This window comes from Oreochromis aureus, linkage group 3, assembly GCF_013358895.1.
Source record: "Oreochromis aureus strain Israel breed Guangdong linkage group 3, ZZ_aureus, whole genome shotgun sequence".
NCBI classification, from domain to species: domain Eukaryota; kingdom Metazoa; phylum Chordata; class Actinopteri; order Cichliformes; family Cichlidae; genus Oreochromis; species Oreochromis aureus.
Genome location: NC_052944.1, coordinates 14,203,234 through 14,347,412, shown reverse-complemented (window position 1 = coordinate 14,347,412; position 144,179 = coordinate 14,203,234). Strand labels below are relative to the sequence as shown.

The window sequence follows — 144,179 nt, the reverse complement described above, 5'->3', positions numbered from 1 at the left end:
ATCATGCCACCAGAGCAGGAAAAAAAAACAAGTAGTCAACAGGAACAATGAACTTCTTTGTACTTTTGCAGCTTCTTTCGCACCTGAACCCCAGACAGTGTCAGGTCAACAACAGTCCTACTGTCTTAAACACAGCACACAACTAGTGATTGCCCAGATACGTTCAAACAACTAGGCTAAGAGGCAGGTTGTGTAGGACATGCAGATTTAAAGCAGGACACATGAAACTCAGTGGCTTACTAAGAATTTACCTGCCAGTTATCTTTCTGACCCCTAAATATGTGCAACTGATATTACTCAGACTTGGTCCCAGGGAGCTTGGAGGTTAATAACTGCTAAATGCCAGATTTAACCCAGTCAGATATGTGCGATCTCAAACACAGTTCAGCCAGGTAATGAAAAGTAAGGCTTGGAATTGGAGAAGGTCTCTTTCACATTGCATTTGCTGGGAAATCATCTTGAATTCTGCTTCTTTTGTGCAGTCAACATCAAGCCTGCAATACTGTGCATACAGTAAATAAGAAAAGAACAACAAGAACAAGCATTAAATAGATATGCAATACATACCTATTTAAATAGATATGCAATACATATAGTAGCTCCTTCGAGTGTTGACTTTCAGAACAAAATATACGAAATATACGAGCAACTGTTGGTTTGATGAGGCTCGGGGCTGACAAATAGTTCTTTGAAAATTGGTGGGATCACTTCTTATCTGGCGCCATAAACGCGTCAGGCTTTTGTCCGTTGCTGTAATTTATGTGTGCAACAGCCTTGTTTGTCTTGAGTGTTCCAGCCTCAGAGTAAAGCCTGAAACCTGATTTGAAAAAAGAAAAAAATGCTTTAATGAGCAGGTAACTAAAGAAACAAACAAACTTGCATCTCGAGCCTTTCCCTAACTCGAGTGGAACAATCACTGCAGCCTCCTCCCGCTGTGAAATATTCTCCCGGCCAGACTAATCAGCTTCACTTTCATCAGAGGTTGAAAGACCTAAAGCTTCAACTTCTGCAGCCGCCCGCTGACCGAGTTGAATAAGTCAAAAAAAAAAAGAGGTGCGGAAAATGAGAGGGCGGGCGAGGGAGCACCTGATGAAAGGACACAACGATCTCGTAAAAAGAAGTAGAAGAAAAAAAACCACACATATACACACACAAGGACAGTCTGCGCCCTCTGGTGCCTTTGTCCTATTGGCCAAGGGCCCACCCGGTGCTGGCGGCAACCGATGACATCACTGTATGAAACGCTGCGGGGGAGGGCGGGGCCTCTGCTGCCTCCTGTCACCTTGGCAACAGGTTCATTTGTGTGTCTGTGCGCGCGCTTGTTAAGAGTTATGCAGTCACTAATTCACTTCTGCCAATAAGTGTGCTGCCAGTTCTCTTTCAGTCTCCCTTTCCCGTCTTTCTCGATGCCCTCCCTTTATTCTTTTCTTCTGCAAGTGAAGTTGGGTTTTATCCCCTAAAAAGTGTGTGTGCCCTTTAAAACACAAAGCACAATTCATCTTCAGTAACTTTCCTCCTTAACTCATATCCACTTTCCTTTTTTTTTGCTCACTCCTTCGTTCTTGTCCATGTCTTCTCGAGTCCACTTCTTCCCTCCTTGTTCCCCCCTTTTCACTCTTTTCAGTATTCAGCCGAGTCTATCGTAAGTGGATTGGTGGTGTGCCCACTTAAAAGGAGTGGAAGAATCACACCACTAATCCCATTGTGACAGAACAAGAGGCGAGGCAGTCCAATATGTGTGTGTGAGAGTCCGAGTGTGAGCGACATTATTTCTGTATGGAGAAAATGTGTTTGATAAAGGAAGAGAGAGGGTTATCCTACAGAAGGGGAAGGAAGGAGAGATAGAGGACTCTTTGTGTGTGCCCTGTTAAATCAGGCATGTGACGCCAGCTTTTATAGGAGAGCCTCTCTAGACTCCCGTGATAAGTGGCGGGCTCTTCTGATCTGAACATGAAAGACTGTGCAAGAAAGGGAGAGGGAGAAAGAGAAGGTGGAGAGGAGAGACGGGGCAAAAAGAGAGAAGAACAATGTAGAAATGAGAGATTCGAGGACGAGTGTGGTCTCTCCAGAGAAAATGCCATTTTTCCGCTTCCTGTGGAGCTCCGTGTGGCACTTTACCGAGGACAAAAATGACAAGACCTTGCATTCATTCAATTCATTCATTTCAATGAAAGCAGCAGGTCCTCCAAAATTAATGAAAACAGAAATTCTTTCAAAATAATGTATGTCCCAAACTTTTTAGCAAACTGTTATTACAGTAAAATACCTCACAGACATGGAGCCATATCGCCAATTATTTGTAGCGTTGTTCCTGGAAAGAGTCATATTTTCCTCTCCCGTTTGCTTTTTTGCTTTTCATCAAACCTGAGTCTTTTCTATCAAATGCTCCACTGAGTAGCTAATTTTGATGGCTGTGTGTTAGTTATTTAGTACGAGCAAATAAATAAACTGCATCATGTATCAACATGTATCAATGTGTATCAGTTTGATTTATAATCACTAAATATACATTTTATAAATCTAAAAGTACTTGCATGGCCACGAAATCCTGTTATCAAAAATTGCAAAGGATTGATTCATATATTTGGAGCTTTTGTCTGATGTTACCCAACTATCCAGATTGTCAACACACATTCAACACACATTACAGTGTCAACTCATCTGCCACAGGCCAGTCAAAGGAAACCCGACTCAAACTCAAAACAACCCAGAAAATCAGAATATAAGACCAGAAATCTTTATATAGTGTACAGTGCCCTCACTCATTATACTGAATCATATACTTTTTAAAAATTGAATTACTGGTAATGACCAGTTTGTTAATGTGTACATTACTTTAATGTGGCTTTAAAGTTGCATTTTAATTACTTCTGCACTTCTGGGTAGCTTTGCCTAAAATAATACAAGATCATATATTAGTAGATACAGTAACTAGAGCTTTAGTATTCAAAAGTTAGCAGCGTACAAGTAGAACGTAAAACTAAAATATTAGGATAAAACTGTACTTCAGTAAAGTACTTGAGTTACTCGTCCTCTCCATCCTCTCATCTTATAATATTGTGCACTGTAATACTGACAGTAATTGAGTCTAATGGCAACAATGAGAATGTTGGTGCCACTTCTTGAGGCCTTTGTAGATACGACCCTGTACATAGCTGCAAACTTCAGTAAACTTAATCTTACATGGTTAAAACTTTCAAGATCGATAACTCATAACCAAGATGCTGTTACACATTCGATGCTTCTTTCTAACTGACTTTAGAACACTTATTATGTACTAAATTACACAATAAACCAGTGTTTCCCAACCACTGTGCCACGAGAAATGATCAGGTGGTCTGTGGAAGATTATCTGGTTCCACTTGATTGGTACTCTAAGCGATCGGCGCGAGTAACACTCAGAACATTTACATTCTCTTCCACTAGAGGGCAGTACTACTACCTGCTCTAATTAAATGGGTTGTCAACTGCCAGTAAAACAGAAGAATACAAAGATTGTATAAAATTGCATGAAATTGCATAATAGTGATGCTGTGAGACGAAGCAGCACGTACTCAGAAAAAGTAGTCAATCTGACCCGGGTCCTGGAGAAAATTCCGACGCAGATGAAGGCCCTAGCAAGAGGTCAGAAGAAAGCAAACAAGGTATACTGGGGACAAACTGAGCCAATTCAAAAAATTATCAATATGCTTTTTGTGACATTTTTGTTTGGTGGTGTGCTGTGTGATTTTTCTAATGTGAAATATGTGCCGTGACTCCAAAAGGTTGGGAAACACTGCAATAAACTACAACCTAATTTTCATCAAAACAAGCCACGGACAATTAACACTTTTGTGCACCCAGCTGTGAAATGAATGCAAAGCAAAGTGTAATACCAAAAAAAAAAGAAGAAAAAAAACGATGACTACAAAATTATACAGTAACTTCACTTTTACATCATTTAACAGATCACTGTTCTTCTCTTGATTATACTGCTTTGGGGAAAAGGGTTATAATTATAATTTTATTTTAAATATTCAATAACCTCCCTCCTGTGGAGTATAGAGTAATGTCATCAAAATAACCTCCATGGTCTCCTCTTTATTATAATACTTTAACTAGTTATGAAAGAGGCTTTGTGTAATTTTGAGGAAAAAATCTTGACATACTGTCTGTTGAACTAAGGTCACTAAAACTCAAATAATGAAAATATTACACATCTATAAACCAGAGATCCTCAGAGATCAACACTAGAGATGGAATCGAGAACTGGTTCTTGTTCCCATCGGTTCAATTTCTTGTATCAGTATCAGTTGCACTTCACTTGCACTTCAGCTGTTTTCAGTTTGTGTGGCAGAGGAGGAAAGTAGTGCTACACTCTACAGCGTGGATATCGATGTTACTTTTATTGTTATTGCACAAAAGGAAGAGAGCGCGATGGTACAGTGCAAACTGCATCCAGGACAGAAACAACTGCGTTATGCTGCTAACACAACTTTGCCTCTTTGCAAGCACTTGCACAGGTAGCATGCTAATGCTAAGCTAGCCAAGAATCCAGAGCGATGCTTGTTGTGTTAATGACCCCAGCAGCCAGACCCTGAACATCAATAGGCAACAATAGAAGTGATGAGCAGTCAGGCTCCGTGTCTACCTGTTAATGTTTCTAAAGTAGAATCACTGTGGCGACCGAACAAAGAGACTTTGAAGTGTCTCTGTTCTGGTTTTCATTTTTGCTTTGTGTTCTCGGCTTTGTTTTCATACCTAAATACTAAGAGAAAGATAATAGTGATGTTGCAACCCGATATCAAAGCATAAAACAGACAGACCGGCCCACTGTGTGCAAATCATCCTTTGCCTCAGATGTTCAAGTAGAAATTGCAGTAAGCTGTGGTACCAGCAAAGGGAGATATTTTATTTCAGCAAACATGAAAATAATCAAAGAAAAGACATTTGCATGTAAATACATATTATCCACCTAGCTTAATCGTTTCGGGCATAGAAGGAGCCTGGAATGTACTTCATACCATCCCTGGTCAAAAGCGACTTCTTGGCTTTAAATATATTACCTCCCCCTGCTTGTACTGAATTTACTGCATTTCACGCTTTGCTTCTCCAAAGTGTGAAATGGACACGGTGGACTGGCGTGTCTATTCCACGCTTATGCGTGATACTGGGTTGGATGGTGGTGACTCTCACAGCGGAGCCAATGAAAACCCAGTGATATTCCATAAGAGAATTAAGAAGGAATCGACTCGATAATGGAGTTAGATTCGCTAAATTCTTATCAATGTCCATCGCTAGTAAACACAACATGGCCTCATGAAACACACGTAATAAATACAGGAAAATACAGAGATCCTTAGAGTGAGCACAGATCACAGGGACACTTCTCTGATCCACTTTTCCTTTGAGACAGCTTGCATCATGCCAACAAACCACTTCTTTTTTTCTTCATCCCCCCCTTTTCTGTACCCTCACATACTCATCGCCCAACAGGCGCAAACACACTTCTCTTTCATTTCTGACACTCCTGCTTTCTTCTCTGTGCTCCCACCACTGCTCGCCCTGTGGGAGGTAGAAAGAGATTTATAGAGGCTGAAGTGATATCATTGTTAGTGCTTGTCTTCTGAGCTTCCCTTTGAAACACAGACACACACACATGCGAGCAGAAATAATGAGGGATCAAACGCATGCAGGTGACTGAGCAAGCCACAGAAGGACACACACACATAAAAACATTTAGCCTCACATATCCTCCGTAGTACTCTCCTGTCTGCTGTCAGGAGGGTTTGTTCCCACGCTGTGGGGAGTGTGTCCTGTGACTAGCTTGTGTGTATTGGAGTGTTTATCGGGACACCAGGGGCTCCCTCTGGGGATTAAATGTCAGTTTTGAGGTCAGAGAGTGACCTCGGGACAGACTTATCCGACATCAATTGTCCGATAAATCAAATTAGCTGATTTTAGAAGCAATATGGTGTGTGTGTAAGCTAATATTCTCACAGTGAAGTGACCACATGGCTTCCACTTAGAAACATCTATCATCCAAGAGTGTCGGCTGTTGTACTAATGTGAATCGCTTAGTTTTTAAATAACTTTGTAGTCAAGCAGTTGCTTTTGACATGTCTAAAGTAGTGGTCCCCAACCCTCGGGCTGCAGACTGGTACCGAACCGTGAGTTGTTTGGTACCGGGCCGCGAGAGTTGAGGCTGGGGTGTGAAATTTATGGTTTTCAGGGTTTTTATTATTTTTTTCTCATTATTTTTTAATCTTTTTTAGCGTTAACTCGGTTTCCCATGTGTTGGGATAAATCTCTTTTTTTTGGTGCCGGTACTGGTTTTATTTTGTTGTATTTATCCACGAGACCTTAAAGGCTGGTCAGTGGCATTATTGTCTGCATAAACCGGTCCGTGGCGCAAAAAAGGTTGGGGACCGCTAGTCTAAAGCGTGAAGCTCACTCTTTGTGTTTGATGCCCTTACTGATATTCACCTGGATTTGACATGACGTTGGTTTCACCTTTTTATTTCTTAAAGTAGTGTAGTTATTTAAAATCAAGAACATAATTGTTTACCGTAAATATCTTCCAATGCAGAAATGGTTAGGTTAGCTGTGACTATTGGATGGGTGCTCATGCTCTATATTGTACAGGGCTTCTCTTTCCTCTGTTTTTAAATAGTCTTGCTTTTGGTGATCACTTGAGTTTTTAATCTTTTTGGTATTTTTGTACTAATTATTTTATTTCTTCCCGTTGAATTTTGAAAATCACTGACTTATATTTCCTTGTTTGTTTTGTTTGTTCTTGATTTTTGAGTTGTTTTTCTCTCTGCCATCTCTTGTCCTTTGCTGGATTGTTATACTTTTGCACTATCATCAACAACCAATCACTGCTGTCCAATTATCTAGAGAACTATATCAATATCTATGTGAGTTTTGAGTGTATGGTTTCCCACACCTCCCAGGTGTTATGGCGGGGTAGCCAGAACCAGGTAAATGGACCCAAGCAGACACAGCATGGAGGCGAGGTTAAAAACTGTATTAACGAAAAGCAACTCTTTATTAACAGAGTGAAACTGTGAACTGAAGTATTGCAAACATGAATAACAAGATCAAAACATGAACTATGAACTGAAATGTCACACGGGGCTGTGAACTATACAGCAGGAGCAAAAAGGAGTCTCAGGGAGAGGGTCGTGGCTTGGGCAGTGGAGGTGAGAGATACGAGAACACAAAGAGAGAAATGTCAGAGGTGCTCACGCTTGGTTAGGTAGAGACAGGTGAGTTACTTTGAGTGTCTTACAGTCTTTGCAGGTGGAAGCCAGTGTGGAGGGGAAAGCAGTCAAAGTGGTCTGGGTGAGTTTCCAGAGGCAGGGAGTCCAGAAAGGAACGTGCTTCTTAAATCTTTTTGCTGTGGCAGGGAGGCAGGCAGGTAAACAGACAATTAAACTGAGCTTGGGCTGTGACTGTGATTCCAGAGAAGACCAACATCCAGAGAGGAGTGATTATTGCCTAGAGTGAGATGTGGAACCAGAGGATGCCTAGAAATCACACGGAGAAAACACCAGGTAAGCATAAGCAGTAAGCTGTGACACACAAGAACAACCTGGTGGCCTCACAGTAATGCTAGTTTAACAGAAGATCTGGTGGGGACTCACTGAGAGCGCTGGTCTTATATACTGGCCTATTGCCCATATTGCCTGCAGGTGCAGATCGTGGTAGGAATGAGGCAGTTTTATAGAAAAACACCACCACTCACCTGGACCATGACACCAGGCTTACTAACCCCAAGTATATTATGAGATCTATTTTAACATTTTTCATTTTTAGTTTTTTATATTTGGGTAATTTAACTCCTGTTTTGAAAGTTCAGTCACTGCTAACTAGCTAAGTTGTGTTTCCTCAACTACACGTTGACCAGGTCATTGATCTGGAGATCAGCAGAGTCATTCAGACTCCAACCCCACCATCATGGACTGCATCATGGTGCTCTGCAGTGGAAATTTGCTATGAGCGAACCTGCAGCAGGTGATTTATATGCTGTTAATATACCTGCAGTTAAAGGTGGTGTTGGTGGGAGAGGGACTGACTGGAGAGGCAGGCGATTATCGCTCCATTATTTATTGTCAGAAAGTTTATACAGAATATATTATTAATTAGTCATTTGTTTCAGAAATCTTGGGCCCGCCTCCTTTTGCATGTACAAGCATATTCACACATGCATCTGTGGGCTCTGCTACCACTACAAACACAGTCTAATTCTATGGGAAACACTTGCTCATTAAACCTTGGCCTGATCTCACCTCTGCTCTGACCTTAATGGCACAGCTAGAAAATAAAACTATGTTAGTTTTGCTTTAATGCTAGACAAAGCTGAAATAATTTTTTTCCAGATAAGTAGCATAAATCACCTGTTACTGCTTGTTACAAGAAACCAAAAGATTCAACATTAATACACATAAAGCCAAGACTACTGCTAGTTTCAGACTGAAGGTCTTTCAGAGCAGCTGGCCAGCTGCTGTATCCTGTTTAGTCTCTCCTGAGAGCAAGAAGGTGTGATGGGAACCATAAGGCTGCAATGTAAATTGTTGAATGTTTTTGTCTTTTCAAGATATGAGTCCTCTATTCACACCAAAGCTGCAATTCTGCTTCCTCGGAGCTCAATTTATGACTGAACTTTCCACAGCAGTACGTCTTGTTAAAATGTGATATTGACACAGGTCTTTTTAAAATCCGATTTCTGTTTGAGTCTCCATGGTAAAAAAAACAAAAACACAGATATTCCTCGGTCCTTTTTGTAAATAAAAAGCCAACAACACTATTTATTTAAGCCACTAACATGTTGCAGGGTGAGACACAAAGCAGTGTCTTTTGTCAATTTGGATGTCAGCTCCATAATTCAGCCTACACCGTGTAATCTTCTGTACCTTTGATTTTATTGTTGTTCTTCGAGCATCCTGTTTCCTCCCACCCCTCATCCTTACATGACCTTGACTTCGAATGTGTTATTTGGATGGTATCATTAACATCTAAATTAGCATCAGTTACAAATATTGAGTGCCCTGACTGAGAATTAAATCAGCCCCATTGATCCGATCTGAGCCACGACAGATACAACTGGGACTTGAGGGGGATGATTCAATGTCTAAACAAAAAGTAATAGGCTCAGATGGATTACACAGCCAGTGCTTGAATAATGAAATTAGGAGAGTATTGTAAATTCTGCAAGCGCGCTGAAATCTTCCTTAAAGAAAATCAGCTGCACGCGCTGAATGATAAACAATAGCGCTGATCCACCTTTCATTCCTAACTCTCATAGATGTGATTTTCTTTAAAGGAGCGCACACATTTTTAATAGTGAACTTTAATTAAGAGCCCCAGTCTTGTGACTTAAGCTGATTATTTGGGAAGTGTTTTTGGGGTGAATAGATGAAGAGGATTATACAAAGGGATAGAAGGGTTGGAAGGCTGTTTTTGAACACGGGTATTATCCTGTTCCAATCCCACTGTTGTGAGACGACGAGGCTTTAAGGCATCGGTGTTCTTCAGTTGGCTGGTTCTGGCGTGTCGCTGTGTTTTGGTGTGACCGTCTAGACAGATGACATTTGCTGCAATATGTTTATTTGTGTCAAATGCTCTAATACCCCAAAGTCAGTTGTTATGTCTTTGAGACGAGAAGAAGATGTGTGCGGTTACCTTGTTTACATTTTAGTAGTCTTTTCATTTCCCGAGCCTATTCCAATTACATTTTATTCGTTCTGGTCTGCCTGGAGAATTTGTCTCTTTCATTCAGCAAATGAATTTTCCTTCTACTGATAGAATCAACGTTCAAACAAAGTTTTTAAGACTTTCCAGTCCAACTTTTCTTTTTCTTTCTAATTCATTTCAAGTTCATCATTGCTGGTGGTAGTTCAGGTGAATGGGCTATGCAGCAATTTCAAGGCTGTCATTAAAACTATCAGGGGGGATATCCTTTAGCAGTGGTGCTATAGTAATATTCTACACCCAGAGCTAACTGTCCTGTTTGCAAGCACACCAAAGCTCATGTAAGACATCTTGTGCATTTCCCTTTGACCAAGCTGCACTTTGACCCGACAGCAGTTTGATTTAATCCATTCTTTTAAGTTCGTAGACACAAACTGCTTTTTTTCATGTACAGTGCACACTGAATAAATCTCTGCTAAACACTCTGAGGGCTGTTAACAAAATAAACATGACATCTTCTTTGTGTGTGTCTTCACAGCTAGAATACACATAAAAGATGGAAGAAGCTTTGGGGTTACAAAAAGAAGAAAATTACTCTTCTATTCACTCGATCTATGACCTCAGTAGACACTTTGTTGATGAGTTCATGGTCTCAATTATTAGCTCCACATCTTACTGTAGAGAACATGGTCTTATTTTGTTAATTATAATGCCTGTGATGATGTGAAAGTATAATAAAGCAGGGCTTGTTTTAAGTCAAACCTACGTACTTTGTTAGATTTAGGCAACAAAATAACTACTTATTTGGGTTTGGAAAAAAATCATTTTGGCTAAAATATGCCGACTGTTTATACATTTATACACACATGCTGTGAGACTGGTCTGGGCACCATGGGATTGAAAATGGGCTTTAACACCAGAATCCAGGGTTTGCTTGATGACTTTTATAAAGGCCTCAGTCACACAGGCCTAGTGACCCCCTGGGATCCTGCAGTTGCTAGGAAAACTTTGCATTCCCCAGTCGGTTGGAGAGTGGTTGCTGGCTATTGCCAGAAGGTTCTGCATCAAAAACATCTCGGTGGTTGTTTTGGTCCCTAGCAGATTGCTCTATTTGCCCTGACCTAGTTTGAACTGACTGGTCTACAATCAATTTACTTTCTTCACGCCCTTTACAATTTACTCTCCAGGCTGTAGTAAGACTAAAGCATTCAAAAGGTTTTTTCAAGGTGAACATTCTCTGTTTCCAGTTTGTATCACACTTTTTCAACCCGCACTGCAACTTGGTGAGAAACATCTTTTGTGTAATTTACCTTTCAACCTGCACCTAGCAACCAAAGCGGTTTCTAGGGGCAGGTTTTTGGTGCAGCACCATATACATGTACCAGTTTCACTTAGTTAGTACCTGCAACCTTCAGCTACCACTTACCATCTGGCTGTGGAGGGCACACTTTTTCCTAGGAACCTGTGGTTGCCACGGGGTCACTGACTGATCACTAGGCCTGCGTGATTGTGGACAGAAGGCAAGAAAGCTAGAAAATAATATTGTTTTGATAAAATCTTTATAGTTGCAGTGTATTTCATGTCACTGATGACTTTCACTGTATTCTATGATGATACTTAATCCTAAACAAGAATCATGATGTCGTAAGGAAAAACACCAAAAACTGTCACATAAATATTGGATGTATATAATCTGAATCAAGGTTTTTGAAACTAATGAATAAAAAGCATCTCCGTGTGAGGTTAATTGTAAACGTAACTCATTTTACCTTCATTTCAATTCAAAATGTATTTGTTGTTGCAAATCAGTTGTAAATAAAGTTCACTTCAAGGAGGGTATGCATGGCTAGAAGGGAAAGAGGCTTGATGTAAACTGCCTCAGATGGACTCTGCACTCTGACGTCCCTCTGATTAGTGCACTCAACCCCAGAGCACATCCTAACCTTTTACCGGACAGTCTTCTAAGAGTGTGTGGTTACCCTTTGGCAAGTGGAAGACTCCTTGTAAGAGCATTCAAGCAGGTCTGTACAGTAAAAAATGTAAATGTCAGTCAAGCTGTGGAAGGTGTGCTCTTTTCCCTTTTTGATATTTGCCATAACATTCACTATTCCCCGTTATGTCAGTTTCATTTACATGTCACAGATAAAAATAACTGTGACATTAATAATTAATCGATCACTTGGCACAAAGTTAAAGCGATCATTGATTAATTTAAAGCCCCCAAAAGCACAATAAATATCCTTTGTTTCATGCTATAAACTGGAGAACATTTGCAATAAAGCCCATGGAAACATATTGCCAGCTGTCACTGTGGCACTTGAAAAAGCAGCTACTCAGAGCCCACCGTGACAGCATTAATGATCTTGTTGACTGATGACAGAAGTGGCTTTTACAGTGCTGCAGTTAGACAGATATTCAATCATGCTGCTCTATAATTTGTTGCGAGTCTTTGGTGGTGGAAACACGTTGTTTGCGTGCTACCAAAGCGAGACAAAAAGAAGGAAACGGGAGGGCGCGTTTGGTCCAAACATTTTAAATGACCTTCCAGGATATGCCGGGTCAGAGTCACTTAATCCACAGGATGCCACACAATGTCACAAGCTGGTCAATTTGTGCACTTCTGTGAAAGTGTTAATTAGAAAACAACTCAGTGTTCATGTTGATAGCGTTGCCTCTACACTGTAACTATGTATTGATTATTTGGAAAGGCCTGCTCAATTTTCCAATAGGTCATTTATGCTAAAACTTTTCAGAGTCAAGTGTTATGCTCTTTCAGTGCACGTACCCACAGAGAGTATCTCTTTGTTTTTTTGCAATTGAATTTTGTATGGTTTAAGCTGATAGCCTTCACTGTAAAAATGCTGTCAGTACTTTGTCCTCCATATGTTGCGATAGATTCGTATCGACTTTGGCAGTGGACATGTGGCGCTTTTATTATGTGTAATCACAGGATTTCTCTGTTTCAAACTACACTCACTAATACATGCACGTAGTACAGGTGTTTTTGAAGTCATAAAGAGTTTTTTTAATAGTTGAAAAATAACTTTCTAAATTCCAAAACCTTGTAATCCCAAAATTAGTGAGTGGAAGTCATTTTTTTACCCTTTTGGAAAATTTTAAATATACTACAAAGACAGCGAAGCTCTGTCACTTTCACAATTTAGATTTGTACTTTGATGGATGTGAGCAGGGACTGGTTAGAACAGGTGTACTGTATCTGCTGCTGGGTTGCTCGTTCATGCAATAAGATGCATGCGCATCCTCTTGTACATGCTCACACACACATATACCCCTCCCCCTCTAAATGTCAGAAAGCATTGATTGTAAGTTTGTGAACAGGAGCCCAGGGGCAATTTAAGATTTTGTTTGTCTCCCAACAAAGATATATATAAAAAAAACCTGACAGCGTATTTAAAGGTCAAAAGAAGAATGGAGGGACAGTGGGTGTATTTTGTGTGTGCGTGTCAAAGCAAAATGGATAAATATGGAAAATAAGAGAAAATAAATGTTTGTTAACCTGTTTTTTCACACAGAACAGGCAAATAATTTAAAGTGAGAGAAAAACATGATTTTTTGGAAATATGTTGCTTTTTCCTGTGATGAGTTTCATAACGTGGCTATTTGAATGGAATGAATGGAGCAAAAAGGAGAAATATCCAGTGAGCAGCATTTCTCTGCTGGATGTCAGAGGAAAATGGGCAGATGGGTTTAAGCTGGTAGGAAGGCAACAGCAACTCAAATAACTATTTGTTACAGCCAGGGCTGGACTGGGAAAATGGGCATTTCTGTATATATACACTTACACACACATATATATGAAACCATGGATCCATCCTGCCCTGTATCAACTATTTAGGTTTCTCAATGAAACACCGTAGCCTACCTCAGTATGGTTGTTGTTGACCATATCCATCACTTAATGGCCGCAGTGTACCCCTATCCTGATGGCTGCTTCCAGCAGGATAAGACACCATGTCACAAAACTCAAATCATCTTAAAAGTGATTTGATGGTCTAGTAAATCACCAGATCTCAAGAGCACCATTTGGATGTTTGAAATCAGGGGATTTCTGAAAACAAAAGGGGCTCCAGCCCGGTACTATCAAGCTGTAACTGATGTGGAAGTGAGTGTCATTAAAAAAAAAAGTATTAACTACTATTAACTGTAATCACTGAATACCTAAAACGACCAAAACCTTTTTCTCACATTTAATACTATCCATAAGAACCCTTTTACCCCGATCATGTAGAGTCTGTCCTGGGTTTTGAACGTGCCACCAATAAAAGCACATGACCTCATACACACCCAAATTAATCTGTCTTTCTGCAGTACGACTCCCTGATTGGTGAATTTAATCTCAGTCTCAATCCACAGGCAGTAATCCTTGCAGATTATCTACCCTCTACTGTGCTGAAAACAAACCACACAACATTATTAACAGCATTTTTAAAATATCGGACGCAAGGGTTAGCGCCTTGTCAGTTTTTGCCTGGATAACCCCAACAGAGATGGTGGACTCATATAAACACACACGTATGATAATGCTGCATATCCATGCATTACCGTATGGTTATACACATGCAGATGCATAATCAAACTTTCAATATATTGTTGCTTTTAGATGGCTTGAAGCTTTATTGCAGCCACACACACAGATTCACAAATTAATAAGGTGATTAAGTGCTCGCTTTAATCTGTCTTGGTGTCAGTCATTAGAAAAACAGCTGAAATATGCTGACTTTCACCACATGTCAGATGAATGATGTCAGGATTATACAGATATGTCTGTGTGCTGTGTAATCACATGTAATCTGTTATTATACAGATAGTGGACATGAGCGACACATATAATCCCTCTGACCTGGAGAGGACACAGATAAAAAATATAGCTGAAGGCTATATTAATGGGGAAAAATCAGATGAGGAGGATTAACATCATCTTAATATCTTAGATAAAATCTACATGATGCTGGGATGAAGGGAGGCGGGGACACACTCTTTTTTTGGAGAAATTTGGGTTTCTGTGTTTAATACTTCATCGTGAAACTAATTTGTCTTTGTGATTTGGTTGTAGAAGTTCAAGAGTTACTGTAAAGACTATAAACATGAACTTGTAATGCTCTGTAGTTGGACATTTTGGCACAGGAGTTCATTGGGGTTGACTCCTTTAGCCTGCAGTTTCTGGCACTCCCATGTTGGCTTTGTTCGAAGATCACCAACTACACTTTCTCCTCACTTATGCGCTTACAAATGAGGCAATACAATGTCAAAAGCAAAAGTATCATTTAACTGATAATTTGAATGATACTCCACAAGAAGTTTCAGCTGTACACGTGCACTTAAAGGGCAAAGGACACCGTTTGAAGGATACAAATGTTCACATTTTCCACTGAAAGTCAGATGATTTTTAAAATAGAGGCCAACTACACCAATCCGACATAACATTTTGACCACCTACCTGACTATGTTGGTCCCCTGTTTGCTGCCAAAGCAGCCGTGATCCATTGAGGCATGGACTCCCTGAAGGTGTCCTGTGGTATCTGGCGCAAAGATGTTAACAACAAATCCTTTAAGGTGTGATGTGTGGCCTCCATGACTTGCTTGTCCAGCACTGGAGAGACCTGGAGACTTTGGGGTCCAAATGAACAATGCCAACTCACTGTTGTGCTCTTCAAACCATTCTTGAAGCATTTTTGCTTTGTGGCGGGGCGCACTATCCTGCTGAAAGAGTCCACAGCCTTCAGGGAATACTGTTTCCATAAAAGGGTGTACGTGGTCTGCAACGATGCTTAGGGTAGGTGGTACGTGTCTATCATCCATGTGGATGGCAGGACCCAAGGTTTCCTAGCAGAACATTGCTCAAAACATCACATTGCCTGTAAGCCAGTGGTTCCCAAACTTTTTTTTGCCAGGCCCCCCTTTGTTTTACAAGAAAAATGTTTGCGCCCCCCCACCACCACCTAAACACATCCTCCAAACACACATACCCATATTTTGCTCCATTGCGGTTTATTTCACACCTCAAAAATTTAGTAAACGATTAAGCAATTACAAGTAAACGGCAATAAATTACAGGTAGTAATAAAATATACTACTAACTCTTTTACGCTACATCCACACCTACACGGGTATTTTTGAAAACGCAGCTGTTTCTATGCGTTTGGGCCTTTCGTCAACACGGAAACGGCGTTGCGATTCACCGAAAACGGAGATTATTTAAAACTCCTTTTTTGCGTTTATGTGTGGACGAGGAATACAGAGTTCGTCACGCAACGACAAAGGTATGTGCCTCTTTTCACGTCACGCTGTGCGCCACGTTATTGTTTACATGAGATGAATTGCAGAATGGCAGATAGAGACAAAATACTGTTAATCTGACTAGCTGCAGGTTTTACAGGCTTACATATACACACGCAGTTACTGTCCCTCCATTTAGAAAGGCAGAGGCGTCACGGTGTGATTATTTTACGTGTAGTTGTTTTTTTTCCTGTGTAATAATATTCAACATTGCTGTCAATACATTTTTCAAAAAATGTCTCTCTGTGCAAAATGGGTTCAAAAACATAAACAGCTGTGGGATACTGTTTGTCCGTGATTTGAACAGGGGGGAAACAAATTATGGAAGGATCAGCCTGATATTATTTGTATCCTGCTGTAACTTTACTGCATAAAGAGCTAACATGTCCAAAATATCAGGAGTAGTTAGTTATTACAAGAAGTGTTTGTGAACTAAAAATCAAGAATGTGGGATACTGTTTGTCCGTGATTTGGAGAGCCCAGCGCTGCTCCCGACGCAGGGAAACTAATTTTGCAGGGGAGACCTACCTTGGCACTTGTGCAGGTGAAGCCAAAGGGAAGATATGCTTCACCATATTTTCTAGTCTTTGGCTTGGAAGGAAGTTGGTTTGGAAACATATTTGGCGATGCTTCATCTCCTGCTTTGCGTTTGTGTGGGAGCCCCGTCAAAAACCTGTCCATTATGCTAGCAGTGTCCAAGATTTCTTCTTTTTTTTTTTTTCTTTTCATACCGCCCCCCCCTGCAATGGCTCTGCGCCCCCCCTAGGGGGCAGGCCCCACACTTTGGGAACCTCTGCTGTAAGCGATACATATGGACCCAGCCATCCTGTGATGTACTGTAAAAGAAAATGTGACTCATTTGACCAGCCCACTTTCTTTCCTATATGGAAATAGGACCCTATATGGACCCTGACTGGTCTGTGGGTGGCTCTATGCAGCCCCATACCCAATAAAACTGTGATGCACTGTGTATTCTGACACCTTCCTTTATCATAACCAGCATCAACTTTTTCAATAATTTGAGCTGTTGTAGCTCATCTGTTGGATTGGACCACATGAGCCAGCCTTTACTCCCCAGGTCCCTGAGTGAGCCTTAGCAGCCCTTGACCCTCTCACTGGTTCACCACTTTTGATAGATCCTGACCACTGCAGATTGGGAACACTGCACAAGAACAAGAGTTTTAAAGGTGCTCTGGCCGAGTTGTCTAGTTATCACATTTTGGTCCTTGTCAGACTCTCAAATCATTATGCTTATCCACTTTTCCTGCTTCGAACACATCAACTTTGATGACAAAATGTTGAATTCCTCGCTGATATGTCCCACCCATGCACAGGTATCATGACAAAAAGAAAATCAGTGTTATTCACTTTACCTATCAGTGGTAATTATGTTATGCCTGATCAGTCTATGTCCACTGGTGAATGGTAACTAGAGGCCATCTATGTCCACTTGTCTTGTGTGACCTCAATAAGTAATAATAGGGTCGGGCAAGGTCTCAGTGATTTCACCCTTGACCCGCAGTCATAGTAATGACCAACGCCTTTTTTTACACTTTGGGTCATGTGATGGCTCATATAACTAATAGTGGGTCAACAAACCCTAGAACCACCTCTAAATTTGAAGTCCAGTTAATTTCTTTTATGCTCTGACACGAAGTTAGAAATGTAAGTGTTAAATATAAGTATTAACTTAGAAATAACTTGAAATGTAATGCTTAAAGCTGGCTTGGAATATGGAGTCCATGTTTTTTTCTACTGAAGAGAAATCTTAATGTTCTCGAAGCTAACAAGTTTGCTAATGGCCAGTTATCAGAGTTGTTAGCGTGTTGACTTAGCTCGCTAATCAACAGTTTGCAGTGTTTTAAAGGATAAATGATTCATTGCATAACTGTCTGCAAACCATTGATATTTTGTAGAGCAGGAGAGGAAGAAAAAATATATAAGAAAACAGGAGTGTTGCAACCCAGCTAATAAGCATTGATACTTTGTTCTACTCTTTGGCTGTCTGTCCCCTCAAAGGTCAGTGCTGTCTAGACAGCTTGCTACTGACTTCTAGGCCAAACTTCACAGAAGTTAAACTTCATATAAAAGCTTTTTGCAATTTCTTCGCCCTTATGAGGGACTTCACTAATGAACAAGCTTGTCCTTGTTACAGAACAGTAGTGTAGTGATGTATAAAAATTGTGTGCCGTACAGACACATATCCATTCATTATACACTGATTTTAACATAGAAATTAATATTTAAATAAAGAGAGAAGCCACTTGGTGCCAACCTTGTAACCGCTAGCAATAAAATAGAAGCGCCTTTGCAACCCAAAAAGATTCTACTCATTTAAAGTGCTTATTGTACTTTTTTATTCAAAGTTTAACCCCTTCGTTTTAGTGCCTTTCAGTCCTCTCCACTTCATTTTTAGTCTGCTTTTCTTTCATCTATCGTTCCTTTAGGCTACATGCTGCTTGTAAGACTTGGAAGTGTTCCTTTTTTTCTCACATGCTCAGTTGTCCCTTCCTTTGAAACTTTCCTAGTCATGTTCTCTAGGTACAAACAGTGCTAGGGTTGTTATTCAAAGAGTAATGTAGTACACATTACTCATTACGTCTCTTAAAAGTAAAGTAGTACGTTACTTAATTACTCACTAGAAAAAGTAAACATGTAACACTACATGTTAAATTGCCTCTATTACTCTGTAAAATGACTTGAAACAAACTGTCGCATAATTACCAGTTAACTATACAAACCTGAGGCTACAGTCCCACACACCAACACGAATCCCTGTCTTAATGAGGGCACACACAGATCTTTCTATTAGTGTTTACATCTGAACGCAAGGCTGACAACACAAAGCCGGTGAAAACCCTCCAAAGAGACTTCAAAGCGATTGCCACATTGACTCTATTGTAGAAACATTAGTTACAGGTAGAAAATGAGGTTCCATCAGTGCTTTGTTACTTGCTGAAGTTCAGACTCCGGCTGCTGGGCTGAGATCGTCATGCACGCAGCTTTAACATCACTGCGTTCTTTGCTAGGTTTGTGTTAGCGTGCTATCTGTGCAGATGCTAGCAAAGAGCCGAAGTTGAATTAGCATTGTGATGCAGCTGTTTCTGTTGTTGATGCTGTTTACAGTTTACCATCACACTCTTGCCCTTTCATACAATAAAAATAAAAGTAATATCTCCGCTCCTTAAAAACTGTCGACTGCCCCATTTTATGCACGCATATTGAAATCAGCTAATTGTAGCGCAAATGTGAGGGAAGAAAAAACATGTTTGTTTGATTTTTTCTCCTTTCTATCCACCCCGTGTGCAGAAAACTGAAGAACCTTTGTGATGCAAGTAATGGCATAATTGTAACTGTAATGTAATTACCAATTTTAGCATATTGATGCATTACATTATCGCATTACTGAAAAATGTAATGTGTTTACAGTAATGTGTTACTGTTGGAACATGTTACACCCATCATGGGTTACAAAGGTGTTGGTTCAAAGAGAAGAATGTGGTGAATAATTAAACATGAATGAGAGTCTCTAAATTAAAGGATAAACTTCTATACAGACTCTTAGATTTGGGTGTTGTAGCATTCTGGCAGCCAGCATGTGAGTCTATATGTGTGCATGAGAAAGTAGAGATTATAATGAAGAGCTGCCAGGAGAGTGTGTGTCGGGTGAGATGGAGTGATGCCAATGTGTCTGCATTAGTGGGAGATCAGAGTATCATATCATGATCCTTCTACAGCTCTGGGTTAGTGTGTTTGGATGGTTAATCACTATGAAGCTGATAGCTCGTCTGCCTCCTTCCGTCTCTCCTTTCTGCTCCATTTGTCGTTTCTTTATCAGCTTCCAACTCAGTCAGTCTTCATACAAGCAGGTCACCAGCCACGCATGCGGGCGGCCACCAACTCTTCAAAGCAGTTCGTGTGGCAGCACCAACGAGATGTCACTCAGTGTTAACGTTCAGGCTGCGTCTCTGGTGGTAAGCTAGAGAAAAAGTTGGCTGTAGCTGAAGTCATCTCCTTGTCTCCTGTCAATTTTCTGCTTGCTTTTTCCTTTTTTAAAAAGAAATGGTGAAGCACTTTGTAAATTATGCTTTCAAATAGCATATCCAAAAAAAGTATGCTTTTGTACTTTTCAAATTTAGATCCTTCAAGTGATTAAAGAATTTCTTTCACAGTTCTGCTGATAATCCAGTCTCCACAATACTCTCTGCGCCTCCCGTAGCCTAATTTGAACTGTAATTACAAGCTGGAAGTTGGAAGAACTCCTAGTTGTAATTTTGATTTATGAATTTGTGAATTTTATTAAGCTAAAATCTTTATTCATGATAAAATGACTGGGAGACATATCATTTCTGGCTGTTTCATTTCTGGCATGACTAGAAAGATGCCAAATCTCTCCATCACAATCACCTCATTGTGCAGCACTAGACTCCTTTCAGTGCAGATGCTGTGTTAAATTGCTTCCTGAAAGTCCCAGTATAAAATGTATTCATGAAATTTCACCATAAGTCTCAAACTTGTCCATTATCTTATATTTCAAAGAGCCCACAGTGTCGTGGCTTTGGGTAAGAAACACTAGCAGGAGCATATTGTTGTTGTTGGGCAGTTTGACATTGATGAGGTTGTTCATCGTGAAATTGTCCCGTAGGGTGAGACTGTCAGTGTTCCTCTTTAACATCCTGAGGAGTCTTTTGGCCGGACCAAAACAACCTTCACTCACCTCCAGCTATCCTAGGCGAGTTCTACTTCCATTAAATTAAAATCAGGTTGATTTATCTCTAATTTGACACGCTGGAGGAGAACCAGCGTCCATCAGAGAGGCACAAGCGCAAGGGGACAGAACGGGGCTGCCACTGAGAGATCCAAATATAGCAGCAGGACTGGACATCTCAGAGAAGATGATCTTAGAGACTTCTTTCCTTTTTGATTGCGTTTTATGTATTTTACTCCAAAATGTGTTCAGTTGATCTAGTTAAAGTGGTTCTGTATCAAGTGTTTGCTTCTGTTTGCCTTGAATTGAATTTTACAGTATGTGAAATAATATTTGAGAAGGACATTTCACACACGCACACACAACTAACCATTATTATATCGCGACTTTTTTCATCTCTGCGCTGTTATTATGTTGCCAGACATTTCCAGCTGGTGATCTTTAAACCAAATCCGTTTTTATAAATCTTTTCTTGAAAAGCAGCAACTAAATGAGTTTATTTCCACACTCCATAATCCAGTATAGAAAGGAATTGACCGTCTCTCTGCCTGTATGACTTCATGTGTTTTAAACATATCTAAGACATGTCTCGTTGGACTGTGAATTTTTGGATGCAGTTCTTCTGCGTGCGTGTGACTGGATGCCATCTTGGCTCTGCAGAGCATCGCTGGACTGGAGCCAGGATGGCAGATGGCTGCTTGTCTGCAGGGTTTGGATTCCTACAGGGCTTCTAATACAGCAAACACAGACAACTGGGTGGAGAAAGATGCTGCCCGGACACAGATATTTATTGTTTCTCTCTGTGTCTCTCTGAACTGGTTTCATGTTTTTTTTCTTACCTTTGGTTCACGTCTGCCTGATTTAGCTTCATTTAAGGTTTTTCCGACCTCCCCTTCTTATGCTCTTTAAAAAAAAAAAAATTCTCTTTTATGTTATACTTAAGGAACAGATAACATAAAAAAGGAACAAAATATTTATAAAGAATTTTAATTAATGATATTTCTGCCTCATTTTTTCTTTATTAGATGACATATTTTTGGTAAAACTATGAATTTAATTTCAAATGTGTAATAACGGGATTATGGGTAAGAAACCGTGACAACTTTAAAATCTTTTTTTTCCTTATTAATCTCTATGGTTTAGGAAGAAAGGATTTATAGCTGGTTTGTTTCTATGCATTTTTTTTGTTAGTTCTGCAGAACATTTTCCATTTTAATTATATTCTGCTAATATTAGCTGCTGATAGGAAAGACACAGGGCAGAAGATTAGATTATAACTTTGCTGTGCTTTAAAAAAAATAATCTTCTGCCAAACAAATAGATCCAACTGCTGTGCGCTGCGAGCAGAATTACAAATTATAAATTTGTTCGGGGGGTTTCGGAGACTTATTTCATTCAGAAGAGAAAAATCTCAGCTGGGGAAAAAAGTACTGCTGTTGCAGGAGGTAAATAAATATCGGTTTCTTTCTCATTCCAGCATTTGCCGTATCCTTTTGTCATCCCTTACATTTTTTTCTCATATTCCTCTAAGTCCTGTTCTCATTTTTTTCCATATCGCTACCATTTTTTTTAACCCTTTCTCTTTCCGTCTCCCCTGACACCATCTCAGCCTCCCTCTCACGCATCTCTCTGCATCCCATTCTCTTTTCCATCTCAATTTTTTTCCTCTCCTGGAGCAACTGTATGTATACACCCGGTTGCCGTGGCAACCAGAGGAGGCCACATGAGCGGGTGGATGAACAAAAGACCCAGAGACCCTCATCCACAGAGAGAGAGAGAGAGAGTGAGAGGGAAAGAAGGATAATCAGATTTCATTTTTAGGCAAGGGGCTTGGTGAGTGTAGAAAATGAGGAGGAGGAGGAGGAGGAGGAGGAGAGGGGCGCGATGGATAGCGTAGGTGAGGTGAGTTCATAAATGAAAAAGAGAGACAGAAAGGGGGAAGGGAGATATGGTTAACAAAGCAAGAAAAGAAAAATGTATTCAGTGACTGTAAAAGAAAAGCCTAAAAAATGCAACATTGCATTATGACCAGCAGCGGCCACAGTTACAGAGCATTTCAAATCACTTTGAGTTTCTTCTTATTCTTAATGTATTTAATCGTTTTGAAGGTCGCCTGTGTGAATAAGTCAGCTTTCTTTTTTTATTTCTTTTCATTTTTCTCATAACATCTCTGAGATTTCTGACAGTAAAGCCTGTTATACTTATGGGGTTGTTACTGTAAGGCTATACCTTTTCTGTACTTTAACATGTCATTCAGTACAGCAGCAATGTATAGTACAGTAGGACGTAATGCAGATGATGCATGTCAGAAAGAGGAAATCACACTCACAGTGATTTCTGAGCGATTGTATTTTTCTTCAATGAGCATGTTTAGTGCTGCCAGTATCTCCAGCTGGGTGTCTGCTTGAGCAGTGAAACCCATTCCCAGTACATTCAGGCAAAATGAAAGAGCTTGTCAGGTGAGAATATCGATTAATATAGTTTTATTGTTTATTTAGATTCTTGTGAAATCCCAGAAACACCTTTGTTTTTAGGCCTCCATGATATCCAATCAACCAGAGTTTAGATGAAGCGCTCACAGAACATACGCCCCTGTTCCTCTGTGCTGGTGCTCAATCCAGGCCAAAACACACCGGTGTCACTTCTAAAAAGCGCAGAGGGAGCAGTAAATGTGGGCTGGTTATCAGTGTGCTCCACTCCAGCGCTGGTGCCATGTTACTGGAGAAAAGGTAGCTGACGTATGGAGGCTGAGCACAAAACGACTGTAAGCAGGGATTACTTGTCTCCAAGGGTGCATTCAACTGCCTGATAGAAATTGGAAAGTCTCAGTCCAAGAGTTTGAAAGATTTTCAGATCAATACATCGCCCGAGTCCAACAGTTTATCATGAAGGTATTAATGGGACTAATCTTTTGCTGCAATATTGGTGAGGATATCAGCAGAAATGTGGTGTACTTGTTAGAAAATAATCTAGCAGGGATGTGTACAGCATTAATCTGGCCAGTGGTGGTAATGCTTTGTGAGCTACTGTTGCACTCTGGGCTCTGGCCAGAAGTGAACCTGGCTAAAGTTCCGGGGTTATGTTGGTGTGCATGTGACCTTAAAGGTCACGGTCACATTCTTTGAGTGGGTAAAACTGGAAATTCTTAGAGCTGTGACTTTTTTACTGTAGCGGCAACATTCAAGTAATTAATGTTTTGGGATTTGGTACGATGCCTAATGTTGCCTAGTTGAAAATGAAAATGTACTGTATAATACGAGATATAATTACCCGTACAGTAAATCCATCCAGGCCAACTCAAGGTTTCTTCCAATTACTCCAGCAATAATGAAAACAACTAATTGTGTCTTGTAACTCCTTTAATCAGCGTCTCCGACTGCATGGCATGGGTGGTAATTATGTTGCGGCCGTTGTAAACAAGTAGCGCGCATTCTTCAGTCTCACTTATTAAACGTAACCCAGTAATGATCAGAAGGGGGGTAAAAAAGCATTACACTCGGGAAAATGTCAAGTTGATTTCCACTTCAAGCCCTTGACAAATATGCAGATTTGTTTTCAATGCTGTGTGTGTTTGTGTCTTTTTAAGGTTATCTTCTCTGTTTTCAATTGTTTGGACACAGGACGTTACCGCTCTTAATCAGCTATAAGATGATTAACCTTTGAAGTTTATGATTAGAATTTGCACCGCAGGCAAATGTGTATCTATTTATCTAAGCAAATGTAAAGAGCGACCCTCTGCAGTACACGTGGAAAGAGCCTTCGGGGCAGTAGCGGGAGAACCGTATTCAATTATCCTGCCTATTAAAACTTGCAGTGAGTGTGTGTGTTTGTGGTGCATGTCGTTAGCTGAAACAGGACACCCTTATGCAAATATAATTACACCAATTAATGCATATAGGGGCCTCCGGGGGGGTTAGTGTGGAACGACTTGCAGCAGTTGTATCTACGTTTTCGTGTGTGCGCCAGTGGGCACAGTGGCAGCTACAGAGCTAGATCTCCAGTGTGTGTGTGTGCACATATGTGTGTGTAGATATATGTAGGTTAAATGTGCACATGTGTGGGTGTTGACATTCTGGGAACACCATTCTTCACACCCTTCTCCTCATCCCCCATCAGCACCACCACCACCTTATCGCCCCCTCCCCCAAAGCTGGCTTTCCCGTCTGTCTTCAGGGAGCTGACGGAGCTCAAAGGAGACGCTCCGGAGTGGAGGAGAGATGGAGGAAGGGTCGAGGACATAGAGGGAAACAGAGGAGAGTGAACTGATGAAAGAGGAACTGAACAATAGAGCAAATCATCTGCCACACTAAATAAATGAGGATTGAAGAAAAAAAGAGGAAGAATAAAAAGTGCAGCACTGTCTTGTAGCCATGACCAGCATCATTAATAGATGAGCTTATGTAAGAACACATCAGGAATAGTTTCTTTTTTTCTCCTTGATGAGTTTACTCAAGGTAACAGCACTACCTGTGACCCTTTTGAGTTCAGTCATTACGACCGTGCAGCAGGTGCAGACCGTGCGCGGGAGGCTTTTGTGAACAAAAACACTTTTGGGCAGCATGTTGGTGCTGATGCCATGTTTATCTGAATGAAAAGAGAGTTTAGATTCTGTAAAATCATTTTTTGTAAGATGCCACCTGGGTCTGCCTGTTGGGCAAAAGGTTTTCTTTACTGTTGGTACCTTGATGAACAAGCTACAGGATTTATATGGTGCCAAGACTTGTTTTGCACTTGAGCAGGGGTAGAACAGAGTGCTTACTGTTAATGGGGGAGGTATGAAAAATATGTGGTACATATATGGTAGACTGTGAGCCAGCCTTGCCTGTCCTGTTGTTGGTCCATCAGCCAGCTGATGAGAAGAGCAAAGTTATAACATGCAAAGAGCTGAATTAGAACCGAGTGTTGAAAACAATGAAGTGAAGTGTCCACTTCAGCCAGTCTGTGCTTTTCATGCTGGAATTTATGATTCTTTAATGTTTGTTTTCTGTTCCCGTGGAACTCCGCCGCTGCTCACTTCCCTATTCCAACCCACATGTCAATCACTCAGCAGTGGGCAGACGATTACATCATTCACATCCAACGACGTACAGTTAGGATTTTAGAAGATTGCAGTGGGTTAAAAACCTTCTCTGTTTGCTGTCCAAATGGAAACGCGTACGCAGACAGACACATTTGGAGGTGGGAGGTTTGTCTGTCACATCATCATTTGTGATGTACATTTGTGTTCAGTTGGGATCTTTGAACTTGACAACGTCTATTGTTTTTTTTTTGTTCTTCATTCGCTCACTTCTTAATTTTGCTTTCCCTCGTTCCGTCTCACTAACGCAATAACCCGTTGAGTCAGGACACAGATGCAAAAGGACACCGTGCGTACATGAGCCACTCCAGTGGCTATGACATAACACCACTAATTAATGCTCCTGGGATGAGAATGAAGTAATTTAGAGTGAAAGAGGAGCGCACGAGGCAGAATCCAGGCTGGAAATAAACAGGTGAACGCAAGCTTTAGTGTGGATCAGGAGCATCAAACACATGTTATTTTGTGCTTACATGCAGCTTGTTTTGATTCCAGCTAGGTCGAAGTTTCAGAAGTGGAGATATATTCTAATTTCCATTAAGGAATCATCCATTCACTAAGCAGGTGAAGAACAGGCTGTAGCGTTTTTAAACACTACTTAAAAAAACCTACTTTTAAATAAGGTCAGTATCAGAGCAGTAATGTTAAAATCTATGAAACAGCAGAGTGAGACAATTTGGTTTATCAAGCCGCAGCAATGACACCACTATAATAGGTTTATTGTAGTCTTCTAGCTTCTTTAACACTCGTCACTCTGCTGTCAAATAACAGCAAAAGGTGTGCGAAAACATCTGTTTATTTATGGATGATTTCTTCTTAATTAATTTCCAAAGAAACCAACTTTGGGATGAGACGTCTTTGTGATGGACGTGTTCAAAGGAGCGAGCCTAAGCTGATGTAATCCTTTCTGACATTTTTGCGTGATTATTCTGCACGTTTCTCCACAATTCGCCCCCCGAGCAGAAAGGTATTCAACTCCCTGTCGACTTAAATTTACCCCTGAGAACTACCTGTTTACAGAATCAGTTGGGGCGGGGGCGGGATCATACAATTTTTTCTGACATTGTCTAAAAAATGTTTTCATTCTTGATCTCCTGGTACATAAACTGTGATCACAATGCAGTTGTAGCAATTATATTGAACATCAGCAGCTAGTGGAAGCTGTATTCAGCGTTACAACTGAAGTACACTTACAACATCATGCACTTCAGCGCACTTTATGGAGTCTTCACAATTCAATTAAGTGCAGCTCTTGGGGGGGGACTGTTATTTATCAGTGTGACAGCAGGTAAGTGGGGCTAAATTTGTGGATACAGCCAGTTTTTAAAGGAGAACTCTAAAATTAGACCATTAAAGCAGCGTGTCAGCGTGTCCCCCAGAGGCTCATCATTGCTGTTTCTCTGCCATATTTATCCCAAGATGCCTTTTGTTAGAAAGGTCAAAATAATGCGCTAAGATTAATTTTATCGCAGCACCGATATTTTATTTTGGTTCCACTGCAATGATAGATTCTGTGTGCTGAATAGTAGCCAAGAGGACTCATTTTTAAAAGATACTTCATATCATAACAATTAAGAGACAATGAATAGATTTTGGTCCACACATACGCACACATCAGGCTGCTTTCCCTGTAATGTACGTGTAAAGTAGGAGGAAAGACATTAGCCATGGATGAGACGCTGCACTCTGTATTTTACTCACCATGAGAGACGAGCACTTTTTTCATAAAAGGGACTCACATTTCAATAATATATTTTCTAATCTCATGCAGTATTTAAAGAACGTGTGATTTATTTCCTGTGCTCCACTCCACCATGGCTATTTTAAGCACTCAAACCAACTTTAAACCCTCTTCTCCTCTCCTGTCCTCCTCTGCTCCCTTCTCCTCTCCTGCTAATCAACGAGCAGATGTTTGGGAGGGACAGATGCCACTCTCTTTCTCCTCCCTCCTGTCCTCCTGTCACTCCTCCTCTCCCCCTTTTTAATCCCCTCTGAATTTCTTTCAGTCTTGGCTTGCAAAATCTTTAAAATGAAGGAGCTGTTGTCATGTGAGCAGACACCCAGCTGGATTCATCCCTCCCGCCTTCCCTGCACAAACCTGTTCATCCTTCCTGATGAAATTAATAAAGCTTGTTCGTGCGCTGATTATTGAACCGTGTCCTTTGTTTAATAGACACGATGGCATCGTGTTCGCACGCTAAGACGGCATTCTTCATCGAAGCATTTTCAATTTCCATCAGCCAAGGATCAATTTACTCCTTCCCTTTGTTCCTGCTCCTTGTTCCACCCTCACTCTCTTTGCACACTTATTCTCATTTTGCAAATTTGGCATGGACAATAGAGATCAGTAGATAGTAACAGATAACATAATCAGAGAATATGATGAGAGGACTTTGCATGTGACCCATGTTTCACACTCATTTATCACAAATTTCAGATGAAAGGACAGGTAAGTCAATTAAATGCTCATATATTGCAAACAAAAGAGGTTTTATTTAGCAGAGGAGAGCCGCTACTGCTGCTGCTGCTGCTTTGTCGTTCATCCCTTCATCAGGAATTATTGCCTATTCTGGTAAACACTGTGTGCCATTTGTTGTTATATAAGCTGACTTAGATAAGATAAGAAATGGAGATGCTGGGGATTGAACCCAGGACCTCATACATGCGAAGCACACGCTCTACCACTGAGCTACATCCCCCTCTGCATGCTTTGGTATTGATGTCAGAGTGAGAGAGGGAGAGAGGCTGGTTTAAACTAAGCAAGCTTAAACACTAATTCACTAAAACACATTGTGCTTTAAATCTTTCAGTATTTCAAACTGACATTTCTTGTATTTACAGTCTTTTTGATGGCTCATTACCATGCACACAGTGCACATTACAGCCACTACTGTAAATCAGCAGAATAGCCTTAAAACAAAGCATGCAAATTCGTGTGGATCTGCAGAGTGCAGATAAGATGTTGACGCACTTGATCACAGCTCTACCAGTGATCAAAAATATCACTGGACAGCTTTAAGTGTTTGACAGAAGATAGTAATTTGCTTTAAAGTGATATGTTTGGTTCTGTATTTGAGTGTGGAGTCACTGAAAAGGTCATATCTGCAACAATTTTGTAAGTCTTTCCATGTTTTAAAAGTTAAATGAGCACAAAACACAGTTAGAGTCACTTTTACGGCATCGTGATCAAATATACTGTTTGAGTGCAGCGCATCTACTTCATTTTCCAGCTCACATTTAAAGGCTGTTACAGTTAAATGAATTTGAATGTTACAGTAAATGGAGACTCACTCATCGCTCATTCATTCAGCATGAAAAAGCCTATTTAAAGCGACCGGCGTGTTTTTTCCTGCTAGTAATGACATTTCATTTAAAAATCACTCATTTGGCCCCAAAAGAATCGCAGATATGAGCGATATGTGACATAAACTTTTAACATGATGTATGTTCAACATATCAGACTGAGGATTTATGTAACTGCAGACACATAAAGCCAAAGAATTATTTCATCAGCGATCCACACTGCAATATAAACTGTGTAATCAGCCACTGAATCAGCTGAATGAAATAATCTGCTTCCACTACATAATCACCATCTCTCATCCTTTCAGTCCTGGCTGCGGTGTAATTATTTGAATGTGATCTTACAGAGTCTGACAGGAATGTAATTTTTCCTGTAAATGAGGGTGAAAAGCTTATAATGCAGTCATCTTACTTTTCAGCATATTTGCAGAGGATGGATTTAAGTGAATTGAGCCAAAGAAGAGGTTATTTTTATTTCCCAGACAGTTTTTAAGCAGATCTAATTTGGCACAAGAAAGTTGTATAAACTGAAAGTCAGACTCTTTTATCTTTTAAGTTGTCATATTTAGAATAACTGCATTAACATTGTCATTGGATTCCCCCGCTCAGCCCCTCTTCCCTATTACCTGCAGTATGTAAATTTGCACCAACGGTCAACATTTTTCTACCTCTAACCAAACTTCCTTCCTTATATTTCTGCAGTAGAAGTTTCATCAGCTTTCCAAATGATTGTTCCACCTTGATGTGAAATTTCAGGAACTAATTTCTTCCGATGACTCCAACACCATGTGAATGCACTTAAGATTAAGGTGGAAACAGAAATTTTTCACCTATTCCCGAATGTAAACAAGCAGCCATGTGGCGGCTCTGTGCAGCTGTGCATAAGCAGGACGGTAATTAAGTCAAATGCTGCAGCCAGGCACTGCTCATTTTAGCTGCTTTAATTATTTTGTTACCTTATTTAACATTTTACACTGTACCCAGAGCTGAATGCATTAGGAATGTTGTACAGAGTGTGTAATGCGCTGAGTTCTGGGTACAGTATAAAAATAGGCTCAGCACTAAAGCTGGACTCTGTACAGTTTTATAGATCTGACTCCAGCACAGCCAGAGCTTTCCTCAAACAATGAATGCTTTGACACAGAAAGGACTTGAGCAATGCAACTCTGAAATGGGAATATTCCACATCTGCTAGGACCCACATTGCAGCGTAGTTATAAAGCCGACAGAGGCAACCAGAGCCAGTCAAAAGCTGTGGCAACGTTTACTGTAAAGGATTTAAAATCTCTGCGCTATCAGCCACCCACAGCAGTTTATCTTCCGGCACTGGGGACTCCACTTACAAGGGTGCTTCTGCAATAAAAAAAAAATCTACTGTGAAATCTACCATAGTGACGTAACTTGAATGTCATTCCTCTTTAAAATGTACATTTATTCATACTGTAAAATGTGTAGACATTATAACTGCAGCTAACGATGCCCAGTGCACCCACTCCCTCACTCTTTTGGGTTAAGACTACTTTAGCTGGCTGGGTGAGAATCAAAACATGTTAAGAACAGCTTAGCGCAGAAAGGCTATGTCTTATCGTTCCAGAGGTCACTTTTTTATCACGAACAAACAATGACCCCAGTACATGTCTACAAGTAAACTAATGACAAAAACACAAACTTCACACTCATTTTGTGGTGAAATTCTGAAGCAAGGGGTGGTGGCAAGGTTAGCGTTTGATTTTCAAAAAGCTTTGGATATAATTCAAAGCAGTCATGTGGAAGTTGACTAGAAGCATTAGCATTTCCTTAAAAGGTAGTTTGTAGCGTACTATAAGAGGTGCAACAGTGGTACTTGTTATGAGAGTAACAAAAAATGTAACAACATCAATGGAAAATGGCTTTTTTGTACCTCAGTGAATAAGAAGTTATTGTAGTTAATGCTGTTAATAGATTCTTACAACTTGCAAGTAATTCTAGAGACAGATACATGCATTGCTAAATTAAATTATTTATAAAGACATCTGTTGGCTGCCTCACCTGTAGATTAGATGTTTCACAACCTGAGCAGCTATAAACACCAACACAAACGTTTGGTTCCTCTTCCTCTGCACCCCCACATTCAAAATCTTGTATTTCACATTTATACGCTGTGGATCACAGAGTTCTTTTTTTCCCCCTTTTTTTACACTAGTCATGTATTAATGTCACAGCGAGCCAAGGAGCTTCACTTTGTACCAAGCACTTGTTTCTTCAATTGGATCTCAGCGGGGTGGAGGGGTACAATGTCGTCTTCGCCCCGGGCTCTCTCCTACTCTCTCCTCTTCTCCACACAGTTGGAGTGGGTTAACAGGATTAAGGGGACGTGCATCGTGTTGGGTGGAGCGCTGAATATACTGGAAGTGCCTCCATCATGGTATGCAGTGGGACAATGCTCGGAGAAATCATCATGTAGCATATTTAGGTCAGATTCAAAAGAATGTATACATTAAACATACGCAATACTCCCTGGGGACAATAAAGTCTTAAGACTGAGTGATAGCCACCTAGCTAGCTAGCTAGATAGGGAGATAGATAGATAGACTGAGGTGGTTCTGTCAGGGGCTATTCATCTTTAGATCAGCATAATGCTGTGTACATAAGGGAGCTGATGTTGGGGTAATCTACTTAATCCGACTGGGGGTTGAGTCATCTTCACAGGCTCAATAATTGATAGCACCATCTGCTGTTGAATCAATCTACCACAATGTCATATGTATGGAATTAGGTTAGTGCAGTGCAGGGTAATTATATTTTATCTTTCCCATCAGGGAAATGATACTGTATAATTATATTTCAAAATGTTCTTTCATCATACTCACAGTAAAATGAATGCGCAAAAACAGTTCTTTGGGTTGATCGATGTACCTGCTCCAGAGCAGATCACATGAACTCATAAAGTAGTATAACATGTTACAAATTTTTAATTCCATTTAATTTAATCATTGTTATTTTTCCCACAGAACTAAACTTAATGGAGATTGTTATATTTTTCAAATAATTAATCTGTTTTTACATAACATTAAGCTAACCATTTATTCTTTTTTTTAGCTACCAGTCAGGTATTGCTTGAATGGGAAATAAAAGCTCCAGTTCAGAGCAGAAAACAATCCCATCCTGCGGTTGTTTCAGGTGCTAACGCTTCAAATGTTAAGAAATGGAGGGTTTGAGTTAACTGAAATGATGTGTTTGGGATGTTCTTTGTGCAATTTTCTTTTCTGGTCAGCTGATCAGGTTTTGTCTATATTTATCTTCATATTAGACTGGCTAAACTGTGACACCATGAGTGCAGTGGGTAGCTCTTTTAGCACTGTGAACAATTTCCCTGCCAGAGCTCTGTTCTGAAATGACCAGTGATCAGTTTCACAGTGAAGTAATCACTGATCTAAATACTGGTGTTTGATGAATATACATATATCAAAGTTATATTTTTTAACTCCATTGGAAGAATAAAAACCACTGATTGCTGTAATGCTTTGTCAGTGGTGGAGACAGTGCTAATCAGCATTTAGAATCTATGCTGTGTTTAATGCACACATCAGTGTACACAGAGGGTTTCATGATACCTTGCTTAAGTAATGACACAGTGTGCCTAAACTGTGTCATTAATCAGACAGTAATAACAGCCTCATTGGGTATCAGTAATGGGACATCGGAACAAGATCATCTCTAAGATGATCTCATATACTGAGCCAGCTGAATTTATTATAGAAAAAAAATCCAATCTGCTTCAAATGCAGGCCTGTTACACTCACTTGGGGGAAATAAAGACTCAGGTCACTATTTGAGGAAACATGTTCATGGGTCACAGTTGACTCAGTGGCTAATGCAGTAGGCGTACTGGGGCATCGCTGCCTGATTAGCAACCATTGCGTTCATTGATTAGATATATTGGCATTAAATCTAAGACATTAGCCTGAGATGAACAGCTGCGTGTTTCATTTACAAAGAGCTCTGTGGTTATTTCAAGGACGAGGTAAATGATTTTATTTCAGCTCAGTGGCTGTGCTACCTACATACTGGACACTCACTGAATAGCTGACATTATCCCTTTAATCCTAAGATTTAGGATGGTGTGTGTGTGTGTGTGTGTGTGTGTGTGTGTGTATGCGTACTCATTCATGTGTTTGCTGTTGCTAGATTGCGCTTGTGTATTGTCTATAAATAATGAATAAGTTAGCATTGTTTGAACATCTTCGACCCACAACACAGCGAAGGTTAGCGCACAGTTCTCCCAGCACACACACACACACACACACACACACAAAACCCCCAAACCTGCTAACATGTGCTAATGCTTCACTGATTAAGACGCTTTTATTAATGCTGAAAACAAGCACATGCACCATGTTTGTGATGGTGCAAGGCAGCTTTGATTTCTCTGCCAAGCATTGTGTTGCAACACCTCAGCTGCAGCCACAGGAGAACCATCTCGACATGTGTTTATGTTTCTTGGAAGCATCACGCATGTTGTGTTTATGACACCCTGGAAAGAAATAAAGGAACGGGGTGAAAGATTGATGATATAATACGTGAACGCTGAGAGCATTTCACGCACAAATTTAAGGACACCAGGCAGCTGAGAGTTAAACCTAATTACATTATATCCAATGTGACATGCATGTGGCATACCTGATTAATAACAGTTGAAGGCAAGATGAGGTGTGTAATCACTGCATTCTGAGATAAGTCTTCTCTGTGTGGAAGCAAATCTCTTCTCGCTCTTCCTGTTGACAAAAATGCACGCAAAACCAATTCCATTGGAAATCTGCTTTGGAAAATGTGTTTTCTGACTCGCAACTGCACATTTTTGATGAGCTCTTATCACTTAATCACTGCAACCAGTTAAGTCGTGTTTGATTTCCCTGTATCATCTCAACCTCACTGTTTGCTCAAAGATTGTGAGACGCTGACATTGCTCAAAGTTCGTCAGGTTCTTGCAACCCCTCTGGCTGCTGTGTGCATGACAGAGAAGTCAAGTTTGAGGAAAGTTGGATAAAGGATGGTGAAATCTTTCACCTTGGATTAAGTACAAGGTTTTTCAAGTAGCCACAACAGTTGATGTCGTATCATAGCAAGATTCTGTAAGGCTATGGGTGGACGCACTGGCAATAAAACCTCAGTGAAGTATGGATCTGACCCTGTGTTACGTCCTCTCAACAGGAAGCATCGATTGTTTTATGCCTGACCTTTATTTGGAGGGTGATAGTGGCTGATAGCTTGTCACTTTTCTGAGAAATTGTTGCTTAATGCAGAGTTTTAATGAGTTTTAATGAGTTCTAACTGAATACTACACAATTGTGCGATTCTTCAAGCAAGTGCACTCAATACTTTACTTTTCTGTGCTTGTGCTATAGCTGCAATCTCGTCTTCAGATGATTTAGACTCAGAGTGAACAAATCTGTTCTCACATGTGCGCAGCAGCCCTGAACTTTTCTTGCTATTATCCGGTTGAGCACGAAAGAACCAAATGGAGTGTTTCCAGAAGTAGGACCAAAAGCGTGAGAGAGGATAACTTCAGACAATACCCAGGCTTAATTATTCCAACCTTGTCCACAGTTCAGGTGTGAAACTATGTTTAGTATTTTTGGCACAAAGAATCAAGCCATCCTGTGTTTCACTCGCTTAAAGGAAGCACTTCAAGCAAGAGGTAAATTTTGACTACCTTCCAACATTTGGATGGCAGGATCTTTTGCAGAGGACAATTCTGTGCAAAGAAACAAAGTCAGCTTCAGACATTGCTTCTATTACTCAAATGATTTCCAGTTGCAAAAGAGCAGCTGGCAGCATTCCCCTTATTATTTGTAGGTTAAGATTTCACACTTGGCTTCTACATAACCTGGACAAAAATCCACCCGGTCATGGAGCAGTTGGGTGGAATGAAGCTAATCAAATGCTTTAACTGGAGCATTGAACCAAATCTCCAGGCTTACCTGGGCTCAGAACTGCGGTTCAGCCCCACTGCCTAAAATCTTTTCCATCTCCGCCCTCGATAAAAACAGCAGATTCCATTGTTGGGGGATTAGTAGAAAAGGTTTTAAGCTGTTTGTTCCATTTCCTCCTCAGCAGAGGTGAGGCATGGGGGGGTAAATCAGCTGGCAACCAGCCAGCCGTGATACAAACACCAAGTAGTGGATATCACAGAGGGTAAGGATTGACCCCTTGCTCTACTTGTAATCTTGTTTAGCCAGACATTCTAAGTGAAATACACGCATTCAGCACATTTCTGCAATGATTTTCAATGGTTCAGTTAGACTGATAGCGTGAATGATATATTTATATGGAAGAGACGTGTGTTGGGGTGAATGTGTGCAGATGCAGCGCAAGAAGCGGAAAGCGTGATGGGGAGCAGGGATGCGGGGGTGAGGGAGGTAAGAGGGGAAAGAAAAAGAGATGGAAAACCAGGATTCACTAAATCTTAATTAGGAAAATGAAAGCCGTTAACTAAACGACTGTTTCTGTGCATGTGGCCCCACTGTTCCTCGGGGCAGAAGCCCCTCGCCTTACTGTGACCCCTCCCTCCCCCTCTCTCTCTCTCTCACACACACACACACACACACGCTGTTAGTGAATTTTAACTGGAACAGAATTAATATCCTTGAGTGCACGCATTACTTACACAGCAATTAGATTGGCCACAGTTTTGCTAGATTTAGTGCATGGACTTCAGACAAAGATATTCTTTTTCTTTTTTGTTTTAACCAAGTCACTGCGTCTCTGTCTGCCATGATGTAAAGGAACAAGGACAAGGTCAACATGATGTGTGTGTACGCCCAGCCTAAAGCTGACCAAGAATCAGCTCCCTGATTCCCAGCCATATAATTACATTTGCTGGAGGAGATGGCTTGTGTGTCTCTCTCTATCTTTCCTCTGTCTGATTTTCTTTTCTGTCATCCTCTTCCCCATAACAGTCCCTCCAGCTTCCACTATTAGTCACACGCACACACTCCTGCAGACCAGCGACAACCTTTGGCCTGCATAAGGCAGTGTCTAGTTTTGGCTGGCGCACATGCAGGAGAAGCGTGCACAGTGGGAATGCACATTAACAGACAAGTGACAATGCATAAACAGTCATGCACAGCGACACACACATTAGCCAAAGGAGTGCAGGGTCACGGATTGCAGTGTCCTTACATCAGGACCTGAATATTAATGTGTGGCGACAGATAAGCAGCCATGGCAATCCCTTTAAGGGTCATACTCCTCTCTGGTTGGTGCCTGTGCTTAATTTATGCCAATCTGTACGCCCGGTTTATGCAAATGTTGTGTTTCAGTTTGAACCAGTGCGTGCTGAGTGATATGAAGGACTCAATCAAGCTCAGAGTGTCTGTGCAATCTTGCTCTGTCTTTGTGTCTCACCCCATTCTGTTAGCTGAGATCTCAGTAAAACTTTATTTTTTCTTAAATCTCTGCTCTATTTCGTTCAGTGCATACCATATACAAGGCTCCGGATAATCAGTGCTATATTTTGTTTTAGCATTTGCCTCACCTGTCCAGAAGGGGGCAGCAGCTAAGCTCTGGGACATTTGAGTAAGGACAAAGGCAACAATCTCACCACCAGCTGGACTGCATTCAGTCTAAACAGTGACTGACACTAGACATGGATCTGAACCCCCAAAATGACATTGATAAATATGCCGACCACCCCAAAAGTCAAGGGTGGGCCTTTGTAAAAAAATAATGCCTCCAGCTCCAATGGTCACTGCAACCGTCTCTGATGAAGACATCCATTGTGATGCTGTCCGATGTTTAGTCATTCGAAATTCATTGGCCGCTTAAAGATGGGACACGCACAGTGTGGGCTTAATCAAGCTCGATTAGAGACGGCGCCACTCACTCCTTAGCTCCATTTGACTTTTTTGAACATCAGCTGCCTCACCTCTGACCCCGGTCCTCCTCCTCCTTCCCCCTCTTCGTCTATCAAATCCTTTAATCCGGGTTCCTGCGTGACCCCCTCCCTTTATCCTAAAGCCGGGGTACATGTCTGCACTCTGGCCCCGTGAAATCGGTCAGCCAGCATGCCTTGCTAGCCGTGCTGGGAGAAAAAACCCCGAAGAGGAAGCGGGAAAGCGAGCGCACATGGCTGCTGGACACAAAGGAAAAAATGAATGTATATTGAAATGTCAGCACTGAGTGAGCTGACGGGCTGCAGATTAACTATCAGTTAACTATCACGCCTGGCGTAAAAACAACCTATTATTAGGGTGTTTAAAAAGCTTGCAGACCATTAACCTCACATCTGCTATTTAATCATCTTTACTCCAAGTCCCGCCCCTCCCAACATGATGTCAGGATGACTGACAGGCGGATTAAGGAGTCCAGAGCTAAAAAAAAAAAAAGCAGAAGAGGGAGGAAACCGGTGGAATGCTAAGTATTTAAAATGTTAAAATATTGTATTAAATAATATAAATATAAAGCTTATGCATTTGTAACATTAGCCTGTACTTTTTGTTCAGAAAACACTAAAAATTGTTTTCCATGACCACAGCCCATGCTTTCATTACGCATAGCTGGGTAATTCCAGGTAATTCAGTGTAGTGAAATCTTAGGTGACACATTAGTTTACACAAACTACCGCAGTAGTTTTGTTTGCTCAGCCTACGTGTTCCTCCAGCCCCGTAAAAGGCTTGAATAACCCGGCCACTAACCCAGGCTCTACAGCCTGTTTTCAGATGATACAGGTTGATCTCATTTCACTTTTGTGTTGCAGGAATCCTCCTGGGATTCTGTGACTATTGTAATGACACGTTTCACTGTAGCCACACGGTCTTAAAAAACACACCTCACCGAGTGACAAAGCAGCATTTCTCTAATAGGATAATAATGTGGCGAAAACCCCGTAATTACTCCCTGACCCAACGATGGGTCCATTCCCACGCGCGAAATGACTCCTTATAAAACACACAAAACATGTTCGGTCAGTAGATAAACTTGACACGCTCGAGCTGTGACTCTTCTGCGGAAAGCAGGGCTACGTATGCGCACCTGTGTGCTGTGACATCACCACCTTACCTGTAAGGCACTCGCTCTGAGCCTGCTCGGAGGGCGGGGCCGTGCGCGCTCAGCGCTTCAGAGCAGTGCATCCTCAGCCCGTCACAATTCTCCATATCCCGGTGATCCTCTTTCCTGCGCTAGAGCTCCAGCAGTACGGTGCGCTTTTCATTTATTTTAAATATACAGATCAAAATATGTTTTTCTCCTCCTGGGGTGAATTTACAGAGATAATGTTAAACAGAAAACGAGCGGATTTTTGTTTGTAGCCGCGGGACAGGATCGGCGACACCAGGGCACACGGAGCGGAGAGGAGAGCGATTCTACGGCTTATTATAACCCCGGGACATTGGACGTTATTCGACGGTACTTTGGATTACTTTGGTACGCACTTTGTGACTGGGGTACACCACAAATAGTACTACAACAGTTTATCCGCTGTTTCCCTCCATGTCGCTTTCATTTAGTGCGTAATAAAAAGCCCTCTTTATTTTCGGTGAGCGGGCGAACACTTCTTTGCGCTTTGTGGACGACGGGAAACCAGAAACCTGTAGCAGAATTAAAAAAAAAAACAGGACGCCTTTATTCCATTTCCTAACAATCACCTGAACTTATTTTTCATCTTTAGTTTTTATTCCCCACTGAACTGGACTCAGACAAATCCAGGATCAAGATCAAGATGCACCGCAGCTGAACCCACGAGTCCGGGAGTCCTGGTGGTGAAATCGGACTGGACAGACCTCCAACCTCCTTGGTGCTGGACAGGAACTGAATCAAGATGACTGTCAGCGGTGCGATGTTAAGCCTTTTCGTGTTGCTCGTCTTTCTCTCCGCCGGATCATCGGCGGCGACTCTGAGCGCTCGCAGAGGTGAGTTCAACTGCAAGGTGGAGGAAAGCAAAAAAGTCTGGGCACCAAGGTTGGAGCTCACTGCTGACAGTCAAAGCTAAAGCGGGCATTAGGACACGGCTTTTTTCACACTATAAATGTGTCAGTGTGCGAGTAAAAACGGTGCACAGCATCTTTACTGACGATCATGATAACAGATATCAAAACAAGCACACCTGGGGCTCTGGCAGCACATGCAACTTTAGAGGAGTTTGCGTGCCCGTATAGAGCTGAAATAGTGCTCCACAAACAATTAGCGATTTGGCTTTTTAAAAGCAAATCAGCCTTTACCCCAAGTTCAGGTTTCTTTTGTGTTAACTTCTTCTCTGCGCTGTTGTTGTTTTTTTCTTTTGTTTTACGCACACAGAGCGATGCCAAAGCTCTGCCTTCTGCCTTTATTGTTGCTTGATAAATGGTGATACTGGGGAAGCAGGCAGGTGCCAGACTTGTTCTGCTCGCAGCCAACAACAAGTGCACGGACTGGGCAGAAACGCCAGGCTGTGTGCTGGTTGATCCAGACACGTATCGGCTTTGAAATTTAAAGGGACAGTTCAGTCAAATGAGCTTTCTGCTGGAGGGATTGCTGTTTGTAGGGAATTTGTCTTTTTCGTTCGCCCTCCTCTGGAGAAGCCAAAGGTCAGAATCAGCGGCTCTGTGAGCTGGTAGTGATTCAGCATCTTTGCTGGGGGGTCGCTTCAGCAGAGAAGATGAAGACGCGCAAACTCAGTTGGATGATCTGGGATATTACCCTGCTGCCCAAGTGTAGTTTAAAAAAATGACTGTAAAGTAGTGGCATTTTTTTCTTTCTTTTCAACTCTGTTTAGTTGGAAATATTTGAATTGAGAGAGCAATAATGCGAGGATAAAAGAACCGACAGATTTTGTATAGCTATAAGTCAGAGTGAACACAAGACAAGCCCGGGCTCTCTAACAAGCTCCCTCTTTGTGCTGTGACCGTCAGGGTCAGGAGCACAGACTTGCCAGCCTTTCTGTTCTCTAAAAAGCAACTGACAGTTTAAATGAAAAAAAAATAAAAAATAAAATGAGAGGAGACATCTGTCACAACAAAATAAAAAGTCACAAAGAGCCATACTGTGTCCCTCCGGAGGCCGGATTGGTGCATGTGTGTGTGTGCTTATATCTTCTTTGTCCCTGTTGACTGTTTTCTCTTTGTTTACAGGTAATAAGTGCCTTTGCTATCTTCTTCCACTCCCTTTTTCAATATTTCATGCTTGCTTAAGGTCCTTTCGTACTCTCTGTACCACATGATGGTGTTTACACGCAGATGCAGTGAGGAGGAAAAGATTTAGAGGTTGCGTCACTCTGCCTGTTGACCATTAACTGCCTGCACTTCAGTCACCTGACTGTGTTAATGGGCTTTAGCCCTGTGCTGCACTCTGCTGCAGCGCTTATTGTGCTTTAACCCTTTGTTTTTCCAGGTGTGATCAGCCCGCATCTAAATCCGTCCTCTTGACACGTCTTTGCTGTCGATCCGGGTTCCTTTGGCGGAATGAATAGAGTGCCTGTAACTTAGCTCCCTGGCTCTGTATTATTATGCAACTGTGGCCTGTGGCCTCACAACAAATCCAGTTGCCAATGCATAGCTCTGAGAGAGAGTGGGGAAGAGTGGGAAACATGCCGATATGTTGCCCCACAGAGCAATGCGTCTGGTTTTCACAATAAAGCAGTTGTAGTTTAAGAAGTGCATCAATAACTCAAGCGTCTCTTCTGTTTTTTGGGCAGATCAGAAGCTTTGTAGACGAGATGCCAAGTGCAAACATGTAGGGCTTATGTCTTCATTAAAAACAACAACAGAGTTTTCGTTCAGAGAGCTGAAGTAGTTCCTGCCCTCTGGGTGTGTGTCTCTGTGCATGCTTCACTGTTTGGATGAGTGTTATGATGACAATGGGGGACTCTTATGTAAGACAGTGCTGTTGTTATGGAGCAACTTTTCAGGTGATGTGTGTTTGTCTTGAGCTAGATTTGCACGTACAGTAACATTTTAGCATGACATCCTCATGTCAGATGCTGTTCTGCTAATAGACTGCAGATACTGACTATCATTCAAAGCCAGCAGAGAATGAATCTCAGTGACTTTGGAGTCGTGTGGACTTTTTCATATGGCGCCATCAGAAGGTCAGACGTTCCAGTATTTCAAGACTGCACTTTATGCGAACAGACAGGCAGACAGTCATGCCTCACATTATCCATCTGTCTTGTGAAAAATGTTCTTTTCTGCCTTCCTCGTTGCAGTTATGATGAATCTGTTTTTATGGTGCTTGTTGGATGTGTTTATCAACTGGTGCTGTGGTTAATTAGACTGATGTGGGACTGTAGCAGTTCTCGGGGTAAGTGTTGAGGGAAAAGTCATAAAACTGCTCGGCTGAAATTACATGCTAAATAATGAAGTCACAGGGAGAGTGTCGGATTTTAATTGAAAGAAATCACAAACAAGCCAGTGTAGGTGGTCATCATTTTTCACTTTCACGAACAGATTTCGATTTCTTTGCTCTCCACCCACCTTTGCATTGTGTTTATGTGCTCCCCCTCTGCCAGCTCCAGTTGCGCTGGTCTAGCAGCACTTTTAATGCTCCTCACATGAATGTCATTAGGGTGTCGGCACACAGGGAGGGTCTCTCTCCCAGTGGTTTGGTGACTGTGTGGATCAGGGTCCGTTTACAGAGAAACTAGAAGAGTTTGGTCTAATTTGATGAGCTCGGTTAGTCGGATACTATGCAGGTATATAAGCGTTATGTTGCTAACAAGGCCACCCAGCGTCCACCTACTGTACCACCTGCTTGCTTCCCAAAAACTATACTTTTTCCTTGTTTATAGTCAACAGCAGCTTAACACAATCTCTTTTCAAACACTTTTCTTTTCACTTGCCTTTAGTGATCAAAGATTTACTACTCGATTGTAGTTTTTTTGTTGTTGTTCCTTGGCTGGCGCTGACTTGTATGTGGAAAACATGGTTGGTACCATCATTTAATATTTAGTGTGTTTTCGGTTGGGAGATGGATGAGTGTGTGGTCATTGAAAACTGGTGTGGTCTGTGGACCTATTGGCAGAAGGTCAGCTGCCTCTGAAACCTTTCAATGGATCTTGTTGAAGGCTCTCCTTCCATTGTCTTTGCTCCAGTTGAACTAAACCGTGAAAGAGTTTGGATTTGAGAAAGGGGAAAAATGCAGTGCTGTGAAGGAAAGCAAAGGAAAGCAGTGCGCTTTGTACCAAAATTCAAAAGGTATAATATTTATATCCCGAATAACTTGTTTTGATTATAGTTGGAAGCCAGAATTTTAAAAATGCAATTAATTGCCAAGCTCCATGTTGTATTTTACCTTCTGTGTATGTTAATAATTTAAAACAGAACATGTGTTGAAACTCATTGGTTCTGACTTGATGTGGCCATTGTGCATTCGTATGACTCACACTGTTACCAGGAAAATGATTCTAAAATTTCTCACTTGGAGGGCTTGGTAGGCTCAAAATTCTTGTTGCTGCGGTATATCCATGTTAGAAAGATGCCTGGGGATTAGGCCAGGAAGAGAGGAACTACTAAACTAACTGAAGCAGGCTTTGCCTGTGAGGGTACATGTGGACTACAGTAGATTATGTGTTTGTGTTGAGGATGCATTGTTAGTCTCCCACTGGGGAATGTGACGTGGTTTTGCAAAGACAAGAGAATGTCTTCTTTCTCATTCCCGTATCCCATTGTCTGTTTCTCCGTCATTCATTGTCTGCCCTTCATCCCTCTCCTTCGTGGTAGTGAAGCTGATGGGGCCTGATGCAGTTGAGTGGTACCATGGGAGTGGAGAATGGCATCAGAAATGCTTTTAGCGCTTCTCTCAGTTTGGTCTGATAAGCTCTCGCCTCGGCTATAGCTTGAGTGCAGAGGAGGGGAAAGCTATTGCATTTCAAAGTCTGCCTTCCAGTCTCTCGTTGGCTTCATCAGGAACACCTCCTCCTGACGCAAAGCTGATTTCTTTTTTCGTTTTATTCATATGTAGCAATTTGATATTCCTTTCTTAAGATCTTCTCTTTTTTCAACACATTCTCACTCCCAAAGCGCATATTACGCTTCCGGGCACCCAACACGCCCCTAGGTTACGAGATCGGAAAAATGAGGAAACATGAGAACTGTTTGGAATGAATCTACACATGTACGTTCGTTTTACTTAGATAGTGTTTTCCAAAGCTATTTAACGTCATTAAAGTGCTGGTTAAGGTTAGGGATAAGGTTAGGGTTAGGGCTGGAATAGCTAGAACGTGTATTACCGCAGGAGCGTCATTCTACTGGATTTCATCCATAACCCGGCGCGTAGCATGCGTAGCATAAGAGCGCGGACGGTCACCTTTTGCGTTCCTCAGGAACGCTGTGGGACTTGAGAAATCTTCATTATATCACGCCTCAGGAGTTAGAACAGACTGCTTTTTCTCCCCTTTTCCTCATAAGTTGTTTCTTCTAGTCACTTTTCTTTTTCCTGTTATCTTCTAAATTTTCAGAAGACCTTAAACTAACGCTAAAGCTAAGCCTTAAGCTAAGCTAAAGCTAGTTGACTCGCACACCTACATGGATTTTTCTATAAAGTTAGTGTAAAATATTTGTCCAAAAAAGTGTCAAATCAGTTGAAATGAAACCAAAATTTGCTACACATGAAGGGAAGAAAGGGAGTCAAAGAAGGGAGGAGAAGATGGATAAATTCTCATTGACTGTTAGCCACCTACATCAAATACTCTCTCACTCCTTCTTGCTGTCGTCACTGAAGTTCATTAGCTTCTCATACGCTCTGACTTATAAAGCGTCCTCTATAAAGCCCAGACATTTCAATTCTGAGAATTACGTTAGCTGCGCTCACGCACTTGTTTGTCAATGGTCAGCCCACACAGTCGCGCCTTGACTGGACTCTGTCAGAGCAAAGGTCAAACCAAGTCAGATGTCAGAAGCCATGCACGCACACACACACACACACACTGTCTCTCTTACACACACACATGCATAGTTGACACAAGCAGATTTGTAGGATTACCAAGAGGATTTCATGATTGGAATTCTTTTCACTGCCCTAATTCTGCACCCCCTTTTTTCAGTATAGCTGTCCCCACTCAGTTTGATCGCCATGAACAGGTTAAACTACACGTCACCTGTAAGTTACTGCATAGGCGGATCGGTGGAGTTCTCCATCTTTCATTCATTCATTCCTTCATTCCTACCTCCTGCATTCTTCTCACTCCCTCGCTAATGGAAATCCTGCGAAAAGTGCTGTGTCATAATGTAAAAGCCTGCTTTCTTTTCTTTCTGTCTTTTTTTTTTTAAAGCTGTTGAATATTCTGGAGTTAAAGTCGTGGAGGGTTTAGCAGAGAGAGCATTAGTGTGTATTACCTTCACAGGGCTTTAGAAGAAGTGACGGCCGCATACAGCTCAAGCATATATCATCAACTCATTGGGATTCACACCCGCTTTCCTTCCTCATCTCCTGCCTCTCTAGCCCTCTGTTGCGTGAAAATCCCATCTGATAGAAAGCAATCCGAAACCAATTATAATGCACTGCGAACAGTTTTCAGCGTTTAAACTGAGAGGGTACAGTTAAGCCGTAGATTTAAAAATTTCTGTCGCTTGTTCTTTTAGAAATTCTGGTTAAAAGAAGCCTTTAAAACATTTTCATCAAATCTAGGTGACCCTGTCATGCTTTGTGTTTCCTGTCTGTGAATATTGCTGACTATCATCAGTGGTACAAATCAGTAGGGATTGTTTTGGCCACTGACTCAAGGTGAAGTGAAAGGGAGCGAGAAAGGACAGTTGGATTTTCGTGTAATGAACCGAGGAAAAAATAAGGGCTGAAGAGCATGAAAAACAAAGAGGAGGTGAAGGTGGAAAGAGGTCAGAACATTTAAAGTGGGTCTGAGTAGCTCGTGGAAAAGAGACAGAAACTAATAGATATTGATGAAATGAAGCAAAGACAGAGTAATTGATCTGTCTGATTCGGGACAAACCAACCAGACAGCGAGGACATAACGGGTGTCACAGGATTTGAGGCAAGGTCAGAGGTCGTGCAGGGTGACCTTGCTCAGGTTCAGACACTGCATCCACTTAACCTGTTAGCATCTCTGTGACCACACACACTCTGCTGCAGTCGTAATGAGAGGATCCTCAGAGATTTGGCGACTGTTTACACAAACTGATTGGAAGTCCTGAACCAACAAAAGTCATCGGTCAACTGACCCGTCAGTCCGCCGGCTCGTCTTTCTCTGTTTCGGGGTGTTTCAGGTCAGTGCGTGCTTCCATTAGTGGATGGAATGTGAAGGCACGCTCCATTTATTTGCCTCTCAGACACTTTTTGGTAATTGATTCATGATTGAATGAGTGATTGGATAAGCTTCTAATGTGTTGAAGTCAAATGGCCTTATTGTGTGTGTGTGTGTGTGTGTTTGCTGTGTTGTTCTGTGTCAGCAGTAAGGCAAAAGGGGGGAGTGTATTAGGAAGAGGAAGGAAAGGCACACAGACACATCTCTCTCTTTCTTTCCTCTCATGAGCACAATACTTCACTTCCTTGAGCCTTTTCCTGCTTCCCATACTCACACGCATGCTCGCGTCATCTCGCCAGGTTTGTTTCAGGGCTTTCGATGCCCGCATGCCACCTGCGACTTTGTTTGCGAAGCCAAAATCAAATAAAACGCCACATGAACAGCATGTTCTTCTCCTAGTGTTTGTCAGAAGTTGGGTTAAAAGGTGGATATGTTAAACTCCCCACATCAGTGACCAGTCAGCTTTTTCCACTTTTGTGCCTGTTGGCATTTTTTACTCTTGGTGACAGCTGGAAGCTGGAAAAAGCCATCGTGTGCAGACTGCTGAGTTTGAGCACAGAAGAAATGTTTAGTAAATACTGCTTCCTCCTGGCACCGATGCTTCTGCTTATATTCAGTCAGATTTAAAAAACAATTAAGTAGTTATGGCGCAAAGTGACATCCCTCAGATTATTAAGTAGAATATTAATTTGTTAATGGGGCTTTATGTCTGTGTGGGCAGACAAGCTTTTATCATTAATAAGTTACTCCTCTGAAAAATTAATAAATTAGCCATGCAATCGGCTGGATTTCAAGTGAGTCTCTCACCCTGTGGATGAACTCCAACTCCAGCAATCTGGGACAGACTCTGGTGAAGTTAGTGCTTGTTCTGCTCTGGTGAAAAATGACACCAATGAACCAGCTCTCCACCTGCTGCAGGTTCTGGTTAGATCAACCCTCCAGTTTGCAGTGGATCTCCAGAGCAGAAAGTCTAACATTGCCAGCTGCTGTCCAAGACGGAAAAGATGGGATGGGATCCTGGCTAAACATGAGATGGGAAGGGCTGTCAAAATAAGAGTGAGAGGGTTGTGCATGTGTAATTCGATCGCAGGATGACTTTGTTCTCTCGGACTAACACAAAAAATAAAATGCTGAACGTGAAGTTCTCTCTATTCTTAACACAGTTAGTACACACTGTTGGCCCACCCATGCAATGTCTATGCGTGGGAGACACTGCAGAGGGAAATATACAGGCCTATATGGGTAGACCCTTTCAGACTTTCCTTACTTTTTTCACACCTATTGATTTACTATTGTTATAAATGAGATGATAAACATTAACAGGGAATAGAGTTCACAGTTACAGTCCAGTTGCGATTGGTCAGTCCAGGCTGCTTGTGTGGGCTTCTTTCTCATACCACTTTGCAAATGCAAACGCAGGTTGTTGATAGTGAATACAACATTAAGGAAGTGGAACACTTCAGCTCAGTAATCTTTTGCTTTTCAGTAACAGACATCTCCCAAATCCATCTCCCATGCAAACACGGTGATGCAGCAGCATGATATTAGTCTCACAGCAGAAGTTATGTGATTGTTCCAGCCCTGTGCAGCAGTGTGAACCCAGTTTAAGTCTGATCTGTAGGTACCAGAAATTGGTCTGTAAATTCAAGTCTTACAGGGCAGTTTAGGTCTACAGTGAAGCCAAGCTACATACTCTAGTGATAAAGGCCTGACAGCGCCTACTAGTTTAGTATCTAACCTGCTGCTCCTGTTTTCCAGAGGATTGCTTTTCAAATATTTACAATGTTCATCATGTGCTTAATGGTTTTATATTCCTTTTATATTCCAAACAGCACAGAGCTTAACAGCAGAGCAGGCTTCCATTCCCCTGCTAAGTAATGTCAGAAATGTGAGTTAAATATTCTCTAAAGTTCCAAATTATAATCACAATCTGTGTGAACAAGCTTTATAGTTGCCACGTGAGAAGAGTAAACAAATAGGACACACAGTCTATTGGGCCCAGGAAAAAGAACTGGAACAACAGGTTGAACTCGAGACACTTCATTGCAACCAGTTCTCAGATCCTAAGCATGGATGGTATTTTACACATAATTTACAGTTCAGTGAAGATTAGGAAAAACACTCTTTGGTCTCTCTCTCTCTCTCTCACTCACACACACACCACGGGGCGTTTGGCGGGTCATGCGGAGAAGGTTACTGCTCCTGCTATGATCAAGGTAACACACCAAGTCATAAAGTCAGAGCAGCGACTCCCGTCTGGCACACACACACTCGTAGCCTTCAAAGAGAAGCTGAGTAACAGGCGTTCTAAATAAAAAGCGATAAGGCTGTCTGAGGCTGCTGTGTGTATCTCTGTGTGTATGTGTGTGTGTGTGTAATAAACCGAGATATCTATTTCCTTTCTGTGAATTAGGCTTGGGACCCTTTGGCAGACTAGCAAATGAAAGCACCTCTCTGCACTTCTTCTCTCTCATTCCTTTTGTGCATGTGTTTATATGCATGCGAGTGTGTGTGTGTGTCTTTTGGCAGCCTTGGTTGGCACACAACCACGAGGTCCATTTCATCCGCACACACACTCACTTACTCGCACAAAGATTGCTTGACAGTAAGGGCTACCCTGCTGTGCTACTTTGTGTTCATTGATTGATAGTGTCTTCCGCTGTGGGGAGTTTCTTCGGTATTATTTTATGTATGTGCGTGTGTGTGTTGGTCAGTTTCGAGCAGACGTATCGACTGCGTCGTAGTCTTGCTTCCTCACTCTGATTTGTTGAGCTCCAGTTTATTTTTCATTCTTTTTATCAGCTTTCTTCCTCTTTGGTATATTGACCTTCTGTCTCATTTGTTTTTTACTTTGGTGTGTGTGTGTGTGTGTGTGTGTGTGTGTGTGTGTGTGTGTGTGTGTGTGTGTGTGTGTGCTGTTAAGGAAAGCAGGGCAACACTGGAAACCATAAATGGCAGGAAACAGGCTGAAGCAAACAGAAAGGAAAACTGCCAGGAGTTCCCTTACACACACACACACACACACACACACACACACACACACACACACACACACACATCTAAGTTGACTTTTTAGCACACACTGATATGAGTGTTATGTAAACATGTATGTCTGATGTCCCTTAAAAAGCCTTAAAAGTCACCAGGATTTGCTAGCAGTTTCAGTGTGTGTGTATATATATGTGTGTGTGTGTGTGTGTGTACAAACTGCTCATTAAATCCCCCCTCCCTCCTCCAACCACAGCCTCTCCTCTTTTCCTCCTGCGTCCCATACACCTCCCCCTGGTCTCCCTCCTCTGTTCTCTTTTTTGTGGTTTGTTTTAATTGGAATCTGAGGTGGTAATTACAGGGAAGGCAGTAGAGGAGGAGGAAGAAGGAAGCAGGGTCGGGAGGGTGGTTAAGAAAGAGGGACAATGAGGAGTAGGAGGTGAAGGAAAGGATCTGTATGGTCGTGATGAAAGAGGTGAGAATGGAGACAACGTTCAAGAGAAGTAGTTGTTGAGAACGGAGTGCTCGGTGTGCTCTCAGATGACCGGGGGATTGTAAGGAGCTGCTTGTGCTTTAATTGTCTCGCAGACTCAGGTAGTGTGTGGCCCAGTGCTTACACAGTTACTGCCTTCATATTCACAAGTATCCACCAGAAGTGGCCCTGCTACTCCCCAACACTAAAGATCATAGCACTCAGCTCATTAAACATCCTTAAACACTGATCCACATGTGTACTCATCATGTTTGCACAAAGATTTAACACTAGCTAACTCAACTAAAGACCTATGTGAACTGAATACAAGATTGTGAGTTAGGAATGTTCTTGAAACACCCTACAAAACTCATTGTCACTGGTTTGCCTTTTTGAGCAACTCTCAATCCTAATATAACAACAAAACGAACTTCTGCTCAATTCAATTTCAATTCAGTGTTATTTATAAAGGGCCAAATCACAACAACAGTCACCTCACAGGGGTATATATTATAAGGTAAAGGCCCTATGATAATACACAGAAGACCCCAACAATCAGACGACCCCCTATGAACAAGCACTTGGCAACAGTGGGAACGAAAAACTCCCTTTTAACAGGAAGAAACCTCCAGCAGCAGGGAGGGGCAACCATCTGCCGTGAGTGGTTGGGGTGAGGGGGGAGGGACAGAGGACAAAAGACACTGTGGATGGGAGCCAGAGATTAATAATAATAACTAATGATTAATTGCAGAGTGATGTGTAAACACATAGAGCGTGTGAAGAGGTGAATGAAGAATAAACACTCAGTGCATCATGGGAAGTCCCCAGCAGCCTAGGCCTATTGCAGTGTAACTAATGGAGAGTGATCCAGCCTTAACTGTATGCTGGAGGGTGTCCGTTTCCTGCACCCAAACTGGGAGCTGGTTCCACAGAAGAGGAGGCTGCAAACTGAAGGCTCTGCCTCCCATTCTACTAAAAGTAAAGTAAGTCAGCAGTTTGACAGTGAAGTACTCTATTGGGGTGATATGGTACTACAAGGTCTTTAAGATAAGATGGCACCTGATTATTCAAGACCTTGTAAAGATCTTGAATAATTAGGCCCCATTTGATTCTGAATGTAACAGCCAATGCAGAGAAGCCAATATAGGAGAAATCTGCTCTCTCTTTCTAGTCCCTGTCAGGACTTTTGCTGCAGTATTTTGGATCAACTGAAGGTTTTTCAGGGAGTTTTTAGGACATCCTGATAATAATAAGTTATAATAGTTGAACCTAGAAGTAACAAATGCATTAACTAATTTTTCAGCTTCACTCTGAGACAGGATGTTTTTAATTTTAGAGATACTGTGTACTCTAAACAATAAACTTTTGAGCGTGTAATTCACTACCAACGTCTGACACATCCCCAATCAGGATGGCACCAAACACAGTAAACCTAAGCAACAAAGCTGTGCTTCAGTAGAAGGTTAGCACAGTCACCCAGCTAAAGCAGGCTGATTAATTGGTTTTATTTCAAATTACTTAATAACCGACAGCCAAGAGAACATGATGAGGTCTGGCAGGAAGTGGTGTGTGCCCTCTAAGCTGGGCTCAGGCATCAGGTGTAGCCAATCAGCGATCAAGCCCAGGCGACACTCGAGAGAAAGGGCTGTCGAGGAGCATAACAGTGATGCAGATAAATGAGTGAGGATTATAATCCCTTTTGTTTTTACAAATGTAAGGTGGTGTGTAGGCTCAAAGTGCACTTGCGCTTTTGCTTAAGTCTCTTCTGCATAGTTTGGTTATTCAGATAGTCTTTTCCCAAGACTGTTATGTTATGCATATTCTTGGTATCTCATTGAATCAGCTGATCGTTGATTCAGCTGGGTTACAATCATCACATCTCATCCAATCTTACTCAGTTTAGATTTGGCGCACTTTAGGATGCGCTTCTACATTATATTACGGTCAAATATTTTTTGGCAAAAACATTTTTAGAGTAAATATTCAAAAGAGAATAAATGCGGTTTTTATTTCATGTGCTCGCTACGAGCGTCTGACCATGCAGCTTGTGGAGAAGAGCTGACAGCTAAAAGAGCTCCTTCACATCCTGCAGATCTGGGTGCAGATCTGTTTGGGGGAACAGTCCAACCAGTTGTGGCTAAAGCTCTGCATCCACAGAGAAGAAGCAGGAGCCAGTGCTCCACAAAAAGCCCCAATGAAGATGTAAAGTCCTCTTTGTCATATGCTCACATGTCCGTACAGCTACTGCAGCCAGTTCACAGTGAAACAAGATATTGGCAACATTTACAGACTAGTGTAAACAGGCACTAAGGTTTTTCTGTGTGACTGTAACAATATGTGCACACACACATGTAACCACTATAACACACGTCTCTCTGAGGCCTGCGTGCTATTAAAATCAAGTTCTCACAACTGTTTTGTCAGTTTCTTTGTCTTTTCATTTTCTCAAAGCACACACTGGCTTCTGGATTTCTTGGACCTTTAAATGTGTCGCCCATGTTTCCCTTTGCTGGATTCATGAAAACTTTTGTTTAACCACGTGTGTGAGCCCCTCCCTCCCTCTCTCTCTCTCTTTGTATGTGTTTTTCTTGGTGCAAGGTAGAAATGCTGAAGGCCTCAGCATTTTGCTTTCCTGTGGGGAGTAACCTGCGTTAAATGAGATACAGTAGCTGCCCCTCCTCTCCTGCTGTCTGGGACACACACACACACACTCACATTGCACGCAACATTGTTGAAAGCCAGCCGTGCTGTAAGGATACATTAATGCTGATCCACATTATCATAATTGAGGTGTCTGCTGAGCCTGTTTGTGTGTGTGTGTTGGGGTCCGGGGAATATAGAAAGAGAGAGAGAGGGTCTTTAGTGCCAGACAGACACCATACTTTCATCTTTTAGCTTAACATTACAATAGACGACAGGCTCTTTCAAAAAATGTATGTGTGTGTGAGTAATATCACTCATGCTGGAAAAGCCTCCTAAAAGCCATATCACACTGATCTAGAAAGCATGCTGGCGTGCTATCACACTGATCTAGAAAGCATGCTGGCGTTGCAGAGCACTGCATAGGGGCATGTAAACATAGGTGATTGCATCACAGTAAGCACACTTTAACCGGGCCTTTATTTTGAGATGAAGTGAGTACAGATTAAAACTCAGATACTCCCCACACAAAGACAGTAAAGCCATTGTTTGCTTAAAATGTTCAATATTTAACCTGCCTTAAGTTTTAATGTAGTGCATCTGTTGAGACAGCGCCACACAACCTCCATTATGAAACAGCGGGCTACCGACCTGATCATGATTTAAAGTTTTAATTAAAAGTTTTCGATGACATCACACCTCAGAGTGTGCAGTCAGATGGCGTCACGACATCGCAGCGGCCTCCGTCTCGGCAGATCTCATCAGCTTAAGTGCTTTTATATAAAGGCTTCCTTGTCCACGTGGAACAGAATAGAAATGAGAGCACAGCGGCCCTGATTAGATTAATGACATTGCTGCTTGATGTGGCGCAGAGACCTAACAAATGCATGTGAAAGCTGCTAGCACAATTACAAAAAGTTGGCCAAAATAAAGAAAATTGAATTTGATAATCTGTTAGATGGACTTGCCAACCTTGATTTCATCTGCAGGTTTGCTGAGTCGTTATTTGAAGCAAGACCTTTTGGCCGTTACCTCCATCCATCCATCCTTCCGTTCAATTTTTTTAGCCACTCATTCAATATATATAATAGTTCTGAGAGTCAAATGTCACAATAAAAATATGACCATCATACTGTTATAAATAGGTCTTAAAACCTGCGATTGAAACCATCAACTGTTTCCGTGGTCATAAATTAAGGGAATAATATAGAGAAGCAGAGAATTTTCCCATTGTTTTCCATACAACCAGACTTGTTATTGCAGTTGGAGGAGTTGCCCCCTGCTGGCTGTTAGTGCATGAAGTCCACATTGTTTCTAACATTGGTTTTGACTTTGGTGTGTCTGCCTGGATTATTAGTTGGCCAAACTAAACATTTTAAGACCTCACATTGAACTTTGGAAGGGACAATGCTCTGCTCTTTTATTTAACTCGATTACTTCATTGACAAGGAGGGCAATTAAGAAATTAAAAGTATAACCTGCTTTTTCTGCACCAGTTTAAATATTTGCTTATGCCTCAGTAATTACCTTTTAGTAGATGAAAGAGTAAAGGACAGCTTTATCTTCTTGTTCGCTGTTTACTGACCTCACATACTGAGACCTTTGTCGTCTTTAGGCAAGCACAAAGTAAAGGTAAACGAATGCAGGGGAAATCTGTTAATGAGACTGTCTGTGTGCTAACGTGTGAGGACTGGTTATTGCACTAATAGGGAATTTAAAGCAAACACTGTAATCACAGACTCAGAGGTGAAGTGGACTTATCCCACCAAACATATGGGTCAGGTCAAAGCCTTTATGTGTATGTTTGTGCTTAAGAGGGAATTTAGGGCTAATAAGCTTGTGGTTTGGTATCTAAGGTGAATCACTTTGATAATTAATTGCAAAGCTTAAGTGTTTTCGTGCTTATGTTGATTACATTATGCAGCTCCTAGTTGTTTTGTGCAAGATTGGCAGGATGTTAAGGCGCTACTTACGATTATCTCATCACACCCATGTGTGTCCTGTTGTCATGGAAGAACACAGAAGGCTTTGTTTTGGCAGGACCGGCGGTGCTTATAAGCTGAGTCTATGGTAGAACAGGGAGTCAGGTGACCTATTTACACATATGTGGCCGGAGCTGCTAAAATCAGACGTGATAAGAGTATTTGTGTTATTTGCCTCATGATTTCAGTGTCCAGTGAGTGATTAACGCCATTAATGGCTTATTCACAAACCCAGGAAACCATTACGTACCTACCTGTGTCAACAGTCTTCTCGGTACTAAATAATGACTGCGCCATGCACTGTACTGTGCTGCGTAACAGGATTTTGCAAGCTCCATAACATCCCATTACTTTGCACAGATACCAGCAGTGCAGCAGTGTTGCACATGCTACGCTTCGACAGATAGAAAGGATTTGTGAATGTAGAAGCGAAGTTAGCAGAGATCAGTCTTTGCCTGTGAAGGAAATCATGTGGATATAATAATAAAACTAGAGGAATATTATGGAGAAACTATGATTTTTGTAATGAGCTCATGAGTTGTTTTATGGGCTTACTGCACTTAAATAGTTACAGCTCATTACAAAGTAAAGAATTACATGCAAATTACACGCACTCAGACTCTGATAAATCTTTGTGGGGGACTTTGTCAGTGTGAGACACAGAAAAGCTCTAGTTCAAATTCCAAGAAGTAACACTCTGGGAAATGTGTACATTCATGCACAACACGCTTTCCCATCATTTGGATGTAGTAATTCAATTTTTCCTATGTTTGCATTTTTGTCTTTGTCCATATGGGTGCATGTTTGTAGTGTCAAGTAAATGCCTCATCAGCTGACTTCACGCCAGCTCATGAGTCACCTTTATTGCACAAACACCCTTACAAAATACACACATACTTGCGGCTTTGGTGCTGAACGTGAAGAGGAAGGCATGAAAAGAGTAACTTAGAGTGCTTTTAAAAGAGTAGGAGGAGTCCCATTTAATAACCATAATAAATGTCACTTACACTTCTATTTATAGTGAGAAGAGTTAAAGATGTGAACTAAGGTGGCAAGTGAAGGTTGACTGAGGACGTGTCAGGCCAGTTAGTAGCTTAGCAGGTACATTTTGTACGTGGACATGGATATAATTGTTTTCAGCATAAGAACTGGAGCAAGACAAAACTACTCTTTTAAAGTAGATCACGTTAAAGCGTTAGGAAAATGAGTCCAGCTCCTTTCCCTTTAAGTGCTGGTTCTGTTTGTGTAGTATACACGTTCTAAGTCACGTTGAACATCATGGGCGTGTTTAGCTTTGTCAGCTGGACTGGTTTGCATTATGAACGAGTTGGGAATTTGCATGTCAACATTGTTGTGTTTCAAACAGAGCTGCCCTCTGAGATACCGGGAAAGACAGCATATTCTTTTAACTATAATATATTTATAGCTTTAAGATGTCAAAGTTAGGTTGCTTTTTAAAGCTAAACTCTTTGCCTTTGCAGCAATAATAGGTAATAGAAAATGCTGCTTAGCGTCAGTGTAAAAATGACACAGTGGCATAAAGTGTCGTTTATACAAAGGACTGGAATCATGATGCAAAGAAACAGTTATTTCTGTCTAATATTACTGTTTATTTTAGTACGACAAATTTGCAACAAGAGCAGAAAATGTGTAATTTTCTCTGCAGCAAGTTGTTTTTTTTAACAGGCTGTGACAAGTGTATTGACACCACAGTTCAACCACAACAGCCAGAAACATTCAGATAACGTAATGTTGCTATATTTTCTCATGAAACAAGTCAGAGGTTTGAGCTATGTGAGCTCACTTTCGACATGCCTGAATTGGTCGGTGAAGTGGGTATTTGTTTATATGCCTGCATAAGAATCATACTTGCTCTATATTAAATATAGAGCATTTGTTGCATGCTACTGAGTGACGAGCAAAGAGCCCTAACAATGGACACCTGAATGCATTTAACCCTGACCTTTTTCTGTGTATGTGGTATGCATCATGTATTTTTCCCCTCTGAATCGACACAATAATCAATGCTCATGTGGTTTTTGTATATATGTTTTTTCTTTCTGCTTCTGCTTATCGGTGCATACGTGTGTATGGATGTGGACTAGCTCAGTGCTTGTTTCTAAGCCAGCTGACTCATTGCAGACCGTTCAGTGCTCCATTGCTGGACTTTAAGCCATCAAACACTGATAAACATGTCAAAAATTTGCACAGCTAATGTTATGAAAATAAATAAGAGAGGAACACAGCCACACACATGCTTCATGTCAGACGCATGCAACTAACACACATCCTTAGTAAACCATAATGCCCAGAATATTTATAGGTGTCAAAACGATGTCATCAGTTTCCACTTTTTAAAAATACAGTTTGTTATCCTTCCTTTTTTATTCGCACACATGCACATGCTGATTAGCAGGTTCCAGTGGAGCTAAAAGCCATTAAACAGACAAAGATTTCCTTGTTAGGTCAAGCACACAAACACACACTCACACACATACAGAGTGAGCTTAGCATTTGCCAGGAATGAGCTAAGGTTCATTAATCTTGCTTGTCCTAGAGCAAACTGACCAAATTTAACCTCTCTCTCTCTTTCACACACACACACACACACACACACACACACACACATAGAATATTCATGTATTTACACTTCCAAACATGCTGCTTATGCAGTTTATGTAGACTTGTATGTGCACACACGCAAACACACACGTGCACACAAGCTGACAGACAGTCGCACCACTTTGAAGAGCTTTTTTAAATTTGATTTTTCACATTGTTTCCTTCTTCCCTTTGTGTAAAGCTCCTCCCTCCAGGTGTGCACATACAGGTGCAACCACACGAATGCATGCCTGCATGTGCGGTAAATGCATTGACCGAGACTGGGTGGTGCAGGTCCATTGTTTTTTTTTTTTGTTCTTTTAGGTCACACACAATCTGTGAGTGTTGTTGTTTTATGCAGTGTTTGCACTGCTCAAACAGAAGTCCCCAAAAAACTCCAAATCAAACCTTACAAGTGATTGTTTTGGCGGTAAACAGGGATTTTATGGTGTGAAGCTGCTGCAGTGAAAAAAGCGGATTTGAGGCCTTTTGGTGATTATGAAAGCGGGGTACATACGATTAAAATAGATCCATCTTGTTGTCACTGCTGTTCAAAAATCTTTTCTTTGAACTGCAAACCAATATTCTGCTGTTTTTTTAAAGTCGGTTGGTGTTACATTACTACTGATGTTTTAATATTTCAGTGATGCTTAAAACAACATTATGCAACTGTTTTCTTTTTCAAATAACAGCATCAAAATAATTTAAATGTCCAAGAATGTCTTTCTGAATGTCTTTTCTGGGAAAAACGTGTACATGTTATAGCTCTATGTTATATACATAAAATTAGCTAAGAATGTATCTCAGTATAAGGCTAATATCATGAACTAGAAATAATAACATTAGCATATGAAATCAAAGAGGATGTTTTCAGAAAAAGTCAGTGACCAAGCAATAGGCTAGACTCAGTAAATCTTACTAGCTTTTAGCTGTTGGGTAGAGCTTTGCAAAACAGATGCTTGGTTGACCCTCAAAGTGTTGGACAACCTAATGATATGATCTGACTTGCTTTGTCTGCTAATATTAAACTTGCTTGATTTCAGTCTATAGCAGCAAAGCTGGCAACCTGCTATTTGTTATCACAAACCAACTGAATCCATTTTAACAGAAGATTAGCTAGAAGCTAACCTTCTAGCTATCGGGCTAGCTAGAAGAGGTCATTGAGCTATAAAGATGGCTAGCTTTACTTAGCCAAATCTGCTTTGCTTAACTGCTATTAATGCTTACAACAGTACATACAGTACAAAAATGTCTCGTACCATACTTAGCATTATATTTGTATCGTAAAAATGTTTATTTCATGACATTTTCTGACCTTGAATCAATATCTTACATTTTCAGTATATAGGCCTAAATACAGTGTAAATTAGCTGGACGCAACATAAAGTTGCTTGACATTAAAATTGCTGGTTTTATTTGAGATGTTGCTACTGAGATGTGATATTGTACTTGTTGCATGGGGAATCGCACTGGTGCCGTAATCCAGGCAGTATGTAATGTCTCATTATCCTATCCTTACCATTTATGGCTTTAGAGGACCATAAGTTCACCACATGTTGCAGTTACTCTGAATTTTGTTTTTGGCAGAGGCATTACCTGTGGGTTAGTTTAATCTGTAATAATTAAGAATTCAATAACTTTGATATGGTCTCAAAATAAGCAGCAGTATTGTATTCTGTGCATTGGAATACACAACAAGGATGAAAGGAATCCTTATGGAAGAATTAGAACTATATCATCCAGGAGTGTGAGCATGGTGTAAAAAGGATGAAGTGAGGTGTTTCTAGGATTAGTGTCCTGTATGAGAGAGGATAAAAAGGGAGAAAAAACTGGAGAGAGGACAGACGGGCAGGAAATGAAAGTAAGAACGAGAGAGAGGGAGGATAGTATTTTTTTAAGTAAAATTTGGATCAAGTCAGTGGAATAGATGATCCCTCTATCTTTGGGCACAACCAGAGATAGAGGGATCAGAGTGAGAGAAAAAATAGGAGGAGAGATAGAGAAGCTACAAGGAAATTTTCTCATCACTGGGAGAAAATGAAAGTGGATGGAAGGAGAGGAGAAAGATGAGAAACAAGGGCAGGAAGTCAAGACGAGCTGTCATGTCCTGTAGACTGATGGCAGCCTGAGAGGAGGAGAGATAAAAGGAGGAGGTTTTTTTCCCTTTCCCTGTCTGTCTCTCCATATCACACTGTGTAACCCGCTCTGTCTCTCCCTTTGGGTTTAATCAGGCGGACAGTTGGTCCGAGCCGATCCGGGGGGGAGATTTATCATCACCGGGCATTAATCTGTGTGACAGGGGCTTATTAGATGAGAGCGACCACCCCTGCTGGCTTACACAGTGGATGGAGCCGGCCCTGACAGAGCGAGGTGGCCGAGGGGAAAGTCACACTGTGGGGAAGCCAAAAAAAAATCCTCCCCCCAAAGAGACGGTGATTTAACTTCAAGAAAGTGGGGAGGGATTTATTTTGGTTTGCTCTGATGAGAGGAACTGCTGTCTCTGTTTGGAAGGTCAGCATCAGTTATATGTGCACTGAGAGCTGGTGCTGTCCAACTCCATTTTTACTGCCGTGTGTGTGCGTGCATGAATGACACAGAAACACACACGCAGTGCACGCTCTGTATGTGGATTGTAGCAAACACATTTTGTTGTGTGTGTGTTCGTTTGCACACACTGTCCTTGTACACGAATGACTGATCTTTAGTGCTGATTACATAATGACACAGCAGCTCTCCAGAGTGTGTGTTTTCTGAGCAGCACAGGGTCTCCTCAGGCAAAAGCAAAAGTAATGAGACTTATCCTTTCAATACTTTATACAGTCCTGGCAGCTTATTCATCTTTTTTACCCACCTGCACTTTAGTGAGTCTCCTTAACTCATCTGGAGTTATAGTGGTAGGGTTTTTGTCATTTGGGCAAAAAAGCAGCTGAAAAGAACATATATCACCTGTGTGGTGATACTACACAGCGCTGACTCACAGTCCTTTGAGCTAACAAAGAGGTGCAGACTCATCAGACCAAAGACAAGATTAGCAGATTATTCATATACTTCAATAGATTTTGAAGGAGCTTATTTAATATTTTGAGGATTTAACAGTGTCTGCTTCGAGTACACAACAGTGTTTCCAAAAGAAATGCCACTAAATTAAAAAAAAAAGATTGCACACGGTTTGTACTTGAACCATTTGAGAGTGTCAAAGCTATTTTGATAAATAATAGTTGTTTTGCACCAATAACACTGAACCTCATGAGCATTAGATACTGCTTGAATTGGTATGTGCCAGTTTTATTAAAAAAAAAGTCACATCAATTGCAAGCGGGCAGAATTAGAGTATAAGCAGACCCTTTTTACCCTCTGAGGTCAAAGTCATCATATGTGCTAAGCCTAACCTTAATCCTACCCAGCACTTTGGGACAGCAGCACCAACCATTGCTTGCAAATAAAGTAAAACAAGTACCTGAATCCCAAATATCTCTTCACTTTGAAGCCAACATATTTAAATTTTGTGTTGCTGTGTTGTAAATGTAAATGTCCAAAGTTTTAACAAATCTTAAATGTCCAAATCCAAGCATCCGAGTCGAGGTCATTGAGGCGAGTGGCTTAAAAAAATAGGTCCTGCAATATGTTTTATGGTGGGCTGTTAGGAGGAAACACAGTGAGGATGTTGGCACTGTAAAAGCAGCATTCCAGGAAAAGGCTCAAGCTAATGCACCTACCGTCTCCAGCTGCTTGTACATTGCGACTGTATCTAGAAAATATCTGTCTCCTTCTTTCTCTTCCTTCCTCATCTTGTTTCTTGGCACTACGAAAAGCTGGCATGTTGTGGCTGATGATTGACCCCCCCCCAACCTGACCCAATTTTAGTCTTTCACAGCATACGTGCACGCGGATACGCGCGCATGCTTTAGTGGAGTTGTAGAACAGGTCCTGCATATTTGTGTGACTGGCAGGAAAGAGTGTGGGGGCGGATAGTACCTGGGGATATGGGTTCTCCATAATAGCCTGAAGCCAAGTGTACAGTGCAGCATATATGTATGTGTTCTCTTTGTGATCATGCTTGTGTCTATTTTTCTTTTGTGTTTGTTTTGACTATAAAATGGTCTAAAAATGGTTTAAAAAAGTGGGATTTTAAAAACACATATTTTCATTGTAAACATTGCATTCGTAGCTTGTTTATACTACATTTGTTCTTTTACACACTCACGCTCTCTTTGTCCGTTAGATTTTGAGTGTATATTTGTGTAACTGGACCCGCTAGCGGTTAGCATCTTCTTACAACACAAAACACTTCCTGCTTCCTGTTTCCAGTCGGTGAAATGTGCTTTGGATCCAGTTGATTTCAAGAGAAGCTAAGAGAGTAATCAGACCTGTTTTCTAGTCATGGTCCATGGTCGTCTTCCACTAAAGTAATTACCAAAGATTTTAAAAATACCAGCCTGAATTTAGTTTCACCTTTTTTTAGCCTTGTATCCATCATATGCTACTCCTCCTTTAACAGATTGTCAGTCACACAGTGTGGCAGCTGCAGTCATTACCTTACCTTGGTTTTGGTTTGGTTATTTTTGTTGACCAGACTTTCACAGAGGATTCATGGTACAGTGAACCATTATCTTAAACTTCTGCTTTCTGGCTAATTTCTGTAGCACGAGCATACCTGCTCTTTAGCTTTAGTTCCACTTCCTGTTGCACGTGGAACCAACTACCTCCCGCAGACCTTGTTGTGTTTCTTTGTTTGCATTTGTGACTCCTCCTTGAAGTATGACCAGAAGAGCGGAGTTCATAAAACACAGCCATTTACATAGACACGGTTTGCATAAACCAATCCAAGAGCTTTTCCTGCACTACCCGACACAGTGTGCGTCTCCATTGTATTGGAGATGGTGTCAGGAAGGAAAGCCCCGCCTCTTTATTTCCCCTTGTTGCCCAGAGTGACGATGACATCACAGAGAACACTGAAGCTGCATACAGGGCATCGTGGGAAATGACTTTTAGACCTCTGGTCAAGAAGACTCACGCAGGCGCACACGCAAACACATCCTCGTGTTGTATGGATGCATGAAGAGGAAGAAAGAGAATGAGATACATGAAATCAGGTTAAGGGGCTGGACTCATGGGACTCCCATCTCCAGACTTGGTGATATTCTACCCATGTCAGCAATTTGTCACTGTATGCATGTGTGTGTGTATGAGAGGGGGTGAGGGGATAGATAAATGGATGAAGGCAACCCTACTGACATGATTAATGTCTACACACAGTTTTCAAGTGTCTATTGTTGTTAGTTAGTGTGTGTGATGCAGCCAATCAGTATGTGTCAGGATTACAGTAACATTTATTGAAGTCCATTAAAGTAAAACCCATCTTTGTAGCATCAGCAATGTATATAATAGAAGCAAACTACTGCTTGTACGGCTCCATGATAAATGTACAATGAGAAAATTATGCATGAAAAAAGCTCATATTGTCTGCAGCAGCAGCAGCGTCACGATGGTTAGAGCAGAGTTTGTCCTACCATTGTGTCCAGCATTGTCAGCAGGACCTCCTGGCCTTCTTCCTCCCCGAAGAAACCACGGCAAATAAGAAAATAAGAAGAAATACAGAAGTGAAAAAGCTTACGTATTTGATTTATGTAATTCAGCTAACTGTGTACGTGTTCTGTATCAGTGAGTCTCTGCAGCATGTTGCTGTCACTGAGGGCTGTGCTTGTTTTACATGTCCAGTTATCATTTTACCATTTCACTCAAAACACTGTGTGTGTGTGTGTGTGTGTGTGTGGAGACAGGTGAAGTAGAGGTAACATTACAGTGATGTGACACCAACGTTACTGTGAGGATGATCAGTCTGAAACCACAGACTGGTGACATTACGGGTCTCAGACGGTAGATCAGGCAATCTACTAATTGGAAGGCTGGTGGTTCAATCCCTTGCTGCTCCAATCTGGATCCCTAATATCCTCGGGCAAGATACTAAACCCAAGTTGCTCTCCGATCCATCCATTGGAGTATGAACGTACGTGAATGTTAGATATAAAGCACTTAGGCAGAAAAATTGGAAAATTGTATAAAGCGCTTTTAGTGCACAAACAGAGTAGAACAGTGCTGTATAAGAACCAGTCCTTTTACCAAATTGACCCCAAACCCAACAGCACTCTTAAAGTCGGCATTGTTCGTGAATGAATCCAACCTGAATCTGGCAGCGATGCAGTAGCAGTTCTGTCGCTGCAGGAAGCGTAGAAATAGACCAGCACATAAGACCTGCTAAAACAAAACACATTTTTCCACTGGCTGGCTTTTGTAAGGCCTTCAGACCTTACAAAAGCCAGCTGTTCGTAAGTGGGTTTTATGACCTTTGGACTGCTTTCAGCCGGTCTTCCGGCTAAGTGTCTGCTAAGTATGTACGTTCATATTTAATGTGCAGTGTGCTGCAATCTTCTGATTTATACCTACAGCATGAAAACAAACTCAAGCGCAGATAAATTGTGATAATTTATTTCATAATGTAATACGCTTTAAATTGGATTCTGTTCGCTTCTTCTTTACAAAATGAAATGCTAAAGGCAATTTTGTGAAGATTTGGCGTAAAAATTTCAAATAACACGTAGCCCTAAATTGAGCAAATATTTTGTTTGCTGAAACTATTTAGCAATGTAAAAATACATAAAGATACACAAGAAGGAAATTTGATTTAATCAGAGAGAGTGCAGTGGGTAACTATACCGAGCTTTAGAGACTGACAGGCTGGTTTAGTTCAAACAGCTTGTAAGCTGGAGACAGAAGAGAAACTTTTCTAAAGTACGTGTTCACTTACAAACTTCATAAAACATTCACAGACCTTAAAACATGCATCCAGTGCTGCTGGGAATCTCTCTGTTTGTTAATAAATTGTGCGAAATGTGTGCAGTTCTTTCGTTTTTATCAGTGTGATAAGCACAAGTATTTTGGGGAAGCACATTTTTAGATGGTTTATATATAATTGAAAAAGCCAAGTGTGCAGAAGAAGATATGAGGCCATACGCAGGGTCTGAGTGTGGGGGAGGGAAATAGCCAAGAGGTAAATCGCTCTTTATGGATAAAGCTTCAGAGGTAAAACTCGCCATCCATATAATGATCGCTGTGCGTGTGTTTGTGTGTGAGCGTGTGTGTGTGAATACACTATATAAATGCAACCTTTTTGCATCTTTCTCAGATCCTCTTAACAACTGATGGTTTCTAAATGTCACGCCATCATTTTCTTGACCCTGCAGGCAACTATATCGTCTCTTTAGCTTCGCCGTCAGTATCAGGTGGGGGGATAAAACAGACGCAGCCCTGAGAGTGTATCTGTGCCATTCCCCAGTGCTCAAAGTCATATTTTTAGCATGAACTTATAAACATTTATCCAAGCGCTTCGGCAAAGCAAGTGGCAGTAAATGAAGAACCCCTGGCTCTCTCTGTGCACCCATAGGTGGGAGTGGAAGCTATTGATTTCTGGTCAAGCATTAATCATGTGAAGGGCAGAAAGAGACACACAACATCTTCCTGTTTACACAGAATCACCGAGCTCTACAGTTTTTACTAATAACCCTATTTTCATTCAGAATCAATACAAATGAGAGATCGTGTGTTCATTCGGTGGTGAAGCAAAGTTTCACACCGCAATACGCAAGTGGACGCAGTTGCGTGAATTTGGTGAATTTCACATCCCATGACGGCATTAACCAGATCAGCCACTGTTAGAACTACTTCCTTTAAAAGCACAGCTCACAGCTATTTGTAGTTAACAGTAACACTGTTTCTAAAAAGTCTTCCAAATTTCTTTTCTGCATCTCCTCTGTGAGAAATGCGTAGCATAAAAATAGATAGAGGTTGAGATGTTCTAGCAGCGCAGCTCAGTAGAATTGTTTAGTTAGACCCTACGTGTCTGGTAAATGTCCACATCTTGAATTTGTGATGCTGTTTTATAAGTAAAATAACCATTTGATGTCTGTGTAGTGCCAAGAGTTAGAAGATCACATGAGATACTTTAAATCACAGTAGCACTGCCAAAACAGGTAATACAGTAAGAAACTTAATGCAAAGGAAAACAAACTGGTTCACACAAATGATTTGTTGTCTCCTTCCGCCTCACAGCCTGAAGTGTCTGTGAGATCCTGCCTTCCTTATTTCAGGCTGGAGGCTATTTCAAGTTGACATCTAATCAAAATGAGTATAAAAGGTTTGGAAGGAGGACACTGACAGTTACAACTCACACTGCACTGCATCGTTTTGCAAAGAGGAAGAAAGTATACGTGAGCTGCACCTCTGTGTTAGTGGCTTTTCGCCTGCAGGGAAATATAAATCCAGAGCTAAACTTGATATTCACTGCACGGAAACGGCACATGTAACTCAGTCCACCGCTTGTTTCCTGTAAGTGTCAGAAGCCGTCGTAGCAGCATTTATTAAATGTTGCCTTTTTCTTAATTAAAATAAATGTGGAGGCTAAAAGCATTCAGCCGCACACAGGAATCAGACCCTGAACGCCCCGCAGCCACGCTTGAGCTGGCTGAACTGCATCTCACCCCTCGTCCTGCTTCATTTCAGAAGTTTTAAATAAACAATCTTCCATGATTTCAGCCCCGCTCCACCGCCCCTGTGTTTAAATACTCTAACTGCCACTAACACGGAGACCTGAACTCAGGAAAACACAAAACTTTGTGTTTAATGCTTCGTTGGAAGTCAGCGGTGGGTGCACGCAGAATGTGTGTGTTTTAACCCGTGTCACACAGCCTGCTTGTGTTTATATATGTATAGTCATAGACACTGCAGTGAATCAGCACAGGAGCTTCAGTCATGTGGATGTAATAGATATCAATTATTTAGCACAGCTTCTGTGTGTGAGTTTGTGCGTGTGTGTGCAACATGTGGGTTTGTGTGTTATATACGATATAAGGGTAAGCTGGTTTCTCATTGGTCTAAGATTACTGCCACGATAATGAGTCCCATTTTCATTACTGTGTCAAACCATCTTCTTGAAGCAGAAAACACAAACACACAGACACACACACAGACAAGGCATGTCTAAATCTGTACTGAACGTGTGAACAAGTGCTGATTGCACATGTCAAATCACTGTACTTTGTACTTTGGAGTCCTATGTCGGGCCATTATTTGAAGTTGTGTTAGACTTCCTGTTTTCAGTCACTCTGCAGTTAGATTCATGCAAAAAAAGTTGAGACAAGCTGAGAAAATGGGTGAACGCTCGCAGCGTGTGAGAAGCTGCCCAATTCCTTGCTGGCTGATGAGTCCTTGCCCCAGCAAAAGTATGATTTGTTGCTCTCAAAAGCATAGAAAAAGCATGAAAATTATGTGTTTATTGAAAAAAAGCAATTGTGATGTCAGCCACAAACAGTTAAATATATGTTTTTGAGAAGGTTGTTTAGTTTTGCGCCAATGTGACAGGCCTGCACGTCAGCCTGCTCACAGAGAGAGCGATGACTGTGTGGTTTGTGTGAGACGATATCTAGAGATAGAGATTTATCTGATGTACGTACATACAACAAACAAACTACCGATATGTATAAATTTTTTCCTACACACACACGCACTCACTCATGCCCTTATAGATCCAATATTTTTGTCTATAGCCTTTTAGTTATGTGACCTAATTTCATTAAAGTGACCCCAGAAGCCAGGAAGTTGATATGTTAGTTGTTGCCGTGTGTTTTTGTCATATCAAATTCAGGTATGGTCAGTTACGCTCCAACTACAGCACAAGAACGCCAGCTGCTCTCTTTTTCATATTGAGGCCGTAAACAGGAAATGTCTTAATATACTCGACTTTCTAGAAATATCTAAACATTATCAGCATTTATGTGATCGGCATGCTTGAAATGAACTTAGCAATTCCTTCGTGGTGCAACAGGAGCAGCATGTATCTGGAGAAAATCTGCTTAACATTTATTGCACTTTGTGACAGACGAATTTATCAGTGAATAAAACCTGACAGTTATCAGACAGTATCAGATGCAGATAGATGATGTGAAGCAGGCCTCTTCATGTTGCTATGCCGATGCAGATCGTGGCAGACAGTGACCGAATATTGTCTGCTGCATAGATAGATATTTGAGGTTGTACTGATCTTTTGTTCACTTAAAAATAATAAAAATCACATGCCTTGATCTCTTTAAACTCATGCTTTATTTATGCATGATTGTGTGTCTATGAGGAGTGGCTCTTAAGTTATTCAAGTCAATAACAGATCCGGGGTAGACAATGATTTGGGGGCAGGGAATTCACAGTGCAGCCTTCCTTCTCATGCAATATTTGAATCCCTCACAGACTTAAAACCGTGTTTGTCTTCCTTTTGTCTCTGACCCATGCGGGATGAGTTTTTAATTTATGTTTGTACTTTAGCCGAGGGATTATATCACAGGCATCTAAGTTTTAATAACCTCGGGGATCATAAAACTCCACTGAAAATTAAACACGCTGATTAAATTCCTGGAAACGATGACAATTTTATCTAGCAACACATTTTTCATCCAAGCTACACGAGACAACTTACAATGGAGCGTTTACAGTTCGTCACCAGGAAAAGCATATTATAGCTGTCACCTGTGACATCCATCATCTGGGTGGCAGCTGTGGTAATTATTTCCCCAGATAACTAAAGGCACTTTAGATTTTTTGTTGTTGGTGTTGTTTTTGTCTTTCAAAGATAAATAAATCTTCCAGAAAATCCTGATAGCAGCAGCAGAGATGCACGATGTTTGCTGCATCATCTGCTCTTTCAGAGAGTTTCCTACAGCAGATTGAGCGATATCTGCTCTGCAGACACGCAGAGGACCTCAACATCCATTTCACAAGAACACTTAACCCTGTGACCTTTACTGCTATATATTACCTTAGACACAAACCACAGCAGCACTGACAGTACAATTAGTACTCAGGAAATACATCTGCTTTAGTTTCCTCACACCATGTGTTGTATCTTTCCTCCTGCAGTTTCCATCTCTCTCTATATGCGCTTTCTTATTTCTCTCAACTTCACAAGATAATATGACAAACAAAGAAAGAAAAAAAACATGTGTCTGCAAAGCAATACAACACAAATACACAAAATCCAAGTTTTTATTGATATTCAAACCAGTTTATGTTATCATCCAGAACTAACTGGGAAAGAGTAAAGAGTTTAGTGGGTGTACAGTAACATCAGCAGAAAACGCAGTGATCAAAATGTGATCAGTTATACTCATCACGCAGTGGAAATTAAAAACAAAATCATGCCTTTAGTTCAGGTCTTTGATCACTGTTTGAGGAAGTATGATATTCAACTTTAAATGTAAAAGTTTTCTTTGTCAGTTTAAGTGATGTTTTCTGTGGATCGCAGTAATTAGGACTGAAACATGCTGAACTTCACTGAATAGTGACTTCTCCTGGATAACTGTGATCAGCGACAGTTGTGGCACTCAAAGCTTTTGACATTACATGCAGCATTTTCTAATGATTGTTTACCGTAAAGCCTGTAACGCTTCTTAAATGAACATTGATTATTTTAAATTTCCCACATGTAACGGGAGCACACACGTGAAAGAAACACTTAAGGAGCCGTTTACGTTCGGGGTCGTTCTCCTGCCTGGAGTTGGTGATGAGAAGGTGGACTATTCTAATCTCTGTGAGGGTAAACGCGTAGCTGAAGCCAGCCAGTAGCTTTGTGTACTGTAAATAATGTCACGTCATGTGTAGGCGGTTTGATCAAAAACTGAAATGTAAAAACAGCAATTTGCTGTTTGTGGTGGGTTATGTGCCAAACTACAGGGGCTATATCTTGATGCAGTGGGATTGTTGAGACTATCCATCATTGGGAACTTGCCAAGAAGCCAGTGGAGATGGCAGGAAACTCGTGACGTTCTCTGTTTTAGTATAAAGTAACAAGGTGAGTATCACAAATGGAAGGATTTGGGTGTTTTTCCTCCTTATCTCACTTATTGTCTTCTTAAAGTGCAATGTGCTATATACCTAAACATTGCTGCTGAATAAGCACATAACCCATGGCGTCGAGAAGTGGCCTCGGCACGGTAATCTGCACCCCAGAAACCTTTTCAGAGAGTCATGGGCCTGTGGGGTAAAGCTCCAACCCACAACCACACTCTGATGGGTCAGAACCACTTTTGTGATTGACTGCCTGTTTATTGCCTGACTTTTATTGGGTTGCTACCAAAATTCATATAGAAGCAATCAAAGGTGTTTACAGGTGGCTTGTTTGCATTTCCTCATCATACCCTGCACTCTTCCCACTTTATCTCCCAATTTCTTGCATTTTCGCCCTCTCTTCCACTCTCTTCTCTCACTGCCCCCTTTCTGGTTCCCTCTACTTAGTACCTTTATTTATTCACATTCCCCTGCGTCTCTTCCCCTCTTTTCCCTCTCGCTCTCTGTCTTTCTCCCCCTTGTGGAGTACCTGCTGTGATTTGGTGGTATGCTAAATAGCTTCTAAAACTGCTCACACACAAGCTGCGATGGAGCGAGGCAGTGAACTGCTAGCAAATGCAATTTTGAAGGAGCATCAAAACAAACTGGGATCCAGCTGACCTTGATAATGCAGCCAAGTATGGAGGGAAGGATGGGTAGCAGGGAAAAAGGGAGCGAAAGAAGGAGGCAGGGAAGTAGGAATCTGTATTTCCACCAGGAAACATTTAATTCTTCCTCTCTCTTTCTTTTTTTTCCTCTCTGTTTTGGGAATCTCTGTATGTTTTCATTGTGTGAGACTGGTTTCTGTGCAGTTCCAAGGCCGTTAACCCCCCTATCACTGCACACACACACACTTACATACTACTGATACTGAATCTCAAGTGTTATCAGTTGTGCTGCTAAAAGTATGTGAGAGAATCAGCCTGTAAAGAGTAAGGGGTCATAGGTCACAAAGGGTGTCATGTTTATGTCACTGTCTGGTGAGAACTGCCAGAGTGGAACCTTGAATATAAATACAGTGACAGCCACATGGTGAGGTGTGTGTGCTTGTATGTTTTAACATGTGTGGTTTATTCAGTGAGTGAAGTTAAAGCTCGGACTTTATAGTTGAGAAAGAGACAATTTGGGTAATGAGACACAGAGAGGGACAGAGAGTCACTTGTGTCTTGGCAACAATGTGTCCATTGTTCTTTAAACTGAAAAGGAGAGGAGTGGAGGAGCGAGGTGAGGGAGCTGCTGAGAGCATCCTCCTCAGGATGAGCTGCTCTGGGAGCGCCAGCAAAGTCTCAGATCTATGAAGAGCACTAACTACTGTACCTGGAGAAAGGCCAAGGTCGGACAAAGAGAGGAAATGAGAGAAAGATTGATGGCGGCGGTTAGAAAATATTTCACGATAGACCTTTGAGGGTTATTCAGTTTGCATTTTATTCAAGCTACAACACAGATCATGAACCTTTAATGCACTGAGTGCTTTATGCATTTTGGCATTGACACGATGTCCCTAACAAACACTCTCGTAGCCTCAGGGTTAGTCACTTCTTAGTGGTTAAATGTTGGTCGCTTTGATCCGTGGTCCGTGTCAGGGGCCAAACTCAGTTCGACACACTGTCCACTTTGTTCTGTGCCAAGAATAGACCGAGCCCAGACATCAGGAACAAAATGGATACTTTGGAGGCAACGTCGGGTCAATATATGTCATTTTCAATCTTTTAGGTTTTAAAGAAAGGATTACTTTAATTATATATCGCAGTAGCTTAACAAAGTAGGTTTTTGGGCAGACAGTGAAGGAACAGCTGCAGAAGTGACACGTGGTTCATCTTTGTGAGGGAGAAACAGATGCAGGTGATGTGTCTTTCAGTCACATGATTCCTATAATACTGTAGATGCACGTTTGCTGTTGCTTTTGCAATGGCCCGTCACATTATTGTCTCCCCGAAAACACTTCCATTGTGTTTTGTGAGGTCGTTTTTTGTGAACTTTTGCTACATTTTTAGTTTTCATTGTGTTTTATTCAACTTCTGCTGTGTTTTGTGTGCTTTTGCAACATTTTGCTGGTGTTTTCTTAAATTGACCTCTCAGGGCCACCGTAATAATCCACTTCATTCACCCTCAAACTGATCCTCAAACTAGAGGGTGCAGGCTCCTTGCTGGTGCATATAATATATGGATTTGACTTAAAAGAATAAAACAAACAAAAAAACTTTTTGAAGCATTTAGTTTACATTAAAAGAAAATTGGACTTTACTTGATTTTATTTGGCTTCTTACATTAGAGAGAAGAAGTATCAGTGCGCTAACCTTTTCATATTTCTCATAACTGCAAAGCTACCACCTAAAAAAACATTTGTCCGGAAAAAATGGTTCATGTTAGTTTATTGTCATGGTAATAAAGTTGGTTTCATGTGATGCAAGTGTGGTCCATGGAAACAGATGTTGGTGTGATTAAAGGGTTAGGCTGTGGTACCTAGGATGTGGGGTCACCTGTGGGTGTGTATGTGTTGCAGTGGCTTTCGCAAATGGCTCAATGGAAGTTTTTTTTTTTTTTTTTTTTTAACCAGATGGGAGGTAGACCTTTTCTGGTTTCCACTCATGTTAATGAGGAGGACTGGTGTGTTTGTCTGTGTTTTTACTGCCATTTAATCACTCCATGCCTGCGTTTCATGGCTCTCCCTGTGTGTTAAACTGCTAGGCTCAGCAGTCACAAGTCTCTTTATAATTAGCCATTGTCATTATCATTGCTGTTATGGTAGAAACCGCTCTTCCTGGTCGCTCCTGATAACTCCTCACCCCAGTGTTTTGCCTGACTTTAATTTTTTTTAACTCTTTCTGAGACAAAATGTGATAGAGGAGCAGCATGTAGGATTTTGTGACTTCTACCAGATATGTTGCAGACTGCAATCAGTTTGATGCAATCAGACCTTTCCTTTTCCTCAATGAGAACCTAAGCTAGCGGCGAAAAACACAAAATCCCCTTCCTAGAACCAGTGTCTGATTTGTCCAATTTGGATTACTGTCGAAATATGACAATGCAACAAAGTTAACATAGTGGATGAGTGCCTGCTACCTCTGTACATATGAATGTCTGACACTAGATCTTCCTAAATTTGATCCCTGGACTATCCTTGAATGATGATGACGTCATTATTGAAGATATTGAAGAAAGAGGAGCTGGGAGAGTGGCTGCAGTGTGAATAATGATGGATACTAGTTGTGATGACAGATTGAAAAGCTGAGTCCTAAACTTCTCTCCTTTCCTCTCAGCCAACCAGGCCAACAGGCAGCTAACTGATCTATCTATTATTGATTACCTCTGTCTCCCTTCCCTATTAGCCTCTATTACTATCTGGCCCACTAATGGACATGCTGCTGGCTTGCTGCTAAAAGCTGTTTTCAGACCATAAAAATGAAAGGCCATACCGCCCTTTCCCCTCTTTTTTTCATGCTATTGTCCATTTTTGATCAATTTGTCATCTTTTTACAAACCAGGAAGTGAAAATGGGAGAATCACCTGTCACCCGAGCATATGGGAGAGGAAATTTGCTATAAAACACACAGAGAGTGTATGTAGCTGACATTAACATTGCCATTATCAGCAGTGGACAGGAAACTGCCTGTTAATTATTTACTAGAGTCTCCACAGTTAGCACTCATACTCTTACTCACTGCTCATTATTGTTCAGCAGTCTTTGAAAAAAACCCTTGTCCTCTATTATACACTAAGAGGTCATTTTCACCTACGCTTTGTGGTGAGGTTCACATTTACCCACAAGCCTTGGTTTTTTCCATTTCACACAAGGTGTTTTTTTTCATGGATTGTGGTTTTTCAGAGTATTAGTATCAGTTTCCAGACGTCAGATCACCACGTGGAAAGCAGTTGCTTTCATCATTAAGTGGGTCATCTTTAAAGATGTCAGCCAGCGGCAAGCAGCAGATTAGAAGCATTTCAGTAGATATGGTCAGTGTGTGCAGGTGTGGGCTTGTGGTTTTGCTTTCTATAGGCCTGCCAGTTTGCAGCAAAGGTGACTCGCATGTGACGCTGACCAGCTGCTGCCTCAGAAACTTGAGTGTGTCAGTGCCTTGTGTGTGAGTGTGCTATCGTATGCTGATGTTCGCTGCAGCTGTGTGGTTTGTGCAGCTTTAATGAGAAATGTGTGGGGTCTTTGTGGGGTTGTGGTGGTGTGCAGGGTGGGTAAAGCTAGCTAAGAACTGAATGCAAGCAGGTCACAGATTTTCCACTAGCACAGACACACACATGCACAGAAACCTTGGACGATGAAGCGTACAAATCAGCCTGTATCAACTGGTGTCTGTGTGTGTGTGTGCATAAATGTGTGTATATCTTTGTCTGCCACAGTATATACTAGAATCCAGCAAAATGCATCAGGTGGTTTCTGTTTGTGTGCATGCACACGTAAAGATCAGATTGTTTAATCTCACAGTATTTGGCTTGTGTCCACGTACCCCTCTCACTTTCTCACTCTCTGTCTCTTTAACACTGATTTCTTGCCTTTTCTCTCAGAGCACTGTTGTTGTTTTTCTCTGTACTCATGGGAAATCATCTGTAGCAGCAATATTACTCAACTGAACACATAACATAAGCCGTGTGCTCATTCAATCAGAAACAAAAAAACGCTTTCCGCCATCTGTAAATTCTCAGGAGAAGAGGAGTTTGATGCAGCAGCGCCATTTACCGTTTAACGCATCTTTGAAGGTTTGAGCAAATGAGACACTAAATACATAATTGATGTCTGTATATAAATGTTGCTTTTGTTTTAAGTCCTTACACAAGAGGTTAAGCTGATAGCGATACAGCGTCTTGCATTTCAGCGCAGCAAGCAACGCATTCAAAGTACAGAAGGAGGAAAAACAGCATGACACGAGCACTGTCGCGCAGACCTTTACAAATCCTTTAGATGAAGCAGTTTGTGAAGGAAACTCTGAACTGCTCCTGATTTGCATGTAATTATGTGACTTCACAAGTACATGTTGTCTCAGTTTAAGGGCTTCATGAGCCAAAAAAGATCCAGAGCAACTGTTCTAGTGTGACAGATATTATGGCTGCTCCTGCTCTGTTTTGGCTTTGGAGAGTCTCTAACTGTTTAGTCTGAGTTCACCGGCCAGAGATAAACACAGTGAGGCAGGTGAGCTTGTCTTTGTGTGAATGATGTTACTGCGTCATGCGGTAACACAAGTTTCCAGACACGTTTCTTTCTGAATTTAATGATTGTGGGGGTTGATATTAAATACAAGACCAGACTTTTTTGTTAACCCTCAGCTGTAAAAGGCTGACGGGGTATTATTGTCACCCCCCTTGGATGGGCGGCATAGATGCTTAACTTTACAAATGCGGTAACTCGAAAACCAGTCGAGAAAGGATTTTGAAATTCATACTGTAGGTCTATCTATTAAAAAGTCTTGGATGAGTTTGAATCTTAGTGATTTGACCTCAAAGTCAAGGTCAGAGGTCAATTTTTCGAAAAATCTCGTGAATGCGAGAAGAGTAGGAAGAAGAATAAGGATTTTCAAATTGATACCATGGGTGTGTCAGGAGGCTGAGAGGTCGCATCGATGGACGCCAATACATGGATTTCTTTTATTTTCACGAGCCCTATCAGGGTCATTCTTTCACCTTTCCATAGGCAGGCATTTTATTTTAGGTCCTTTATTTTTATGTAATAAATGATCAGTGATATTAAGAGATTCTTAAATTATGTAATAAGGCAGTACAGTCTTACTGTAAGATAAAAATAGCAGGGTTGTGTTGACTCAGTGACTCATTCATACAGGCTCTCACTCTTTCTTGCACATACACATACATATACACATATACACTGGGCTTTATGTACACACATCTCGTGTGAGAGCTGATGAATGCTGCCGGCATGCAGCTTCTAAATCAACACACACACACACACACACACACACACACACACACACATGCTAATCCTGCAGGGCATGGGTGAATTTAGGGCAAGCCTGATTAGTAGTGCTACTGCTTATCACCCAGAGCCAGAGAGAGAGAGATGGGGGGAGAGAAGAGAGAGAGAGGCTGGGGGTGGGAGAGAAAGTGGGAAAACTGGGGAAAAGGTAGTGGGAGGCTGGAAACAGGGAGAAGGAGGGGAGAGAATTGAAGACATAAAAAATCATCCAAGTATAAACACACAAATGCGCAGAGCATCCCACCCCAAGAGGAACAGTGGAACAATAAAAAAATCCCCAAAGAAGCAGAAGAGGAGCAGAGCATTAAGTGATGAAGTGGATGATCAGTCACTGTCACCTTGGACCTCCTCTGCTTCACCTTCACCCGTACTCCTCCTCCTCCCTTTGTCTTTCACTAATTTTCTGCTCTTGTCATTCCTTCATACTGCATGTCCTCAGTGCTTCCTCATTTCTCGTTTCCCAGCCTTTTCTACCTTTGCTTGACGTGGACCTGGGAGTTTTAGTGAGTTTAAGTGAGAACCTGAAAGGTGAGGCCGATGCTGTGCGTCTGGGTCATTTAACATTTTTTGATGTCTTCACTTATGAGCTGAGGCCAGATAATGGAACTACATGAACTAAATGAACTACAAAGTAGGCACATTGATATTTTGATTTTTTTGACTGAATTGTTAAATAATGTCTGGAAGGAATCTTTAGTGAATCGTTTATTAATCCTTAGTAGATAAGTCCTGACACTATAACATGGAAGGGCTTGAATCCTGTGAGCCTCCCTGCTGTTTATTAACATTTATAGCTTCAGGTTAGATTATTGCAATAACCCTTAACTGTGTAATTACAATTATATTTCTAATTTTCTTATTTGTAACTAAGAGGATAAGCCTAAACAGCTTCGGTTGATATTCACCAGAATGAGTTACCTACATCGTTGCAGTTGGGGAGTGCAGGCACTTTTCTGTAGTATGCAGGTTGATAAACTCGCACACAATTTTAAAAAAAGAACACAGCGTGACCTCAAGTAGGAGTAAAATGTTTGCAGCCGCTCCTAAAGCGGTTACACACGCCGTGTCACCGTTAAAGGTCCCAAGATTTTGTGGGTTTTTCAGTATGCGCTTTATTAATTCAGCTCAGTCACGCAAACCCCGACACTTCGCTCTGATCGGAACTGCGTTTTTCATTTAGTTCTTTCATTTCGGGGGCAAAATTGGTCTTTTTATTTTATTATAGCAGCTATTAAATGTCTTACGAGCTATTACATTTGACTTGATGAAATTCACAGACGCGCACGCAGCCCACTGCTACGTCTCTATTATGTCTAACTCAAAGGAAAACAGGCTGCTAGAAAAAGACCTCTGCAGCGTGTGTGAGCAATTGTCGCTCTTTATATTAGTTTATCTGTTAAATAATCGGTGTGTTTTACTATATAGACTCAAACTTGACTGTCACATTGAGCCACCTGTGTGAAATAGATTGGCGTTTCTCTTACAGATGGTAAGGCCTTGATCTAATGTGCGTGGTAAGCTTGTCTCTTTGGATTTTGCCTGATCACGTGTAAAAGTACCAAACCGCAGCTGCAAGCACTTCACTGAAATTAACTTTTCAGTCAAATTAACAATTGCGTCCATACATAAAACATGTCGCACACTTGTTAGGTTTTAGCCTTTTTAGCTCTGGGCTGAATCGGTATGTAGTGACTGCTGCTTACAAGAGCTAAATGATGATCTGTCTTTCTCTGGATATTTTGGGCACACTGACTTCGTGCCCTTGTGCGACCATTTAACGTCTGAAACAAGGCAGAAATTCACAGCGAATACGGAGGAGTACAAGAGGAGGATTGTCTGTCTGTGTTTGACTCAAAGCTTTTTGATCTCTGTCACACATTTCCAACAAATTCGACTGTGGTGTCTCATCATCAGAGAGGAACGTGGGGTCTCGAAGATGCAGGCCAACCTTTTCCTCTTTACGTTTACGTTTTCATTTTAAATTCTGAAGCACTCTGTGTTGAGCTGTCCGCCTCCCTCTCCATCACTTTAACGCGCGGCTCTTTGAAACAGGATATGGCTGAATAGCCGACTGCTGTCATCAGTCAAAACAAGGACAATGAGCTGCTGAGGAACAATAACAAGGGGTTAACCAAACATCACACACACACATGCACAGTGGAAGTAGATGCTTCTTATTGTAAAATACCTCAAAGTGGAATTATTTAGCCTGTATTTTATATCAGCAAAGTGATTTCATGCTACAGTAACAACTAGAAGAATAACAGATTCATAACTACATTTTCAGTGGTTACCCAAAAACACAAACTACTCAACAGCCGAATCTGATAGAAGCTGCTTGAGAACCCATTGTGCCACAAATGAAGCTTTTAAAAGCTTTTTTCCCCCAAAGGTTTTAGTTCTGCTAGGATTGGGCGATTTGCTTCATAGTCCAATTGTTCCATCATCCCCGCTGTGGGATCCCTGATCCCCTGGCGCAGGCGGGTCAGCAGAGGAGGCTAGTGGAGAGCTTTACCCGCTGACCTCCATAATGCACAACGTGTGGCCTAAACACAGGAAAAAAAATAGATGGATGACAGTGAAACACAGCAACGGGGAGTTTATTTTTCATTTTCGGCATTAAAAAACATTTGCATTCAACAGTGAAGCCTTCGATCTTTGGTAATTAGTTGATTAATTAGTTGTGTTAATTCATAACACTTGCACTCTTCGCTGATTCACCTTAGACCTCTGATGTGAAAAATAAATCCTCTAGTCAGAAATCGATTCCTGTTTTCTCTACATCTAACAATGATGCCAGTTCCCCGCACACATTTTCACATTAATTTAAAGTGTGCAGAAGTCCGGCCATGAATGCAGTGTTGGTTATACATGGACATCAGATTCATAATATAAGCTTAATAATATTTCTATTAATAAAAAGCATCAAATGAGCTAAAAATGGCCTCAGCTGGAGAACTGTCACTTATCACTTTGACTGGGGTTAATCCCCGACATCATCCTCTATCGTCTCAATCCTAACATCTACTATCCAGATTGTCTTCACAAAATCTGCACGTCTGCATCAGGGACATGCAAACAGTGCAACCCAGTCCAACAACATGACTGGGTTGATGTTTATGGATTTACCTCTTACAGTGTAGACGATGACCTTGTATGGGGGTCGGGTCTTCTGAGTTACAACATCCCACCATGGATTTCTATTCAGGATTCCTCTCTTGTGATTTCTTTGACAGAAGCAAGCAGAGAGATTTGTAAAACAGTTGTTTAGGTCTGCGCTGGTGAAAAGCTCATCAGCTCGACCTGCTTGACCTGCTTGTACTGCATCAAACCTGGCAACACTGAGCTTAACCATATTATTTCTATCACTCAAACAGTTAGGATTTATGGCTAGGTGTAACAGACATGATGGTTGTCTGCTTTTGGATGACACTGGCTGCCTGCTATCATTCAACATAATGCACGCTGAAGTGCTAGCAAGGAGCAGGGGAGCCGGCTAATGCGCGCGCTGCCCAATGGGACAATCTGCCAAAATCTGGTCTGTCCTTTTTAACCTTTGAAGTGCGTCTGCCCCCAACTGCTGCAGAACAATTCAGAGGAAACAGCAGCTGGAAAATTGGAAAATGGCATTGAGTGGATGATAGTGCTATAAATGTGTGTTTCTGCAGAGTGTGGGATTGTGTTGTTCGTGCAGCTGTGTCCTGTCTCACCGTAGGGGCCGACTCCATGTGTGTGTGTGTGTTGAGAGACTGTGGGGGCAGGAGCCTGTGTGTGTGTGTACGCCTCTCTGCATCTCTTCTCTCCATCCCGTCAGTTTTGATTGACAGTTGAACAAGGGAGGTGTATAATTTATCACTTCCTGGTTGGTCCAGTCCCACAATGCCCTGCAGTCAAGGTTGGTCCCCCAGAGCAAAAGCCAGTTTATTAAACTCTTAATGGATACCCCCATCATACACACACACACACACACACACACACACACACACACACACACACACACACACACACACACACACACACACACACACACACACACACACACACACTCTGTTGGCCTCCCTCCCTGGCTGTCTCTCTGTCATGTTTAATGTATAATGAATGAATGATTCATGGCAGGGGAGAGAATTTTGTATTTTAGGACTACTTATTCATTTATACTCACACCAGTCGCTTTTAAGTCAGGGTGTGATTTTTTTGCCAGCATGTTTAAGGTCACCAGGTTTTCTAGATGCATCATATGAATCTTTTTTTTTAACGTGCATTTCCCGATTCCTCGACGAAACCTGCATCTTCTGTGTGGTTTCAGTAACATATGACTTATCTCAGCATTTAAAAATGAGCCTTAGTAGTTACGACTTTTATATTTATTTACATGTATTTATCAACACAGGAGAATAGAGGCCTTTGTTCTAAGAAATAATCAGATCTCTGTGTGTGACTGCGCTTGTGGTGGGGAAAGAAAAATGATTATCACGATATAATCAGCAGGTCCCCGCGCACTGTTAAGAAATAAATTACCTCAGTGAGCCTCACTCACTCAGTCCTGCCTTTGTGCCCTTGACAAAGGGTACTTATTTGCACTTTTGTGGTTTGAAACCTTAATTAAACTATTCTTGAACAGTTATGTATCCTAATGTAATGGTCCAGACATCGATCTTGTTTTTTAAAAAAGGTGGAAAATTAGTTGCAACACACCCAGTAAGTGATTATTCACCCACACACTTGGAAAACAAATCACCTTTGTGTGGCTCTTTTCTAGTCTTAGACGACTCAAAGCTTTATCTGTCTGACAGCTCCACCTGCGGCCACCAGGTACACGGAGAATAAAGACGGCTTTGAACCGGAAACCTTCTCGCTGTGAGGCAACGATGCTGACCTCTGCACCGCTGTGCTGCTGCAGATGTACAGGGCGGACACAAATCAAACAGAATGTCAGAACGCTTTAGCTGCTTTTCACTTAACTAAAAGAAAACAATAAAATCTTAAAATCTAACAGTAAAATCTATATTTTACCCAATTTGCTTGTCTTTTTGTTGCCAGAAGCTGTTAATCTTTTACTGCTGGTGGTAAATTCATCCAAGTTAGCAGAAATTTATTTACTTATTTATTTTGTTACTGTACCTCTATTACTGAGAATACAGGATTATTTTACACTCTTTTGGTCCTTTTTGTGTTTTACAACCAACTTGTAACTTTGTCATTTATTTCGATCGCACAGCAGTTTCATGCTATTTGAAGCCCAGGCAGTTCTGGCAGAGTACCTGCTCAGCACCAGACAGTAGTTAAAAGGCCAGATGTGTTCCTCAGGAGGTCACGATGGGCAAAACAGAGCTAAAAAAAAACAAAAGAGAATTTGCTTGAAAATGCATTAATTTAACAATGTGCTCATGCTGTGAAGAAGCTGTACAGTGGTTAAACACAGGCCTCATTCTAATAACCCTTTAGTGTGCTAATCTACTTTATTCTACAGCACAACACATGGATTTGAAAGATTACACACACAAAATCCTGACCTCCTGTTGTTTGTTGCAACATGTGTCCTTTTGCAAAGACACACAGGAAGTGGGATGCGGTAGGTTGTGCGCTGCAGGCTCCTGCCGTCAAAGAGGAGGCATTTACCCTAACCTGTGCAGCATCCTCTTTTCCCCTCCATGACACACGTCAAACCAAATGTATTCATAAAACCCTTGAAAAAAAATGGCAATGTCATCGTGAAGATAAAAGACAAATATGGGATGAAAAAGAAGAAACTGCACATGATTTCTTTGCGCCTCTTCTGCTGTGTGTTTCTGGATGGATTGGTTTGGAGGTGTGTGTGTGGGTCTGTGTGTGAGAAGGGCAGATGGCGTAGCTCTAGGAATCATCTCCCTACATTAGGGTGCACAGCAGGTGGTGGACCCGCGTGCATGAGACTCCCAGTTCACAAGGACATTTCTCCAGACTTTGCCTTCAGCCTCTGTCACAAACACTCATGTCTGCTTCGCTCTGTGTGGGTCTCTGTGTGTGTGTGTGTGTCAGTCGAGCAAGAGCAAGTAGGCAGTGCAGGGAGTTTAAAGAATTGGGGTCTTTTGGTGCTGTGAAGCTGCAGGGTGACAAAAACGTGGATGATGACAGAGCAGATAAAGAGAAGTGACAAATATAAAAAAGGAGACAAAGTGAAAACGAGACGGAGAGGTCTCTAATGTTTTATGGCCTCCTGTCTCGTCTTTCATTTGAAGCCAGCTTTGACTGACAGATTGAGGAGGGGAGCTGTTTATTTCAGTAGCTCGGGGTGTAAAAGCAAAAAGAAGGATGCCACACTCCAAAAGAAAAAACTTTTAATCAAGGGCAACACTTCACACATAAACACACATGTGTGCTTGTGTGTGTGTCTCCTTTTATTATATTGATCTCACTCTCCTTCTTAATATTGGCTGCTTTTCAGGAAGTGCTAACCCTCCACTAGCAAATCAGTGCCGCTCTTGCTTGTTGACTGCCTGGAGGCTTTTTTAGCCGAACAGATGGCTTCTTAGTGAATGAGAAATGACATTCATGTGAAATGTTACAGGAAACAGACACAGACTGACTGGATGAGGGAGTCTGGATTCAAGGCGGGGGGACGTGAAAATGTCTGTGATTCAGTTACAAGCAGATGTCAGCATGTTGGGGTCTTTTTTTTTCTTTTTTCTTTTTTTCCATGCCACACAGGCGGACACCCAGATGAGCTCTAAGTGGAAAACCGTGTCAACGCCGAGCGCCATTTATAAAAGTGACTTGACGTAGTCCCACCCACTATAACAAGAAAGAAAATGATTGTTCTCGTTTTAATCATTTAGTCGACAGCTGCCAAATTGGCCGTCGTGTTCCTTCAAACTCCATTTGTGATCCCCGTAGGATTTTCCTCCAGGGATGCTTTCTTCTACGTAATATGTGGAGTATATCACCAATTTGAAATTACCTCTAAATAGAAAACAAACAAATCTTTGTGTACTTAAGATTGTTTGCATTGCCTGTTCTTTATTTTTCTATACCATCCCATCTTAACGTCTGCCAGTGTCACCTGCCCTCCCTGCATAATAATAGAGGGTGTGTGCTATTATTCTCTCCTCTCTATCGTTCTAATTTCTAAGTAAGAAATGCACAAAGGAATGCTGCTTGTTCTCTTATGGCAGCGTTGGTAGATTTGAAGCATAACATGTTCGTGACCATTTTGATGGTGAGATGGCTTTTCACCGAAGGGGAAGTAACACAGTATTTCTGTGAAACATGCATGCAGACGCAGCCACAGGCTCTCTTGTTTGGTTTCATTATCAGAAGTGATGCTGCTTTCAGTCTTATCTGGTCTGCGGTGTACACAGTTATTTATAAACCAGGTAAAGTTAGTTAACTTTAGATATTGACATACATACACATGTATGTCAATATCTAAAACTACAGAAGTTGCTCTGAAGAAAGCTTTTAAATTGGAATTCAGATGCTACTGTAAACCATCGTAATTCGCTGGAACTTTAATATCATAGAGTTGCAATATTCACTATCTATACTATACGTTCCATAAATGCTGCTTTCTTTACTTCCATTGTGGGAGCTTTTGAGGATTTGTGAAGTGCATAAATTGTATAAAATTGCAGGCAATTAACAGGCAGCATAAACATAAATGGCAAAAGATGTAAACATAGTAAACTGTGAGGGATTTCAGACAGATTGTAGCAGGCTTTACTGAGTCAGTTAGCTGACTTTTCTGTGATGGGCCGCTGCTACACTATGTTTTAGTGCAGTCAGGGTTCAAGCATCAGGTATTGTATTATTGTACTGTCAACCACATTTAACTCACTGATTCAGTATATTTACAGAAAGGCTATAGGTGTTGTGTTCAGTGCCGTTCACAAGGAAACTTCAAGATGTGGACTGGGCAGTCCAGAGGCTTTCCAATCATCTTTCTAAGCCTAAGACCACTGAATATTCAAGCGTTTCACATGATTTTTAAAGAAATAGATGTGTGCTTAGCTGGAGATTCAACATTTGAAGACAAACTTTTCAGTGCTGCTCACAGACATACTGGTTTTAATGATGGTCATTTAAGTTTAACTCTTAATATAAGAAAAATTTAATTTAATATAATTTAATTTAATTTAATTTAATTTAATTTAATTTAATTTAATTTAATTTAATTTAATTTAATTTATTTATTTAGGACAGTGCATGTTAATGAACATAAATGTAAAAAAATTACATGAATGTAAATATGCCAGATTATAGCCAAGGGCTAATTTCCATCTGTTGTCCTTAAACATAAAAAATAGACATAATAATTCATAAAAATTCATAATTCATTCATAATAAAAACTCCATCACCAAACTCACACATACACACCATTCTGTTCCCAAATAAAACATTAAAACTATACAACTTATACATGATCACACACTTGATTTGTCCATAACCAGTTTTTAACCTTTGCCTTAAACAAATTGAATGTAGAGCATTCTCTAATGGATTGAGGAAAAAGAAGTACAAATTCAACAAAACATCTAATTTTGTACATGATGACGTTCTGGTAACTCATTGCCCAGACTATCCTGTATTCATAATAATGCTCTTTTTTGTTTCACCCATATACCCATTGTTACAAAACAGAAATTTCTAAAGTAAATTGTGGAAAAACAGGAACTTTTCTGTCGTTTATCTATTACTTACTATTTGTTGTAGTATTAATGGCAATGTGGGAGGTCTTTCTCAATAGAAAAAGCTATGAAAACACAGTAAACTGTTCAAAAACTCATGCACTCTTTCACGTTTTTCCAAAGCATTCTAACATGTCTTTCCCGGCCCAATTATGGCCCCCAGGCCTTATGTTGGACACCTTTTCTCTAGATTTTAGGTGCTGCGTGTTGAGTTTGACAGTAAATGTGTGTATATAGGTGATAAATACAGTTTCTCATAAAAGCTACATCTGCCCTGTGAACAAACATGGGAGTTGGCTCTGTTGTTCTCATTAGTCATGATTCATTAATTGTTTAATTGTGCAAGTGCAGTGAGTAATGCACATTATCTGTTTTGCTCTCGTTAGTTTGTTTGAGGTTAAATTAACACCACATGCTACACTCATTAGCATTTATCTGTCATCTGATTTGTCATCTGTGGCACAATGGCGCTTCTTTATTTGAGTCGTGCTTTTGTGTTCCTGTGTCTTTGATTGGGACGTCGAAACCAATCGCTGGCCCCGCCTTCTTTGGAGGCAAAGCCGTGTCTGGCTTTCTTCGTCAGGCTAAAAAAGGGTGGCATTGGAGGACTTAAAAAAAAAAACTGCTAAATCACACAAACACACACAATCTCTCACCAGTACTCAAAAGAAGTTCAGCACACAGCTGTGCTCTTTCCTCTCAGCAGCTGGGACATCAGTACACACACACACACACACACACACACACACACACACACACACACACACACACACACACACACACACACACACACACACTTTGTCCTAAAGCTGAAAGAGTGGGAGGGAGAGGGACTGAGTGAGAGAGCAAGCAAGAGCTGGAACACAATTTAAAAGCTTTGGGGATTTGATTCATTTGATAGTTTTTAGATTAAGGAGAGAATTATGGCTGATATTACACACCATGTATTATGTAGAAGATGAATCAGTTATGTATTATACATTATGATTATGCATAATTTAGTTTGTTGTATTTCCTCCTCTGCAGTGGATTTGCGTTTGAACGAGGACAGTGTTTAAAAAGGAGGCAAACAGAAGGTTGTTTCCAGAGAGCTGCAAGGAAGGATGGAAGAGTTGGAAGATGCCTTTGCTGTAAACAGTATATCACTGCAGAGAGACAAGGGCAGAAAAATGGCGGTAAACATCGAGTGAAATGAACGATGAAAAAGTCTCAGAGAGATTAGGAATTAATCTGCTGCTCTGATTGTGTAAGAGGACACATCTCTCCCCTCCTATTCTCATCCCTCCATCCCTTTATCTCTTTAGAACTTCTTGCTGGGAATATGGTGTTTGCTTAATCTCATCCTGTCAACCATTTGTTTCCACAGTTACATGGGTCAGGGAGGCAGCGAACAGATGTATTTTTTTTTCCAAGCCCGGTTTTCTGAGTGTGTCTTTCCAAATTCATTCAGATCCTGTTATTGACATATATCACCCTCTCTCACCCCCTCTGTCTGACAGACACCATCCTGGGTTCAGAGACGTTCGGGGATGTGGCAAACTTCAGCACCTTCTTGCTGGACCGCTCATCGGGCATGCTGTTCCTGGGTGCCAGGGATGCCATACTGGCTGTAGACACCAAGAAGCTCAATGAAAAAAAACCATTAAAGGTAGGCGTAGTGCCAGTGTGTGAGTAACCAGGCAGCAGCATTAAACCACTGAATACAGGGCGTATCAAAAAGAATCATCCGATTTCAAAAGGCTATATGTGTCCCTGTCGCATATGTCCATATGATAGTCAAATTTGTCCCATACTCGTGTGAGCTTGTCTGGAGTCACTGCAGTTACTGTTGTTATGCTACCTACCAGCAAACATGTGAAACTCTTTCTAACAGTGCGTGTTTTGATGCATCCACAGCGGTGTACGGCTGTGGATTTAAAGCACTTTGGAATCAAATGATTCTTTTTGATATGCCCTGTATTTTTGCGCTCTCTGTCAAAGCACATATTACGGTAATATCTTTCTATACACGAAAATCAACAGACTTACTATGTCTGTGTATCTTCTTTCTTCCTGCAGATCATTTGGGATGTCTCAGACAACAAGAGGAAGTCATGTGAGGGAAAGGGAAAGACAGAGGTGAGAACAGTGCATGTGTGCTGCTTGTGTGTTATTTTTGTCTAGTTCAGCCAAACTGGTGGTAATGCAAAATTGTAGCACTGTCTTAAATCTTGCTATTCCAAAATGTGGCTTTGACTTCCCTTGTTGCTGTTTGAACCCCAAGAACAGACTGGAAAACACATCCAGCACTGAAACTTCTACTTCCTGCAGGAACTCAGCTCAGTAGTACCCAGATAAAATCTAATGAACCATTTGAATGTCCATGAACTACACTAATCATTTCTAATATTTATTGAGTTACTATGTAAATGAGAATATCTGGCTTAGTTTCATATCCAAATCTCTTAAAAAATTAAATGTTAGGTTTCCATTTTTCTGTTTATTTAACTATTTTACAAAGATTGTTGGATAAACTTAAACACAGTGGACTAGAAGGTATTAGCAATAAGCTATGACGAATCCCAACCTTTGCAACTGTTAAAAAATCTAATGAAAAGAGGAGACAATGCATTTACCAGATATACCAATAATATGTATAGGAGTCCATTCATACTCCACCCACATATACATGAATGGTGGACATGACTAAGCGCATGGTCCTCGATTGAAGCTGTAAAGATTTCCTTTGATGTTTTGTTGTCTTGTTTTGATGCATGCAACAAAGTCTAGGTCTTCATTAAGAGAAACCACTGTAGACAAAGAGGAGGTTACTGCTTCTACATATATATATATTTAAAAATCACCAAAGACTTAAATGTCATATGTCTCTGCTTTTATTTTGTGCTGTGCCGTACATTTGTGTGTCTTTGTGTGTGCTTTAGAAACCTGTGCTGTTGGGCATTGGATGGGAAGTTCTGGGACTTTTGCCAATGCCCCAGTAGGGGTGCATGTGTGTGTGTGTGTGTGTGTGTGTGTGTGGAGAGAGAGAGATGAAAAACCAGAAAGAAGTGGATGCGGACTCACAGATGTCCAGTAACTGACTACGGAAACTGATTAACTAGAGCGCACTATCCACTCAAGCTGTACATGTCAGCATGTTACTCTGCTCTCACCAAACTGCTCGCAGAAACATACACTTGATCTACATTTCTTGTACCTGACTGATTTATTGGTTTAAACAAAAAGTAACAGACTGAAACAGATCTTTTGCTGGGATAGTGGAGTGTGCGGCCTGACAAAAACACTAAAGATTTCCTTAAATGACTCGACAATGCTCCAAATTGAATCAGACCAGAAGAAAATCTCTCAAATCAAAGATAAACAAAGCCAGTGGAAGGTCAGCGGTTCAAAAGAAAAGGAAGAGCAATTAGTTTTGACCTGCTTTTTTGTAATCATCATCAGCACAGTTTGCTGCTTTCTACTGTAAGGAGGTGATAGATTGATAAAGCCAGGAAAGGGTTGTTTTTTTCTACAAAGGCATTGATTACAAGAATATACGTGAGTCAGAATGTTTAAAAAAAGTGGGGGAGGGGGCGCAGGACGGAAGTCGAACCAATAGAGAGAGAGGAAGTGCAGGGGAGAATAAATGAAGATTGCAGAGACAAGACAATAGACTCAACAAGAGAGTACCTGCCCATGTGTGTGTGTGTGTGAATCATGTGAAAACTGCAGACTTAGAGACAAATAAGGACACGTTAGTAATAGTTTACTCCTATCAGCAGGATGTTACTAACTACAGGATGACAGGAAAAGATGTTGATAACTTACTCGAGTTTAATTCTGTCATCACATTCATCATAAGGTGTAAGAAAACGTCAAAGCTTTAGTAAGTAGTGGGTGTGCATGTATACAGTCATCAGACTTTACTAGTTATTGCTTCACTGATACTAAAATCTAAAATGCTACTTGGGTTTTTTTTGGTTTGTAAGTTTGAATCTTTTACTGTGTGAAACACCCCAACATGTCACAACAGATGGCTTCCTCTTCCTCAGCCAAGTTCTGCTGAAGGTTCTTTCCTGTGAAAAGGAAGTTTTTCCTTCCTGCTGTTGCCGAGTACTTACTCATAATTAGTTGTCTGGTTGTTGGGGCTTTCTCTGTGTTATTGTAGAAACTTGAAGAAACTACTGTGGCGCTATATGAATACAATTGAGTTGAATTGTAAGAATCTTACAGAAATGCCCTCTTAATAAAGAAAATTGGGGGAAATGCAGTAACTTCTCTTCATTGCTGGGTGGGTAACACATACTTGGAAAGACCAAAAAAGCAGCTGGCATCTAGCTGATGCTGATGAGACTGGCTATGAGCCAAATAAGGAAATGAACTGAATGGAGCTGAAAACCAAAACATTCAGCTGAAAGACGCTGAAATGCTGCACTAATGTGGTGTCTTCAGGTTCAGAGGGAGTTTTTTTCTGCTCACCGTCACCAAGTTCTAGCTCAAAGTGGATCGTTGGAGATTCGGTTACTGTGTATAACCCTATAATATAGAGTGGCCTGAGATGACTGTTGTTTCAATCTGGTGCTATATAATTCAAATTAAATCAAATTAAGCTGAGGCTTTGAGGGAAAAAAGAAAACAACCCCTGTCAATCAATATTTACTTAATTTACTTCAGGTACTACAGTAGTATCACTGTATATGCTGCACTGTCAAAACTGTTGTGGATGTGCTTGCAAGGAGAAAGTCTGCAAAAGAGAAGCAGTGAGAAAGAGATAATGGAGGGTGAGAGCAGAGCATGAGGTCAGGAGAAGAAAGTTGGACCATGTCCACTCACACACATACATCAGTAATTACCGGGAGATTGCTTTGAGCAGGTAAATGTCAGCAAGCATGAAAAGCTTTTAGATGTTCAGGTGGCAGGACTTTTATTTCTGCGATGAGCACCGAAGTCATTAAAGTTTTTACTATGAAAGATGTATAATTGGAGGCCATTTTAATCAAGAGTACAAAAGAATTCAATAAAATCAAACAGAATAGAATAGAGCCATTCGAGCCACCCCATGCCAGATTGTGAATGAAGCTTATTAGTATGAATGGGGTTAATTTGGGGCCAATGAAATAGCTAATCCCAGGCTGATCCCTTTGTTACCAGCCTGAGCTCCACTTCTGTCTTTCTCTTGTTCTCTCTATCTCTCGCTCTCTTTTTTGGCTCTCTGTCCAACTCACGTGGAGCTGTACCAGCATGGAGGGAAGGGGAGGGCTGGTTTGAGTGACACGATCTGTGCATCAGAGAGGATCAGGTCTCTGGGGAGGTGAATCAGGCCTGGAGCTCATCCAGGATGGCTCACAGTGCAACACACACACACACACACACACACACACACACACACACACACACACACACACACACACACACACACACACACACACACACACACAGAGCTTAGTAGAAATTGCTTACGTCATGGTTTCTTGGTTACTGGCATGGGACAGTGAGGGTGTTTTTCCATAACAGCTTCTGATGTGTGACAATAAGGAAAGACAAAGTTTACTCAAATATATATGTATGATCTGGTGTCTCTTTAAGAGAGAGGATCACGTTTTTGTTTTTGTTTATTATACATGCATGAGAGTGGATGATCTCAAGTTTCGTGCCTGTTTGTGTGTGTGTGTGTGTGTGTGTGTGTGTGTGTGCGTGTGTGTGTGTGTGTGTGGCCTCAGCAGTGGGAATCTCAGGTGTCACCTCTAGCAGCGAGGCATCTCCAATTTCCTGTTTTGTTGTTCCAAACTGAGTGTCGTTGTTTAAACCTCCTCATGACGAAAACACCTTTTTGTTTGAAAATTCAAAACATTTGCTGTTCAGCAACAAGAAAAAAAAAAGGCAGGAAGTTGTATGTTGAAAATGTATATAAAGTAACTTATTTATACATCAGTGTAGACAAAGCATATTTCATCATGTAATATACGTATTCACTGAGTGAAATCATGCTTAATCCAATGTGAATTTAACTGCTAATAAACATGTAATGATAAACATATTTGCTGTACGTCCTGATTGTTAAACTGAGCTTAAAGGTGATAAGCTATAGCTTGCCTTTTATGTTGCCTACATTTTTTACTGTTTGTCTCCCCCTGCAGGGCGACTGCAGGAACTACATCCGACTGTTGGAGTTCCTGGGAGATGGTCGCATCTATGTGTGCGGCACCTACGCTTTCGACCCTCAGTGTGCCTTCTTGGTGAGTGCGTCCATGCGCTTGTTGTTTAGTGACTGGTGCATGATGATGACCTCTGACCCTGCTTAAACAGACAGACATACAGACAGGTGAACCACAATATGGTTACATAATGGGTTTGCGTTTGCACATGCAGCATTAATGAGTGCAGATGGATCTCCCACACTTGTACCCATAATGCGTTTATACACCGCCTGCAGTGAGGTCTAAAGACTTTTCCAGGCTTCAGCCACACACCTTCTCTCAGTAACTATTTTAGGAGTGTAGCTATTCCCCAAATCCACAATTAAAATTTAACTGATGTGAAAACAGATGATTCTAAAAAGAGAGAGAGAGAGAGAGAGGACATGACATAATCATTTGATCATGACTGAATTGTGAAATAAAAATAAACCTCATTATTGTGATGCATCATAATATACTGCAGTTGCACCTTGAATATCTGTTGACAGTATTATACCTTTAAAGAAGAGGCTAAATTGGGGTACACATTCATTCACAGACTTGGAAATAGAGCAACATTTTAATAGCAACTGTGGAGTGCAAAAGCAAGATTAAAGAGATACTTGATTCTTTTTGTGGGTGTCTGAACATAGGCAGTGTCCTGATATTGCATTTTTATTTTTTTGCATATTACTAAGCATTTAAGGACAGGAGATCATAATGAATGAATTATGAATGAAGCAGTGTACGTTACCAAAAACAATCCGTATGAGATCAGACAGAAAACCCTGTAATTAATTAGGAAATATAAGTCCTGTGTTTCTCTTCTCTGCAGAATGCCACTACATTTACTCTGGAAGAAGTTGATGGAATGGTGAAGATGGAGTCAGGGAAGGGAAAGTGTCCTTTTGAGCCCAGTCAGCATTACACAGCTATTATGGCAGGTAAGTACCACAGTGTGTGATTGACTGATTAAGTTTCCTGGTCAAAATGAAATTTTTAAACAAGAGTTTTTAAGCTGTCCTGATATCTTTATATAAAATAAACATTGTCCTTTCTCTCATTTTTTTTTGCCTTTTAGATGGTCTCCTTTACACAGCAGCTACCAGCAACTTCCTGGGAACACTCTTCGACATTTCCCGGGCAACGGGCCCTGAGCAGGAGCGCATCCGAATTGAACGATCCATCAACTGGCTCAGCGGTAAGACACATTTGCCCACAGTCACACATGTTGATCCCACACTTTCCCACAAGGATAATTAGAACTGTGTGTCTGCGTGTGTTTTTTCTCTCAGACCCAGAATTTGTCAGCTCAGCTTTCATAGAGCAGTCTGCAGGAAACCTGACAGGAGACGATGACAAAATCTACTTCTTCTTTAACGAGGTGGCCAAAGAGTATGACTTCTACACCAAAGTCAAAGTACCCAGGGTGGCCCGGGTCTGCAAGGTAACCCACTGTCTTGACTGAATCATTGATCCCTTTGTTTGATTGAATCCCTGTTAAGATTAACTCTGTCTGTTCAGTCTGATGTGGGAGGGATGAAGACTCTGCAGCGACGTTGGACCACCTTTCTCAAGGCTCAGCTGGTGTGCGAGGACAAGCCCAGCGGCCAGCGCTATAACGTCCTAACTGATGTTTTCACCATGCAACATATTCCAGGCGACCCCAGCAGCACACACTTCTATGGACTGTTCACCTCCCAGTGGTAAGCCAAACAGTAACCAGGGGCAAGAGGCCAGAGCAGAGCCTTGGCCATACGAGATATTGTAACATTGGAAATGTAGTCTTTTGCTGTTGTCGTCTGCTGTCGTAGACAAATATAGATGATCTATCAGTGGATATGGTGTAATACAGGCTCATTCACAGTTTTCAATTGCATAATATAAAAGGTATAAATAAGCATGAAGCTGTTTACTTGCTGTAGCTTCATGCTTATTTTCCCAAAAATTTGATTTGACTCTTTTTCAAAAATGAACTTTTTCCTTCCATACTCCTAAACATTTTTTTTTCCTTTCTCACAGGGAGCAAGTAGACCTGTCGGCCGTGTGTGTTTTCAGCCTGTCTGACATCAGCAAAGTGTTGGATGGTCCATTTAAAGAGCTGAAGAAGAGCTGCGACAACTGGATCAATCATGAGCCGATCCCCTCACCGCGGCCTGGCCAGGTATTAAACTGTACTTTCACAGTTTCTATGATTTACACTGCTTTTCTGAATCAAAACATGGCAGCCTGCAGACGTCACTGATGATTTATGTTTGTTGTAGAAGATTTTACAATCTAAATAATGCTTGGTTTACACTGAACAAACTGAAATCCACATCATTTTTAAAGTTCAGAAAGGAGGAGACATTATGTGAATTTCTCTAGTGGATGTTTTGGAATAATTTCTTTGATCCAAGGCGCAACTTGTTTGGTCCAATATTCTTTTATCCTGCCAAAAATACTTGATCTTTTTGGCATTTAAAACTGAGGTTAAATGATGTTTGTTCATTTTTATTAGCAGTGTGTCCTTTTGGATATGATCCAAAGATACTCTGTTACTCTGATCTTTTCCCAAAAGGTCAGCGTAACACTTAAAAACACAGCTCCTTTAATCTGTGAGAAGTTAGTGAATATGTTTGGTGTACATATATTTATTTTAACAGTTATATTTAACAGGGTGGCACACATGTTCAAAAGTACAGCCATCTATTTATCTTAATTTTAGCCATCTGTTCAAGATGATTTCAAGTACATGCTGATTTTCAATCCTCTGCTCAGATTTTAGCTCCACAAATCTTCATCCAGTGCATTTATAATGTGAACTCTGATGAGGCGGATGCATACACTTTATAACATTTGGTTTTGCAAGAGTTCTCAGCTGTATATATTAAAAAAATAATAGATGAAAATAAATTAAGGTTAAATTTATACCTTAGTTCTTTCTATAAACATGATATCTTCACATTTTAAAGGACACACATATGAAATATTGTGAAGTCCTCTGGAAGTTCAAACTTTAAATGTACCATGCATGCATTTTAATTGACTTTACTGCCATAAACTACTAAGACACACCCTTTCCTGTCTTTATAATAGTGCTTAAACAGTGCATTAAAGGCTGAGGGCTTTGAGTCCTCCCTAAAACTTCCTGACAAGGTGCTGACATTTGTGAGGGACCACCCTCTGATGGAGAACAGTGTGACTGCAGCACCCCTGCTGGTTCGAAAGGGAATCAGTTACACCAAACTGGCTGTAAATCTGAAGGACGGCAGCGAGGAGCGGAGGGCAGCAGTGCTGTATCTAGGAACAGGTGAGAGATCAGACAATAGAGACAACAGAAGGATATAGGAATTGTAGTGCATTTAAAATTGTACTTAATGGAGCTGAACTAAGATACAGATAAAGATAATGGGCCTTAGAAACTGAATACTGAAGTCAATGCAAAATTGATAAAAACCTAAACTTTCACATGTTGTATTAGAAGTTGTGACTGAAATGTGAAATAAATAAATAAATATAACAAAAATGTGTTGCAGACCGTGGGGAGCTCCACCAGGTGGCGGTAGTGGGCCAGAATGTCACCTTACTGCAGGAGACTCCTCTGTTCACATCACAGGAACCTGTTAACAATATATTACTGCACAAGGTAGAGCGCACGTGTACATACACATACTATAAGCACAGCCATGCTTCGTTCCATTTCTCAGCGATTCTGCAACTGTTCTCCGTGTTTCCAGGGCCATGCTCTGGTGGGCAGCCCTCTGTCTCTGGCTCGTGTCCAAGCTGAAGGCTGCGCTCTGTATCGCAGCTGTGAGGTGTGCGCCAGAGCCAGAGGACTGGGCTGTGTGTGGAGCACAAAGGAGGAAGCCTGCAAGCAAACAACAGAAGAGTGAGTACTACAGGAATATCACAATGAATTGGAAATTTTCCAGAAAAGTGGAAATGAAAGGCAGGCAGCAGCTGTATAAGGTTATAAAATACCACAGTGACCCATTTTTATTCCAGCAGTACTTTCGTGTACCAATGTTTTCCTAAGGAAAAAAATGGAAATCTATTACAGAAAATTCAGCTATATGTAAGAAGTGTTCATAAAAATACACTTTACACCAAAGACAAAAGCTGAAGTCAGTTCAGCTGCTAAAATGACTTTTTTATTAACTGTTATAATTTTGCTTGTGTGTGCAGGCCCGGTCCCGGTGATGTGGTAGACGCTGCCTTAAAAAAGTGTAATGTAGCAGAAGGTAAGTTTATACTTTCATTTCAGATGACGTGATCGTCGTTGTCCAGTTTGATTGTGAGTGAAAATGCCTCTGCTGTTGTTAATCACCTCTCTGCCGTCTCCGTTCTCGCCCTCTGCTCCAGGTCGCTGCAATCCGTCGCCCCAAGTGCTGCAAGTGTTCCGGGGCCTGCGCCTCTTGTTGCCGTGCGTCCAGCTGTCCCCTCGGCCCTGTAGCTGGGAGTATCCTCTCCACAGACACACCAGGCAGCACAACTCTGACCTGGAGGTGGTTGTTACTGACGACAATCTGGGAAACTATGTCTGCACGTGCCAGGTATGAAGCCACGAAGCAGAGCTGTGTTTGCTGTCCTTTGTCTTTTTTGTTGTTTTTACTATTTTTTTGAAAATAACCACTTTTTTTGTCTGTGCTATTTCTCTCATCTAGGAGGGGGGGCCGGCAATCAGAGACCCCACCCCTTGCCGCAGAGCAGCCTATTACCTGACACTAGAAGCTCCCAGTGTCGAAAAAGTATCAACATCCGAAGGTCGTCATATCCTGGCCTTGTACATATTTGCCATCTTACTCGTTTTAAGTTTTGTCGCCGTCATTATCTGCTTTGTGAAACGGCGGTGTGGGATTGCCCGCAACCTGCCAGATAATTCGTTGTCATCGGGAAAGGGGCGGGACTTGCTTGGTTCCTCTGCCACTCCTCAATCCCCCAGCAGCTCCAGCCTTTTCTCGGATGGATTCCGGATGGCGGAAAAACGGAACGGGACGGCGACCTCGACCACAACAACCACGCTCCTAAGCAACCATGGAAACGGTGGGCACAGTTACAGCGACACTCTGATAAGCAGCAACTCCAGCAACGGCCATGGGAATTCTCTGTACGCCAACTGCAACACAAGCGGCAGTGTGAGGAGGCTTGGCCCTGAATTTCTATCACCAGATATGCTGGACAGAAGGACGGGGGAGCGGGACAGAGTGAGGTCTGAGGGGGGAGAGAGAGAGTCACAGGAGGCGGAAGAGGTGGAGGAGGGTCTGAGGGATGGGTTGGGGGAAGGAATGAAAAGACTAGAAGAGGAGATCTCCAGCTTTACCATGTTTAAATCACCAGCACCGCTGGCTAGGTGTGAAGAAAGTTCGATATGAAAAAGTTCGATACCATTTTGCATCCTCCAAAAAACCTGAAAACTACTGGAATCAGTGCAAAGTGGCTACTGCCAAATGCCTTTGAATATGAGCTGTGACGTGAGAGAGACTTCAGAGATTTATGAGAAATATAAATTTATGTCCAAGGATGTGAGAGAGACCTGTTATGCACAGAGAGAGCTGCAGGACAGAAATCATATGACAGTGTTGGTATAGACTTCTTATAATGAGTAACTCAGGATGAGAGCTGTTGCCGATGTACATATAAATGTAAATATGAGCAGTGTGAACAGGTGATAATGGACATGAAACTGAGCGAGTACATAATTCTAATATTACAAAGAATCAAAGATGAAACGTCTACATCTGTAGACATGGAAAAGCCATATTGTCTTTCTCCTTAACCTTTGTTGTTGTTTGCTCTCATTTGCTTCTCCTGGAAAGGAAAAGTGCACTTCTCTCTCACCGCCTGTCTCTCTTTCTCTTGCTGTCCGTGCTTCTCTTTCTCACACACACCACTTGAATCCCAAAACTCGATGGGTTCAAAGGCACCAAAGGACTGCTGAGCCATAGACTGCCCGGTCAGACTGCACCGGTCCTGGGCCTCAAACAGAGAAATGTCACTGACAGAGATTTAGAACCATTAATTCACTGAGGAGCCTTCACATGGAGTGCAGTGACTGTGACGGGGCTGTCCCTCTCCGCTCTGCCGAAGATGTGCAGAGGCTGATAGGTTCAAGGTCCGTCAGACTTGTGTCACTGTGGAAAAGTGTAGTTGCAGAGAAGACGCGAGAAACTGAATGCTGCTTTCTGTCACTGCTCAGATTCACCATCACTGAGACAGAAGGCATTCAAAGGATATGAAATTCATTTCAGTCTCTAGAAATGGACCTTATAGACTCAAAGACACCATCACCTCATGTTGTGAGTGTGGATTTTAACATAAAGTGTATTGTTTTGTCACGATGTTTTGTAATAAAACATTTAAAAAGTTATTATCCTGTTGCCGTACTGTCTGCTAAAAGCCTGGATGTGGGGACATGTAACAAATAGTGACGTGTCCTTCTTTTGAATGCACAAAGCAGCTTCTGTGCCTCATGTCTGTGTAACTGTCTTCACCGTAGTGTGTATGTGATCCTGTTTGTGTCTATGACTGAGTGTGGGTACCTTGGTACATGAAATACATGGATTATATTACACCGTTGCAAATCCATCCATTCATTTTTCAGTTCTTTAACTATACAGTGATGAGCAGTAAAGTTAATCAATTTCCCACGTGTGGGAGTAATAAAGGTTATCTTATCTTATCTTATCCCAGTTATCTACTAGATCTTTTAATATGGGGTTGAGCTGTGTAGCTGCCAGGGGTTCAGTAAGTCTGTCTGCTGTAGAACTTTGACTTCCAATAATTCATCATTCATACAATAATGTTTTGGGGTTTTTTTTGCTCATATGCTAAGGTTTCAAAATGCTGTACAAACAGTACAGAAATAGAGTTCAGATTTGCTCCATGATATATATTAACCATTAATTCATCTAATGTCATTCGTTTTCTGTATGCTCAAAAGTTTATGTCGCCGTAAAAGATCCTGTACAGCTCCTATGTGAGTTGCCAGTCTAACCATAGGATACCCAGGCTGTAATATGAAAGAGAAAACTTAGTGTCATCTCATCTTTAAGATCCTCCAGAAAAGTCTCTATGTACAGTTATGTCATATATAATTGGACATTGACACAAGTTTTTTTTTTTTTTACATGTTTACTGAAACATATTCAAATTATACTTATATAATGGACATGGACATAATGCGTAGACTCTCAGCTTTCATTCATTTGAGGGTGTCCACACTCAAATTGGATGAAGAGTTTAGGAGTTTCAGCTCCTTAACATCTTCCACCCTCTTTTTAAAGGGACCAAAAGTAATTGGCCAATTGACGTAAAGGATATTTAATGAACACATGTGGGCAATTCCTTCGTCATTATCAGTTAAGCCAATAAAAGGCCTGGGGTTGATTTGAGGTGGGGTGGTCTCTGTGCAGGTGAAATAAGCTGCGAAAACAGAAAAAAAAAACATTGGAGAAAAGATGAAAGCTCTACCAGAATGATGGCAAGAAAAAAGTATGGAGAACAGCTCATGATCCAAAGCATACCACATCATCTGTAAAACACGGTGGACATATGCTTGGGCATGCATGCCTGCCAGTGGCACTAGGACAGTAGAGTTTATTGATGACGTGACACAGGACAGAAGCAGCTGAATGCATTCTAAGGCTTTTAGAGACATGCTGTCTGCTCAAATCCAGCTAGATGCAGTCAAATTGATTGGGTGGCATTTCATAACACAAATGGAAAAAGACTCAAAACAATCCAGAAATTTATTGAAGCAAAGATATGGAGTATTGTTGAATGGCCTGAGCTTAACCCCATTGAGCATGCATTTCACTTGTTGAAGACTACCACACGACAAAAAGATCCACAAACAAACAGCCACTACAGCAAAGGCCTGGCAGAGCGTTAAAAAGGAGCTCAAAACTGTCCATGAGTTCAAGGCTGTCATTGCCAGCAATGGAGAGCTGATCATTTTAAATGAAAATATGAATTTCTATTTAATTTTCAATAGAAGTAGGAGTGAGCCTTTAACCACAGCTTTCCAGTTTTTCAGCTTTCATGACACGTAGTGCAATGATGTCATAATAAAATGCAAATCATTTTCATTTGTGCAGGAGAAAATATACAGTAAGTGCCAAAACAGCAGCATGTCATGTACTGCTAAGTGAATTGCAGACCCAAATGCAGAAGCAGGACACAGAAACTAATCTCAGACAATCAGCTTTAATCACTGTACGTACAGGAAGTCCAAAGAATCCAAAACACATGAGAACAAGATCACAGACAACAAGAGACAACTCGACAAAGTGCAATGGGCGACTGAGACAATATATTACATAAAAAGGTGACTATAGAGACACCCAGGAGACACAGTTGAACTAAAGAAGATGTGGGAAAGTGAAACTTAGTACCAGGCACAAGAAGTGGCAATAGAAACTACAACAAAAAACAAAAAAGATCATACACAAAACTGAAAAACTTAATAATAAAGAACCTAAGAATCATCCTGAGGATCTTTAATAATAAAGAACTGACAGGACCAAAAAACACAAAACACTGGGTCAGCAATCCAGGACCATGACAGCATTGTCAAGCTAAAAGTACTGCCCAACTGACTGATTTGATTCAGCACCAACATATAGTTGTTACTTGACATGAAGCCTATCTGCTCAGGAAAGAGAGCCTGGGCTCTGCATACTCTGCTGATGATCTGACTACTGAGAGTGAAGTGTATGGATGGAGTCATTACAGGAAACTAGTGAAAGTGTAAATAAAGATGCAGCACCCGACTCCTCATTCTCCCTGACAATATTAGCCTTACTTTCCTTCACGTAATTCTTTTTTTTTTTTTTTTTTTTTTTTTTTTTTTTAACCTGTCCCGTTTGGTTCTTTTGCCATCAGAATTATTGTCTAAAGGCGAAGAAAGATGCCCAACGGATTTACTTTACCAAATGGACCATCCCAGCCTTGCCGTAATGGTCCATTTGATTCACCTTTTATTGTTTATTTTATTTTCACTTGCTGAATACGGGACAGACTTGACTGGTGGAAAGAAAGGGGAGAAAGAAAGAGGGAAAGAAAAACAGCTGAGAAGAGGGACGGGGAAAAAGGGCAAAAACCAAAAACCAACAGAATAAGCAGACAAAAAATACATATATCGATCACCTGGATCACCTGTTGAGAAAGAAAAAAGAAAGCAAGCAGAAGAAAACGAGAGTAATAAACAAGATCACAATGATATATGGGAATATGACAGTAAATACTAAATATTAAACATTATGGTGCAGCACGTGAGATCGACAGCACAGTGTGTGCTTTGAGGTAGGAGCCAAAAAGGGTGTAGTTTGTGTGTGTGATCACCCGTGTGTGCACCTGTGAGCATGAACGCGCTTGTTTTTAAAAGGTTCCTTCATGTAATGATCTGCTAGAGGGTGTGGGGGGCCACTGCCCTGTCCTCCAGGGCATGAAGCAGGTATGGAGGAGATCAAAACTCCAGACATCCAGAGGCCCCCAGAACACAAGAGACCAAGGAAGACCAACAGAGGGGCAGCCGCATGCTATCCCAGAAAGAGCTGAGGAGAGTCCCAGATGAGGGGTCACTCAGCAGCCGCGGAGCAGAAGCCGGGGGCTGCAGTGGCGTGCCCGTGAGCTCCGCCGGCAGCCAGCTGTGCCTGAGTGACCGAGCCCCGGGCCGAGAGGCCAAGGGCACCCCATCCCAGTGGCCCGAGCGAGCCCCAGGCTCCATGCCCGATAAGCAGCCGCCAAGGAGTGAGCCGGTGGGTACCTGGGCGCCACCCCGGACACAAAGAACCACCAACGCACCGATGTCTGAGGCGTCTGCCACCGGCAGGGGAAGTGGTGGGGAGATGGGCCTCAAACCTTGGAGGGCCTGAGATGTCCCCAGAGAGGTGGCGTCTGATACCCAACCTGACATATAGACACAGACAAACAGGCACACACAGATACAGACATCCATTCCCACCCTCATGCTCTCATATACAATTACTCAACACTCACCCAACGTGGAGACAGACATAGAGACACTGTACACACAATCACACTCCCCAAGCGTACTCTAAGCCCCGGGTCTAGGTACCCTTGCCCCTGGAGGGGGAAACTGCGCCCAGACCCAGGTGGTGTTACCCTTTTCCCTGCGGTGGGGAGAAGCAGACTGCCCCGACTCCGCAGCAGCAGGAGGCCCCACATTCAGACCCCAGTCGGACGGCCAACTCCTCCTCCTAGCCCCCGCTCCAGCAGGCCGCAGAGAACGGGGGTGTGGGAAGACTCAAACCTCCCTCCACCCGCTCATATGTAGTGTTGATGTATGTGTGTTCTAAGGTGCATTTAAAACCCAGGAGGGCATGGAGCTACCTGCCAGAGCAGCAGGTAGCGTATAGCCCCTCCTGCTAGCCCTCAATGTCTACGTGTATTTAAAATTGAGAGGTGGGCAACGACGCCAGGGGTGAGGTGTACACCCTGATGGTAATTTGGAATCCGTGTAGCGTGCCCACCCCAAGATCCTATATGTATGTGTAATGAGAGTGTGAGTAATGTGAATGTCTAAGTTGTGGGATAAAATTGAGGCAGAGGCAGCCAGAAGGGGACAGAGGGGGGATGTCTCCTCTGCACCCTGGTGACACACCCCTACCCCAAGGCCCTGCATGTGTGGGTGATTGTGGTGGAGCGGGAAGAGGGAGGCAGCTGGAGATGGGGAGGAAGGAAGGAGGGGCGAGTGACCCCTCCTGGGGCCAGCTCCCCGCTGACCCCAGTAGGCACCCCATACTCTGCAACCCGCCAGGGAAAGGGGGGCCCAGGCCCATCCGGACCGGGGCCCAGTGCAGCAACGCCGCCCGCCCCACAGAGCCCGGGACAGTCCACCTGACCCCACCACAGAGAAAACTGCACCCACCCCATCATCCACTCATCTTCCAGACTACACAAGACAATAGACGCCCAGGCTGAGATCTTCCTCCACCTCTCCTGTATCTCCCCTCCTGCAGAGAGAGTTCCTGAAGAGAGGAAATCTCCTGCAGGATTTGATAACCTCCCCACCAGTTGAAGAGCCCCCAGGTGGTTCGATGCACAGGCGGCACCCTGCGCCAGGACTGGGCCCCCATACACCCACCCGCCCACAACTCCGGCAACACACCAACCAGGACCCAAGCCCCTGAGGCTTGGCCAGGGCCCCAGCCCAGAGACGGAGTGCCCCAGAACCTCACGCCCATCCCGGACCCACCCAGGGGCAGCCAGGCTACCAGGTCAGTAACTCACGTCCGTCAGCACAGACCCTCCCTAGCCCTGCTGCACGCAGCCACGAGGAAACCGTCACCTAAGAGCCAACAGAGCCCCTAATTGGCCATGACCGCTACCCCGGTTGAGCCCCCAAGGAAGATGCTCCCGGGAACCCCTGATGCCCTAAGCCTGTCCCTACCCCCACACCAATCACAACAGTGAAGGTGGGACCAAACTAAGACCCCCACCCCACTAGGTGATGGAGCTGATCAAAGGAGCCCAGAGCAATTGATCTGATGTGGTGGCAGAGGCTGTATCAAGACTAATGTAATCTAATAGATAATTTCTATATTGGTTAGAATTAAGATTATTTTTATTTTTCCAGTTCATGAGGACTGTTTTCTTGGCTATGCATAGGGCAGTGAAAACCATATGGGCTATATTCTTTTCCGGAGTGACATTATCTAAGCTGCCCAACAAACATACTAAAGAGGAAGTTGGAATGTTACATTTCAGACACTTTGATAAGTCTTCACATATCTCGCGCCAAAACTTCTGAACTGGTGGACAGAACCAAAGAGCGTGGATATAATTGTCCGGTGAATTGGTTTGGCAGTGTGAGCAGTTGTTGGTAGACGTAAAGCCCATCTTGAACATCCGATGACCTGTATAGTGCACTCTATGTAGTATTTTGTATTGAATTAATTGAAGACTGGGATTTCTAATTAGATGAAAGGTTTTAAGCAAATCTGAGACCAGAAGTTTTGGTCAAAGTTAACTGATAAATCCGCTTCCCATTTTGCAATAGGAAGTGATATTGATTCATCTGTTTTAGAAAGCATTCTGTATATTTTGGATAGTAATTTGGGGTTTAAGAGTAAGAAATTGAACCACACTTGGTGGCGTTTGTAGTTCAACTAGACCCGGTTTAAATCTCTTTTTTATTATGGATTTAATTTGTTGATATTCTAAAATCTTTTCTTGTTGATCCCATATTGTGTAACTAGTCTGTCAAATGAAATAAATTCTGTTCCTTCTAGTATATGTTCTAAATATTTGATTCCTTTACTACTCCAATCTGAAAAGTTTATCATATTATTGTTTTGTAATATGTCAGGGTTGTTCCAGATAGGTGTACGTTTGCATGGGATTAATGAAGACTCAGTCAGCTTCAGAAACTCCCACCACGCTGTCAGAGAAGAGCTGATGTTGATGCTTTTGAAGCATTGATGTCGTTGGATGTTTGAGCTGATAAATGGTAGATCTGAAATCTCTAGATTATTGCAAAGTGCTTGTTCTACATCTAGCCAAGGTTCATCTAAGAGGGTATGTTTTTGCCATCCTGAGATAAACTGAAGCCTGTTGGCTAAGAAGTAGTGCTGAAAATTAGGTAGTTCTAATCCTCCTTTATCCTTAGTCTTTTGTAGTGTTTTTAAGCTTATACGTGGGGGTTTATTTTTCCAAAGGAATTTGGACATATATGAATCTAGAGATCTAAACCAATCTTGCGGCGGTTTAGTTGGGATCATTGAGAATAAATAATTTATTTTTGGTAATACCATCATTTTTATAGCGGCAACACTTCCCATGAGTGATATGGGTAGATATTTCCACCTAGCCAGATCACCTTCTACCTTCTTTAAAAGTGGGATATGGTTTAATTTAGTTAGATCTGCAAGCTTGGGAGAAACATTAATACCTAAATATTTTATATTTCCCGATTGCAGTGGAGTAGAAGAGGAATTATGGAAGGAGCAATTAATCGGAAGGACTGTAGATTTTGACCAGTTAATTGAGTAATCTGATATTCTTGCAAAAGAGAAAGAGGATCTTTAATAATAAAGAACTGACAGGACCAAAAAACACAAAACACTGGGTCAGCAATCCAGGACCATGACAGCATTGTCAAGCTAAAAGTACTGCCCAACTGACTGATTTGATTCAGCACCAACATATAGTTGTTACTTGACATGAAGCCTATCTGCTCAGGAAAGAGAGCCTGGGCTCTGCATACTCTGCTGATGATCTGACTACTGAGAGTGAAGTGTATGGATGGAGTCATTACAGGAAACTAGTGAAAGTGTAAATAAAGATGCAGCACCCTACTCCTCATTCTCCCTGACAATATTAGCCTTACTTTCCTTCACGTAATTCTTAATGTTTTCCATAAATGTGTCAATTCAAGGAAAACCATCAGGTAAAATTTTCGCAGATTTCTTCAGTCACGCCCCAGTGGATCAGCAGGTAGCTGATCAGTAGTGTTTTTCTTTCTCTCTCTCCCCCTTTCTCGCCTGGGTGGAACACATTGCAGTTTCACGTCCTCGGCCCACGCACCTGTGAAGAGGAAACACCTGTGCCTCATTATCGCTGTCAACATTTAAGCCAGAGGATGGCAGCTACTCATCGCTGGATCGTCGTGTGACTAGTGTCAGTGTAGCCCCAACTCTCAAAATATAGTTGATAGCTCTTGCTGGTTCTGTGCCTTTGTGCTAATGTGTATCCTCTACATAGATTTCCTGGATCCGTCACTGTGTTTCCTGAGAAGATTCTTATTGTGAGTGATTGGAGAGTGGCTGGCAGCGAGCAGTGTGTGACCGAAGAGGAGAGAGTGTTTTTTCCTGTCTTCCCCTCTCTGGATTTGCCAGAGCCCTTGCCCCTGTCACAGGTGTATATTGCACTATTCCCTGCACTCTTTGTACATACACCTGAAGTGTTTAATAAATCCCAGTGTGTTCATTCCAAGCATCGGAGTCCTCAGTGAACTGTCATCAGTGTGATCAACTGGTCCATAAGGCTCAAGTATTCACTCAACTGTTCGGAACTGAAGTTCACCTCTTCCTCACGCTGAGCCTGATGAGATAAAATTTAACAGTTTCATATTACATGAAGGCAGTTTACTATGTTGTAACGTTATATTTGGTCATATATGTCCGCAGTTCTCTGAACATGTACTGACCTTCAGTCTGTCCGTCTCTTGTTTTATGTTCTGATAGTTTTCTTTGAGTTGTTTCTGAAAATCCAGCATATACAGGTGGTTACACTTAGAAAAAAAGTTACACCAACAACTTTGCTTGTGATGACTTGCAAAATTACTGAAGGTTAAGAAAAAACAATTTACCAATCGGTCCTTGTCCGTCAGTGCACTTGAAAGGCAAACCAGAAACAGCAGCGTGAACATGAGGAACAAGCCTTTGGCGGTGCTGCAAACAGTCACTGCCGCAATCGCTGTTCTGAGTAACTCTTTCTCTAAGTCAGAGTTGCACACTGTTAAGAGTTCAACTGACGGTTTACAAACTACAGATGAACGTCTTCATTATCCAGTGGAGTTATCATTTTAAATTTTAAAAAGTGCAACTTTAAAGATTTACAAAGAATCACAATTGAAAAACTCAAATTACAACTCAATCTAAAACGTTTTAATTTCTTTATAAGAAAATGTGAAGTCTGCATAAACCATGTTATAGTGAGTTACTTACCTGCAGTGATAGGAATAATGGCGTTACTTTTTTCAGTAACGAGTTACTAACTAATTACTATTTCTATCGTTACCGTTACACCGTTACGTTACTGACAAGAAAATGCGGTGCTGTCGCGTTACTATTTTTCAACAAACAGATGGTTAAAGCTGTGTTCAGCTTACCGCATCAGCTGCACGGAGGTAGCTGTCTACGTAAGTAATCTGGGTGCTACAGCTTTAAGCAGCTGCGCGCGCTCCCGTTACAGTCACTTTTTGCCCGACGATCAGTTTTTGGCACAACACCTGGAGCTAAGGGGGAAAACAATCGCAGGAGTGTATGGAGTTAAATCAGGGCCATAATGTTTGTGTAGTTAAAAGAAAAATTTGAAATCGAAAATATGTAAACTGGAAAGCAAAAGTCACATTTTTAGAGTGAACTTTGAAAAAGAAAGAGTTGGATTTAAAATAAAATCAAACGTTTTGAATATTTGTATTAACTGAAAACCCAATGGTTCTTTTATCTATAATTTCTCTGAGTAAACTTTATTTTAAAATTTTCATTAATCTTTTTTTCATTATTATTATTTTTAAGAAATCTATTCAGTCTCAGATTACATTTTTCAGATTCAGATCTTTTAAATTAATGTACAAAAAAAAAAATTCTTCAGGTTCGGATTTTTCGCTCAGCTTCAATTTTTTTTTTTTCACTTTCAGATCTCTATTTTTCAGTTACAGACTTTTGGCCCTGTTTTGGCCTGGTGGGCGTGGCTACACAGAGAGGGGCGGGGAATCATGAGTGACAGCAGACCGCTGCAGGCTCAAGATGGTCCATTTTTCATGTTGCCTTCAGGAAACCTGGGAATGAACATAATTTATCAAACACCTCCTGCACTGTATTATTTGATAATGTTTAGAAAACATGTCATGCATAACTGCTAAAACTCAGTTACTGTTATCGACCATGAGATGGTCCTTTTAAGATCTTTGTCCGATCAGGTTGAGATCCCTCAAAGTATTATAAATGCTCTGATAGAGCTGTCAACTGTGCTCAGTATGGAGGACGTCAATGAACAAACCCCCTCTCAGATGTCAGTGTCAGAAGGAAAGCTGGGACGTCCAAATTACAATGTATCGCCTGTACAGCTCCAGATACTGACAGAAATGTTCTTATCAATCACCCAAATTGCAAAACTTCTTGGAATATCTGTGAGGACAGTGAAACGTCGTTTGCATGAATATGGCATTTCCATAAAGCAGTGCTACAGTACAACAAGTGATGAAGAGCTGGACAATTTAGTAAGATCTATAAAGACAAGAACACCTCATGTTGGATACAGGATGATGAAAGGGATGCTTCAAGCCATGGGCCACCATGTACAGTGGAAGAGAGTGTACTCGCCGATGCACCGTGTGGACTCTGCTGGTATTTTCTCAAGAATGACAAGGCTGGGATTTGTGGTCCGAAGGACATATTCAGTGCAAGGTCCTCTTTACTTGATGCATATAGACACAAACCATAAACTAATAAGGTAGGATGAAGTCTGACAATACTGCTAAATACTGAATTATGTTTTATACCTGTTAATGCCCTAGTTGTTGTTTTTTTGTTGTTCTTTTTACAGATTTGGCCTGGTGATATTCGGAGGGATAGATGGGTACTCAAGAAAGGTGATTTTTCACTTTCAAAATTGAGCTGAATGAGATGTTAATTGAAAAGTGAAATACTTGTGTTTTGGTCTACCATAAAACTTACCATATACTGTAATATAGAGATCCTTCTGTAGAACAAAATGTTCCTAATCTGTTTATGTTTGTCAGTATTTGGTGACTATAAATGCTTCGTAAACTAATTCTTCAAGTTGCTAAAAGGATTTTTTTTTTTTACCCTTTGCATTTGGGTGAATAGTTGATTACAAGTACTGCTACATCTCATGACAGCTTGCTACCTTGGGGATTATGTAGCCTGCTTTTTTTCTTGTACTTATAAATATAAAATAAATGTACCAAGCTACAATACCTGATAAACATGTTTCTATCTTTAATTATAGTAACTTGACTTGACCAAGTTTCCACTTAATGATATTTACATCTCTAGATCATGTACCTGGGTGCTGCTGCCAACAACAGAGCATCAACTGCACTTGCTTTCTTCTTGGAGGCTGTACAAAAGTATGGCTTTCCATTGAGGTAAAATCTACACAAAATTAATTTTCACAATGATTGTGCAAATGTGTAAATATGATTCCCCCATATGATCAGTTGTTTATACATCCCCATACAGTTGTTTAAATGGTTCAAACATTTAGAATTCTTGAAAGGTGTGCTTATACAGAGCTGCACACTGTTGAATGACCAAAACAATAAACTTCTAATAACCAGTCTAAAGTAAAATTATATTAAAAACACAAAGGCTGCAATAAATTTTAAGAGTGACATGTTTTTTTTAGATTTAAAACAAATTGTACTGTCGATGTTTAATTTTGTTTCAGAGTTCGAGGGGATCAAGGGGTGGAAAATGTTGGAATAGCAAGATGCATGTTCACCATCCGGGGCTGTGGAGGAGGAAGCTTTCTGTCAGGCAAGAGTGTTCACAACCAAAGGTATGTGTAGTATTTGTATAAATGTCCCATGGAAATAAGAAAAATGTTCTTATATATTTTTCAATTCAGTGAATTTCTGGGTAAAATTCTGAAAACGTTGCCATATTTTGATGTTGAACAGAATAGGCGCTTGTGGCGAGATGTGTGGATGGCTGTTTCAAGCGTGCACTATGAAACCCTTCACAACCTCGAGGATGAAGGCCTTCTGGATCCAACTGATGGTGTCCACATGTTTTGTGCCCAACATACATTTCTTCCACGTCTGCAGAGGGATCTGGATGTCTTTAGACAGGGTTGGGATAACCACCCTCTAAGGACAGAGAGGAATCTGTCCCCACAACAACTGTGGACACTGGGACTCCACCAGAATCCAGTTGATACTCCAGACACAGTGGAGGTACTAAAACAAATCTAAATTATACAATCCCTCTTTAATCAAGTTTCAAAAAGTGCACTTGGAGATGTTGAAAAAAACACGGTGTGCTGTCACTGCAGACTATCAGCTTTAAGTTGAGGGTATTTGCATCCAAATCAGTTAAAAGTTGTAGGAGTTACAACAGTCTGCATGTGTACCCACTTGTTAAGTTACCAAAAGTAATGAGACAGAACATTAATCATAACTGAAACTGGACCGCAGAGACTTCAGCAGATGTTGGGCTTCATACCTGCTGATGCTCTGTCAGGCCTCTACTGCAACTGTCTTCACTTCCAGCTATTATTGAGGCATTTGCCCTTCAATTTTGTCTTCAGCAATGAAACACTGCTCCGTCAGATTCAGGTCAAGTGATTGACGTGGCCACTGCATAACATTCCACTTCTTTTAACTATTTGTTTTTTTCTGCAGAATGCTTTAAGTGATTGTCCATCTGGACCATCAAGTGCTGCCTCATGAGTTTCGAAGCATTTGGCTGAATATGAGCAGATATATTGCCCAAAACACTTCAAAATTTATCCTGCTGTTTTGTCAGGAGTTGCTTCACTAAATACAAGAATATCACATCCCTGGCCATGGAACATCAGAGAAGCCAATTGTTCCATTACTTTTGGTCCCTTAAGTGGAAGGCACATATGAAAACAGTTCAAATACCTCTGCAGTTGTAGCCAATCGTGTTAGTTTCATTTCAAATCCATTGCGTGGCATATAGAGCCAAAAGTAGAATTCCCATGTTCCAATATTTATGGAGCTGACTGTTTGTCTTGAATTTCCCAACACTGTTTTTGAATTGTCATTTGAAATATCTTTTTTTTTTAAATCATCACAGGAAATCGAGGATGCGTACTTGGATGTCAACTCTATTGGTGAGCTGGATGGGAGCAATCCTGGAGTAATTCTTCCATCTGTTGAATGTCCTCTATCTGAGGAGGACATGGCAAGACTAAGAGACACTGTCAATGTAACAAGGCCCTCTCAGTCACATGGCCGAGACATTTATTTGGATGTACTTAACTTTGTACTAACTCATCGTTCCTAGGCGGCAACATTTTTATTTTGAATTTTCAACCCAGAGAAGGTTCATGAATAGCTCAGACTTTTATTTGATGTGATATACATGTAAAATGAACCTGCCAGGAAATTTTATGTGAACACTCAAACATCACATTACAAACTATTTTTTTGTCTCTGGCACATTTTTCAACAGTAAACCTGTATGTTTTTATGCTTCATGCCACTCATTAAAGAACTCTGGCTGTCAATCTCCAACTTTGAAATGTGCTTCCTGAACATTAAATGGAAGGAGCAGCATTTTGAGTTACACCTCAAAACTATTGATAGACAATGCTATGCTTTACACATTGTTAAATTCCTGGCCAAGATGAAAAGCCTCCAGCAGAACCATTCTGAATTGACTATAGGACTTCATATGTTTCACAGGCAGGACAATGGTCTTAGCACAGGATGACACAACAGGATAGCAGATGCTGTGATTTCCAAAGTCAGCTTCACAATTGTGATTAAATTTTACCACCACAGCAAAGTCCTTCTTTTCTGAGGGAGGAGAGAACATGGCCTTGACCGGTGATCCGTTGCAGAAACCTGGCAGGTGTGATAGATCTTGGGCCATCTTCGTCAGCTACATGTTCTTGACCTTCTGTTAGGATAAGAGTGAATTTTAAGATGTTTTGAAGAACCCTGGCCTTTTGGACAAAAAAAATATCTAAATATTTGAATTCGATACAAGTGTAACTTTTGTCACAAAAACCTTAGAATATAATTTTGGAATGTGACAACTATAAACTAGACAAAAATAACCATTTACCTTCTGACTCATAAAGCAAGTCCTGAATGAAGTTAACCAGGTCCAGCTCAACCTGATGCTTGGAGGTTCCCTTCTCACTCAGCTGAGGGTGAATGGACGCCATGACAAACTCGGCATTAACCTATGATGATATTAGAAAGCAAAGCAACCCAACGGCTTGATTACTTCAGGGCTGCAGTATTTGGGCCCTAGAACTTTTCCACAGTTTGTCACATTATAGCCACAAACATGAATATATTTTATTGGAATTCAACATAAAAGACCAATAAAAAGTGGTAAACAATTGAGAATTGTAACAAAATTCATCCATGATTCCAAACATTTTTTTTTACAAATAAATAACTGAAAAGTGTGGTGTGTGTAATTATTCAGCCCCCTGCAAACTGCAAATAGTCCACATCGAGGGGTTGTCTGTGCATGACCTGGGAAACTTTATGCAGTAGTCGCTGAAGCATCTCTCTTTTTAGCTGCTCCTAAATTAAATACAAAGAATTTTACGTTACTTCACTAACTTTGTTGTTCTCCAAGCTTACAGATCAACTAGGACGTAAGTTTCAGCCGAAAATGATAGCGAGGCGTTTCTGTTGAGCTAGCATTTCAGCAAAAAACGTTATAAAATAAAAAAACAGAATAGCCGAAAAATTAACCGTAACAATAGCCACTTCTTAAATTCGTAGTATTCACAGACTGCAGTGTAATTGTTCCAAACTTAAACACTCACCTGATTGTTCGCGCCAGCAGTGTTGTTGGAAGACGACGCCATCGTTCACTGAGGGACAAGTTAACAGCAGCCCCCACCCGATACAATGCGCGCTACTTTGAGAGCATGGGAAATGACCACTTCTCACGTAGTGGCTGGGAAAACGTCTCATAATTGATCAGTTACGGCGTAATTTGTACACATTACTGCTTGAAAGAGCTTTAGTAACTGAGTTTTAGCAGTTATGCATGACATGTTTTCTAAACATTATCAAATAATACAGTGCAGGAGGTGTTTGATAAATTATGTTCATTCCCAGGTTTCCTGAAGGCAACATGAAAAATGGACCATCTTGAACCTGCAGCGGTCTGCTGTCACTCATGATTCCCCGCCCCTCTCTGTGTAGCCACGCCCACCAGGCCAAAACAGGGCCAAAAGTCTGTAACTGAAAAATAGAGATCTGAAAGTGAAAAAAAAAAAATTGAAGCTGAGCGAAAAATCCGAACCTGAAGAATTTTTTTTTGTACATTAATTTAAAAGATCTGAATCTGAAAAAATGTAATCTGAGACTGAATAGATTTCTTAAAAATAATAATAATGAAAAAAAGATTAATGAAAATTTTAAAATAAAGTTTACTCAGAGAAATTATAGATAAAAGAACCATTGGGTTTTCAGTTAATACAAATATTCAAAACGTTTGATTTTATTTTAAATCCAACTCTTTCTTTTTCAAAGTTCACTCTAAAAATGTGACTTTTGCTTTCCAGTTTACATATTTTCGATTTCAAATTTTTCTTTTAACTACACAAACATTATGGCCCTGATTTAACTCCATAGGAGTGCTGCTGTTTGACTGAGGAAGAATAAAGTAGCCGTGGTAAGCCAATCACATGACCACTTTAAGATGACAAAGCAACAAGGTGATATATACCAGTTTTTAAATTGTGTTGATAGGCCACGTAAAACCAGAGTCATGATAAACAATATATACGCGTGTTTTTTCCTCAATAGTTTCGTCACGTTTGCTGTCTAAGGACAGCGCTAGCAAGCACTCTCTGCTTATGACCAAAAAATAAACAAACAAAACAAAACACAGCCCGTTCGTTTTGGTGGAAAAATGCACCATGTCAACCAATCAAAAACTGATATGGCAACATAATATTTGGTTGTTTAGAAAAAGGGGCTAGTTTTAGAAGTGATGGCAAGAGAAAGAAAGAGCAGAAAAAGAGAGAGAGTGAGTTTTGAGGTGTGAGAGATTTGTGATGTTTAGCGTGTTTGTAGTGTGCAGTTAATGTGTTGTCTTGTGTAGTTCATGTGTTGTGGATAGTTTTGTGTTGTGTGTCAGAACAATGAGGTGACTGCTGTCTCCAGGTAGAGAACAGGAGTGACACACCAGCTGCTGTCAGGCCTGCAGGTGTCAGGCTGTGATGTTCTCCTTTATAGTGGACAGAAATAATTTTTTTGAAGTGGCAAAAATAATTTGTGTGGCATCTTATTTAATGTAGAACACCGGCTAAACAAACTCTCTAAATCAGTTTCAATTGTGTACTGATGAACACAACAATGGACATAAGGGGCTTCTTTCAAAGAAAAAACTCAGGTAGATGTTATTTTATATATTATGCTTTGCATGTTGTTCAGTATATTTCTATGCAAAACAAGAGGAATTTCAATACACAGCAGTATATTCACAGTTTAAACCAGATATTTACATACACTTTAGGGAAAACACAAGAACATTTTTTTACTGTACAACATCAATTCAGAGTAAACTTGTTTTGTTTTAGATAAATAAATATTGAAATATCTTTTGAATTAGTTAAATGTCAGAATAAAGTGAGAGAGAGCTGTCTATTTTATCACTTTCATCAAATTTAGGAGTACATGTATACTAAGTTTATTGTTAATTAATAAGAAAACTCCAGATGATTCCATTCTGAACTTAAGAAGCTTCTGATTGGTTGGTAGAGTCCATGTGAGTAAATTGGTGGCACACCTGTGGATGCATATAAGGCACGCCACATGGGAAAATCAAGAGATATCAACCAAAACACCAGGAAAAGAATTGTGGAGCTCCATAAGTGTGGCTCAGTTTTCAATACAATTTGGTGTCATTTGCAATTAAGAAATACAGACGATTTCTCTCTTTACTCTTAAATTTAACAAATATGTTTTTATATTTATCAAACTAAAAATTAAACATTTAGTCTGATTTGATGTTACAATTAAAAAGTGTTTGTGTTTTTATCTGAAGAGTATGTAAATATCTGGTTTCAACTGTATATTTGATGATGTTGGTGTTTGGCTTGATTGTTAGCACATAGAGAGAGAGAGGGGAACAGAGAAGGAGAGAGAGGGAGAGAGAGAGGAGCAGAGAGGAGAATGAGGACAGAACAGAGATGGAACAAGAGCAGGTGAGACACACATGTTAGTCAAATGGTTGTTTGCCAAAACTCATGAGAAAATGTATCTAGTACCTAGTGTATCTTTTTAGATACCATTTGTTACTTTTCAAATTCTATATTTATTAAGTTTTGCAGGCTTTTTTGTGCAACAAGGGTAAATAATTATATAAACTTTTCTGAATCTAAATAGTGTACTTTGGTAGAATTAAAAAATGAGTGTAGTGCAGGTCTATGATGATATTTAGTGCTACTATCATGTAGTTTTGATTCTGGTTCTGTTTTGGTTAAGTCCTAAGTAGTCCTGATTTTGAAGTGTTGTAGTCCTGTTTTAATTCCGGATCAGTTCTGGGTCTGGTTGAATTGGGGTTTAGTCCCTGTGTCTTGATACAGCCCCGACTTTGTTCTGCCTTGCTGCTTAATTAAAAAACTAGTTTAAGGTGTCCTGCATATGTGATATATATATATTTTTTTTTTCCTATATGAAGTCATTCTTTTTTTAACAAAACTCAAAACAGAGCCTAATAATCTTTCAGTCATTTCTACCCTCACTAAATTTCCTTTTGCTGCTCAGCTCTCACACAGTGGCTCAGCTATGCTCCAATCCCTCCATATTGTGGCCAATCACATGCGAGGATATAGGATAATATCATTATGTGAAAAACAGAGAGGGTGATGGACGCGACAGTCAAATGGAGCGTGCGTCTGTCCTCTCAGTCAGTGAGTGAGACAGTAGACAGCGGTGAGGAGGGCTGTGCGAAAGCAAAAACACATAAATATGCCTGACACCCGTAAACGAAGCAGCATCTGGCTGCAGTTTAAAGACTTTTTTGTCTCGGTCTTGGTCTTGGTCTCGTCTCGACTTGGTCTCGGTCTTGGTCTTGTCTTGGTCTCGGTTTAGGCGGTCTTGACTACAAGTCTATCACAAGTTCAAAACTTGAATAAGAGTCAGTTAAGAGTTGTTTGCATGCAAGCTTCTTCCTAAAAACAGCCTCCACTCCACCACCACGTCCTGTCATCTCACAGTCAGAAGGTAAAAGTTCAGTAGAACAGCTGGACTCACCGGCTCTCTGCCAGGTTTCCAAGCATTAGATCCAGTTCCTGATTAGTGAAGAAGTCCTTAAGAAGAAAAGTTTTGTTTGCTAGCGATCAAGTATTAACAAGACTGATTCTTAGTGGTATCGGTGGCTCATTGGCCGATGTGGGTGCCCGACCTATCGGCCGTAGGTTCTGGGGGTTTACTCCACCTGAGCGTAGACGGGGAGGACGCTGGGCGGGGTTATTGTAGTACGCCCAACAGGTGTCAGACAGGTGTAAGCCATATCCAGAGAGCGCCAGTAATTGATGCGGTCGAATCCAGTCGGGTTAGGCTGAGGTGTTTTTCCAAGTCGTGTCCAGGTTGCCTTCATTTTCACCAATAAGCCACTGCATTTCCCACACCGTCTACGACGCCCTCTCAGTTGAGGTGGCGCCGAAGCACAACGGAGACAAGCTGGAACTCCTGACAGGAACGGTGCAGAGAAGCTTCCCTGATATCCACGATTGCAATAAACAGGTTTTAAATGAGAAGATCTTAAAGCCAGCAGCATTTGGTGATCATATACAAGCAGAGAGTTTGCATTTTTTAAGACAAATAAAAACTAAAACACTGGTACAAACAGAGTCGGAAAGCAGGCCGTACACACTGCTGCCATCTTGACACACACCTGTCATAATGTTCAGTTAAAATGTGGAATATATGTAACCAGTGAACTTTCTTTCCTACACTGGTGCCAAGATTTCTGCCGTTTATGAAAAGCCTTCACCTCATGACATATGGCTCCTTATTGTGTAGGTGTGCCTCATACAAAAGGGAGACATGGGTCATACTGTCTCATGTTTCATCTCAAACTGACTGGCAGTTTTCTTTGACATAAAATAAACACAAATCATTACACTAGTGGGTTTTGAAACATGGGCCCAATCTCTATCTCTCTGATTTAGACAGCTCATTACTGATGTTTTCTGTCGCAGTTTTATCTGTAACCGGATGGCTCCCCGTCCTCAAGCGGGCGATGGGGGTATGTGGTGGAGCGTGGTTTATGGTGCCATGCAGGGAAGGCGGACGCGCCTGCGCAGCATCCGCAATTATGCCCGCCGACTTAAATAAGGGGAATTAGGGTTTGTGTTGCTGTTGTGGCGTAAAGTATGTGCAGCTGGTAGCTCGTGTCACATAAAATGGCTCTGAAATCTGACATGTGGACTCGCCGTGCCTTATTCACACCACAACCAATTTGGCTGATGCACTGATGCACAGACAAAGGACAGATTACTATACTTAAAAAACATATGGCTGAAATAACTGTTCACCAATTCTCAGTGTCATACATGTAATTGTTTTTCTCTTTTTAGGAAAGTGCTCCTTTCCATTCCATTTTGAAACACTCCCTGTCAATCCCTGATCAAAATATCTCATATATGCATATATATCAATCATTGTCAAACACATTTCACTGTTCACTATTCCAGTCTGGTTTTCGTAAATCACACTCCACTGAAACGGCTTTACTTGAAGTATCTAGTGATAGCTTGATAACAGCAGACTCCGGAGAGTACACAGTTCAGGTCCTGTTGGATCTCAGCTCTGCCTTTCATACTGTAGATTACAGTCTCATGATAAACAGGCTCAAGAACGTCTCTGGGATTGCTGCTGTTGTTTTAAAATGGTTTATGTCATATTTATCTGAGAGATCTTTTACTGTTCGTATGAATCAAATGATGTCCAAATCAACTCATTTGTTGTTTTTATGTTGTATGTTATTGTCACATTGTTATATGTTGTATTCTTATTCTTTGTATTGTGAAGCACTTTGTGATTTTATTTTCATTTGTGAAAAACAAAATAAATACATTTTATTAGCTTTAGTTTGTGAATAATTTAAAAAATGTTGATCTGAATTCAGATAATCAGCTCTGATCTGTTCGGCTCATCTTCATTTGTGTACAGATGAGCTCATCAAATCAACAGTCCCTATTATGTATCAGTCTACTTCTATTATAATCCAGTGGCTGCCTGGGCCATTGTTAAAGCTGGTGTTATTAGGATTAATGCCTGTTTATTTATTCTGTTTATTTATGATTGAATAGAACAAACTGTTGTATTGTCTGTGAAGGTTCTCAGTCATCCAGGTCACTGTAGTCTAAGAAGCTTGGAAAACAAACGTCTGGACTTCTTTGAGTTGCTGGAAGACATTTGTCATCTCTCATCCAAGAACCTTCTTCAACTTTTTTTATTGTGCTTTTATTCTAACAGTGTTTCTGTTCAGCAGTGCTTTCAGTTTGGTTGTACGTCTTTGTTTACAATGACGATAAAGCTCATCTTTGCTCTGTAAGAGGCTGATCTTTGTCACAGGCACTGAATGTAGTCTTGTTCTTTTTTGTAACCGGAAAGAGGAGGTGCAGGTCTGTACATAAGAGGAAGTGTTTGAGTCAACGTCTCATTTCACAACGAGGACGAAAACGAGGTAAGTGCTGCTCCACATTCTTGTTTTTCTGCTGTCAGGGTGTGAGTGAACTGGAAGTGGATATCAGGAGCTCTTTATTTGGAGCTGAAGGTTTAGCTGTGTGTGTGTGTGTGTGTGTGTGTGTGTGTGTGTGTGTGTGTGTTGTTCTTGGTGTTCAGCTGGTCTGGGTGTGGTTTTTGGTCAGACTTGGTTTTAGAGGTTGGATGAAGGTGCACAGGGATGAGAGAGGGGCTGCTGGTGGTCAGGTCAATATTTCAGGATCTGCATGCAGCTCTGCAGGTACAGACGGACTCTACTGTACTTCATGTTTCTGTATCTCAGTAGCAGAGGATCAACTTTGAATCGGTTTCTGCTTCTGAAGTGACTCTAAAGAGTTTTAGCTCCTCCTCTTTGTGGTTAGGTCAGGCATCCTGGTTTTCACACTACTCTGACAAAAAATAATAACAATAATAAAATTATATAATATATATGATGATAATTTGGAAATAGCACTGTTTAGAAAAATAGTGCTCTGACAAACCATTAAAAGCAGATCTGTAAACTGAGACTGAGAGGCAGAAAACAAACAAGCTTCATTTTAGTTTCATCTAGTATGACCTGGCTCAAAAGCCGCAACAGAAATAAGGAGACGAAAACCAGAATTTCAGTGAGAAGAGGTTTTATCTTAAATACATAGCAAGTTGGCTAAAGTAGCCGGTACTACCAAGGCAAGGGCTAGTGAGCCTCCTCCTGAAAGCCTCATGTCAGGTATACTTTTATTCAAAGCTGACTCGGTGTGGCCCATCGGCACCAGCTGAACACACTGAGGAGATTAGTGGCTGCAGAGGGGCCTAAGAATCTTTAGAGAGAAGAAAACACAAACAACAATATTAATAAAAGAATTAAAGCGATAAATAAATTACAACATTAAAAACATCAAATGACACAGAGCTGGGAGTAAGTTACACAGGAAAACATGCAGAAAGAAGAAAGAGAGAAAAACAAATGAACAAACGGTGCTGTGCAAAGAAGAAAGGTGGACAGTAGAAATACAGCAGTGGGTGAATGCTGGGCCTCTGCAGATGATGTTTGTTGATCTGTGAGCAGATGTGGAGCCAACACAGCAGCTTGTAACAACTGAGCCTTTTTCCTGAAACTAATGCTTTCTGGATTTATGGATCATGGAGTTTAAAAGAACAAAAGGAATTCCAAAATATTTCTAAATACCATTATTATTTTAGATTTTAACATGGATTTTAATGTTTTTAATATTTCAACACATTTTACTGAATTAAATTTTGAACATGATTACAGACCAATACGTTGATTAACTAAAATAAATAAACCAGTTAAAGACAAACAGGAAAATGTAAAATAACCCCCCAAAAATGTCATTATGATTGTTTGGAGAGGTTAGAGAGGATAATTTTAAATTTTAAAATCCTATGCACAAGTTTTGCAAACAAAGTTATTTGCAGCCATTTACCTTTCACCCTTTTTTAAAATAACCATTTCAAACTATTTACAGAACAATCAGCTGTTCTGCATTCAATAAGATGCCACACAAATTATTCGTGCCACTCCAAAAAAATAATTTCTGTCCACTATAAAGGAGAACATCACAGCCTGATGCCTGCAGGTCTGACAGCAGCAGGTGTATCACTCCTTTCTCTACCTGGAGACAGCAGTTGCCTCAATGTTCTGACACACAACACAAAACTATCCACAACACTACACACTAACTACACAAGACAACACATTAACTACACACCCCAAACATGCTAGACGTCACAAATCTCCCACATCTCAAAACTCGCTCTCTCTTTTCCTGCTCTCTCTCTCTCTCTCTCTCTTCGTCAATCTTAAAACTTCCCGTTTTTTTAGGTCACTCTAGATTGACAGACGATCTAGAGTGAGAGAGCTGCAATCGATGTGTCAGTGCTAGCGCTAACGTGGCGAAATTATTGAGGAAAAAACGCAGCTTATATATTGTTTATCATGACTCTGGTTTTACGTGGCCTATCAACACAATTTAAAAACTGGTATATATCACCTTGCTGCTTTGTCTTTAAGTGGTCATGTGATTGACTTACCACGACTACTTTATTCTTCCTCAGTCAAACAGCAGCACTCATGCGATTGTTTTGCCCCCTTAGCTCCAGGTGTTGTGCTAGACAGTGATCGTGATTACCGTCCGCAGGAGTGCGCAGCTACTTAAAGCTGTACTTACGTAGTCAGCTACTTCCGTGCAGCAGATACAAGATGCGGTAAGCTGAACACAGCTTCAACCGTCTCTTTGTTGAAAAATAGTGACGGACCGTATTTTCTTGTTAGTAACTGTAACGGCGTTGTAACGATAGAAATAGTAATTAGTTAGATTACTCGTTACTGAAAAAAGTAACGGCGTTACTAACGGCGTTACTTGAAACGCTGTTATTCCCATCACTGAAGGTGAGTGTGGTGAATGGTGTGGCTACCTGACTGTAGTTCTTTATGAAACGGCGATAGAAGTTAGTGAAGCCCAGAAAGCGTTGTAGCTGCTTGAGAGCCGTGGGTGTGGGCCATTCCTGAACTGCCCGGATCTTGGCTGGGTCCGTCTTCATCTGCCCTCCAGCTAAAACGTATCCCAGAAATGTGACAGAAGGTGCATGAAACTCGCACTTCTCAGCCTTGACGTAGAGTCTATTTTCCAACAGACACTGTAGCACGGCCCGAACATGGACCTTGTGTTCTTGGAGGTTCCTGGAAAAGATTAGAATGTCATCTAGGTAGACGTAGACAAAGCGGTTCAGAAAGTCCCGTAGCACATCTGTTACGGCCCTAGCAGGGCCTCCTGAAACTACTCTTGTGTGGGTGTGGTGTTTTCTCTCCGCCTCCTCTTCTCTTGCTCCACCCCTGTCTCTCTCTTGCTCTTCTCTCTCCCCAGGACACAGCTGCTGCTCATGGGCCTCATTTACCACCTGGGCCCAGTCAGCAATCACCTCTCTGAGGTCATATAAGCTGGGGATGAACTGGATGTAGGTGGGTGGTTTTTCTCTGGTGTTCCCACATTGTGTGTTGAAGGTGTCGGGAGAGATCCTATAGTGTGGAGTGGTGGAAGCAGTGTGCAGTGTAGCTGCTCTACGTGAGTAGTGTGGGCCTGTGGGCCTCGGCAGCAGTAAAGCTAGCTGCTGCTAGTGACAGGGTGAGCTTGTGGGCCCCTGGAAGTGCCTCCTTGTGGTGTGGAGTTTTTGTTTGGTTGTTGTGTTCTTTGTTGTTGCAACCCTTTTTTCCTTTTTCCAAGTGTTATTGGTCAAACGGCGTTGCCGGCTCTTTATGTTGAGATTATCTATAATAAAGACTATTTTATTTACTGAAAACACCTGTCTGTTCTCCTTTCATTCAGTTCTGGACTCATTTGTTACTGGTGCCCTCACTCGCATGCCTAGACCCCTTCGGGGGGACGTAACAACATCATTGACCAAACTTTGGAACACGGCTGGAGCGTTGGTTAACCCAAAGGGCATGACCAGGTATTCAAAATGGTTGTTGAAAGCTGTTTTCCATTCGTCACCCTCCCTGATGCGGACCAAATGATAAGCATTGCGGAGATCTAATTTAGTGAAAATAGTGGCCTCCTGCAGGGGCTCGAACGCAGCACTGATGAGTGGCAGGGGGTATTTGTTCTTGATGGTGATAGCGTTGAGACCTCTGAAGTCAATACATGGATGAAGGCTCTTATGCTTCTTAGCCACAAAAAAGAATCCTGCGCCTACAGGAGAGGATGAAGGCCGGATGATCCCTGCTGCCAGAGAATCATGAATGTATTTCTCCATTGCCTCTCTTTCGGGCTTGGAAATGTTGAACAGGCGGCTGGAGGAAGTGGAGCACCAGGTAAGAGATCAATGGCACAGTCATATAGTCTATGTGGCGGAAGCGAAAGTGCTTTGTCTTTACTGAACACCTCTTGGAGGTCATGATACTTGAGAGGGACTGTGGTAAGGTCTGGGATGTCGATGTGGGAGTCATTTTCCTTCATGGATCCAGGTGGCAGGGCTGACACAAGACAGTGGGCAAGACAGAACAAACTCCAATTGACAATTTTATTCCCTAACCAGTCTATGTGGGGATTGTGTTTCTGGAGCCAGGAGTAACCTAAAATGAGTGGCGACTCCTGGGAGGTGAAGGGGAACAGTGCAAGAGTTTCTCTGTGATTACCCGAGGTGAGAAGAGTGACTGGACCAGCTCAGTGAGTAATGTGAGAAAATACTTGGTTGTTTAAGGCAGTGACCGGAATAGGAGGATCTAGCGCCTCAAGTGGCAAGTGGAGGCGTTCTGCGAGTCTTGACATCAATTAAGTTCTGTTCAGCCCTGAGTCGACTAAAGCCTGAAGGGGGTGAGAAATGTGACCAAAACATAATGTGACTGGCAACAATAAACGGGGCTTAGCACTGCACAGGGATCCGCCGACCCGTAACCCCGAATCTAGGGCGAAACCTTTTGGCCGCACCGTACATTGATATGATCAAGCGCGACACAGTAAAAGCACGCCCCGGAGCGGCGGCGGCGCTCTCTTTCCTCCGCGGTGAGATGCGAGCGGATTTGCATGTGCTCTGGTGTGGCATCCATGTTGACGCAGCCGCCGGCGGATGTTGCCGGAAGTGGCGGAGACAGTGGGCTAAATGCTGACTTGCGCGCCGAAGGCTTCTTCTCCACCTCCGTCTTCCTTAAACGATTATCAATCCTTAAGGAGAGGGAAACCAAATCTTCAAATGATCTTGGTTCATCACAGGAGGCTAACTGATCCTTTAATTCCTCACTTAACGCATGGCGAAAAAATGCTTCATAGCGCCCAATCCGCCATTTAACCTCGGCTGCTGCTGTGCAAAATCAATGATGAATTCAGCAACGCTTGGTTTCCCTGTTGGAGTCTTAACAATCTCTCCTCCGTGCTGCCTTCGGCTACCGGGTGAGCAAAAGTCTTCTTAAACTCTCCCAGAAATTCATCGTATGAGCAGGTTGGAAGAGGATGGACGGACAGGTATGCCTCGGCCCACGATAATACTTTGCCCTGAAGCTTAGCTACCAGGTATGCTAACTTCACCGAGTCTGTGGTGAACGTGTGAGGTGAGTAAGTGAAAGCAAGATCACATTTTAACAAGAATGTTCCATAAGGACCCGGCTCACCGGAATATGGCTCTGGTTCTGGAAATGCCGCCTAACGAAACATTGGGCGTGGTGGTTCTGCCGGAGATTGAGCTGCGCGTGAAGGTGCCCCCTAGGGGTTAGCTGCCACGGTTGGAGGAGCGGCTGGCAGGGCTTGCACAGCTGGAAGCGCTGTTCGAATCTCCTGTAAGGCAGCTAAAAAATTTTCTTGGGTGGCATGTAATGACTGATACTGTGCTCCGAGAGCTTGTGAACCCTGCTTATGGGCACCCAGAATGGCCCCTTGCTTAGCAATCACAGCCTCTACTCGGTCTGCTGAGTCCATGGTGTCTGGCCAGTTCATACTGTCACAATGGCCACGGCCCGAAAGCTAGATTGGACTCAATTGCAGATAACCACAAACAGAGACGGCTCAAACGTTTTGCAGTGTTTATTATTTAGTCAGCAAGTGGATACGTGACAAGGTGTTGCTAACGATGTAGCCGTGGGTCAGTGGGGGTGAACGGCGATTTAGCTGGTTGCGACAGGAACGGAGCGGTTGCGTCTGGGAAGAAAAGAGAACAGGGTTAAGAAGGTGGCAGGTGCAGGGTATCCTAGCAGAGGTGAAACTGACTGATAGCGCTTACTGGTGACCGGCGTGAACCTCGCTTTGAGGGAGAGGCAGTGATAGTCCAGGGGAGTAGTGGAAAGGCTGGGAGACCTGAGTTCCGCTGTGTCCAAGGTGGTGAGTGAAGCTGGAGGGTAGGCAGGTGAGGGTCCTTGTATTCTTCCTGAATATGAAGATAATCCAAGGAGAGCTGGGGTTGAGGGTGATAGCAAAGAAGGTCCAGGAAATCTGAAGCACATGAAACCAAAGTTTATCTTACTATCAGCAACATTACATGTCAATTATGATTCTGTGTTTAATCATTAATGTTGGGTTTAAGTCAACCCTGCTGGTAAACAACCCTTAACCCTTTAAAGCCGGTCGGAGCGGACACGCTCCATTTTGCGTAACTATTTTTAAATTCCGGTAGCACTGCAACCATGTAAGCTAGCGCAATAATTTTTTTTGCATACGAAACCGGAGGAGTTGTACTTAAATCTTATGCCATCAGCTTGTCCTAGGTCACAGTTTCCTTCCACATATAGCTTTGCAAAAACTGCATAAAAAGCACTTGCAGCAACAAAAACATAATATTCCAGAAACATGCCTTGCCGATCCGATCAGCCGTTCATAACACTTCCTACGTCCATTAGCACGAACTATCGCATGTCCGCCGTGACCTGCCCGAAACCGGAAGTGACGTCATTTTGCGGAAATGTAGTTTTTTACCATCGTGGCCTTGTGAGCCTATACTTGTGTTTTTAAAAGTTATGTTTGACTTTCTGACTTTCTGTGTCGTTTCTGGGATGCTTAGGACTCATATTGCACTGCTGGAAATAGTTTATTTTGATGCATATGCTGTGATTTTGCAAATTTGCATTATAATATTTATTTTCGTTTTTCCTGTAGTATATGAAAATTGGTGTATTTCAAAAATAAAACTAAGAAGACACTGGTGGGAAACTAGTTTGTGCAACTTTTTTGTATTTACAGTTTTGAGGGATAAGCCTCTTAAATTTCTCTAACTAGAAATATATGTTAAAAAAAGAAAAACGATTTTAAATTTTTTTGTACTTTATTGCACTTTTTTGCAATTTATGTAATTACTATGCACTTAATGCATACATATTATTAAAATTTGAGCTATAATGGTTGTATTGATGTATATCAACTTGAAATGCTCGCAACAATGGCACTACAACATGTAAAAATATAATATAAGCTCTGGCGGACTTGGTTCTATGGTAGGTCTTAAAGGGTTAATCACAGTTTTAAGCAGGCATGTGTGTGTGTTTCCGGCCATACAATACATAGACATATGACCTTTCAATGAACTTAAACTGTGTGCATGAGGTATGCAGAAAAGCAGAAAGAAGCGTCTTGCTAAAGTATAAAAACAGGAACTTGCGGGGGCGTGGTTATGTTGCTGAACTAGGCACACGTATTTTTGTGAGCTCCTGGCGATGTTTCAGTAAGTTCCTGAAAACTGTCCTTTAACTGCGTGAACAGTGATAACTACTGCTTGTAGCGAGTTATTATCGACATTATGCCGGCAAAGAAAGCACAAAATAAATCTAAAGCACACTCTTCTCCGAGTGAGGAAGACGACGTCTCAGGTGCTAACAATCAAGCTAACTCTGCAGGTGATGCTAGTTCTGTTTGTCTCTTAGACGTGAGTGTTGGAATGGCCCACAACTTGGATGTTATTCAAATACTCGACGGGATCAGAAGTGACTTTTCCACAAAAATTGATGTGGTCCTGACAGCGATCCAAGATGTTAAAAGGGACGTGCAGGACTTCTCGATGCGCATGGAGGGGGCAGAGAAGTGCATTAGCAGCGTGGAGGACACCATTAACTCAGAGAAAGGCAAGACAGAGGCGCTAGTTAAACAAGTGGCTCTCCTTACGAACAAACTCGAGGACCTCGAAAACCGTTCTCGTCGATCCAACCTACGACTAGTTAATGTGCCGGAGAAAATAGAAGGAAATGACGCGGTGGCTTTCCTGGAGAAGTGGCTCCCCGAAGCGCTGGGACCAGCGACATTCCCAAGACAACCTCTCATCGAAAGAGCTCACCGGTTGCCTGGCCGGACGCAACCCAATCGACCACCCACACCGAGAGTCCTCATCGTGAAGTTTTTAAACTTCCAAGACAGAGTTCGGGTGATGCGAGCGGCTATGACCAAAGGGAAAGTTATCTGCGGGGGCCAAGAGGTCATGTTCTTCCCGGATCTTTCCACAGATCTCCACCGACAAAGGAGGGGCTTTGACCGGGTAAAACAGCAGCTGAGGTCGATGAACTTACGTTACGGATTAATTTACCCAGCGAAGCTACGAGTGTCATCTGATGGACATACGCATGTCTTTGAGACCCCAGCAGATGCGGAAAAATTCATCCAAGGTTTGCAGAACACAGAGATATAACGGATTATCTATGGGAACGGTCTAATCCTTTACTATCTGCCCATAACAACTGTAATTTGAAATTGTTGGATTTACTGGCCAATATTGCTTATCCTTGCTGTTAAATTTTTTGGGGAGAGTATTTTATTTATTTTTTTTGTGTTTACTTTGGTTTACCATTCCTTCATTCTCCTCAGATGTAATGGGCATTTTATTTACCCCTTATAGATATATGGCCACGTCCACTCGTTGTTTGGGCTTTCATTTGTGTCTTGGAGTGTTGATTGTTCGCCATACAGTCGGCTCTCCGGGATGAGAGCTATGCTGCAAGAAAGTTTGTAATGATCATTATATGCATACTTGTTCATGTAGAATATATATTTTCGTCAGGAGACGCAATTATCCAGGTGGTTTGGTTTGTTTGAGCATAATGTCAGCTCGGTTCGGTTTAGCTGCTCCCTTGTTTACGATGGATCAGCGTGTGCACTTAACTGCACCCCAAGGTCAGGGGAGGGTGGGGTAAGGCGAGGGCTGTCTCTTTCAGGTTGACAGCTAAGGGGTTCATTTATGGCAGATTTTATGTTGTTTGCTTGTGTTTTGTATTTTTCACAACTTGTTGCTTTTTACTGGTTTACTCCCAACACAACAGTTAGGGATACTGAAAGGTTTTCCAACAACCAAAAGATGATACTATGTTGCACAATCTGATGTATTATTAAGAATGAGGATTTCATATAAGAATTTTAAATTTATTTCTTGGAATGTGAGAGGAATGGTAAAAGTGGTTAAACTAAAACAGGTTATTACCAGGCTTAAACAACTTGAGTCATCAATAGCGTTTATCCAAGAGACCCATTTACTCAGAGAGGATCTGGTGAAAGTACGTAGGAGATGGCCAGGCAAAGTGCTAGCATCCTGTTGCCCTTCTCATTCGAGAGGGGTTATGGTGTTAATTCATAATTCAGTGCCTTTCCAAGTAAACAACACTATTTATGATAAAGCTGGCAGATTTTTGGTGGTTCAAGGAACTCTCTTGAAAGAAACTTTTAATTTAGTTAATGTTTATGGCCCTAATGATGATAACCCTTCATTTTTTGAGAATTTATTTCTATTGATAGCTACCCTTCCTGGTAAGATAATATTGACAGGAGATTTAAATTGTACTTTGGACCCGAAGCTTGACCGCTCATCAGGGATAGACACTTCACACTCTCAAACAAGGAAAAAAATACAACAATATTTGAAAGATCTGAACCTTTGTGATCCATGGAGAATTCAAAACCCTAATAAACGAGAATTCTCATGCTATTCAGCAGTATTTAAACCCTACTCCCGAATAGATTATTTTCTAATTTCCTCATCTTTGCTACCCAATATAACTAAGTGTATATATGACAGCATTGTATTGTCAGACCATGCCCCAACCTCACTATTTTACAAGGTAGAACAAGTGAATAGCCGCTCAAACAAGTGGCGCTTACACCCTAAATGGATACATGATTCTGACTTTATAAAATTTGTAGGAGAACATATTGATCTCTACTTCTCAATTAATACAACTCAAACAACTGCAGCCATTAGATGGGAAGCTTTTAAAGCATATATTAGAGGACAAATGATAAGTTTCACCAGCTCTAAATTTAACAAATTTAAACAGACAATGAACAAATTAAACAATAAAATTAGAGAATTAGAGAGAGAAGTTACCACAGATGATTCAACACAGAAAAAACAGGAATTATTGACCCTTAAAGCTAAATACGAGGAGCTGTCTATGCTTAAAGCTGAAGATGGTCTAATAAGATTGAAACAGACGTTTTATGATCAGGGAGAAAAGCCGGTAAACTGCTAGCTTGGCAGATAAAGAAACTTGAATCTGACAGAGCCATTAATATAATTAGGAACGATCAAGGGAATTATCTACGGATCCCACAGAAATTAATAACACCTTTGTCTCATATTATAAAACCCTATATAATTCTGACAGTCCACTAGACCTGGTGAACCAAAATACTTTCCTAGATAGATTGGTCTTTCCTTGTATTTCTGAGGGTATGAAGAATGAATTGGAGAGAAAAAAATTTCAATGACGTTTCTGATGCCATTACGAACATGAGGGAGGTAAGGCTTGGGGTCCTGATGGGCTTCCGATAGACATTTACAAACTACTTAAAGCAAAATTAATTCCCCATTATTAGATGTTTATTTGGAATCCTTTAAAACAGGTTGCCTCCCTGCTACATTACGTAGTGCCCTGATCACTCTCATTTTAAAACCAAGCAAAGCGCCAGCCGAAAAGCGTTCTTACAGACCCATATCGCTGTTAAATTCTGACTCCAAAATCATAGCTAAGGCTCTGGCTATGAGGCTGGAGAGGGCTCTTCCAGCAATTATACATGGAGATCAAAATGGTTTCGTTCAAAATCGTCAGGGGTTCCACAACGTGAGGAGAGTTCTCAATATAATCCACAAATGTGATAGGGTCACCTGATACTGCAATACTATCACTCGATGCGGAGAAGGCATTCGATCGAGTTGAATGGCCCTATCTAATTGAGGTGCTTAAGCATTTTGGATTCGGTGATCACTTCCGTAGATGGGTTGAAATTTTACTTGCTGATTCGGTTGCAATGGTATCTACCAATAATCTCATCTCTCATCCTTTTGAGCTATTTAGAGGCACCAGACAAGGGTCTCCAATTTCACCTCTGCTTTTTGTACTAGCCATGGAACCTTTAGCAATAGCAATTAGATCACATCCTTCAATCCATGGTATTAAGATTGGGGAGACGCTACACAAAACAGCAATGTACGCTGATGATACTATTCTGTTTCTATCACACCTCGCAGAATCAATACCATCTCTCCTGAAGCTATTTGATCAATTTGGCAGTTTCTCTGGGTTCAAAGTGAATAAAGAAAAATCATCCATTATGTTTTTAAATGTAAATGAGAGGATGAAACCAGTTGTGTCCCATCCATTTGTGAATGCCACAGAGGGATTTAAATATTTGGGCATCAGAGTAACCCCAAAGATAAGCGATCTTAGTTCAGGCAATTATGAGCCCATGGTAATAGAGGTGTCGGAAGAGATCACTAGATTAATATCATTGCCTCTTTCTTTACTGGGAAGAATAAACATAGTAAAAATGACTATATTACCTAAATTTCTATATATCTTTCAGTCAATTCCGCTGGCCCCTCCTCCTTCTTTTTTTTCCAAGACCAGAAAGCTCCTCTCTAATTTCATCTGGAACAATAGGAAGCCAAGACTCAGACTCTCCCTCTTGTATTTACCATATGATAGAGGAGGGCTACAATTTCCAAATTTAGAATGGTATTATTGGGCTGCTCAGCTGAGGACCACTATGTTTTGGTTTTCAAACGATATTTTCCTTCCCTGGTTAGAAATTGAAAAATGTCCTCAAAGGGTTTGTCATTACATAGCTATCTATACTCAGCACCCTTTAAAACTTTAAAGAAAACTACTACTAATCCCTTTGTAAAAAACACTGTTGTTGTTTGGCATGAAATACAAAAAATGTTGAATGACTCTCCAAGGTTGTCCTGTTTCTCCCCAATTTGGGGTAATGAACTCTTTGCTCCGGCTAAGAATGACTTGGGCTTTAAAGAATGGCTTAACAAGGGTGTTGCGAAATTACAGGACTTATATGAGGAATACTCTCTAATGTCATTCAGTGAATTAAGGGCAAAGTTTAATATACCGCAGAAACACTTCTTTAAGTATTTACAACTTAGAAGTTTTATTCTGGCACACTTAAACAACTCAGTGCATTAACCCCCACTCTCCATCCTAGAAACTCATGTTACAAAAAACTGTTTTGGTAAAAGACTGGTGTCCCAGTTTTATAGCATGTTAGTTGAAAACCATAAGGACAACTCTGATGGTAGAAGACGGGAGTGGATTAATGACTTACAAGAAGATATTTCATCTACTGAATGGAGTAAAATATGTTTAAAAGCACACACTCAAACCATTAACACTCGTTTGAGAATGATACAATTTAACTGGATAATGCGAACATACATATCCCCTGTGCAATTGAATAAATTTGATCCTAATATAATTGATCTATGCTATAAGTGTAATAGACAACAGGGTACACTATACCACTGCCTGTGGAAATGTGAAGAGATTCAAAAATTTTGGAGCTCAGTGTTACAATATATCTCTCAGATCACAACTTCCCCTGTACCGCTTTGCCCTAAGTTATGTATTTTAGGCTTGTACCCAGATGACTGTACTCTGTTGTGTGAGGAAAGAAAAATGGTCGATCTTTGTTTGCTACAGGCCAAACGCTGTATTGCATTATGTTGGAAGAATGTTGGTTGCCCCTCCTTTAACCACTGGTTAAACAACTTAACATCGAGTTTAGCTCTTGAGAAACTGACTTATATTGTTAGAAAGAAGGCTTCTGAATTTTACAACATTTGGAAGATATTTCTAGATCTACTGAGGTGTGGGGATTTGGGGGGGGGCGGTGGGTGAATAAGATAACTAGATAATGATGAATAATGTCTGAATTGTTGTTGGGCATATACTGTGTAACCTACGTTATGATTTTTTTTCTTTTTTTTTCTTTTTTTAAATTGTATTTATTTGTATTGTTTGCTATCTTAATTATTTAATTATTCACTTATTTTGAATTCCTTTAGGATTAACATTTCAATTATCATTATTATTATTATTATTATTATTATTATTATTATTAGTATTATTTTAATACCTGCTATATGTTCATTATATTTTTGTGTTGGATACTGTTGAAAAAAAAAACAAACAAACAAAAAACAAATAAACATATGTTTAAAAAAAACAAAAAAAACAGGAACTTGCAATAGGACAATTAAAGGTGTGAAGTCTTAGACTTTAAGAAACAGAACAGTCTGGTTTCTAAAGCTATAATGGAAATAATAACGTTGAGGGTGTATGGTGCACAGAGTGCACACAGATTTGCACACATGCACAAATGATTATATGTTTCTAAGCATAAATGACAATATAAAAAATATCAATCCTAAAAATTAATACCCTTTTTAAATTAAAATCATGCTTCATAAAGGTTTGGCAGTTTCTTATCATTCCTGCAGACACTAATCTGCCAAGTTTGAAGCTGAATCATGTGTACTCACACAAAATCCAGACATTAGAATTTAAACTACATTTCTTATTTATTTTAATAATCAAACTTATAGTGTTATTAAATCTTTGATTAAGAACAAAGATCCTTTACTTTCAGGAACAGCAATGCTAATAAACTCTTTCTGTCCCACCTCTCTGGGAATCCACGACCTGCATACTCTGCCCTACACTGTCAGCACATCTGCCCACATGTGTTGACCAGTCTCTCGGTCCCTGTTATGTCAGTCCCACTCTGAACACTGATACATGTTAAGCTTAATTTATTAAGAATTTGCTTACAACCTAAAATGTCTTTGCTACCTTGGTTTTCTTAATGTTAGAGGACTTCATAGTAAACTAATTTTATAACTTGAAATCAGCCTGATTTGATATTTTTGAAATAAACATCATCGAGGTCTGGAGAGGACCATCTTATTTGTGAATTATACTCATCACATGTGAGTCAGCACAGAGAAAGTGGACAGGGTGGAGGTTTGGCTGCAGTTTTTCCCAACAGTTTGAAATGATCCACTATTAAGGTGGAAATGTGTGTAGTTTTGATGTGCTGGTGTGAAAGGTCTGAACCCCTGCTGTCTGTGCAGTTATCTACCTACGAAGACCAAATAAGAGTCGTTGAGCTGAACTCTCACATTTTAGTAGAAGCAGGTTAAACATGAGCTTGGAAGGTTGTCTTGGTACCGATCCAGGGTGTACTTGGCCTCTGGCTCCATGTCAACTGAAATATACTGCAGCCTCGTAAATTAGACAAGTGGAAAAAAAATGGTTGGAGGGTATTTGAAAAATTAGGTAGAGGATCAATAGGGGGTCCATGGCCCTATTGGTGACACTCTCATAGGGCTTAAAATCTGGGACTCTCCATCAGTTCCTCTTAGAACTGAAGAAGCTTCTCAGGTGAAACTTCTTGAAGCAACTCAAAGAAGTCCAGACGCTTTTCTTTCAGTTCAGTTTCAGTTTCAGTTTTATTTGTCATATGCAAGTTAGCACAGGGTCAACATTGCAATGAAATGTGTTTGACGAGCAGCAGTCACTCAGCAGCATGGTACAGTAGAAGAAAATAAAATAAAATAAAATAATAAAAAATAAATAGAAAAATAGTAAAGAGCAAAATATTTGAGAGACGTAGTAAAAGTGAAAAGATGACTAAATATACAAGTATATATAAATATATGTACACTAGTGATTAAATAAAGAAAATCTTGAAAATGAATGTGACGGGGGGGGCAGATGGGATATTGCACAGGAATGAGCAGCAGTACAAACTGAACAGTACAAAGTTTTTTAGTGGTAGTAAATTATTACAGTATTGCACTTTTTAAATATAAATATCAATAAAGTGGAGTAACCAGTGCAGATTAAACAGATTACTTGTGAAGCTGCAGGGTAGGTTCTCAGTGCGTCCTGTGGAGTGCGTTGTGTGTGTTTAAGTGTTGTGGTTGAGGTGTCGTATGGCCTGGTGGTAAAAACTGTTTTTAAGTCTTGTAGTCTGAGCAGACAGACTCCTGTAACGTCTGCCAGATGGTAACAAGGAGAACAGCTGATGTGCTGGGTGGCTGTGGTCCTTGATGATGCTGTGTGCTTTACGGAGGCATCGCTGAAGATAAATGTCCTGAATGGCAGGAAGCCTCATGCCAGTGATGTGCATCTTCCATACCAAACTGTAATGCAGCTCGTCAGCAAGCTCTCAATTACACACCTTTAGAAATTTGAGGTGATGTTGGCATTCATGCCAAACTTCCTCAGCCTCCTCAGGAAGTAAAGCCACTGGCGAGCTTTCCTGATAGCAGTGTCTGTGTGAACGGTCCAGGAGAAGTCCTCTGTGATGTTGACTCCAAGGAATTTGAAGCTGCTGACCCTTTCGACCTTGACACCGTTGATGTTGATGGGTTGGTGTTCACTGACTGGTCGTTTCCGTGAGTCCACTATCATTTCTCTAGTTTTGCTGATGTTGAGAGTCAGGTTTTTTTCCAGACACCACTCGTACAGTGCCATCACCTCCTCTCTATAGGCCGTCTCATCGTTGTCCGTGATGAGGCCTATGATGGTTGTGTCATCCGCAAACTTGATGATGATGTTGGAGTCGTGATTAGCAACACAGTCGTGTGTGAACAGGGAATATAGGAGGGGGCTAAGCACACAACCCTGTGGCATACCTGTGTTTAGGATGAGTGGTGAGGAGGTGTGCTTACCAACTCTCACCACCTGGGGCCTGTTTGTGAGAAAGTTTAGAATCCATCTGCTGATTGGTGTTCCCAGCCCAAGGTCGACGAGCTTCGTGGCAAGTTTTGAGGGGATGATGGTGTTAAATGCCGAGCTGTAGTCAATGAGGAGCATCCTTGCATATGTATTCCCTTTTTCCAGGTGAGTGAGGGTGGTGTGCGTTGCCAGGGCGATGGCATCCTCTGTGGCTCTGTTTGTCCGATAGGCAAACTGAAGAGGGTCCAGTGCAGGGGTGGGCAATCTCAGTCCACAAGGGCCGGTGTCCCTGCAGGTTTTAGATGTGTCCTAGACCAACACAGCTGATTTAAATGGCTAAATTAGCTCCTCAACATGTCCTGAAGTTCTCCAGAGGCCTGGTAACGAATTAATCATGTGATTCAGGTGTGTTGACCCAAGGTGAGATCTAAAACCTGCAGGGACACCGGCCCTCGTGGACTGAGATTGCCCACCCCTGGACCAGTGTGTCAGAGAGGGAGGAGCAGATGTGATCTTTGACCAGCCACTCCAGGCACTTCATGATGACGGATGTCAGTGCAACAGGACGGTAGTCATTCAGACAGGAGACCACTGATTTTTTGGGAACAGGAATGATGGTGGATGCTTTGAGGGACGTGGGGACCACTGACTGCCTCAGGGAGAGGTTGAAGATGTTGGTGAACACCTCTGCCAGCTGGTCGGCACACACTCTGAGAAGCCGGCCTGGGATGCCGTCCGGTCCTGGAGCTTTGTGAGGATTGACCTTTTTAAAGGTCCATCTCACAGCTTCCGTTTTCAGAGTTAAAGTTACAGCCTCACTGTCTTCACTGAACACTGACAGTGTTGTCCTTCTTGTAGTCAGTGATGCAGTGCAGTCCATTCCACAGTCGCCTGGTGTCAAAGCTGTGGTAGCTGGACTCCATTTTGTACCTGTAGTCCTTTCTGGCCTTTTCTATGGACTTTCGGAGGTCATACCTGGCTGCTTTATATGCATCAGCATCCCCGGAGTTAAAGGCAGAGGTCCGCACTTTTAGCTTGGCACGAACGTCTTTATTTACCCAGGGTTTCTGATTTGAATATTTGCGGACGGTGGTTTTAGTGATGGTATCATCCATGCACTTCCCAATATATCCAATGACAGAGTCTGTGAGTTCATTGCCATCAGCTGCATCCACAAATATCTGCCAGTCAGTTGTGTCAAAGCAGTCCTGTAGGACCTCCTCAGCCTCACTGTCCCATTTGTAGATGACCCTGGAAGCTGGTTTTTCCTGTTTCAGTCTTTGTCTGTATGCAGGCAGCAGCAGAATGGAACAATGGTCTGCCTTACCAAAAGCTGGGCGGGGGAGGGGTTTGTAGCACTCTTTGAATGGAGTGTAACAATGGTCCAGTGTTTGATCACCTCTTGTGGGGAAAGAGATGTGCTGATAGTATTTGGGGAGAACCTTCTTCATGTTGGCTCTGTTGAAGTCTCCCAGCACAATAAAGGCAGCTTCTGGATTTTTGTTCTCAAGTCCAGTAATGATGTCATACAGTTCGTCCATAGCCGTAGCTTTATCAGCATGTGGGGGAATGTAAACAGCTGAGAGGAGAACTGAGCTGAACTCCCTCGGGAGGTAAAAAGGCCTGACTTCAATGGTCAGTAGCTCGACTCTCTGAGAGCAGTAAGTTTTTAAGATACACACATCTCTAGCCCACAAAGAGTTAACCATAAAGCACACCCCTCCTGCCCTTTTCTTGCCTGAGTCCTTCGTTCGGTCTCCCCGGTAAACAGTGAATCCATTCTGCATGATGCCGCAGTCGGGGACGCTGGGCTCCAGCCATGTCTCTGTGAAGGCCAGAACGCAGCAGTTCCTGATGTCTTGTTGGTGTTTAATCCGTGCACGCAGCTCGTCAAGTTTGTTGTCAAGAGCCTGGAGATTCGCGAGCAGGATGCTGGGGAGAGGTGGCTTGCTGTTTCTCTGTCGCATTCACCACAAAACTCTGGCGCGTTTCACCCTCTTTGTTTTCCCTCGACGTCGTGCAAGTAAACAAAGGATCCCAGGCAGCAGAGCGTCCACGGAGTCGAAACTCGCTGTAAAGTCCGAACTGGCTGACGAACGTAGCTCCAAAAGCGTTTGTCTGTCATACCGAGTGTATGATCACGCTGTGTGCACAGAAATAGAAAGCAGTACAAAATAAATAATAACATTTTTGCTGAGATGACTGGGAGCTCTCGTCGGTGCAGCCATCTTACGGCGCAACCGGAAGTAGGTTCATCAACTGTCAAACATGGAGGAGGAAGTGGGAGGTCTGGGGCTGTTTGCTGATCCAGAGTCAATGACTTGTGCAGAGTGAGAGGCTCCCTGAACCAAAACAGCTACCACAGCATCCTGCCGCACCATGCAGGACCCTCTGGTCGGTCAGAGGTTCATCCTACAGCAAGATAATGACCCAAACATCAGTCCAAGCTGTGCCAGAACTACCTCAGGAACAAAGAACAAGGTGGTGAGCTTGGAAACATGGAGTGTCCAGCACATTCTCCAGACAAAAACCCCATCGAGCTGGTTGAACTGGACAGAAGGGTGAAAGCAAAGCAGCCTACAAGGTCCACATTTATGGGACCTTCTGCTACAGATATGGGAGAACATTTGATTTCTATTGTAGAAAGAAGCCACGGGTGTGTTCAGTCAAAAGTTTAGAATAAACTTTGGTGTATAAATGTATTTCATGATTTATTTTAACTCCAATTGCTTATTTGCACTATGCTTTCATTTCAGAGTGCAATGAGATATTAAACTGGATATGTTCAATAAAACTGTCATGATCCTGGGTCTGTGACTCAGTGTTTTCTGTTTTGTATTGTTAATCTTTGATTTCATGATGTATCTTTGTTTATTCTTACGTTTTGGTTCTGTGTTTTATTGTACCTCTAAGTTCAGTCTATGTATTTCCTGCTTTGTTGTGAAGGTCCGTGTGTAATGTCAGTGGGTTTAGTTTGCATTTCCTCTGTCTCGTCTTGTCAGTCACTCCCAGCTGTGTCCTCCTCCTGTGTCTAATTCCCTCATTATCCCTCTGTGTATTTAAGCCTTGTGTTTGCCTCTGTTAGTTGCTGCTTCTGCGTATCTCTCTCCGTCGTCTCAGGTTGTCGCTCCCTGCATCTGTTTTTTTTCTGTTAATTTTCCCACTTTAAGTTTTTGCTTAGTTTCCATGCTCACCCTTGCCATTTCTGTTTGTATCACCATGTGATGAATAAACAACTTGCATGTGTGTGTGAATGGGTGGATGACTGGATATGTAAAGCGCTTTGGGATCCTTAGGACTATTAAAGCGCTATATAAATACAGGCCATTTACCATTTACCATCTGAGCTGCCTGCATAAAGGGTCCTTTAATAATTTACACACGGTTTGCCCCGCAAACCGTGACAAAAACACTGGAAAAATTGGGGTGTTCTAAAATGTTTGATGGGTAGTGTATATATTTAGTTTATATGTTTTCTTTATTTATATGGTTTATTTTATATTGTATCCAAGTGTTACTTGGATACTTCTCTATAATGCTTCTTTATGTGCAATTTTGTTGCATTCTGAGCCTTAGAAATTTATTGGTGGTAGTTATGAACTGCTGTTAGAATCATGTTAAATTCTGATAAATCAGACAATTACCTCTCCAGCTGTTGTTACAGTCTTTGTGTTTATCGGATCTTTACAGGGTTAAAGATGACGACACCTAAAGAAATCCTTCTGGAGACTTTGGAGCATTTGGGACATGATGACTTTGAAAAATTCAAGTGGCATCTGAAGAACAATGGGTCTGTAGAAGGTTTACCAGCAATCCCAGAGACTAAACTGGAGAATGCAGAGAGGACGGACATAGTGGATCTGATGTTTCATACCTACTGTATCAACACTTTTGAGGTCACTAAAAATCTTTTGGGGAGCATAAACAGGAATGATCTGTTGAAGAATTTAAATAACATCATCCCAGAACCCAAAGGTAAGTCAGGGAATGACTAAACATAGAACACAAACAATAAAAACATTAGTTAATATTACACAGGTGCCATAAGCATCCATAGGATCAAATTAATTCAAAACACACTGAATATATACGTGCACTTTCAGGAGTGAGAGACTGCCAGGAGAAAGCCAACAGTTTATATGTGTTTTATGCATCTGCACAAATAACCTCCTGTGTACACATGAATATTTGCTCTTTGGGTTGGTTTGATTAAAATGGGACCAGCAGCAGGTTTTCTGTCCATTTTACAGATTTATATTGTCAGATTGGTTTTAGAGCTATTTTATCAACATAAATGAGGCGACGACAACAGTTTGGGACATGTCACAAATATGATCAAAGTGCTTTTTCTTAAATCTATTTACCAGTTGAAGGAAAGTTTTTTGTTTTTTTTTTAAAAACTGGTGCCATTTCTTTCTGCTGTTTGGAGACCCAAACAAAAAAAAAAGCCCAGACAGTAAATGCCTTTTATTATGGTTGATAAACAGGACACTAAGGTGATTGGTCAAAAGTTGGAGGAAAGCAGCAGTTCTCCTTATTTGACTGAAATCCAGCATTTCAGCTCATGTGTTTTCTTCTGCAGCTTTCTGGGAGATTCCACTTCAGCCTTCTGCTGGCAACACTCCCATTACCATGCTTCCCTTAGGCAGCATCATTAGAAGACATAGCATACATTTACACTGCTGTGCAGATGACACCCAGCTCTATCTGTCCATGAAGCCAGGTAACACACACCAATTAGTTAAACTGCAGGAATGTCTTAGAGACATAAAGACCTGGATGGCCGCTAACTTTCTGCTTCTTAATTCAGATCAAACTGAGGTTATTGTACTCGGCCCTGAAAATCTTATAAATATGGTATCTAACCAGATTCTTACTCTGGGTGGCATTACCTTGGCCTTCAGTAACGCTGTGAGGAACCTTGGAGTCAATTTTGACCAGGACATGTCCTTCAACGCACATATTAAACAAATATGTAAGACTGCTTTCTTCCATTTGCGCAACATCTCTAAAATTAGAAATATCCTGTTTCAGAGTGACGCTAAAAACTAGTTCATGCATTTATTACTTCCAGGCTGGACTACTGTAATTCATTATTATCAGGATGTCCTAAAAACTCCCTGAAAAGCCTTCAGTTAATCCAAAATGCTGCAGCAAGATTCCTGACAGGGACTAGAAAGAGAGAGCAGATTTCTCCTGTATTGGCTTCCCTTCATTGGCTTCCTGTTAAATCCAGAATTCAAAATCCTGCTCCTCACATACAAGGTCTTAAATAATCAGGCCCCATCTTATCTTAATGACCTTGTAGTACCATATCACCCTATTAGAGCACTTCGCTCTCGCACTGCAGGCTTACTTGTTGTTCCTAGAGTATTTAAAAGTAGAATGGGAGGGAGAGCCTTCAGCTTTCAGGCCCCAAAAAGAGAGTTGGGTTTTTTCTGTTTTATTATTGTAGGTTCTTTACCTTACAATATAAAGCACATTGTGTGACTGTTGTTGTTATTTGGAGGAATATATAAAACAAAAAACTTTTATACTTGAAATTCTTTCATTTATTCTACATATTTATTCATTACTGGCTCCATAGTGTCGTTTATGTAATATGTGAAATGTTGCTAGTATTGATTTGGTGCTGTATAAATAAAACTGACTAACTAAGAGGTCTTACGTGGCTGCAGGTGGAGATTAGCTGGAGGAGGAGATGAATTAAATCTGGGTACAGAGTGAGGTGTGGGTGTACAGGGAGGCAGGCAGGTGAGGATGGCAGTTTGCAAGAGTGAGTTTTACCAGCAGTGGCTGGCTAGAATCCTGAGGCGTGACTTATGGCAAGAGTTGGAAGATATATCCAGGTGCCGACTAGGGAACAGGAATAGAGGGTTAAGCAAAACACACTGAGGAGCACAAGACAAAATGTGAGGCAGAGAACCGACAATCTGATGAAGGTTCATTGTGAGTGCTGGTCATAAATACTGCCGGAGTAATTGCCAACAGGTGAGGAGCAGGGAGGAGGGAGGAGGGCTCCACCCAGGGGAGGAGAGCTGATGCTGTGGAAAGTTACTCAGACTCACCCAGATTATGACACCAAGAGTCCAGTGAACTGAACACATAACCACAGTAACCAGAATGCAGTTTTCTCATTTGTGTCATTTGCTGTATCTTCATGCAGAGATTCTCCTGAGTGTCAGCTCAAACTCAAGTCAAACCTGAAGAAGAAGTTCCAGTGTGTGTTTGAGGGGATTTCTACAGCAGGAAACCCAACCCATCTGAATCAGATCTACACAGAGCTCTACATCACAGAGGGAGGGACTGCAGAGGTCAATGATGAACATGAGGTCAGACAGATTGAAACAGCATCCAGGAAACTAGACAGACCAGAAACAACCATCAGACAAGAAGACATCTTTAAACTCCCACCTGGAAGAGATAAACCAATCAGAACAGTGCTGACGATGGGAGTGGCTGGCATTGGGAAAACAGTCCTAACACAGAAGTTCACTCTGGACTGGGCTGAAGACAAAGCCAACCAGGACATCCAGTTCATGTTTCCATTCACTTTCAGAGAGCTGAATCTGCTGAAAGAGGAAAAGTTCAGCTTGGTGGAACTTGTTCATCACTTCTTTACTGAAACCAAAGAAGCAGGAATCTACAGCTTTGAAGACTTCCAGGTTGTGTTCATCTTTGATGGTCTGGATGAGTGTCGACTTCCTCTGGACTTCCACAAAACTACAATCCTAACTGACCCTAGAAAGTCTACCTCAGTTGATGTGCTGCTGATAAACCTCATCAGGGGAAAACTGCTTCCCTCTGCTCGCCTCTGGATAACCACACGACCTGCAGCAGCCAATCAGATTCCTCCTGACTGTGATGGCATGGTGACAGAGGTCAGAGGGTTCACTGACCCACAGAAGGAGGAGTACTTCAGGAAGAGATTCAGCGATGAGGAGCAGGCCAGCAGCATCATCTCTCACATCAAGACATCACGAAGCCTCCACATCATGTGCCACATCCCAGTCTTCTGCTGGATCACTGCTACAGTTCTGGAGTTTGTGATGAAGAACAAAGAGAGTGAAGATCTACCCAAGAATCTCACAGAGCTCTACCTACGCCTTGTGCTATTTCACCTAAAACAAAGGACATCAAGTATGATGGAGGAGCTGAGACAGATTCATGCAGGAAGATGAATGAGTCTCTGGGAAAACTGGCTTTTGATCAGCTGCAGAAAGGAAACCTGATCTTCTATGAATCAGACCTGACAGAGTGTGGCATCGATATCAGAGCAGCCTCAGTGTACTCAGGAGTGTTCACACAGATCTTTAAAGCTGATAAGTGCCACATGTTCAACAACGTTGTTTACTGTTTCGTCCATCTGAGCATTCAGGAGTTCTTTGCTGCACTTCATGTCTATCTGACCTTCATCAACTCTGGAGTCAACCTGCTGAAGAAACAATCTCCTCTCTCTAAAATCTTCCAAAAAAAACTTACTGTAAAAGACTTCTACCAGAGTGCTGTGGACAAGGCCTTAAAGAGTCCAAATGGACACCTGGACTTGTTCCTCCGCTTCCTCCTGGGTCTTTCACTGCAGACCAATCAGGATCTCCTATGCGTGTTGACACAGACAGGAAGTAGCTCAGAGACCAATCAGGAAACAGTTCAGTACATCAAGAAGAAGCTCAGTGGGAATCTGTCTGCAGAGAAAAGCATCAATCTGTTCCACTGTCTGAATGAACTGGATGATCGTTCTCTAGTGGAGGAGATCCAACAGTCCCTGAGATCAGGACGTCTCTCCACAGATGAACTGTCTCCTGCTCAGTGGTCAGCTCTGGTCTTCATCTTACTGTCATCAGATCTGGATGAGTTCGACCTGTGGAAATACTCTGGTTCAGAGAAGGCATTTTTGAAGCTGCTGCCAGTGGTCAAAGCATCCAAGAAAGTGCTGTGAGTGAAACTATGAACAAATATGTTTAATAATGCTAGATGAATAAAAGAATATGTCTCCATTCTTCCTCAGGCTGAGTTATTGCAAACTCTCAGAAAGAATCGTTGAAGCTTTGTCTGAAATTCTCAGCTCCCCATCCAATCATCTGAGAGAGCTGGACCTGAGCTTGAACAAGCTGCAGGATTCAGAATTGGATTTGCTGTGTGTTGGACTAAAGAGTCCTCACTGTAAACTTGAAACTCTCAGGTAAGGATACAGACTTTTTGACACTTTTTATTCTTAAATCTGTAAGTTTATCTTGATGCGCACGTTCAAAGTCAGCACAATTTTCCTTTTAAGTTCCTGAGTTTATATTTTTGACTGTCAGGTTGTCTGGACAGATGTGTTTATTTTATTTATTTATTTTTACTTGTGCCTAAAGTCAGAACTAAACCCCCATGTAGGTGACTTTCTGTTACTGGAGCAGCCTTCCTGAAGACAGCAGTGTCTTTTCATGCTTTTAAAGCCAAACTCACCTTTCTGACCTGGCTTTCTTTTATTATCTATTTTTATTTGTTAATTATATATTTACTTCTACTGTTTAACTACTGCTCACATCTTTTATCCTCCTTTTTAATTGTTCATTTCTTTTTACCCAGTGTTTGTATATTGCACTTTATATTTGTCATCTATATTTATCATGTACTGCTTTGCTCATTTATTGTTTGGTTTTAATGTTACCTGGTCTCAGGTTTGTTTGTTTGTTAGTTTAGCTCAGTTCTGTTTTTTGGTTTGTTTGGGTTTTTTTTTAAGTTATAAAATTTGTAACTGTAGTGATTTGTGTGTGTGACAGAGAGAGACACTGCTAGGGATTTTTGACACAAGTTGTTCTTGTAAAATCAGTCTGTGAAGGTTCTCAGACATCCAGGTCACCGTAGTCTAAGGAGCTTGGAAAGAAAAACACATCTGGAATTCTTTGAGTTTCCTTGAAGATTTTTCACCTCTCATCTAAGAAGCTTCTTCAGTTCTAGGGTCAAATGGTGGACAGTTCCAGATTTAAACCCTGTGGGAGTGTCCCCCCAAGACATGGACCAGACTTCATAATCCACACTTTGAAATTGGCTCCGATTATTTCCTCCTCTGTTACAGTGAGCTCACCCCAACAGTTAAACACACAAGCATTTATTTTCAAAGCGTTTTATTAGAAACACATTTTAACTTCTACTTTTAACATCCCAGGAAGCACAAGTAAGCCTGCAGGCTGAGAGTGCAGTGCTCTGTGAGGAGAATAAGGGATTAATAATAAGAATCAGCTCATATTAGATAATAAGGTTCATTCCAGGAAGCCGCTTCCGATCAGAGTCAGGTCAATCAGCTCTGAGCATGCTCAGTGTGAGTTATGATTGTAGGCAAATTTGTGGGAGTGGAGCAGTCAGTAAAGGGCAATGGTGGTGGCTCAGGGTTTGTATGTTTGGGGGTTCAGAGGAAAAGGTGGATGCAGGTGTGGAGTTAGTGTGTGAGAGCAGGGAGTGAATTCAGCATCTTGACAGCCTGATGGACGAAGCTGTCTCTCAGTCTCCTGGTTCTGGCCGGGAGGCTCTTCAGTCTCCTTTCTGATGGCAGCAGGTCCTGACAAGCATGTTGTCAGGACCTGGGGCTTTGCTTGTGTTGATCCTGGCAAGGGATCGCCACACACTGTCTGGGGATAGTGTCACCACCCGATCGTGGGGGGGGTGGAGTCTTCTGTGCTTGAGTGTAGTTCTGTGCCTCAAAGCGAGAGAAAATTTCACTTAGCTCTTGCGGTAATGTGGTGGAACCAACAGCGATCTGAGGAGTGGGCTTGTAGTCTGTGATGGTCTGTATCCTTTGCCACAGCCTCTGAGTGTCTCTGCTGTCACTGAAGCTTTGTAAAATCCTCCTGGAGTGCTGCCTTTTTCCCTCTCTAATGCCGCGTGACAGGTTTGCCCTTGCTGTTCTTAGGCTGACCTCATCCCCAGCTCTCAAGGCTGCATTTCTCACCCTCAGGAGCCTGTAGACCTCACCTGTGAGCGATGGTTTCTGATTGGCCCGGATAGTGATGGTCCTGGTCTCTATGACCTCATCGATGCATTTTGAGATGTAGCCAATGACAGTTTCTGTATATTCCTGCAGGTCTGTGGTGTTGTCATGTGTGGCTGCCTGTTTAAGGATCTCCCAGTCTGTGGTGGAAAAGCAGTATTGCAGGTCCTTCCAGCCACACACGCACTACCTGCTTGCGAACTTGTTTAGTGACTTTGACCAGGGGCCTGTATGCTGGCATTAGCATAACAGTGATGTGATCAGAGGCACCGAGGTGGTGGTGGTGGTGGCTTTGTAAACTCCTCTCTGGGTGGTGAAAACATTGTCCAAAATGTCATTTCCTTGTGTGGGAAATTCAATGTGTCTATGCAGTAGTAAACATAGGGGGCGTCCAAATTCATGGGCTGCATCCTCCTGAGGCCGCATTTGTAGACCGATTAGGTCACAGCGACGCGCCGAAGACTGTCCAAATTCATAGAGTCCTCCGAATGCAGCCGACCAATGCGTCCTCCTTTTCTTCGAATTTGAAGGATGGGTCGGTGTGTCCTTCGTGGCCCACCATATCCCAGAATTCATAGCGCAGCCAAACTCCAGTTTCCGCAATGGCGGCCGCTACTAAGCTTTGAATATTACTCTTTCTGGGTCATAAAATTAACCAAATACAGGGCAATCTTGGAAGAAAACCTCTTTGAATCTGCAAAAAACTTGAGACTGGGGCGGAGGTTCACCTTCTAGCAGGACAACGACCCTAAACATAAAGCCAGGGCAACAATGGAATGGTTTAAAACAAAAAGATATCCATGTGTTAGAATGGTCCAGTCAAAGTCCAGATCTAAATCCACTCGAGAATCTGTGGCAAAATCTGAAAACTGCTGTTCACAAACGCTGTCCATCTAATCTGACTGAGCTGGAGCTGTTTTGCAAAGAAGAATGGGGGAGGATTTCAGTCTCTAGATGTGCAAAGCTGGTAGAGACATACCCTAAAAGACTGGCAGCTGTAATTGCAGCAAAAGGTGGTTCTACAAAGTATTGACTCAGGGGGCTGAATAATTATGCACACCCCACTTTTCAGTTATTTATTTGTAAAACATGTTTAGAATCATGTGTGATTTTCGTTCCACTTCTCACGTGTACACCACTTTGTGTTGGTCTTTCACGTGGAATTCCAATAAAACTGATTCATGTTTGTGGCTGTAATGTGACAAAATGTGGGAAAGTTCAAGGGGCCCAATACTTTTGCAAGCCACTGTATTAATCCCCGGTCGTTTTCACACAGCTGAATAAACGTCAAACAGAAAACTGATTAAGCAGAAGTGTGAGACGGTCGAGAGTTTACACCAATGTCCTTTTATATTTTAGATATCAAGGAGCAGACAGCTGAGTTTATTAAACTCCACCGAGACAGCGGTGACACAAATCTAAAGGCTAGACCGTCCAATTTCACAGCCGTTTACTTCTGGCCTACCCGACCTTCTGAGGACCCAGCCCACGTAGATCCCGGAGGCTGGGTCCTCAGGAGATCTGAGTCCATGAATTTGGACACGACCAAAGTAAAAGTTAATGGCGTTTGACCAATGACTGTAGAAAACATGGACGACGCGACAGCTTCCCAAAAATGAATCCAAAACGTCTCTGTCGCCCCCTGGTGTCTGGCTGCAGTATAGGTCATAAACCCCGCCTCCTCCATGTTAGCAGATGTCCCATCTGCTAACATTAATTTATTTTAGTCTGGGGTCAGACTAAAATAAATTAATTCTCCTTAGATAATGTTTTTCCAAAGATTCTTTTTTTTTTGTTATCAATAGTTCTCACCACGCTGATTGATGTCCAAGGGGTCTCCTCTCCCATAAGTTTGATTCTAATTCCTACCACGGGGATGTTAAATTGGGGTGAAACGTCATCATACCAACTTTGACTGGCAGCTGCAGTCATGGAGAAACTTGTGTATCTCTGTTCGGGAATAGCAGATAGAGCGTAGGCTCTGAGAGGAGGGCCAGCATTTACGCTACGAAAACACGACCGGCTGTTTTAACCTGACACCCTCAGGTGTTCTTCGGTAAACTGGACTACCTGACAGAAGGACCCGAGGCTCCACTGCACTTTTTCAGTAAGTTAAATGTGTTTGTAAGCTACTCCGTAACTACCGTCCTTAGCTAGGTCCTGAGCAGTGTTGCCAACTCCTCAGTAAGGAAAATCGCTATTGGTTGTCCTAAAAGTCGCTAGAAGTCGCTAAATGACGTCATCACCTAATTTGCATAATTGGTCATGCTAATATAATTGTAACCTATGTTGTTGGAGAGAGAAATAACATCGTGGAAGAGACATAAAGTGAGTAAAAAACGTCCTAAATGCATTTAGAGTTTATTTAGAACTACAAATTAAATTTCTTTTAGCAATTATTGTTTTTTTTAATGTCACAATTCCAACCCTGCTCCTTTACCCGGGCTTGGACCGGCAAAACTGACCCGAAATAGGCACTCTGGTGGAGTTACTTTGTGTGTGTGTGTTTATAAGTAGTTTTAAACCTTGTGATCCACAAAACAGCATAAGAGTAAAAGAAGAACTGACTGCGTTACAGCACCCGCTGCTTGTTGAGAGTAAAAGCGATACACGCTTTCACGTCTTTTTTTAGCGACTTTCTTTAGAAAAAAAGTCGCTAGGGGGTCTGAAAACTCGCTAAATATAGCGACAAAGTCGCTAAGTTGGCAACACTGGTCCTGAGACCTAGCTAGCTAAGATGAGCACTCGGCTGTCAGGGTTCGTTTAGCTAATCCGTGCAGGTGAATGACTTTACCCTGACTAAAGAAATCAAGAGAAACGCCCCGGGCTGCTCAGTCACTAATTACCGTTACTGTACTTTTATTACAAGTATTATACTGTAAAAGCAACAGGCTGCACCCTGCTGCAGCTCCTGTGCAGAGCTGAATATTAAATATCTTATTAAACAGCAGCATGTTTTCAGTCTCCATATCTGTAAAGACAGTAACACCAACTTTAAAAAACCTGGCACTTCAGTAACTCCTCATTAATCTGGAAAATTTGATCAAATAGCAAAGCCCCATGTTTATGTACTGAAACCAATGACTTCCTCTTGGCAGCTTAAGTTAAAATGTTTTAATTTTTCCACTGATTAAATTTTTTAACACTGACTGTGTTTTTTTATACTGAGTTTGTAGCAAGTATTCAGGTTAAAAAACTGTCTGAATTATTGTCGATGAGTGTTACGAAAACAGTTGCACCCCGGTTATTTTTTATTCCTCGAGCATCCAGAGACAGCACCGGACTCAGTAGTCATTTTCACACAAACCTTTATTCATCTTCAGCCATCTTCATTTAAGCATGCATCTTCTAGAAGGGGAGATGTGCAAGGCCGGTGGCCCTCTGCAGATCCTCCACCTCTTTGTTTGTTACAGTCAGCTTTATAGAAGCGACCCCATCATAAAACCCCTATGGTGTGCTGCAAACTCTGTGTCTGTGTGTGTGTGTGTATGCACGAGCACGTGAGTGCCTGTGTGTGCGCGTACCCGTGTGTTTATGTGAGTGCACGTGAGTGAGTTTGCATGTAAGTGTGGGTGTGTCGTAACAGTCAAAGCACTGTGTGTGTGTCTCTGTATACGTGACTTCCTGGGGGTCATAAAAGTAATCTCCTCACCCAAGCTACACCAAATTCCTCTACACAATATAGAAAACAGAGTTGACATATTACAAACACTGAGACCCCCACTCTGCATCCACTGGGCCATTGGCCTCTTATTGTCTTACATTTACAGATAAGGTGGAGAGTCTCCTGCAAACCTACTTCTAAGTTTATAAAAATTATGAGTTTTTATTAAAGGTACAAGCCTCAGCATCAGCAATCCCCAACTGTAGCTTCCTGTCTCCTTTTATGACAGCATACCCCCAGTGTCAATAAATTCCTTTCCCTCTAAACAATTACACACATTCTCAGGCCTACAGCTAAGCCAAACTGAAACACAGACAAATCC

At 41.5% G+C, this 144,179-nt stretch overlaps 1 protein-coding gene, 1 long non-coding RNA gene and 1 other non-coding gene across 4 annotated transcripts in view; 2 read left to right on the top strand and 1 right to left on the bottom strand.

Moving 5' to 3' along the window:
- Window positions 1-28,384: 28,384 nt before the first annotated feature.
- On the bottom strand, window positions 28,385-28,456 carry trnaa-cgc. The gene has a single exon. It is a non-coding gene; the product is annotated as a tRNA-Ala (tRNA).
- Window positions 28,457-38,156: 9,700 nt separating this feature from the next.
- Window positions 38,157-95,183, top strand: sema4f (sema domain, immunoglobulin domain (Ig), transmembrane domain (TM) and short cytoplasmic domain, (semaphorin) 4F). Of its 2 annotated transcripts, none has more exons than XM_031736797.2 (16): window positions 38,157-38,462; window positions 38,707-38,947; window positions 83,977-84,125; window positions 84,536-84,595; window positions 88,594-88,692; window positions 89,468-89,576; window positions 89,714-89,833; window positions 89,928-90,079; window positions 90,157-90,338; window positions 90,655-90,796; window positions 91,711-91,924; window positions 92,151-92,260; window positions 92,352-92,503; window positions 92,800-92,855; window positions 92,977-93,167; window positions 93,279-95,183. In XM_031736797.2, exons 2-16 carry the CDS (start codon window positions 38,857-38,859, stop codon window positions 93,984-93,986), a joined length of 2,535 nt encoding a protein of 844 aa, XP_031592657.2. In that variant the 5' UTR covers window positions 38,157-38,462; window positions 38,707-38,856; the 3' UTR covers window positions 93,987-95,183. The 2 variants fall into 2 exon arrangements, with proteins under 2 accessions (XP_031592657.2, XP_039465649.1); XM_039609715.1 differs by having other exon boundaries at window positions 38,222-38,237.
- Window positions 95,184-137,942: 42,759 nt separating this feature from the next.
- The window catches only part of LOC120438883, a 10,804-nt gene continuing 4,567 nt past the window's right edge, over window positions 137,943-144,179 (top strand). The window contains exons 1-2 of the long non-coding RNA XR_005612227.1: window positions 137,943-138,155; window positions 138,229-138,402. This is a non-coding gene — a long non-coding RNA (uncharacterized LOC120438883). The remainder of the gene's footprint in view (window positions 138,156-138,228; window positions 138,403-144,179) is intronic.

What these genes read in the sequence shown, in the direction of transcription:
- sema4f (XM_031736797.2), top strand. Translation starts at nt 38,857, where the DNA reads ATGACTGTCAGCGGTGCGATGTTAAGCCTTTTCGTGTTGCTCGTCTTT. An exon ending in TTACACAGCTATTATGGCAG is followed by an intron (nt 89,577 to 89,713) that starts GTAAGTACCACA and finishes TTTGCCTTTTAG; the next exon opens with ATGGTCTCCTTTACACAGCA. An exon ending in ATCCATCAACTGGCTCAGCG is followed by an intron (nt 89,834 to 89,927) that starts GTAAGACACATT and finishes TTTTTCTCTCAG; the next exon opens with ACCCAGAATTTGTCAGCTCA.